Source organism: Oreochromis aureus, linkage group 17 (genome assembly GCF_013358895.1).
Source record: "Oreochromis aureus strain Israel breed Guangdong linkage group 17, ZZ_aureus, whole genome shotgun sequence".
NCBI classification, from domain to species: domain Eukaryota; kingdom Metazoa; phylum Chordata; class Actinopteri; order Cichliformes; family Cichlidae; genus Oreochromis; species Oreochromis aureus.
The window spans coordinates 38478351-38622529 of NC_052958.1; the positions used below are offsets into that span (position 1 = coordinate 38478351).

General features: G+C 43.2%; 1 protein-coding gene and 1 long non-coding RNA gene across 7 annotated transcripts; both read left to right on the plus strand.

The window, feature by feature from the left end:
- The first annotated feature begins 55513 nt into the window (after nucleotides 1–55513).
- Nucleotides 55514–94553, plus strand: net1 (neuroepithelial cell transforming 1). Of its 3 annotated transcripts, XM_039601412.1 has the most exons (11): nucleotides 55514–55659; nucleotides 63373–63436; nucleotides 78494–78542; nucleotides 90869–90976; nucleotides 91074–91238; nucleotides 91469–91531; nucleotides 91756–91929; nucleotides 92029–92286; nucleotides 92372–92542; nucleotides 92687–92873; nucleotides 92960–94553. In XM_039601412.1, exons 1-11 carry the CDS (start codon nucleotides 55533–55535, stop codon nucleotides 93388–93390), a joined length of 1797 nt encoding a protein of 598 aa, XP_039457346.1. In that variant the 5' UTR covers nucleotides 55514–55532; the 3' UTR covers nucleotides 93391–94553. The 3 variants fall into 3 exon arrangements, with proteins under 3 accessions (XP_039457346.1, XP_039457347.1, XP_031614286.1); XM_039601413.1 differs by lacking the exons at nucleotides 63373–63436; nucleotides 78494–78542 and having other exon boundaries at nucleotides 55581–55659; XM_031758426.2 differs by lacking the exons at nucleotides 55514–55659; nucleotides 63373–63436; nucleotides 78494–78542 and adding an exon at nucleotides 88361–88646.
- Nucleotides 94554–103782: 9229 nt separating this feature from the next.
- Nucleotides 103783–116412, plus strand: LOC120434068. Of its 4 annotated transcripts, none has more exons than XR_005608926.1 (6): nucleotides 103783–103886; nucleotides 103979–104067; nucleotides 109876–110124; nucleotides 110200–110284; nucleotides 115438–115487; nucleotides 116048–116412. It is a non-coding gene; the product is annotated as an uncharacterized LOC120434068 (long non-coding RNA). The 4 variants fall into 4 exon arrangements; XR_005608924.1 differs by having other exon boundaries at nucleotides 103979–104063; nucleotides 109873–110124; XR_005608927.1 differs by lacking the exons at nucleotides 103783–103886; nucleotides 103979–104067 and adding an exon at nucleotides 105504–105689 and having other exon boundaries at nucleotides 109873–110124.
- The last annotated feature ends 27767 nt before the right edge of the window (nucleotides 116413–144179 follow it).

Below are 144179 nucleotides of genomic sequence, written 5' to 3' on the forward strand. Positions count from 1 at the left end.
CTGTTTGGCACAGCCAATCTCAGTTTTGTTGAGTGGAAATCTCCTATTTTATTAGTTGTTATTCAGCACTAATTGGCAGAGATGTGACGAGTGACTGCACTGTGTAGTTATCAATACATTCATGCAAAAGATTCTTGGTTCAAGCCTGGGAGGAGACTCAAACTGGCCGCCTACTGCCTCCTAATGGGAGGGTGGGCTCGGTAAGGGCATCTAGTATAAAACATGGATCAGCTGTAGCAATCTGCTGGGAAGCGGCTGAAAGCTGATCTCAGGAAAACAACATGGTGACAGTTGTCTGTCTTTTATATACAGTCTCTACTCTGAAACTTTATATTAATTTCAGTTCCCAGTTTTAGGAGTGAAACAAATGACCACGAAGTATAAATAGTAAAGGACAGGAGGGTTTGATGAGTTCCTTGTTGTTCAACATGGCTTTGATTTGATATTTGAAAGGATGCAGGAGGCATTCAAGAATTTTGTCACATAGTGAGGCTGTACTAGGAAATGTTACTTAACCAGGAGAGTTTCTGTGAGCTAGCGAGTGCTCGGCAAAGTAGGCCAAAGGCACAGGGGAGTGTCACATGAACCAACACTGCTATGTTAGCCATTCTCCAGTGTCTTGTTCAAGCCACAGATGGGAAGAGAGACACTCACCGAGAGAGAGAGAGCACTCAGCATGCGTCATGTATCCCATGCTGCTTGACGTCTGTGCATGACACCCAAAACCGCACTGCTGAAAAGGGGAAGTGCTCATTTCTGTCGGCCTGGAAACCACGCTGACCTTCTCCCTAACCACTTTAACTAGTGCTGAAGGTCAGCAGAGCACAGGGATTTCTCTGAGCTTAGGGTGAGTGTCCAGCTCTCATCTCAGGCCACAGGAGACCCAGAAAGTCTGACCTGGTCCTTAATGCCACAGCAGCCAAACCGACAAAACTCTATTGTCAGTTTGTCGCCTAGCGTGCTGTCACCTCCTCCTCCTCCTCCGCCGCTGACTCTCTGTGCAAGCCTGCTAAAGTGAGAAGCATCCCCAAGGAAACAGAGGGGTTAGCAGCTCTCAGCCTGAAGGGAGTGAGAAAGACTGTGGGAAAATAATAAAGCGGTTGGTCAGAGTAACAGTTGTGAGGTCACAGGAAAACCAAGTGGTGCTCCTGACGCGGCTGGATTTATTCCTGTTTGAACATCGTTGTCTAGGAGGCTTTCTGTCATCTGCCTCTGTAAAGTACAGAGAGGAGGGGACACCACTTTCCCCAGTGGCTGGAAACCGAATAGACTGGCCATACCAGTTCACTCCACGAGAGAAAACGCCAGGGTTACGTGGGGATAACACAAGATCTCGGGTTCCTGTGAATTCACAAAAACAGCACACAAAGAAGGCTCTGGTTTCTGAGAAAGCCTCTTGATGTGGGCTTGCTGAAGCTGCTGACACTGTAATGTTTGTCACACACACACACAGACACACTCTCTCATCCCTTGTCAGCCGCTTCCACTTGTACACATTGATTGTACATGCAACAGCTCTACTCTGACCTACATTGTTGTAAATGGACGTGGAACACTTGCCGTTTATAGCCTTTTTTCCTGTGCCGGTCCCTGACGTAACAGCAGAGCACAAAGTTCCCTGAAAAAGTTCTGCTGCCCTTTCCAAGATGTGGAACAATAGAAAGGAGACCGCTTGTACAGGCTGAGGCTGTTTTTTTGTTTTCCATCATGCTGGGTATCACTTTGTCCAAAAGTAAAACACTTCCAGTTTGACTTCGCACGCTGTGTTTGCTTGTGTAATGCACTTTCACACACACCAACTGAATCCACTGTGCCAGAGAAGCTGACACTGAGGAGAGGCTTGCTCACAGAGCTGCACACTTCAGTTCAGTTTCATTGCACAGGCTTCACTATGCTGCACAGCATTATATATACATGTTTATTATAATGTGATTATTTATTTGACAAGACTGTCAGCGCTCTCGTGTCTGCAGGGTCATAATGGAGTTAACAAACTGATGGTCAGACGTTCTCTTCAGGATCTTCTGACAGCAATCAGAACAAAGATGAACCTTTATTAGTCCCACACGTGGGACATTTTTTGGTCATGGCAGAGAGTACAAGTTCAGAGCAGTAAAACCAAGAAAAACACAATAGAACAGGATTAGATCAAATGGAATAACACACTAGTTCATGCAGCCCCAGACCATGACACTACCTCTACTGTGTCTGACTTTTGGAATATTTTGTTTATGGAACGCTGTGCTGGTTTTATGGCCGATGTAACGAGTCGGACAATCCTTTGTGTTCTCTTTGGTCGGCGCTTTGTTTTTATTGTTGAACACCAACATTAACTGGGACAAGTGTGCCCTGTAGTTTGTTCTTGTTCTGGGTTCTTCTCCTGGATGAGTTGTCGATGTGGTCTTGAAGTAATTTTGTCAGACCAGACACTCCCGGGAAGTACACATTGTTCCAGATTTTCTCCGCGAATGTGATTCGTTAGGATCCCAAAGCCTCGGAGATGGCTCTGTAACCTGATAGATGTCAGGGACTTTGTTTCTTCTCTGTCCTGGCGCTTGTTCAGAGCATGACGTGACCTGTTGCTTTTTCAGGTCTTTCAGCCTGCTCCACTTGGTCAGAGCAGTTCTATTTAAATCATTTCTTCATTTAAAACAGTCTGGCAGTAATCAGAGCTGCCTCTGTGCTGAGTCACGGTGAGGTAGAATCACAGGGCTGGATGTTGCTACACATGCAGAACGTTTTACAGGGAAAAGCAAACACGTGTCTTCTTTTGACAAACCCATCCATCAAACCAAATTTGGTTTTTGAGGTGACTTTTAATACATCACAACTTATGTTTATTATTATTTAAAAATGATGAAAATCAATAAATAATGTGAAACAAGCACATAAACTATGATATCTATCTATGATCTAATACAGTGACGCACACAATCACAGGGACACAATGTAAAAATAATGATTATGTTACGCAGCAGCAATCCCACTATATGCTGTTCTGTGAGTAAATCCCTGATTAGACTTATTTCATTTGGTAGGAGTTTCTTCTTGACCGTGTTCAGGCATGTGTCTCCCTGCTGTGGGCAGGTTTCATGTTTTTAGTGATGGTTACCCTCAGGAGTGCCCTCCCATGTTGAACAATATTTAATTGTTCCACATTACATCTATGCAGCCGAAGCCTTTAATGCCCCTGTTTCACTTGAAATCATATTTGATAGAACCACAATGTCCTGTCATCACACAGCTCAGGGGAAGTACAGAGTTGGGCAACGGTTCTCGTTTGGTTTGTCAGTACTTACACTGTGGATGCGAGAATAGATTAGCGCAGCTGAATCAAATCTTTTCTGTTGCAGAATAAGGTGCTCCACTTGTGTTTGTTTCTATGCGTGAGAAGGAAGCGAGAGCCTCGTTATCGCCGTCACGGCCCTCTGGCCTCGCCTCAGCCGAGTCATGAGGCCTGTGCACGCGCGGCCGACTTTATTTTATTTTTGAAATCTCACAGTCTCATTTCATTGACTCGACACTCCTCTTAGCCTTCCTCTCCCACTATGTGCGCTCCTATCTGGTCTCCCTGCGCTTCCCTTCCACCCCCGTTCCCACGGCAACACGTGGCTATCGGTTACATAACCACGACGCATGTATGTGTGTGCATGCGCATGTGTCCCTGCGGTCGCCCCTGGCCTTGGGAAACCAAACATGCAGCTTTCAGGTCTTTCTCGCTTTTGGGTTCTTGCAAGTGCATTATTGATAGTGTTAACACTGATCGCGCCACAGGCATAAATAGAGCCGTGTGTTTGTTTGTGCGGTTGTGTTCTCATTTTACACCGCTGCAGTGTGTTTCATTTCCACTAGATGGGAACAATGTGCAAGTAACAAACACCGAATGTGGTTGCTAGTGCCAGCTTAAGATGCTGATGAGCAAGAGATGCTCGGTAAGATGAAGGTGCTGATGGTGCATCGTCTGTGTGCAAGCCGCACTGGCTGCTTCATTCAATAAGTGTCCTTGCTCTTGTTTGTGGTATGAATGAGGATTAGTGTACGATTGAATGTGGATGTGTGTGGGCATCTGAGATTAACCACACACACACACACACACACAGAGCCAGGCCCTCAGATCACCTCTAATGGCACTGGGCAGGCCTCAGTAGGGGAGGCCGAGCTGCTGTTCATTTCAATTAGAGCCATGTCGAGGAGTGAGCCCAAGCATCAGGCTTGGCCTTAATTGAGCTCATTTCATATTTATGAGGCAGAAATATCGGTGTGCTCTGCCGCTCCCAGAGGGGGCACTTTCACTTAAGATTGTTAAATCACATGGTTCAAGTAGACGTCAGGTCTGTGTGTCGTATTTGAGAAAACAAAAATGGTGGGAAAAAGTTAAGAGGGGATTTTTTGCTTGTGTGTGTGAGGAGCTCCGCCAGTAAAGCCCTCAGTTCCTCATCTGAGGTACAGTGTGGCATTGTGCAGCGGGGCAGTGAACGCTGTTATTACAATCTTTATGACCCACAATGTGTCTGTTGTGTTGGCACGTTCTGCTTATGCTACCAAAATCCCGGCACTCAGGAATACTGAGTGCTTTCTAAAGGGTTGCACACACACTGGTAGGTGGTGTAATCAGGGCCCAGCTCGTGATTATTGGGCTTCGGGCCCATTAATCAGCCCCTCACTCTGTCTTCACCCCTGCTTAGCCAAGTTAATTTGGTTTTAACTGGATTTGTTGCAGTTTTATGTGAACCTTATAAGCACATTGTTAACTCGATCTTGCATTAACAACAGAAAATTAACGAGAGGTTTCAGGATTAGTTAGTAGTGTAGTAGCCACTCATCCCTACATTTTTCTGTACTTCACTGGCAAAAGGCTGGTATAATTCCCATCTACTAAGCAATTATGTTTAGAAGTCTCAAGGGTCTCGAATCCCTGGAGGAGTTGTCTACCAACTGGGAATAAAGCTTTGACTGTAGCAGAGTTCAGCTGTGTGACTCAGCATTTTAGAAAAGGAAAAAAATGTTTAGCATCTAATCAGTGTAATCACTGCAGTGTCTCTGCATTTATTCTGTTATGTTAACCATGTTTGTGTCTTTAACTACTGAAACAACCATGGGCAGTAGCATTATAAAAGAGACTGGAGCATCTGGTTCTGAAATGTGAAGTCAAAGCAGAAGTGTCTTAAATGTGCATTCTGTTTATTTGGCCAGCAGGGGGCAACGCTGCAAAAACACCCCTGGTTGTGTAGAAGTCTATGGAAAAACAGGCTTCATCTCCACTCTGTAATCATTCCCTGATCTTCCAGATTCCCGATGACCAGATTGAGTAGTCCATTTTTTAATTCTTAGTCAGAAAGCAAGATTGTCCAGAATATGCTCAGGTCAGGTGGTCTCGCCCACCGATGCTGTCTTGTTCCAGTAGCCCACTCCTCATCGGGGAGTCCTGGTTCCTCAACACCTGACGCGGAGCTTGTTAATCCGAGCTGGTATGGCTTCATATTTATGTCTCTTGCTCGTGTGTGAGGTAGGCTTGGTTAGCAAAGAAAATATATATATTTTTTGACCATCGTGTCAGCATAATAGTTAGTTTGAGATGTAAAGACCTAATGCTAAAGACATATTGCTGTTTGAACCACATTTGAATCATTAATAAGAATTTCACTTGAAAGTCAAAACGCAATGTGATTAACGTGTAAGCACCTTTCTTCCTGGTGTACAGGTGTCCCAGGCAACGTGTGAGCTATTTATTATTGTATCACTTCCTCATTGTTGCACGTTAGAGGTGGCAATGACCTGTGAGCGGTAACAGCCTGCTGCCAAGAACATTTAACCTGAGTCACGGTGACACTGCGAATGAGTGTAGAAACCTGGGGAAAGCAAAATAAGAGCTTTAGCACGTATGCGACGTTGACAAGTCAGAAGGAAAGCACAAACCACTACATGTTAGTGTCTAACTGACTTTCAGTACTTCTGGCTGCCTCTGATTAGCCGTGATGCACAGGTTTTTCATGGTGACTCAGTCACAAAGAGAGGCACAAGCACCGTCTCTTATGGCATGTTTCCATAGTAACGGCATGAGGAGGTCAGGCGCTGGTGAAGCACACAGGAGCCATTTCTCAATAAACTGGCTTTTGTTGTGCTTCTGTTTTATACTGTATAAAAGCCTAAAGCATGAAAAACGGTGACTGTGAGGCGTGTTTGAAGGGAGAAATCATGCAGGATGAGCGTCTACTCTCTGTTTCATGTTGCGTACACTTTGTCCGAGTTTGAGTGTTGCCCGGTCCTTGACCCCTGTGCCTGCAGACCTTAAATGCATGCAAGTGATAGCAAAGTGTGGATAACATGACATGAACCAGCTGTGTGGATCAAACTGACATTTGAAAAAAAAACAAAAAACAAGGAAGACCCAAAGTTTACTTTTTGAATCTATAACAATATTTGTTAAATAAACAACTTAGAAGTATCCAAAGCAAGTTGACACATATATTGATCTCAGTCTAAATATTGAAAATGGTTTAAATCACAGTCCAAATGAGCTGCTTTCCTTCGGTTAGAGAGATATTATTTTTCTGTGGGTGTCAGTTAATCAGCTGGTAGTACAGCATATTACGATGCAGCTGATATGAAAACTGATAAAACAAAGAGTTGGCTGATGGATCATCCTTTTTAAAGACGTTATGCAGGTAGGATCTGCTAAGTCTCTGAGTGATCTCAATTTCTAAATTGAGTGTTTTTTGTGAATGTGTGTGTGTTTGGTTGATCTAAGTGGGTTACTTAGACAGTCCTGGGGTTGTGAGGGACAGTGCTTTAACCCAGAAAATATATACACCACAGGGTTGAGCCTTTCAGGCAATTTCAGGTGTAATCATTAAAGCGCTGACTCTGCTAACAGTGAGAGTAAGGATGATAAACACTATATGAGGCTGATGCTAATGCTAAATTAGCACATTGAACAGAAGCAACCTGGGCTGACAGTGATCAGCAGATATTAGCTGTAGCTGCTAACATTATTTGGGACTGTATTAACCCTTGTATGGTGTTCGTATTTTTGTTACTCAGCCAGTGTTCATGGGTCTGGTGGACCCGCTAGAGTTTTGACTTTCCAATTAACACTATCAAACAATTTTATGTTAAATTACTCAACAGATGTTTACTTTATCCCAATTACGAGCCATGTGAACAGCAAACATGGTTAATTTTTTCCTTTACCTTTGTTCGATCACATTTATGAATTAATGTGCTTCTCGCTTTTTTGTCAATAAAATGTTATAAAAAAATAAAATCAGTTCTAATCAAGTGTACATATCCTTATACCATATTTTGCAGGTTTTGATGGTATATACTGCCTAAAGGGGCAACGGCCTCTAAATGGCATGGGTCTCACAGACCCGAACACCATACAAGGGTTAAGAAGACCTGAGACAGCCCAATAGATGGACATGGACAGTGCTTCCATTAAGAAATGTCCATGAAAATTAAGCCATGACAACTTTAAACCTGCCACTATCTGAAGACCTGCAGATGGTGATATCTGTGGTTGCCAAAAAGACTTTTGGTCCTATCAAGTCTTTAAGCGATGACGTATGAACCCTGCTTCTGGGTCCAAACTACTCTGAGTTTATTAAGGCTGTTGTGTTTTTAACATGTTTTAATGCTTTGTATCTTGTTCTATTTAATCTGAACAAGCCCCTAAAAACAGTCAGTGATCACTGTCGGCCTCTCTCTGTTAAAGCTCAGTGTTTAAACCCTTACGATGTAACTACAGCCCAGCCCATGCAGCAGTATATTAATGACTAACCTGGTATTGTGGATGGATTATCTCAGTTGTTCTCCTGACTGAAGTTTGGTCCGTTTACAGCATCCTGCCATGCAATTGCATTTGTTCCTGACCATCGGGAACCCTCACGTTAACTTTTATCCAGTGGAAAAAAGTTAGCGTTCATCCTCCAGCTTCACTGTGTTTATGCTATGCTAACATAGCTGTGTCGCTAGCGATCACGTAGCACATCATTATATACCAGCTAGCCCAACTTCAGTAACCCTACAAACGTCACTGCTGTTTAGTTTTCTGTCTTCATTTATGTTGGAAGTGATAGCAGAGCTGTACGTTTGAATGTCTTGATGCATTCTCAATCATCCAGGTAAGTAAATCTCCAAAAGTTGAATCTGTTCATCTGGACGTAGCGTTTTGTGGGAGAAACGTTTCGTCACTCATCCAAGTGACTTCTTCAGTCTCAGCTGACTGCAGGTTTCCCCAAACCTTATAAACAGTACATTTGCATAATGACTGAAATCAGCCCACTGAAGGAACAATGGGCTGTGAGGTCAGTTCCTTAATCATAATTATGCAAATTCCCATGACCATTGATCAACAATCACTGACCAAAACCCACTGATCAAAGAACACTGATCAATGGCCATGAGTCCCATTCACAGAGAGTTGGGGAATGGCTGCAATCACAGCATTGTAAGATGGTGACAGATGTACCCTTAGGCCCCCTCCTCGATTCAGAGATGGTCTTTCCCTTTTCACGTAAATGGCCTCCTTGACTCCGCGCTCAAACCAGCGTTCTTCCCTGTCCAGGATGTGTACATCCTCATCGTTGAAAGAGTGTCCACTGGCCTGTAGGTGTAAATAAACTGCAGAGTCCTGGCCTGATGAGGTTGCTCTTCTGTGTTGTGCCATCCGCTTCACCAGACGTTGTTTGGTTTCCCCGATGTATAAATCCTGGCAATCCTCCTGGTACTTAACAGCGTACACTATGTTACTCTGTTTGTGTCGGGGGACCCGATCCTTGGGGTGGACCAGTTTTTGGCGCAGCGTATTTTGGGGTTTAAAAGCCACAGAGACCCGGTGTTTAGAAAAAATGCGTCTCAACTGTTCCGATACTCCTGACACATATGGGATCACTACAGGTTTTCGCCTGGGCAGCGGTTGTCCTTCTCTTCTGGATCGGCTGGAGCTTTCTTTAGGTGCCTTCCCGCTTTGACAAAAGTCCAGCTGGGATAACCACATTTACTCAGGGCCTTCTTGATGTGCTGTTCTTCTGCCTCCCTGGCCGCTGTGTCAGTGGGCTTCAGTGGGCTGGTTTCAGTCATTATGCAAATGTGCTGTTTATAAGGTTTGGGGAAACCTGCAGTCAGCTGACTCTGAAGAAGTCACTTGGATGAGTGACGAAACGTTTCTCCCACAAAACGCTACGTCCAGATGAACAGATTCAACTTTTGGAGATGTACGTTTGAATGTTTCAGAAATCTCTCAGTCAGAACATGCTATATCATGTTTAGGTGGAAGCTAGCGAGCTAACTTCCTGCTAACTTCTAACTCTGTTAAATTTAATTGGATGTTAAACTTAATTGTTACACCTGGTAAAGCAGCAACGCTGATCGTTTTATTAAAGATGAAAGAATTTAGACAGTTTGTAATTCTCAGTGATGCCGCAGTGTTTGTTTGACTTTGGGACCTGAAGCGGAGTTTGGGCCCAGACACGGCTAATGACGTCAGACTTAAAGACATGATAGAACTCAACAGGAAAATGGCTTTGTGTCATGATCTCTTAATGAGATCCATAGACTCAGTCACTCATTATTTTTTTCAATAACAAATTAATTCTTTTAAATCTCGTTCCTCCTATAGTTCAAATGGAGGATTATCCATGGTGTGCTCATTGGCTAGCATGTTACTTCACAGTTAGACATGCCCATTTTTTGGCACATCTGGTGTTTTTAAACTAAGATGACGGCGATGAAATCACTAATGCCAAGGCTTCAAAATGGACTTCAGAAACTAGTGGATTATATTCCAGAAGCTGTGTCCACCCATATATACTGTATATGCCCCTAACTGGTTTAGTTTGCAAACTATAGACAAGGGATTTTTGAGACACTTTAATTTGCTTCTAACACTCAGTAAAATTAAACGCATTTACTGTTTTAACCAGACTGTATTTCATTACCAGTTTTGCCTTCATTGCCAGTAAATCTTGTTTCAATGTGTCGTCTATCATATTGTTACTGGGAAAAACACTAGAAAACACACGCACACACACACACACACACACACACACACACACACACACACACACACACACACACACACACACACACACACACACACACATGCATGTAGTGTGTGACAGAAAGCTACTGGTACTTCCTGTATTTAGTATTAAAAATACCCGGTAAAGGTCAGAATCTGTGCTTAAGGGAGGGATCGTCCACTCAGTCATTTCTAAATGCCATTAGAATAATCAAGAACTTCTTTAGTCATTAACAGCACAGCTCAAAGCCTCAGACACAGTATATAATGAACAGTACACACCGTGCACGGCGACTCTGAGGTACTAAAGTAAGAGTTTCTCTACGTTAGATCAGGGAGGCTTTGTGCAGTGATGTATTTTAGCTGGAATTCTTTTGCTCAGTCTTTCAGGTGCTTCATATGTCTGTGAAGGTTCTCAGTCATCCAGGTCATCGTAGTCTAAGGAGCTTGGAAAGAAAAGCGTCTGGACTTCTTTAAGTTGCTTGAAGACGTTTCACCTCTCATCCGAGAAGCTTCTTCAGTTCTAGGGTCAAAAGGTGGAGAGTCCCAGATTTAAGCCCTGTGGGAGTATCCCCCCAAGAGGGTCATGGACCACCTATTGATCCTCTACCTAATCACATGAGCCAAGGTGTGAAAACGGGTGTAGGTCACAATCAGCCAGGGTCTCGGGTAAACTCATTGTGAAACCTGGCCCCACCCTATCATGTGATTTCCTGAGGTCAGATGGCCCAGGATGTGAGTGGGCGTTAAGGCGTCTGGGAAACTGGATTATAGATGGCAGACAGTTGGTGTCGTAAACCACCGCCTCTGTTCAAAGATGGTCGCCCACAGTGGACATAAATGGCTTCTTTCACTCCTCTTTCAAACCATCTGTCCTCTCTGTCCAAAATGTGAACATTGGCATCCTGGAAAGAGTGACCTTTATCCTTTAGATGCAGATGGACCGCTGAGTCCCGTGGAGGTGGCTCTTCTATGTTGTGCCATGCGCTTGTGAAGTGCAGGTGCTTCATAAATACACAAGGTGAATGTATTAGCAAGCTTCTTTCTTTTCCAGTTTTTCTATTGTATACAACATTCTGATTTCGGAGTTGTTGAAGCAGAGCAGGTAACTTGGTCTGACTTGCTGCCTATCCAGCTTATCTGTCTCGTTCTGCTCCCAGACGAGCCTTGATCATCCATCATTCTCACACGTCATCAGCATATTGGTGGTGGTGGTATTTTTGATAGTTTTTTTCTCATGATTACCAGCAATAATCATTCCTGCTTTTCATACTGGATATCAGATGATTCCTTTTTAGTATGTTTTTCAGCAAATGATTGGAACAAAGTCTAAAATCTGCACAACAGAAATGTTTGCGACTACATAAAAGTTTTTATTTATCCACTCACTACAACATTTGTCCAACACTTTGGATTTTCTCAAGCCTAAATTTGACATGAAATATGCAAGTGGACCACAACCTGAACCTGATTGCTGTTTGTTGGCTTGCTCATCTGACACAAGCAAACACTTTGAGTTTAGAGCTGAATTGTAGACCATATATATATACGTAGACATACATAATCGGTTGTGCTTCTTCAACATTTTTCCTCAGCCTCCAGAACTCAAGAATGAAGCCAACACAGAGGGCAGTTTCTTTATTGGCCACTTGAGACTGGCTCCAAAACCATTAATCCCCATAGAGTTCCATATTAAAATCTCCAACTTATAACATTACAACTTTAAAATCTGGTCCAAACGATGACTTTGGCCACAGTGGACCACAGTAACTGTAAAGGAGATAATGTTCACTATTCAAAAGTCTGAACGATTTGTTGTTCAGTTTTGCTGAATGAAATTCTCTTTTGGATGTTTTTGTTTCTTTTTTTGGTGAAGCAGGAAAGCAAATGCTGAGTCTTCAAGAATTAATCTAAAAGCAGAAAGTGCTTACTGAATGGATTTCTGACAGGGAGATTCATTTCAGTCACACAAAACAGTTTTACTTTTGTTTTCAGTCTTCCCCTGCTCATAACAGTTCTTTCAGAATAAACTAAAGTGGCAGCTTTTCCAGGACCACAAGGACATTTTTTTCTGTAACAGTACTCCCCCTATGAATTGTTAGTTGCTTTATTAGTTGACATGAGCACAGCTGACTCATCCAGAAAAAACATTTTCATTAAAGACTTCAGCGTTCATCTTTTATGTGTCTGTGTGGCTTCCAGCACCAGCCTCCTTTATGGTCCATCAGTCCATCTTGATTTAAAACAAACAAACAAATAAAAACCCAATAGATGCATTGATCGGTCAATTTGGGCAAGCCCCACCAGATACATTTTTCTTGAATTCCACATAGGATTGACTAAAGGGAGTTCCTGGGAAAGATCTCAGCATATTTATTGGTGTTTATTACAGAGAGCTTTGGAATTTAGTAAACTGAAACTTGTATAAGAACACTTGAATTAAACTTGGACCTGAATTAAAGGGGAATAAAATAACCCCTACACCTGGTGGTTTTTTATGAGTCAGGGACATTTTGCAGTATGGTGTGGCTTCACTTCACGTCCCCTTGGATCCATTGGTCACCAGCAATCATGTTTTATTCTGTTATTTCCCGATGGTAGTGCTCTATTCCAGGATGATAAGGACCTTTTCGTAGGACACAGTGATGAGGATGAAAATGATCTCCGTCACTTTGACCACAGTTTAACCCAGCTGAACATGTATGGGTTAATCCATTAAACAGAGCTGACAACAGTGATCATCACAACACCAAACAATGTCTTTTTGAAGAGTGGTGTTCCACACGTCCACCAGCATTCCAGATCCATGTAAATCGGTGCCAAGGAGCACTGAAGCTGCTCTGTTGGCACATCGTTGCTCAGCAGCTTCTAAAGATAATTTAAGCTGTTTTTTCCTTTAATAAATCTAGTTTTTTATCAGTTGTTTTCATGGTCCATCTGCATGAGGGCATGAGAGCTGTGGTTTTCTGTCAGCGGTTAGAGATGAAGCAGTGGTATAATTCTTGAATAAAAGTGGTTTTTCTCCAGTCTCCAGCAGAGTTAACTGGATTCCTAACAGCTAACGAGCAAGTCAACACTCAGAACCGAGATGTCTGTAATGGGAAGGTCGGTGGTTCGATCCCACGCAGCATGCCAAATATCCTTGGGCAAAATGTTAACCCCACGTTGCATCTATCATGCATTATTAGAGTGTTGGATGCAAAGCATTTTAATCATAGGAATACGTGCTTGTATTAACCGAGGCAAGTTGTGTACAGCATTTTTAGGTAGAGTGGTTATAAGAACCAGACCTTTTGCATTCGTGAGGTTCGGTCAGCCACTGTGCCTTCACTCTATTAAACATGGGGACATCTTTGCATCTCTTACTCTGCTATGACATTTTGGACATACATCCTAAGTTTCATGTGAGAACACAATCTGAACAAATAATTTCATTTTATGGGTGCAGATATTAATTCAATTCTTGTGGGTGAATTCTACAACCTGCACAGATAGATGCAAACAAGTCATGGTGCACGCCAGAGTGTCCGCTTTGTGCACAGTGCTACAGTTGCAACATAAGCACATTTTATATCTTATACATTTTATAAAATGAAGTTTATGTAATTGACTAAGAAACAATCTTTCCTTTTTCTTAGGATTAATGTGGGCTCCTTGTTATGATGATTTTTTTCAGAACTTGCCTTCGGAGGCTCTGATATGAAGAATTTCTTTAGCGTTATAGAAATCCAGTTCTGTTTCCACGGATTGTTCCACGAGTGTCAGTGAATGTTTTATGTTTTTCTCATGTGCGACTTATAAAAATGATTCCACATATATAGTTCATACTCGATATTTATTAGTTTTGTGTAATATTTTTTCTTTTTGAACTTCTTGAAATCGTACACATTTATAAATCATGAGGTGTTTTATAAATTTTTTCCTGACTTTTTTTTTCTGCGCGCTACCCTCAGGAAGTATTATTAGAAAACATCACATATATTTGCACTGCTTTGCAGATGATACCCGGCTTTTTTCGGGGCGATCGTGGCTCAAGAGTTGGGAGTTCGCCTTGTAATCGGAAGGTTGCCGCTTCAAGCCCCGACTTGGACAGCTTCAGTCGTTGTGTCCTTGGGCAAGACACTTCACCCGTTGCCTACTGGTGGTGGTCAGAGGGCCCGGTGGCGCCAGTGTCCGGCAGCCTCGCCTCTGTCAGTGCGCCCCAGGGTGGCTGTGGCTACAATGTAACTTACCATCAACAGTGTGTGAATGTGTGGATGACTGGATGTGTAAAGCGCTTTGGGGTCCTTAGGGACTAGTAAAGCGCTATACAAATACAGACCATTTATCTGTGCATGAAGTTAGATGATGCAAATAAATTACCGTTTTTTTCGGACCATAAAGCGCATTAAGCGAAACAAAACAGTCAGATAAGTCAAGCTTTGCTCAACTCATTCTTATTGCTTCCTCTACTTTCGTACCATTGATTCAATAATGTTGAATTCTCTCCAGCTGCTCTATTCCCGTGTTGTTGCAGTATATTAATGTCTAACCTCGTATTGTGGATGGATTATCTCAGTTGTTCTCCTGACTGAAGTTTGGTCCGTTTACAGCATCCTGCCATGCGATTGCATTTGTCCCTAACCATCAGGAACCCTCACGTTAACTTTTATCGAGTGGAAAAGTGTTAGCGTTCATCCTCCAGCTACACTATGTTTGTGTTATGCTAACATAGCTGTGTCGCTAGCGATCACGTAGCACATCATTATATACCAGCTAGCCCAACTTCAGTAACCCTACAAACGTCACTGCTGTTTAGTTTTCTGTCTTCATTTATGTTGGAAGTGATAGCAGAGCTGTACATTTGAATGTTCCAGAAATCTCTCAGTCAGAACATGCTATATCATGTTTAGGTGGAAGCTAGCGAGCTAACTTCCTGCTAACGTCTAACTCCGTTAAATGTAATAAATCCTGTTTTCATGGATGCCTGGATGTTAAACTTAATTGTTACACCTGGTAAAGCAGCAACGCTGATCATTTTATTAAAGATTAAAGAGTTTAGACAGTTTTTAACTCTCAGTGATGCCGCAGTGTTCGTTTGACTTTGGGACCTGAAGCGGTCGGAGTTTTGGACCCAAATTACTCCGCGAGGCTCCTGACTACGGCAGCCGTAATGCTCCGACAATCCATCAAGCGGTGCGGCTTCGTAGCCAAAGTCGTACTAAAACATTTTTGACAGATTTTTGAGCGCCGTGTACCACATATGCTTTAAACAAATATGCAGAACTGCCTTCATTCATCTGAATGAAAATTAGACACATTGTGCTCAGAGGTACACCTGAGCAAGGTACCGTCCCTGCACACTGCTCCCCAGGCGCCCAGTAGCTGCCCACTGCTTGACTGAGTGAATGGGTTAAATGCAGAGAGGAATTTCCCCACGGGGATCAATAAAGTAAGCACTATTATTATTATTATTATTATTATTATTATTATTATTATTATTATTATTATCCTGTCCAGGATTGACGTTATAATGTATATATGTCTATTATAATTTAATATTATAAGGTTGCTCTGAAAGGGACATGAAACTCCTTCAGTTGATCCAAAACGCTGCAGAAAGAGTTCTGACTGGGACTAGAAAGAGAGAGCACATTTCTCTCACATTAGCTTCTCTTCATTGACTCCTGTTTAAATTCAGAATTGAATTTAAAATCCTTCCCTGCACATCCAAATCTGTAAACATCCTGCTGTGTCTTAAAGACCTCATATTATCCTAACAGAGCATTTCTTAAGACTGCAGACCTCTTTAAGGTTCCTAGTAGAATGGAAGGCAAAGTTTTATTTAAAGTTTTATTACTATTTAATGTCATCATGGTTTGGTAAATCTTGGTTGGTGGGGTGGCTTCGACTTTCCCACTTCCACTTGGCATTCCACATGAAAATTCCAACTAGGAACTCAGAAATACCGACTTCAACCGAAATGCTCTATTAATCCCTACAAGACTGTAATCAAATGATGGAGCAACGCCATCAGCAGTTAAGATGAGGGTTTTGTCTCTTAGACTACATGATAAGAGGCTATGTGTGAGTCTACAGCTCTCTCAGTTCTCATAAATGATCCTAGAGGATGGCATAGGAGCTTTATGTTAAAGTAAGGAGTGCTTATTTACCCTGAACAAAGAGGATGGAAAGGATCCAAGCAAATGACAGAGGGACCCGCTGAGGCAAAATCTGAAAACATAACCAGGATCAAAAAATGCTGGCAAAAAAGAGAGCGCTTATAAAGCAAAGCACATGGCACGGAGACTGTCTGGCATGGCAAACGGAAACATCCTGTACTAGGAAACTGACACTAAACCAAAATCCTGCTTTCTTTCTGTTAGTGGTGTCTTTGTATTTTGGAATTTAGTTTTCATTATTGCTCAAGTGTTGTATGGGACCGCACATGTGATCACATCCATCAGGCTAGACAATTTTGATTAAGTTGGTAAACTGACTATTGTGAAGTGCCCAGTGTAGAGTAATCTATCATTGCCTCTGCAAATGTAGTCGAGTTAGCACATCTCATTAATGAAATTATGAAATGAAGACATTTCTAAATTTTAAGGGGAGCATTCTGAGTAAGAAAAACACAGCATGTAAACGCAAAGAAGACAGCAGTTATGTTATTTACTCTGAAAGGGTTTCCTCACATTGCAGTCAGTTTGATACTTGACCTCAGAAAATCTGTAACGGTTGGCTGGGTTTGCCTCAAGGAGCCGTTAATTACTGGTTAAACCACACCAGAAACTCTGCTGGCTGAAAGACAAAAATACCTGAGCTCCTGGTACTACAGAAGTAACAGACCATCGTCAGCTCTGCTTCTGAAACTGAAATTTCTGATATTGGTCACAATGGCATGTGCAATGGAATGTCAAACAGGCGAGTGCCGAGTTTCTGTTTAAGTGTCTTGAGTGCTAAAGTATCTAGTAACACACACTGAACAATATCCTGATTTCTAAAACCTTTATTATACTTTCCACACCTGAGGTGTGAAGGCCTCAGTTTACCCACCGTGGGCTGGTCCATTCATCCTGGCTGTTGTGGTGGAGGTAGCTGGTGCAGTATCCTCCTGAAGTTGGTACAACATCTGTATAAGCTATGAATCTCTGAGCTGATATATCATGAATTCATATAGATTTCTGGCATTTTCCTAATGTGACAGTGTTTAACAGGCTGGTAGAAATCTGAATTTAATGGCACACTTGAAAACAAAAAAAGTACAGACCATAACGAATGAAACTGCTGAATGATGGAGAATGATGGGTCAAACAGGTTGTTCACTGTTGGTTTATAAAGACATGGTGCACCATTTTTCTCTTCTTCTCCTTTTTCCTTCCAGTTCCTAATGCATTTTATTTCATGCACTTACACCCGCATGTTAATACCAAGTACCCTGAACACGGGACCCTAAATGAACACTGATGACCTAACAGCACTGTAGCAATCAATAAAAACTACTCAAAGTTTCAGACAAAGAGATGAGAACTCCTAAGTGGGGAGAAGAGGAACATCTGTAAGACAGGAACCAAATCCAAGAGACGTCCAGTTGGAAATATCAAAGAACTGACAAACCTCAGGCCCTTTGCTGTAAGCTCTTTTTTGTTTTACGCCTACTTTCTGTTGATGAAACAATCAGAAATACTCATAATGGGATCAAGATATGACCTCGCTGCTGACATGGACAGTTACGATGGTTTGATGTGGCTTTTAGCTGGTGATGTCGTTCAGTTAAGATGCCGATCACACGCTGCTCAAGAGCCGTTGATGCAGGGTGCAAGTTATTACGTTTTTGCTGTTTCATAAACGTGTAATCAGGAGAAGAATGTATAAAGAGGAAAGTTAGCTCATCGTTTTGTTTTGTTTTTTTCACCACTTTTTAAAAAATGTAAATTGCATTTAAGAACTTTAAAGGGAATTCTTACCCGTTTAGTGCTTTTATTTTGAAAATCGAGCGTTTTCATGTGTGAGTTGCATCACTACATACACTTCAAAGGATTCCAGAGGCTTTGCATATTTAATTTAAAAAGAAACTGTCAGGCATTGCACTGATTCTTGTAGACTTTCAAATGTCCTTCAGCTTAAGCTGGCCTGAAAATTGTCTCGCAGTGGTTTGAAACTTGCGTGAGATGCCAAAGACATAGTCATGGCAAGTTGTTCAATGTGATAGGATCAAAATATCTTCAGAAAATATGTGGCAGGAAGTGTGCTTCTGTGAAGATGCAAGTAATCCGAACACAGCTGCAGATCTCTGCAGGCAAGTCCGTTATGGGCTACTTCAGCTCAGCGAGTCTTGTAGACGAACCGGCTCATCGGCACATCGCGTGCCAGCGCTCGATAAAGTAGCTCAACGATTCGACGTTTTCTAACACGGGTTTCCAAACAGAAAGGAGAAATCCAAATTGTCCAAATTTGTGAACGCATAAAATTTGTGGATGCTGTAAATCTAGCTTTGGTTTAAATGACACGCAGTATGTGCTAATGAATTGGTGACTTTAGCCGATCAGTTACTTTGCGACTCAGTTAACCCAGATCTGTTACTCAGTCTGCTGCCTTGTTATTCTGCGACCCAGATACTGTTACTGAGTGACTCTGTCACTTTGTTACTCTGCCACTCAGATATTCAGTGACATCTTTACCTTGTGACTGAGCACATTAAGCTATGGGAACTTGATTTTTAGGGTGTGAACCATGAAATGTGATGCCTGTTGCTGACATCCAGGATCTGTCGTGTTTTGCCCATCTCTCTCTGCCCTTGCGTTCTGTCATCTCTCTGCTGCTGGAGCTCTTTATTATTATTTATTATAACCTCTTTATTCAGTTTTACTTTTTGCTTGGCCTGAATGCAGTGACAGGTATGTTCATGCTTTCACCCCTGAGCTGCTGTGTAACCTGCCTGTTTTCATGCTTGCTCTAATAAAACCAGATTGCACCACCCATCTGCAGGAACAAGAAGTTGGGTAATATTACTGACAGCGCACCAAGAGTCCACCCTGCCTGCTGCTCATTGGTTCTCCTGTGTTAGATCTGTGGCTGCGGCTGCTGATATTCTTCGTAGTGTGTTTTCAGAGGATGCTCTCAACACTTGTTCTAAGAAACTTTGACTGTGTGTGGGACTTTCCAACTCAGGTTCAGGTTATGCAGATGAGGTTGATTGATTTGGCTCAGTTTCACGTTGTAATTTTTCTTTTTTTCAAGAACATCTTTTGCGGGTGACGTCAGTCTGCCAGAGTGATGACGGTAATTATGTTTCTCCCCTATACACAAAATATGTGCATTTATGTTTGTGTTCAAAGCCAGAGACCATAACCTCTCGTCCTTATCTGCCTTGTTGCTATGATTCATCTAGTAACCCAGGTGAACACTTCAAAGGAACACTGTGCACACACAGATATAGATATACATACATATACGTAAGCATGGTCGGTTACTTAGAACTCTTTGTGTGTGTGCGTTTGTGGTTGTTGAGTGGGCTGCTATCTCTGACTCATGCTCCTCTTTTCATTGATGATCATGCCAGGCAGAGCGAGTGCTCCTGTGATGTCAAAATCAACCAGGAGAGTAAAAATGACAAGATTGAAGGGAAAAAGGGAGAACATGGACTCTGTGTTCCAGTCTTCTGCATGCTAGATAAAGAAAAAAATCAAAATTACAGCTGTGAGTATTCCTGGATCGAGGTTGTTTTGTCTGCCTGCCGGCTGTTATTTAAAGATCAAAGTATCGTGTTCGCTGCTGGACTGTTTTTCTGTCCCACCGAGGCAGCGTGGCAGCAGGGTCTGGGGTCAAAGTGCACACGTGTTTGTAGGATGCATCCTCTGAGAACAGCAGGAGTTTTACATCATGTATCTGTGCATGATCTCAGGTCGTGCTCATTGCCTTTGACTTCTAAGCACCGCTCAGTGACTTGATTTACCTCACACAAATTTGTTCCACTTTGTTCGAGAGGAGCTCATGTGGTTATTGTAATTTTCAATAAGTTGCAGCAGAGAAGAAGTCATCATTTGCAGTGGGTTTTTTTAGTATAGAGTGGTTACAGAGGTTCTGCTTAGTGGATTTTATTTCCGATACGTAACAAATAAAACATGCAGTCATCGCCATGAGCTCTCATGTTCTTGTATATTGTGGGTGCATAAATTTGGTCCATTTTCCCCAAAGAGGTCCTTTGAACTTGCCATGTTTTTTTTAATACTAACAGAAGTCAAATGTATTGCAGTCTCGAGGGTCAGTCAATAAACTGATGGCAGCTTGACCCCTTGTTAGGAAAATGAAGCTGCTTCAACAAAACTTTCATCCGTATTCACTCTTCCGCCGTTACACCTGTCGCTACTGGTCACTGAATTTGAAGAATGTTTTAATTTCACTTTGATCTGAAGCTCATTTTCATAGTCAAAAGTGTCACTTCAGGAAGATGTCCATTTATTGGTGTAGGCGAAGCTGCGGTGTAGGCGGAAGCAAGTACGATCACTGAGGTCGCAGCACCGAGAAAACCTGAATATAATGCTGTAAGTTTCCACATCGAGTGCTTTTACCAAGAACTCTGTCTATAAGATTTCCTCATTATGTGAAAATATAATCATCAAATGGCATCAAGCCGTTTCTATTCAATTTAATTCTTTGTATACATTTTTGCTAGTTGGATCCCTTGTAGTTTCACAAGTGCCTTAATTCTTTGTATAGATGGATACATTTTGGTTCATAGAGAATCACATGGTTACTGCGTGACAACGTGAATCTCCTGTTCCAGCAGACCCCAAAGACGCTCTGCCGGATTAGGATCCGGTGACTGTGGAGGCCATTTGAGTACAATGAACTCATTCTCATGTCCAAGAAACCAGTTTGAGATGATTTGAGCTTTTTGACACGTTGTGCTATCTGGCCAAAGGCAGCTGTCGGCCATAGATTAAATGACACGGTCAGCAACGATAACAGGTAGGCCATCATGCTCACTTGGTATTAGTGGGAGAAAATATCTCCCACACCATTACACCACCACTTTTAGCCTGAACCGTTAATACAAGGCAGGATGGATCCATGCTTCCATGATTTTTTATGCCAATTTCCAAACTCTACCATCCGCCCCTCCCTGAGCCTGGTTCTGCCGGAGGTTTCTTCCTGTTAAAAGGGAGTTTTTCCTTCCCACTGTCGCCAAAGTGCTTGCCCATAGGCGGTCATATGATTGTTGGGTTTTTCTCTGTATGTAATATTGTAGGGTCGACCTTACAATGTAAAGTTTTGATTTGGCACTGTATAAATAAGCTAAATTGAATTTACCACTTGAATGACGCAGGAGCTATTGATACTTATCAGTTTTTTGGTACTACAGCCCAACTTCTTCAAGATTTGATTTGTTGTGTTCTCAGATGTGTCATTCTGCATTATTTGATTGTAACTGGTGGTCGTTACCTTCCCATCAACCCCAACCAGTCCAGCTGGACATTTCTTTTTTTCAGGCCTTTCTTTGTAAACCTGAGGGATGAAATCTAACAGGGATGCATCAGTAGGTTTTGAACCGAGGAGGGGTCGTGGCAATGGTCATGACAATTTGCACATAAATGCTCATGAAACTGGTCTAGATTTGCTCTTTATGCAGTTGTACTGTTTATTAAGTTTATGAAGTGATTTCTGAAACAGAACAGTATGGGTTGAGTCTTACACGTATTAGCTTTCTGGATGAGATGAACTGTTCCACGTTTGAATAAGTGAATATTTGAGTGTTACCAGGTTCACTGTCACTCTTTAGTAATTACTTGAAATCACACCTTTAAATAGTTGAGCAGCACAGTTCTAATTGCACTTTGTGCAACGAAACCCAAATATGTATCAGTCTCACTAGATATACATCTGTGTCATTTCCGTTCCACGCTGAAATGAAAATGAGAAGTCTCTCTCTCTTTTTTCCTTTCGACGTGCTTTTAGTAGGTTAGTCCAGTGGGAGAGACGCACACAACCTCTGAGACAACCAAGAGAGAACTATTGTAATGAGTGTCAGCGTTGGTCTGTTTGGCTATGACTCAAAGTGCCGATGTGCCGATGGTTTTAACGACCAATCGACAGCCTGCTGTTGGGTTTTCACCTGAGAGTAGTAACGAGTGATGATGTGGAACCACGCACACACACTCGCAGTTTCATTCATCAAATATTTCAGTAACACATGCAGTGTTGGCAGTGTCACCTCAGCCAGTACTTTCATGTCTTCATGAAAATAGACGGTGTAGAGAATTAGTCAGAAAGCACAACTGACCACAGTATCGAAGCGTACTTATTTAGTCAAGAAAAATACCCCAATGGGGGACTTTTACCTGACTGCACTTAATGGGAAATACTCTCCAAAACAGCTCTTTTAGAGCTCTGCTCAAACAATCTTAATCATCATCCAATCATTTAAATATTTGCTATAGTTTGGGAGTTTCTGACGACCTCACACTGCAGACTAGCGAAACGACCTTTGGAGCTACAGTGCAAATGCAAGCGCTAGCTTGGGTGAGGATATGCCTTAGGTGGAGCAAGTAACCGCAGTGACTGATTGTGAGATGCTGATGGACTTGTCTGTCACGGCAAGCTGTCCTCAACATTCAAATACTTGAAGCCTTCTTTGGATGAAAGTTTCATTTCTTTTGCTTCACATGCCAGCAATGTCACGCTGCAGCAAGGTAGGTGGATTATGTCTGACTAGAAATCTGAAAGTGGATTCATCAGAATTAGTGAAACTAATATTTAATTTCTCATTTTTCTCTCAATATTTCTGTGATGATGTTTGATAGCAGCGTCTTTCAGTTTGGGCGAGGTGTTTTTACTGTACTCACTATTACATTTATCCAGATGAATTAGCAGGACTGGATCAAATGTGTCATCTTTGACTTGATCTTAAAGGATTCTTTTATATTTAATCATTAAAATGACCTTCATAGCAAACCTCAGACATGAATTCAACTTGTGAAACTGTAACTGCTTGTGAAAGTCGTGGACTTCTTTCAAAATTGAAATGAGGTGTTTTCCCCTTCACTTTAGTGCAGCTGTCAGAGTTTTAACAGTGAAATATGAGAAATGTGATGCAGGTTTATGTTATACAGCACTGTTCACTTTTAATATGGGAACAACAGATGGGTTTCTGAGGTGGGGTTTGTGAAGGGTTGCTGTGTGCTGAGATAAATAACCACATAAGTGAAAAGGCAGGCACAGTAAGAGGATTGAGAGAAAAACCCTGTGTGTGTGTGTGTGTGTGTGTGTGTGTGTGTGTGTGTGTGTGTGTGTGTGTGTGTGTGTGTGTGTGTGTGTGTGTGCTGGGTGCAGTCAAAGTTTCAGGCTGATGCCAAAAAGCACATTCCTGGCAGCATCCAGAGCATCTGTCAGAAGCACCTCAGGAACATGATGCAGCAGAACGCCCTGAGATTAAAACACACACACACACACACACACACACACACACACACACACACACACACACACGGACCCAACCACAGCTCCGAGAGGGCTGGGAGGAAAAGGAGGATTGTCATAGCATTACTGTTACATCATTAAGGAAGCTGCAGTGCCTTATTTAGCACTGGTGGTGATTGACGTCTCCCTCCAGCCAGTGATATGCTGACTATGCCCTCCTGGCTGTGCTCATGTTAACACTGTAGTTGCTGCATTACATTAATGCTCAAAAGTCACTGAAGCTGTGGCACTTCCCTGAGCCAGTGGGCTGCTCTACATCTCACTCTGGTACGTGGCTGATATTCTTCTCTGTGAAACACTGGGGATAAATGTCTGTGAGTCCAAGGGCAACGAGAACAATGCTACCTCTGTGCTGCTCTGCAACCAGGGCCGTGTGCTTCTCCCTCAGTCCATCACACTCTGCAGGTTTGTCCCCTTGGTGTGGGAAACCAGCAGTCAGCAGCTCAAGTGTCAGCTATTGGTGACAGGATTTCATCTTTCGTTTGAAATTAAAAATTCAGTTGTGCAGAAAATGAAACATTGTAATGACGTTACAGTCTTACAGCCTTGCATGCTCCCTTGACCTCTGGATAAACTAAGGCTTCGGTCACATGGGCCTAGAGACGAGTTGGTGACCCCTGGCAATCTCCAGTCGCTTAGGAAAAATGTGTATTCCCCAAGTGGGTGATGACTTGTTGCTGCCACTGGGTGAAACTGCCTGCAAAGAGGGCTTTGTTTGCACTAAAAACCTCATTGCAGTTGCTTTAGTTGCTATCAGATTGCCATGGTTGCCGGTTTAACAACACTTGCTAGTTAACCATCGAGCGGTAGTGAAACTTGAAAAAGTACAACATAAATGAGAAAGAGCATTTTTCTTCAAAGCAAAGATTGCGGCTCACCGCCTAAACCAGCAGATTTCAAAAGGTGCAACTTTTGATTTGAAGGTGAATGGTCTTTTTTTACAACTGGTGAGTGTTTGCAGAGAAGTCGGCATCTTCCATGCAAACTACAGGCAACTGTGGCAACTCTCTAGTGACCCAAGCAATAATAAGGATGTTCTCAGTGTTTTTGCAACCAATTTCTCCAGGTCCACCGAGCAACCTCCCTGAACCAGTCCCCAACTGGTCAGTTGCCTAGTGGCAAAAATTCCCCAGTGACTGGTTGTTAACAGGAAGTCACTGACCAGTCTCTGAGCCTCTGTGGTTGGGAAATAGCAATTTCCCAGTAACCTCCAACTACCACTTGCAATAGATCAGGAAAGACATTTTTTTCCCGAGCAGCCGGTGGACGCCAGCTGGTCTGTTGGCCCGTGTTCAATGGCGCTGCTCAACCTTTCAGAACCTGCCTTTGACAGAGGATGTTAGCACGCAGTACTTTCACGATTGGAGTGCGATGTGCGTTGCGTTTGGATTATTTTTGAAAAAGAAAATATATGTGTACATATTTGTGTGAAGTGCTTAATAAAGTAGCAGATACTGAGACAGAGATAACTTTGTACAGAGGTGATTTTCTAACCTAATGAATATTTCTTAAACTTTGTTTTATATTTGTAAGTGTATTTATCATGCTAACACATGTTAAAGATTACAACATTTTTGCAAAGATGATTTCATCCATCGATTCTGGACTCTGTGTAGCTGCTGCCATCGTGTTTCCTGGAGCCAGACTTAATGCTGAGGCTATGCTAGCTAGTGGCAGTCCTAAACCCTTGAGTGCAATGCACAGAAACATGCACGTGCTAATTTGCTGGCTCTGAGTTTGGATCTGCGGAAGGTTTCTTCCTGTTAAAAGAGAGTTTTTCCTTTATTCTTATTGTTGCGGTTTTCTTTTTATTATTGCAGAGTCCCTACCATACAATATAAAGCAGTGTTGTTGTTGTGATTTGGTGCTATACGAATAAAATTGAATTGAACGTGAGCTGATTGCATAAGTTTAGGTTTAGCGTCGCGCTATCGTGAGCTGACAGAGTTAAAAGGCTGCTGTTGGTTTACAGACCCAGGCTGTTCTGTCTTTAGAATGAAGCTGTGCAGAAAAAGGAAACTCAAACTGGAGAACAGCTTAGTTTAAGCTTCGATCACACGCGTTCTCAGTGGAAGTAGACCTTAGCTCTTCACCTGCTGCCTTAAGCTAAATCTTTATTAAGCCTGTCCAAAGTCCCCACGAGCCACATGTTACACTCCGATGAGTCATGCTTTATCTCATCACATTTCCATCTTCCACGTGCCCATCCTAAACATTTTGCATCATGTGCTTTAATGGATATATGACCAAGCAGCAGGGAGGAGGTTAAAGGTCCGAGCTGGTGATTCTGTCGATTGAGATGTAGAGGAGAGCTGTGGGATGAAAATCCCATCTGAAGAGAGAAGCCGATATATGATTCTCTTAATCTGTTTACATTATGTGTAATTCATGGCTTCAGTTCTTGCCCGGTCTGTGTTTATTTATGTTGAATGGCATTTATGTAACGTCTGCATCGTGTTTTTTTCCCTCCGGGGAGAGCGAGGCTGACTGACTGCTGATCACTAAAAAGATGCTGTCCATTTCACAGCAACTTCTTATGTAACCGTGTGGTCTCTCTCCCTTTCTGCAGGCTCTGCTGGAAGCGAATGCATGCTGCAGACGCCTATGGGCTTCAAATCAGCAAACAGCACTGGAATGACGCACCCCTGGCTAAAAGGTCTGTGTGTGTTTGAGCGTCTTTGTACGATACGTTTCTTGTAATCATGTTTCCAGTTCATTAAACACCAGGATGAAAATGCATTTTATGGTTCGACCTGATGTGTGTTACGTCTTTGTGCTTCTCCTCTCCGGACCAAGTTGTTTACCTGGCTGTGGAACGAAAAGAATGTGTGTGTGTGTGGGCGAACAGCGTGATCCTACCTGTTGTGAAACTGTGTGTATGTCTTCCTGTGGCCCTTACACACCATGCCACTCCCTCTCAGTGTGTACTTTGCCTCCTTACCACACTGCGTGGCCTTTACAGCTTTGTTTTGGGGGTGTGTGTTTGCCAGCATGCATCACATGAGCTGGACAGGAAGACGAGAATGTTGAGAGATAAATTGAGGGAGATGAGTGACAGGAGGAAATGAGGAGCATCAAATCTATTGTGTTGAGGGCTTGGTTTAGTGGGTGTTTGCTCTGATCGGAACAGATAAAGTGAAAGAAAGGAAGTGTATCAAAGTGTTTGAAGCTTTAAAATTTATCTTAGGCTGTTGGTGAAGTTAGAATTTGATTAATAAATCACAGAATCATGCATGCGTCCAGTGCCTTTGCTGCTTTATCCTAACATGTGACATATATACTGTCTGGGTATGTAGGTCCTTTCTGCAGTAAAACAGAGGTGTGGGGTTTCTTGCAAACTGAACACAGAGCTCACACAGTTGGCACTACTGACACGTCCTCAGTGTCACACATTTATTTTCTCGCACAGTGAAAAGAACAAATTCATACGTGGTAACGTCGACATTGACAAGACAGAGCAGGCAGCGTGTTGCAAAATAAGCAGCGAGTGATCCTCACCAGCCAGGAGAAAAGCAAAAATATCTCATCTGTTGCACTGCAGTTTGTTCCCATGCATGCTGGTCGGAGTATATCACAGCTGAGAGCTGTTTCAGATTTGTGGTTAAACATATAGAGGGTTTCAAACACGATCTGATCCCCGTGTCGGCTTTGTTCCTGTGTCATCATCAGAGTGTTTGTCCAGAATCATGTCATCTGTTAGCATTAGCCAGGAGGTTAGCTAATGCTCTTAAAACTATCACAAGAAAACCAACTGGAGTATAATGAGAGATATCATTTATAACTGCCAGAAAATATATACACCACAGGGTTGAGCCTTTCAGGCAATTTCAGGTGTAATCATTAAAGCGCTGACTCTGCTAACAGTGAGAGTAAGGATGATAAACACTATATGAGGCTGATGCTAATGCTAAATTAGCACATTGAACAGAAGCAACCTGGGCTGACAGTGATCAGCAGATATTAGCTGTAGCTGCTAACATTATTTGGGACTGTATTAACCCTTGTATGGTGTTCGTATTTTTGTTACTCAGCCAGTGTTCATGGGTCTGGTGGACCCGCTAGAGTTTTGACTTTCCAATTAACACTATCAAACAATTTTATGTTAAATTACTCAACAGATGTTTGCTTTATCCCAATTACGAGCCATGTGAACAGCAAACATGGTTAATTTTTTCCTTTTACCTTTGTTCGATCACATTTATGAATTAATGTGCTTCGCTTTTTGTCAATAAAATGTTATAAAAAAAATAAAATCAGTTCTAATCAAGTGTACATATCCTTATACCATATTTTGCAGGTTTTGATGGTATATACTGCCTAAAGGGGCAACGGCCTCTAAATGGCATGGGTCTCACAGACCCGAACACCATACAAGGGTTAAAGAACAGTATTTGTTCAAAGTAGACGGTATGAAAGATGGACCCATCCTTCAGGTCTGAGAAATTAATTAATAATTCACTGTATTTATATAAAATGCTAATTTCGTTGTGTTTTGGCGTGAATAAAAGTACTGCCAGTATTTACAAGATTATGTAAGATTTTCGGTTCATTCAGTTTTAGTTATACAGCGCCAAAACACAACAACAGTCGCCTCAAGGCACTTTATATTGTAAGGTAAAACAATCATATGACCCCCTATGAGCAAGCACTTTGGCGACAGTGGGAAGGAAAAACTCCCTTTTAACAGGAAGAAACCTCCGACAGAACCAGGCTCAGGGAGGGGCGGGGCCATCTGCTGTGATTGGTTGGGGTGAGAGAAGGAAGACAGGATAAAGACATGCTGTGGAAGAGAGACAGAGATTAGTTGCATATGTATTTCTGTATATGAGTTCCTTTGTCAAGGTGAAAATATAAGGAGGAGAATATTTAAATCATACATGCAAACTGTGTGACACCCCAACCCTAACCCCCCCTACTGTAACTTTTCAAAATCACCTATAAACCTAACCACACCCATGGGTGCTGTTTGAACATTTAGCCCTGTTTCGTACTTACTGGACTAAAGAGTAACTGCAGACTAGTTTAAAAAAATGTTGCCAGCACATTGGAATTGACCTGAATCAAACTGTGCCAATGAGCACGACTTGTCTTCTTTGCGATGGTGTTCTTGACTCGGCCAGTTGGTTTGGATTATATTCCTATAAAAAGGTCAGCTGACTTTGTGCTGAGTGTCTTTTTGTAACTATGTCACACTTTGTGCTTCAGATCTGTGAGGCCGGACTGAGAATCTGAGAAGTTGATGGGAATTTCTCTTTAATTGAGTTTCTGTGTATGCAGTGTATGTTTTTTTTACATAACTGATTGCAGTTAATTGCTGTATTATCACAAACGGATTTCACGTTATTGCCAACTGATTCTATTATACTGCTAACTGATAGCAAACAGACTGATTCAGCCTTATTGGTATTTCATCAGCATCTCGATGCGCCAACGTCGCTTTGAAGGCGGTTGCTGACTGTGAGAGGTCACACACCCAGCCAGTGCACATCTTTGAAATAGTTACTTCACAGGTAATCAAACTACAAGTTCCTTGGACATCGTTGCAATAATGTGATCGTGTAGTCAGAACCACTGTTTTCCATAGTGCCAACGTGAGATTAACATAAGCATCACCGTTCGCCTCCCTAAGATTAACATACGTTGAATTTCTATTTGAGCGTGACCGACACATCAGTCGGCTATCACCTTTTCATTTCAGCGTAAGGTCAGGAAAATCATGGAAGCTGAACTATGATGAAATGACACAGAAGTGGGTAAAGGTTTAACGTGAGCACACGGCTGGCTGGACAAACACACATGTTCTGTGTACACACACAAAGGGTCAGCTGTGGTGTGTGATGATGATTATATCGAGTCTGCGTCATGCAATTTATGACTTCCCACCAGCAAAACTGAATTCCGATGGAATTCCGGATCTCCAAGTCACTTCCTTCTGTGTACTCGCACCTGCCACACACACACACAGGGTCGCACGCACGCAGCAGCCCACGCTGTGTGAGGGTAAACCACAGGCATGCTTCTAATGCTTCATGTAGTGTTCTGTCATTGGAGAACGAAGCATTTGTCTGCAGCGTGTGCTGGCTTAGAGCTCTCTCACACAAACACTTTGCTCTAAAATCCCAAGTGCAGATAGATAAGATGGATGGGAGGGATGGGGGGGGTTAGCCTGTTGAGTCACAGATAGTATGATGACACTTTGAGTAGTGTTGCACTATGAATGATAGCACACAGATTTCTTGAGGCAGTGTAGAGCCAGAGAGGCTGAAGGGGAAAGGAGTGAGCGGAGCGTGGACACAGCAGGCAGTGTGAGTGTTGGCGCTGTGTATGATTTATTGTTCTGTCTGTACTTTCCAGGTTTACACAGCTTGTTTTTCATGTAATTAGGCCACTGAAGACTCTGAATTCTGATGGTGGATGAAGTACTCGGGTCTTTTACTTGAGTAGGACTAACATCATATCCTAAAAATACGTTCCAGTATTATTATCATCAAAAGACCCCAAAATAATGGCTAATATGTAGAATGACCCTCTTTCATAGTTGTGTATGTTTTATTACAGTTGTTAATAGATTCACATGTTCATCACTTTAGCTGTGACTGAGGTATTATTGACACCTTGATTGTATGTCTGCTTTTGGCAAAATGTGGTCGTGGACACACCCACTCCAGTAGGAGCTACCACTGAAAAATAGGCTATGAGTACAGTGTGTTTGGCTTAGGACGGATTGAGTCACGCAGTTGGGATCAGTGTCCTCCGACCCAAGACTCCCAGTTTGAAGTATCGTTTTTCACACTGTAAACTTCTGATGTTTTCCTATCCCAGAATTCAAAGCGTGGCTCAGCCAGTTCCAGTTTCCAACAATGGCGGCAGCTACTTAGTTGTAATATTTCTCTTATTAATCTTTCTGGGTCACAAAATAAACTTTTAACATATTTTCAGGTGAGAATGTAGCTGTGTAAACTTCAAATATCTGCTCGGTTTATCAAGACATCACATATTTGTAAAACTGCTCCGACGTTTTCGGAGACGTCTGTTACCCACCAGCTCCATAGCTGACTGGGAACTCGAGGCTCACTAGAGCCGGCGAGAACGGCGAACTCCCGGCACATCATTTTCAGCCCCCCGCGGTCTTTGGCTACTCAGGTTAAACATGATATATAAGTCACTTAGATAACTTACAAATGTTCTTGTTTGGCTTTTTTCAGGGTTTTATTTGTTCCTGAGTAAATCGGTTTGGCTGAGTTTAAAGTTCTAGTTTTCACACAGCTGAATAACGTCAAACAGAAAACTGATTAAACAGAAGTGTGAGGCGGTGGAGAGTTTAGTCCAGTGTCCTGTTATATTCTCCACCCAGACAATCTGCAAATTTCATTAAAGGTTTAATAAACTATCATCTTGTCTTTATTTGTAGTTAGCACCTGAAACACTTCAAGCTGTAAGCTAATGATAGTTATATAAGATGCATGCTGGTGCAATAAGCTGCACGCTTCATGTCCAATGATCTGATTAGTCGACTATCAAAATGATCTTTTGTGGCAGCCCTCGGTGTCCAGACTGTTGTGACACCATCACATGATGGATCACACTCGCTGACTCTTTATACAAAGATTGTGGCATGGTTCATTAACAGAAACACTCTGGAGGCAAAGGGGCTTTCTCAGACACAGTACGGTACAGGTTGCATTAATTACTACTCCAGGAAACAGAACATAGAACCAGAAATGAGCATAGTAGGTCTGCATTAATGTACTGAGCCACAGAAGGCTTCAGTGTTTTGTACACCCACCGTCCACCCCAGCAGCACCTTCTGCAGGTTCTTATGCTGATCTCGAGTCACGCATTTCATTCATTTTAAAGAGTTGCTTTCAAACCTCATCCACCTTGCACTTGTCTTTCTTCTAAAGGAAAGCAGAGAGATGCAGCAAAGAGCCACAGCTTGGATTCAAACTTTTACCAGCTGCTGTCAGCCATTCGGCATATGGTCCGCTCATCCCGGTGAGGTAAACTGATGCACGTCTTGCTCATGAATGTAACTGATGGAAACAAATTTGGAGACGATGCTTGTTTTGTACAGACGTGGAGGATATAACGGCTAACTGGCTGTTCTGGAAGTTTTTCCGTTTCAAACTGAGATATGGTTCACCTTGTAGAGGTGGTGTGCGTGAAGTGAAGAAGTTCTGCCTATTTTGTGCCGTTTTACTCCACCTCCTCGCGTCTCGTTGTTTGTGAATGACTGGGTGTGGCACTGCTGTGTCTTTGCCCTGCAGTGCAACAACATCCCATTCAGGAGAACTTTATCCCCGCCTACACGGGGAAACACAGAGGCGATTGGCAGCTTTACGTCTTCATCCTGTTCTTCCATTTTGTTTGTGCTCTCCTGTACGTGTGCATGTGTGAACACAGGCCTCATTCCGTCACAAGGTGAATCTCTGCGGGAGTTAAAGCAGAGTTCAGCCTCATTAGTGAGAAACCCGCTCATCGCTCAGGCCACACGTGTGCACCCTCTCTCTCTGTTCCCTCTCTTTCACACACACACTCTTATTAAGGTCTGACCCAGCCGTGTGTTTGTAGTCATGGATCATGCTCTCTAATTGGAGACACAGCACATGTGCTCCTGCTCTCACCTTCTCTTAGCAGCTGTATTTATGTTTACTGCTGTGGCCCAGATACTGCTGGAGACAGAAAGCTGTGGCTGGTTAAAGGGACACACATTTGGAACTGGATGTCAGGCATGAGCCCCAACTGAGTGAATTAACATGTAACAAAAGTGTTTTTGTGCTTTTGTTAGTTAAAGCTTGTCTTCCCTCATCATTATTGTTATCCACTCTTCCCTTAACACTGGAATTGTTCCTCCATCTGTGAAAACTGCTTCTGTCATCCCAATTCTCAAAAAGCCTGCTGCAGATCCCAATGATTGTGAATATCAAACCTCCCCTTTATTTTGAAAATCCTTGAGAAAGCTGTTGCCTCCCAGCTTCACTCATACCTCAGTGACCATCCTTGTCCATAGTCTTATTACTTCCTGGATCGATTATTGCAACTCCCTCTTATTTGGTCTCCCCAGTAAGTCCCTCCATAAACTTCAACTTCTTCAGAATTCTGCAGCTCGGGTCATAACATGAGCTTAAGAGACCATATCACCCCAATTCTTCACTAGCTTCACTGGTTGCCCATGGAAGCCAGGATAAACTTTAAAATCTTAGTTCTCACCTTTAAGTGCATTCATAACCTTGGCCCTCCTTATCTCTGTGATCTGCTTCATATCTCCACAGTTTCCCGCTCTGTCAGATCTCCATCTTGTTGTTCCTTCTGCTTGTCTTATCACTGTGGTGCACAGAGCTTTCAGTTGCTCTGCTCCTCGGCTCTGGACTCACTTCCTCCAGTCTTAAGAAATATAGATTCCCTTCCCTTATTTAAGTCACAGCTCCAAACCTGCTTGTTTAAACTGGCTTACTCGCTTTAATACAGATTTTACTTGTTGTCAAATCGTGTTTATTTGCTTTTATTTGTTGTTTTTTGCATTTTAATCTATTTTAATCTACAGTTTTATTGATATCTTTTACTCTTTGTAAGGTGACCTTGGGTTTTAGAAAGGTGCAAATACAAATGTATTATTATTATTATTATTCCCTTCTTACCTTCTTTAATATGAGGGAGATTGGACAGATAATGCTGAACCACAATTCACAGCAACACACTATTTGACTGTTTCCATAAACTATCGGCATGACCAACAACGGATGCAGATCATGGAAATGTTCATTAGTGGTGTTTTTTCACTGCATGCCATGACCCATAGCTTAAGGTCACTTTATAGGTGAACTGTGAACATTACCCTTTTGTAATAACATGTGCTCTGTGTGAAGTGGTTGCTGTGTGGGGTGAAAAACAAATCCATAAAAGCTATTATGAGTTACAGTGGTCCCTGTAACGTTCTAAAAATATCCCGCGATAGGTGAAATCTGCGAAGTAGCCAGCTTTATATTTTACAATCATTATAGATGTTTTAAGACTGTAAAACCCTTCACTACACACTTTCTACACTTTTCTCAGACAGGCATGAACATTTTCACACTTTTCTCACTTGTTTAAACTCTCAAAGTTCAAACCTTCGTAGAAAAATATGCACCTGCAGGCACCTGCAGATTGATTGACAGAGGTCTACAGCCAATCAGGACACAGAACACAATGCGCTGGGGAAAAAAAACATGCAAAATTGCAGGGGGAAAAAAATCTGTGAAAAGTGAACCGCATTATAGCGAGGGACCACTGTAAATTAAAGTCATCAAAGTGAGTTTAGCATAACCACACCATCAGTTTTAGCGTTGCTGTGTTTGCTGCCTTCAGGATGATCAGTAACTGATTTTACTTCAGTCACAGAAAGTCTTCACAAAGTCCGGAGTTACACTACAACCTTCAACTACAAGCACCCAGTCTCTCTCACACACACACACACACACACACACACACACACACACACACACACACTTTAGTGGATGCAGCCGGGGAAGGTCCAGGCTCAAGGATATTTCGGCATCCAGACCGGACTTTGTATCAGGGATTGATCCGCTTCTGCTCTACCGCCGGAGCCACAGCAGCTCAAACTATAAGTTTGGAGTTATAGTCTGTGGTGTGTGTTACTGTCATTCACCAGAGCTGACCCATGTCAGCAACATCCACCATCACACCATCGAATAGCCCAGTGTCCTGTAAGAGCTGCAGTTGTGTTGTGAGTTCTCCTTGGCGCCTTTCCTCGGGACATTTTCCATCAAGGTTAAAGGAACGTGATAAGGGAAAGAGAAGGTCATTTTTGGCACTAACCTCGTGACTACATTATATTAGATTTAGACTCTCCCACATCAAAAGACAAGTATTTGTGTAGCAAAGACATGGAACTTGCCAGGTCGCTGTTTGCAGAGCGACAACTAGATTACTTTGGAGAGATAGAAGGAACTGTTGGTTGCAGTTGTGTTTTTGAGCAATGCTGTGAATGTAGTTCTGGCTGAATTTCACTATTTACATGAGAAAAGGCAAAAAACATGAGAAACAAACAAAAAACACTTAAGGTGATATATTGGATTTTGTGAATTATAATGTCATATCATGTCATACAGGTTTAGCAAAACTGTCCATTTTATTGACATTTGTCTGTGACACTGAAACCTTTGAACAGTGGTAAGGTGTCGGGTCACAATCAGATGTAGAAGTGTGATTTGTGTCTGTAACAGTTTAGTTCATACCAAGTCAAACTGGTGCCCTGACCTTGACCTCTGACCTGCATGTAGTGAAAGTGTAGTGATGTGAGTGGAGATGTGCCTGCTAGCCGACGGAGAGGTTATGTGGCCCATATCCGCTTTCCCACAATTCCCTATGTGTACAGAAAGGATTGAGGTGGTGGTTCGGGGGGGGGGCTCTTTGCCTCTGGCATTGCCATGGAGACGGCGACTCTTTTTATAAAGTCCCTCGACTGCTTTCATTCTCCTGCTGTTTACCATTCAGTTCATATGTTGGAGACTAACGGAGCACAAGAAGAACTGGGAGTTATTTGACTACTACAGAGCTGAAGGGGGTTTGTGTGTGGTCCCGCTGTGTGTAGCTCAACAGGCTGAGCACGCCGCCAACGCTGCCGGGATTATCGGTTCAGTTCCCCGTGCGGTCCCATACAGTATGTGAGGGGGAAACCATTTCTCCGGTTATTCCCTAGCATTGCTGGGATTCTGTCCAGCTGCTTGGATAGAGAACACAAGTATATAACACACTATAAATCACAGTCATAGTGTGCATCCTGGAGGAAATGCTGACAGCGAGACTGAAAGGGAGGGAGGGAGGGAAAGTGAGCTTTTCACGTGGGTGTGCTTCTTACTCACATTTGTCTCGCTCTTTTCAGGGAGATACACCCATTTTTGTAGGACAAGAGAGACACACAGAAGGAGAGAGTAGCGGGAACTGTAAATCCGTCACTATCAGGACACAGCGAGAGCCAGGAATTACACTTGAAGCTGCTGCTCAGTTAGAGGATGGCGTCACATGGGGCCAGCACACAAAGTGTGGGTGTTTTGGGGATTTAAAGGAGGCGGTTGCTGTGACCGCACTCTGAAGAAAAAGGAGGCTTGTAACTAAAAACTAAAGGGTCACCTGCTGTGCACACAGAAGAGATGGTGAGTGAACCTGGACTACAGCAGCTCTCAACTCCCACATTTTTTGTGTTGACTTGATGCTGATTTGATGTCATTAATGCTCGGCTTGTTCACAGGAGTGCCTGTGGAGGTGGGTGTGTGTGAGCGCGCTCCATGCCCCATGCACTCACCTCGCCTGGGTTTGTTTACCTGCCTGCGTGTCTTCCTCCATGAACTCACGTCAGTGGAAAGTAACAGGATCCAGTGCTATGACCCAGCCCAGCCATAAACAATTAACCCGCCACGTCTGTGTAATGCTCTGCTGTCATCAGAGAAATGCCAGGTAGGCAGCACAGGGAGAGAGGCTGTCGGGCAGGGTTGTGTCAGTGTGTGTGTCAGTGTGTGTGTCAGGTAGAGCGGAGAAGTGAAAGTCTGCGAGTCTTGATGAGATACTAAACACAGGTAGGGAGTCAGACGTGTCCTGGTGTGTTCTTTTCCTCCTCCTGGGATGAGTCCATGCTAACACATGCTTTTGGAGAGTTATACTAAGAAACTGACATCTTGTTGTACGTGAATCTAACCGTCTTTCTTGTAAATTTGTGACATCACAACCATAAATCTTGAATTCTGACTTTCTTGTAATATAATCCTGTGTACAAACCCTAAAGACACAACAACTGAGGTGTCATTTCCGAGCAGTAACTTCAATTCTTGGGTGTCAAATGACTGAAACTTGGATGGAACCAGTGCTATTGTCCCTTCATGTCATTCAATTAATGAGGGAATTTCCACTTGTCAGCTGAGTGACCTCATAGCTCTCTGATGTTTTATCTGCCCAGCCTTAACTCCTCTCACTTTACCTGCTTAGCCTGTCTGAAAAAAGTGACAAATCGCCGCTTGTTTTCACCAACCACAGCAAAATCTGACACCTGACCATTAATTTGGTTCAAAGGAGTGCCCTAAGACAGGAGCCAGAGGTGCGACACGAGGCGGCCTTTCATCATTTCCTGCTGGGTGGGGACCGGCAGCGGCTGGGCTGAGCGCTTTGTTTGACTTGGAAGTATCAGCTGAGAGGCTGTGTCACAGAGGGGCGTGTCTCTGTGCTGGGCGAGCGTCTGATAGTCTGTAGCTGTGATCTCATCCTGCTGTACCCATGTGTGTACATGTGTGGTCCTGGTGGTGCTTGGGGTCAAAACGCTTTTCAAGTGGTTGATGAGGAGCATCGACGGGGAACCGTTTCGCTGGTTCTTGTGCGGCTCCTTGCTCATGTCCTGTTTTTCTTGTCCACAGGCCAGTCCAGCCTGACTAATGGCCACGGGCCGTCCCTTAAATCAGACGGAAATATGTGTCACAGTTGGAGAGGTGTGGCAACACATTTATTAGCCAACTCTGGCCAAAAGCAGATGAATAACTTGTGATCTGCAGTGTTTGTTACTCTTCTTCATCTCTGCAATGACATTTTGACGTGACAGGTGTATTAACTCTGTTTTTTCTACCCAGGCAGAAGCGGAAGAAGAAAAGCAGAGAGGCTGTGATGTAACTACAGCACTGGACTCAGTAAGTTATATAATGTTTCAGATACAGAACACTGTATATTTGTTGCATAAGAGAGAACGCTGAGCTCTCTCTCAGGTTGACGGTAAATATATAAAAATGATGTACGCGAACTGTCCTTGGTCTCAAACAGCAGAGCTGTCGTACAATACTTTAGTGCTGTTAATGATTCTACTTATTCCTCGTTTATCTTCTTTGTTTATTTATTGATCGCAGTCATATTCCTCTTTACTGTGAGTCTTGTTTGCCAAAGTGTTTACAATCATAGAAACCTTTGAATCATTAAATTAGTTTCAGCTACACTTTAAAGTTCTAACTAGGCTTTTCTTAGGCATCTCTTACCAAGCAGCACACTCCCCTCCCCTCACAGTCCTCAGCCTTTGTATTACTGGAGGGTTCTTCCTGTTAAAAGGGAGTTTTTCTTTCCCACTGTTGCCAAATGCTTGCTCATAGGAGGTCTTCTAATTATTTGGGGGTTTTCTTTGTATTATTGTAGAGTTTTTACAATGAAGCAGCTTGAGTTGAGTCATTGGCACTATGTTTAAAAAAAGAAGGAAAAAATAAAATGAAGAAAGAAAGAACGCTACAGAGACACAGGGAGAACATGCAAACTCCACACAAACACAACACCAATATTTTATTAACAGAAATTAGAAGTGCAGCACGGTGGTGTGCGGATGGTTGTCTGTGTGTCAGCCCTGCGACAGACTGGCGAGCTGTCCACGCTGCCTCTCGCCCTAACACAGCTGGGATAGGCTCCAGGCTCATGGTTCCTTCTTCGCTAGAATACAACTCCTTCTTCTTTTATTTACACACCCTTTGTGTCTTAAATTAGCCACAGCCTGATGCTTCCTCAAATACACTTTTGCAAGAAAGTGAAATCAAGCTACAGCCTATTGCATGTGTAATTTCTCTGAGTCAGCATGACAGATGTACAGTTTGTTGCTGGCAGAACGCCTACAAAGATTTCTCAATATAACTCTGTCTCCTGGTGTCTTTCTCCGTGCTTTGTTCTGGTTTCATTATTAGGGCTAAGCATGTCAGTCATCCAGTAATTTCACACTTTCAGTATTATTCAGCCATTTATAAGAATAATTACACATGAGTTTGCATGTGTTTGCCAGCAAGCTGTCTAAGTGAAGTACATGGACTGAGAGCTTTTCTGTTTCTGTGTACTGCGACCGTCAAAAAGCCTTCAGAAACATTCAGGCTCTTCAGTCGTCAGGCACATGTATGGAGATGAGAATGCAGTCATTCTCTCAACTTCTAATGTTAATGCTTAATTTTTGCCTACTGTATAAACGCGGGTTAAAAAGGGAAGCATTATGTTTATTGGTATGCTTTAGCATGCATTGTTCAGGCCTACACTTAAATGTTAACAGCTCGTTTTGACATTTTCTACAACATAAAAACACAATTGAACCAATCAATATAGAAAAAACGGGTGACCGTGGCTCAGGGGGTTGGGAAGGGCACCTGTAACCGGAAGGTCACCGGCTCGATCCCCGGCCTCTCTGTCCTGGTCGCTGTGTCCTTGGGCAAGACACTTTACCCTACCGCCTACTGGTGTTGGCCAGAGGGGCCGATGGCGCGATATGGCAGCCTCGCTTCTGTCAGTCTGCCCCAGGGCAGCTGTGGCTACAACCGTAGCTTGCCTCCACCAGGGTGTGAATGTGAGCGTGAATGAATAATGTCATTGTAAAGCGCTTTGGGTGCCTTGAAAAGCGCTATATAAATCCAATCCATTATTATTATTATTATTAAAAAACTAAAACAGTGTTTTTCTAGATTTCTTGTTTGCACTGACTGTGATGTAACTAAATAGTAACAGGTTTTTAAAGGATAGTTATGGTGACCCTTAACCAGCTTCATCTATGATGAGTAATAATATGATAATGTAAATGGTAATGCAAAGCATACCACTGCTTCCTACTGTGGGGGAAATCTGACTGTGATGGAGCTGAGGTGGCGTTAAAGCAACCAGAGTAATGGAGACACGGTGCTACGATTCCATCTGCTGCCAGCGCACACTTTGTTCCCCCTCACATGGTCCAGGCACCACAGTCCTGACTGTGTTGGACTGTCACAGATACTCGCTTTATAATGCTCCTTTTCTGTTTAAAAAGTGGCTGCTAATTAGCTAGCTAGCTACATATGAGCTAATATTTGTAGTGCTCATTTCTGAGTAATCTTGGCTTCATGACAGGAGTGTCATTGGTTTGCAGTACTTTGGCAATCAGCATTTCTATATCACGTGGGTCTGAAACATTTAACTGCAATATTTCTATGCTAGACTTTCACCAATCAAATAGTTAGTGATGTACATTTGCTTCTGTCCAACATCAGCGTGCTGTGGTGGGGAAGGAGAAGATGTGCTGTCTTGTCGGATGATGGGTTGAAAAGACTTTGTATTGCCAAGTTGGTCCAGGTGAGACCTTCTTATATCCTTCTGTCATATATCTTTGGCTGCTACCTGTAACTGCACAGGACGCTTTGTGTCAGGGTTAAATCAAGGCCAGATGTTGCCACTGATAGTGATTGCCCATTGGCCAGATCACACCAGACTAATCTAAAAGGCACCAGAATTTAAAATAGCTTCTCAAGTGAAACTCTCAGTGGGCCTTCATTTCCAAGTCAAATCTGAGAGTCCTGAAAGTAAGAGCACTCGACACTGAAGATGGTGAACATAGTCATGCATATTGTCTATTCACATCCATGCACACAGCACCACTTGTGTTCTTAAAACATCTTTCATACCCATGACTGTGTATGCGCTCATCATCAGCGTTTTGCACTAAATAATGGGTTTCTACATGCCCGCAGTTGTTGGTTGATGGATCACTTATTTGGATTGCAGTTGGTGATCACTGAGCCGTACATCTGTTTTTAACCCCTACAGTAGCCTGAACAGTTGTCAGTTCATTGTTTCAGTCCTAATCATGTAGGATTAGTAACTGCAAAATATTCCATATGATTTGAAAGTCTTTGAAGCACAGCGTGTTGTGCAGCGGTTTGTTGGTGTTATCTATTAATGAATATGTGCCGAACGCTGCCCACCCCTCATGATCGGGCCTTTGGAGCAGAACTTTGCTCTGGCCTGATTCTCACATGATGAATTCTGACATAAAAGACATCCAGTCCTTATTGATGTGAGTCCAACGGTTATTAAAGTGCAGGCGTAGTTGGCAGTGCTGCTCATGGGAGTGGTTTGCTGTTTCTGAGAAACATTTCTATGTCTTCATCTGCTGAATGTTCCACCACACAAACAAAACTGCAAAACGTTGTTTGTGTGCTGTTTGCTGTGGAAGTGGTGGTGCATCTGAAAGCACACCTGGAAACCTGGTCTATGAGCTGAAAGAGTCTAAAACTGCAAAAATAGTTCAGTCAGAACAGAATATATGTCACTGGGAGCGTGACGTTTGACAGAAGTGATCTTAAGGACTGTGAAAAGGTTTCAAGTTCTAAACTGATACCATTATTTGGTGATTTAAGTCAAATCTATCGGCCGATTTTTGATTTATTTTTTCGACTGGTTGATCTGAAACATGCAAGTGCAACAAACATACAAAGAAACAGGAACTCAGAAAGGGGCAAACACATTTTCACAGCACTGTAACACTGGTGCTTTCACAGGGACAGCACACAGCTTAGGATGTGTTTACTGAGCGTGCTGGCTAAAGGCTAAGTTCTGGTTTTAGACAATGTTGGTTTGGTTTTTTTAGCCCTCAGTATTGTCCTCGCCCTACAGGCGGGAAGGCTTCGTGGACATGCAGGCTTTGAATGTGATAAAGTTTGAAATCAATAACATCGCTGTATCAACAAAAAACCTCAGATGAGTTTGAGGTCAAGCTTTCTAAAACTCTTGTGACTATGATAACTCGAGAACAAGGCCAGACTGTTACCACAGGTGGGAGGGTCTGGGGAATGGGCGGGCCAGTCCATAGCATCATTGCCTTCATCTTGCAGGAACTGCTGCAAGATGAAGGGAGTTCCTGCAGGAACTCCTGACACACTCCAGCCACATGAGGTCTGGCATTGTCTTGCATTAGGAGGAACCCAGGGCCAACCGCACCAGCATATGGTCTCACAGGGGGTCTGAGGATCTCATCTCGGTACCTAATGGCGGGCACAGAAATGCCACCCCACACCATTAGTGACCCACTGCCAAACCGGTCATGCACCAACATCTTGGTGTTCTCTGGCAAATGCCAAACGTCCTGCACAATGTTGGGCTGTAAGCACAACCCCCACCTGTGGACGTAGGGCCCTCAGGCCACCCTCATGGGATCTGTTTCTGAGCGTTTCAGCAGACACATGCACATTTGTGGCCTGCTGGAGGTCATTTTGGAGAGCTCTGGCTCCTCCTGTTCCGGCGGTAGCGGTCCTGCTGCTGGGTTGTTGCCCTCCTACAGCCTCCTCCACGTCTCCTGATGTACTGGACTGTCTCCTGGTAGCGCCTCCATGCTCTGGACACTACACTGACAGACACAGCAAACCTTCTTGCCACAGCTCACATTGATGTGCCATCCTGGATGAGCTGTACTACCTGAGCCCCTTGTGTGGGTTGCAGACTCCGTCTAATGCTACCACTAGAGTGAAATCACCGCCAGCACTCAAACATCAGCCAGAAAGCATAGATACTGAGAAGCTGTCTGCAGAACCACTCCTTTATTAGGGATGTCTTGCTAATTGCCGATCATTTCCACCTGCTGTCTGTTCCATTTACACAACATTTTGTGACATTGATTTGCAATCAGTGTTGCTTTCTAAGTGAACAGTTTGACTTACATTGTTTTGTTTAAGCGTTCCCTTTATTTTTGTGAGCAGTGTAGTTTGTCAGCTGACTCCTTTGACCGGCTGCTGTTTCCTCCCATGCAATCACATCTCAGCCCCGCCTGCGTTTGGTTTAGACAACCTCGACAAACCTGTGTTTGCTTTTACAACCTCTCTGATCATCTAAATATTAATGACTTTTTAATCCTATGTGACTTTGCACAATGTCCTCGTAGCTCCTCTCTCCAGCTACACATAATGTTGTCTTAACCAAAATCAACATCCGCAATCGAATCAAGTTGTAGGTGTGAGGTCGATGCACACGTGGTGCTTTAAGTCCAAACATGTAGTGAATGGTTTTAGAGTATGTAGGAGACGGAGCTTTGCTTCCTTGTTTGTTTGTTTAAGGCAGCCAAATTCCGACAGCTCTCATTTTGTCAGTAGATAATCAAAGGAAACCGCAGGAAGTGACTCGATGAAAAGTCAAGTGATGGCATCTAAAAGCCAACAGAACCTCAGTTCATGAAAATCTTTAAATGAATAAAGAAACCTACACAAGTCTCAACAGGGCAGTTTGGACAGATACTTCTATCTCCCCCTCATCTTAGCTGGTCTCAAACCAAAAGAAGGAAGCATGTAGGTGTGGACCCATCCATCATGCTTTTCTAAGGTTCAGTGACAGCTTATTAAAAACTTTCCATAACCTGTTTACAAGCCGAGTTGGAAATCCAGGCTAAATACATCAGGCCTGTCTCTAAACCATCTTTGAGTCCTCGGTGGATACAAATAATACATTCACAGATCCCAGTCTGTATAAAGAGAGATATCGAGCGCTGAACTTCTGCCAACTCTTTTTGAAAAAGGACTCTTCATTTGCACACAGACTGTTTACACTCTTGCCAGCAGACCTTGGCGTGAATCTTTCACTAGCTGTCAGTTCACCTACAGTTTCTAACATAACAGCCACAAACAGATATGAGGAGGTGCACCTGAAAGCACAAGATATTTAGTTTCAGATGAGGAGCTTTTGGAAAAGGTCATGGTGGCGATGTGTCAGCAGGCAGGAGATTCCAGGAATGTAACAGCTCTTACTGTAAAAGTGACGCTCGTTTTTAGGAAGCTACCCTGGACCAGAGCCAATGAACTTTGAAGTGCTGGTTAGAGCTTTTGCTGACTAATTCAGTGTGTGAGCGTCTGCAGCCGGAGAACATTCATCACACAGTTGCTGCGTGTCTGCCGGGCAGCGAGGCCCGAGTGTTCGAGCTGCGTCATGAGGCGCTCTTGGCACCACATTGCCATTGTGTGTGTGCGTGTGTGTGTGTGTGTGTGTGTGTGTGTGTGTGTGTGTGTGTGTGTGTGTGTGTGTGTGCGTGCGTGCGTGTGTGTGCGGGTGTATGTGCGTGTGTGTGTGTGCGCGTGTGTGTGCGTGCGTGTGTGTGTGTGTGCGTGTGTGTGTGTGTACACGGGGTCTTACTATCTTGGTGGGGACCAACAGCCCTCGTGGGGACGAAGGCGTTTTTCAGACTCAGAATGTGGTTTTAGTGTCAGAGCTGGGCTGTGGTTAGGAAAGCATTATGTCAGTGAGATGTCCCCACTAGGATAGCAACACCCGGCGTGTGTGTGTGTGAATCGGGATGAGTCGTGCTGTTTTCGGCAGTCAGTCCCACCAGCCCCTCCCCCTCCTGTCCGCTCTCTGAGGACTGAAAGCCGTTCTTTTAAACACAGACATCAGATTATTTTCCCGATTCGATACCACATCAGCCTGTTCTTGCTTCTGTACATCCATCTGATATGAGGCTCTGACATCACTTCCTCCATGCTTGCTTTCTTCCTGGAAGCCCCCCCCCCCAAAAAAAGGCCTGTTTTCCAGTGAAGTTCACGTCTATGAGCTTGCTGCTATTTTTACCCCACTTTAAACTGGCCTGTTAGGATTGTTTATCTGTGTCCTGGGAGGAAGGCCTCCATGCCAGGACAGCCCAGCTGGCCGCAATGGTGCTGGGAGTGGTCTGAAGCAGTGATCCCTTCCCAGAACTACATCCAACCAAAGCCAGCTGTTAGAAATTCTCTAGAAGGAGAAGTTATTGTTTTGTCTCGTCTCCCTTCCAGGATGGAAAATGTGTTGAGTTCAGGAACTCAGAGGTTTCTCTTATGATGTGGGCTTTAACAGAATCTGCTGAGGGTAACATCCATGGGAGTTTGGACTCTTTAAATTTGCACCAATATCATCATATTGGATGATTTTTTTCTCTCAGATACATGACAAACTGATTTTCCTCACATGTGTTATCTACTCATTGATGCTGTGGGTGACCATGCTCCAATCAGCTGGTTGCTCCAAACTCGAAGCTGCACAGTTTTCCATAGAAGCTCTGACTGGTGCAGCATTAAGACGAGCAGTTATGACACCTTTGAGTTTGTCTCCACTGTAGCTAATGACAACATCTCTGGCAGCCAACATCACGATGGAATGCATTCAAGCTAACTTCAGCGGACTCTGGGGGTTGGGCTAATATTTACAGCACCGTCTTTATTTCATTTCATTTTTAGTTTATACCTGCCGATCAGCTGACACTCACAGGAAAAAAACAGGTCAAGTCTCCTCTTGGAAAAAAATCCGTTTACTGTCCTAGAAACTCAGCCGTCACATGTTTGTCCTCTGGATTTACAACCATGGATTGAAATTGAAAAGTCATAAAGTCACAGGATGTAGTCACCTGAGGCTCCAGTAAAACAGACTAGTCTGTGTGTGATACTGTGAGCCACACTACGCTCCTCCGCTGAGATTGATGCTCTCCGTTGACTCCATCACCATCACCTCCATCAGAGTAACTCTTCTCACTGGGGCTCATGCCTCCCTCTGGGCTTTTACTCTGCACGACCCCCACCTGAACCGCACCGCTGACGCACATTAATACACACGGTAACCCGGGGCCATATGCTCCATACAGCATGAACCGCTTTATGGTAATGTCATTGCTGAGAGAAATGGCTGTGCTCTGACTCGCAGCCTGACATTTATCCATTAATTCAGATGTTGTTTAACAGCAGTAAGGGCCCCGTACCCATCGGTGAGTGTGCCAAAGATAAATTTCACCCAGATAAGCCGTTACATTTCCTGGAGGCCTTCAGGTTATTTCTCACAGTCTTGGAGGTATGATAAGTTTTGCATTTGTCATATTGTGGTATAGTTTGCATTGAAGATGCCTGACATGATACTGACCTTAGACTAAAAATCTACTTTTTTTCTATTGTTTCTTTGTGGAAGAGGCTTTTCTGATGATGATAAATTTGAACTATTGTTGCAAACAGTGGTTCATATTTGGTTTGAATGCAATTAGTAACCATCTACGGTGTACTATGGATGTTGTCAGTAACTGGCTTTGGAGGCCTCCGTCGTTCCTGAGGTTTGGTGTCACATCTAGAAGGTTAAGCCCTAGCTAACGTGCTAGCTAACGTGCTAGCTAACGTGCTAAAACCACATGAGACCTGTACATTGTGGTTTTTTCTCCCCCTGCTAAATGTTTCACTCTCAACTTACAGGAAACAAAAGAAAAAACTCATAATGGCAGCATGTTAGTCCTCTTCAGGGAATCGCTCCTGGATAGTATTATTGGGCTAATCAATAATGGCAGTTAAACAGTGACTGTGCAGTGATTCATCGGCTGTAAATGCATACACTGAATCTGCTGGGCTCCTTTGCCTGTTCGTGTCAGTGTCAGAGCACGCTAATTTTCCTGGAATGGCTACATCTGAACAGTAAGATGGCTCACCGGGGGGAGGTTTGTTGACGGGAAGGGAAGATCAGTGTCGGGTTGGCGGTTCTGAGGTCCTGGATCTGTCTGACAGGCTGCCTGCTAGAGGAGTAGGCCGCTGGGAGAGTTTCAAGCAGACACAAAAGCAGAGGGTGATTAATGGTTTTCAATACCACATGGCGAACTATGTAGTCATTCTCTTGCAGGAATAATTGAGGGGTTTCATTCAATAGAACTACACTGCATACCTCCTTCAGGAAATAAATCTTAAGTGATATTCATTGCAGACGTGGATGATAGCTACGCTAAGCATGAATGTGTAAACTCAGAGCCTTACAGTTTATGAGAATGGTTTACATTTTCTCCATTTCACTCACTAGAAACCAGTATTCAAATCTTGATATGCAATTACATTTCCCGGTGTCTCTGTATTTCCCCCCAAAAAACTAATTGTCAGCTATCAAATCCAGGAAGAAGCAAAGAGTGAAAACCAGGTAATCCAAACGTCAGAAAGCATTACACAGCTAGGTGGCGCACAGCTACACAGACCACTGAGTGAGGAGAAGGGAAGGCTGAGATATCGATGAAGCAGGTAATGAGAGAGGAGGAAAGGGCTGGGGGACTGCAGACAGCTGAAAACAATAAAAAAAATCAGGCAGGTGGACGTTCCAGTTCGGCACAAAGACTGTATCAGTTACACTTAACGGGTTGGCCAGCGGTTCAGTTTTTGTTGCTTTGCCTCTGTGCACCACCACGGTGGATTGAATGGTTTCACAAATAATTTAATGCAGTCCTTTTTCCACATAGTTCCCCACTTTCAGAGGCTCAAAATTAATGAGGCAGCCAGCTGCCATATCGTGACACAGTGGTTGTTTGATTTAAAGGCTGCTGTGATGGACCTAACTGTAAACGTGATAAACACTGATGATAGATACGGACATCATGAGAAGAATGGAAGGTTGGCCCTCGGTGTAGATGCAAAGAAGATTAAGCACTTAACTGCATGGACTAAAGTGCTGTTTGAATATAAATTGGAGGTGAATGTGGCTCGTGGTGTAGAGCAGCGGTCCTTGACCTCTTTTGCACCACAGACCAGTTTATGTCCGACAGACCGGCCTTTAAGGTGTCGCGGATAAATACAACAAAAATAAAACCAGTACCGGTACCAAAAAAAAGATTTATTCATAACACACGAGAAAAGACGCAGGGAAACCGAGTTAACAATAAAAACCCTGAAAGCCATGAATTTCACACCCGAGCCTCAACTCTCGTGGCCCGGTACCAAACGACTCACGGACCGGCCCCGGTCCATGGCCCAGGGGTTGGGGACCGCTGGTGTGGGGCACTGGCAGCACGGCTGCTAGATTGCATTTCCTAACATCTATTAATAGTTTATAGACACTGTTTGGTTTTTATTGGAATTTCCAAATCTGTGTTAATGTTATTGGATTCTTAATTGAGATGAAATGTGAGTAATTAACATATTTCATCATTTGGAGATATTATAACTTTGTCCCCAAACTGCTCAACGTCAGCGCTCCCTCTGATATCCGTATTTCGAATCCTGTCCATCCGGGTCACTCCCAGTGAAGTGGGTCGATGGTTCCATCCCTGTCTCCTGTACATCCATCTATCCAAGTATCCTTGGGCACATTTTTCCCGATGTATGTGTGAGAGTGTTAAGTTAAAAGTGCTTAGGCATGTGTGTGAACGGGTGAATGAGGGGTGTTGTAAGAAAAGTGCTTCGAGTGCTTACCTTGTGTAGAAAAGTGCTCCATAAGTACCAGTTCACTGGCTGTTTCCAGTCCACAAAGACACACAGCAACTGTGATGTTCTCTGTACTCGTCCGTCAACACAAACATCACATCTGTGGAGGTCTTTCAGGCATGAAGCCATACGGCTGCTCACTGATCGCCACCTCTCTTCTTAACCTAGCTTCAAGTCTTTCCCGTAGCTTCACGGTGTGGCTCATGAACCTCTGTGGTTGCCACACTTCTGCACTTCACCCTTGTTCTTGAAAACAGGTACCATTAAACCTTTTCTCCATCCCTCATGCATTCCTCAAGCAGTCTGGTTAAAAAGTCCACTGCCCTTTCTCCTGGACCTCTCCACACTTCCACAGGTGTGTCACCAGGACCAGCCACCTTTCCACTCTTCATTCTCTTGATACCTCACCTCCTCCGTACTAATCCTGCACTTCCAGCACTACTGCTGTACTTTCCCAGTCATCTGGTAGTTCTTCCCTACTATCCTGTCTCGTCTCATTCCCAGTGGAATTCTTCAACCAGTTAATGCCTCTGCCTTCACTTGCATCTTCTTCTTTATTTCCAAAGTCTTCATGATCTGATATTGCTCCCAGATTCCATAACATGCAGTCCACCTCTTCTGTATTTCTCTCCTTAACAGCATTCTATCCAACACCTCCTCATTACCCCTGTCGCTGTGACTGCTCCTAATTTGTGCCCCTTCACATCAGGACCCAACATGGGACACTTTCAAACCCTGTCTGAAAACTCACTTTTATTCCTCTGCTTTTAAATCAGAAGAGTTTGTACTGCTTGTATTTATCTTATTTCTTACTCATCTACTAACTTTCTGATTCTTTTTCTTAGCTTTTATCATGTCTTCCTATGTTTTTATCTCTTGTGCAGCATGTTGGTCATCAGTGTTTGTTTAAAATGTGCTATATGAATAAATTTGACTTGACTGGTCCCCCTCACCAGCATGTCCATTTAAGTCTGCTCCAGTCTCTGCTCTGTCCCCGGGGGAACATCATTGAAGTTGTTTCATCTTGCTCCTGTAACTGATCCACCCTGTGGGGCGTGTGCACTGACAACATCCAACATCTGCGCTTTGACTCCCAGTTTCAAGTTTCATGACTGAGGAAAGAGTGCAGCCTTGGTTTCTATATTTGAATGTGGCGCTTTGATTGTTGCACGTTATGCAGCTGGCTGGAGAACTGCACTGTAAAAGCCATAAAGGTTGATTTACTTATGCGAGGGCATTGTTTGCATTTGGTTGTTTCTCTGTGTGTGAAGTAAAAGCAGACACCGGCCTGAGGGGGCATCGACTCATTTCTCTAAGAGGCTGCAGGATGTCGCTGTAATCTCTCAAGGTGAAGCTGCTTTCATACATGCACCGCAGGAGTGGATGTTATTTTGCTTTTCAGTGAATCCGAGGCCGCAGAACAAACACATCTCTTTTTCTTTATCAGCGACTCACCCACACATACTCGCTCACTCTCCAGTTCTCACCTAAAGGTGTGTGGTGATGCAGCTTGTGGCAGGTGGTGCACACAGCGGTGCCGCAGTGTGACTAATAGTTGTTGCTAAATGGCGTGAACATCCTGTGCATCTGTTTGATGAATCTTCCTCCTTCCTGTGCTCGCCTTCCATCCCTCCCTCCGTCTATCCATCCAGTTATACGTCCCTGCCTCCAAGTTAACCACAGGTCATGTGAAATGAGACGATTCAGATCAAAGTGGAGCGTTCTGCATGACTCAGCCAAAGTGACACGTAGGACAAGAATATAAGCTTACGTAAAATAATCGTCATCACATCATTCCTGTCTATATTTGCAGGCGCAGATGGGAGCAGACGGACGGACGGCAGCGAGGATGACATCACTGTTACCCGTGGGAGCCTGGGCCTGTCATTCTTGGTGTCACTTCCTGGGAGAGAATAGAAGAGGAAGCCAGAGCGAGAGCCGACAACGGGCGCTCCCCTCACCTCCACAAGGAAGCCTTTTTCCCCCGAGAGCATAATGTGTGTCCGCTTGTGTCCCTCGCTCACTCCTGCATTCATCCCACAGAGGGCTGGTGCTGGTTCAGAATTTGTGTAAGCCCTGATTGTTTTCATTTTCTTTGGGCTCAAGTCTGAGCCTTTTCCAACAAATCCTTTGAAGAGCTTATTATTTTACATTTCAACGGTAGTTAAAATAAGTCACAGTGGTGACTTTATGGGTACGGATGCAGTAAGCTGTGCCTCTGCAGGCTTTATTTTGCTGCCCTGGGTCAGCAGTGTTTGGGGAAAAGCTCCGTTTGGAGGGATAAAAAAACGTGGAGGCCACAGTGACGTCACCTGATGGTGTTGGACTCTGGGTCGGGGTGAGGCTCGATCCCTAGCATTTTGGCCACTGCCACACTTTGTTTCTATGCTGGAGTTTTCCCATATTGGACAAAAGGGGCGAGTGATACATTAAAGGTAATCCTAGCAAGGTTAGCAAGCTGCATGTGTAGCTTGCATGGGTCCAGTGGACGCACATCATTTCTAATTAGTCCTTTCCCTGAATGGTGTAAGCCTCACATATTTGTCAGGTGATTCTGTTTAACTCCAAAAGGCTCCAACAGGAACAGTCCAGTTTGACTCCAGTCTGCACAGAGCCCTCAGTTAACCCCTCAACATCCACTCGTGTCACCAGATCAACGATTATTCGTATTGCTGTTTGTTGATATTGTGTTACTGTTGTAAAATGCAGTGACGTGGCTGAAACTACAGCGAGTCATCAGAAAGATCAATGAGCTTCTCTTCCTGTTGGAGTGTTCACAGACAAGATAATGGCTGAAATAAGTTAGTAAGCTCTATTTAAATGCCAGCTCGTCATGAACTTTGATTTTCTTTTTTAATCATGAGGCTTTGTGATGATTCATGTCTGTGTTAAGGTGCTAGCGTAGCTGATTCAGAGCTGCTAATGAGTAGATGTGTTGTTCTACTTGTTTGTCTTCATCCAACTGAGCAACTCAAACGTAACCAGCTTAGTGCATACACAGCATCTTTGTACTATCCATCACATCTACTGTGCAGGCATACAAAGCAGACACACATCCTGCTACCTGATTTGTTTTACACAAATCCTGAACTCAAAATGAGCAGGACGCGCTGTGGTTTAGGCGCTGGCAGGCTCTGGTGAGTCTGTGTTTAAAGGCAAAGAAAGGATGGAAAGATGACTGCAATGTAAAAATGAAATTAAAGATGTCCAGGTTTCGGTCCCCGGGACAAGTCACAGCTTTGTTGGATTGTTTTGTACCGCCGCTGTTTCATGAAATGTATTCCTGGCTGCCCTACAGTGGATTTGCTTCTGACCTTTGACCTCTCTAACCAACACAAGTGTATCAAAGCTGAGCCCTCCCTTTGAGGACCCGCATGGACGTTATAGATGTAATGTCGCCCTCTTGTGTGTGAATATAAAATTGCAGGATTAATATACGATGTCTTTACAAAACACTGTCTGGTGAATTTCAGCACTTCTCAGTGTGAGATCGTAACATCGGATGTGGGCAGCTGTTAGATGGCTCCGCCCTCCAAAGCCTCCACCTCTCTGCAGCACCGACAGCGTAAAGACTTTGTAACCTGGAGGCTCCGATCGTGGGACACACCTCTGATCATCTGACACCCATGTTTCAAACACCTGGGAGGGCCGCTGGGACAATGCATGTACTGTTAGATTTGTTGTCATGACGACCTTGCTGGTTATGTAAGCACTGGGCTCTGGTTCCCACAAACAGTGGTGCACGCAGGTCTTTGTGCTGTGACACTAGAAACCACACACACAGTCACAGTTTGTACATTCCTCCAGCTGCTCACATGTCACCCTGCAGCGACTGCAACGAGACATTTAACCCTCAGAGATGATCCAAACCTTAACCCTGTGCTATCAGCATGTGTGCTTAAGGTGAGGGCTGTGGCCGACTCGGGGCTGATACTTTGTTGCAGTTTAACATCAAGAATTTGGGTGGCACAGTTTCTTTCAGTAATTCAGTAAATTTGTTTCAGTTCCCACCAAAACTGAAGTAAGCTTGCTGGTTTTCTTGGATTTTTGCTGATTTCTTGAGCTTGGCCACAATTTCTCTGGTTGGCTGTTAGTTTCACAACTCCTCCAGTCTGCATGTTGAGATGTCATGTGTGCCACAGGCACAGTACTTTGAGTAATAAGTGCTATAGTGATGCAGTTGGTTAAACTAGCAGGTTCCTCTCTGTAACCTTGATTGAATCCAAAGATTTCGTGACCCTAAAGCAGACTCACATTTACCAGCTTCTCTGTTGCTCAGGTGCTTCTTCACATGCTCTGTCTCTCTGGCAACAGCCTGGAAATGCTGCTGCTCTGGACCAACAACAATAAATGTGTGTGTAGAGGTACCCATGTGTCCGTCTGTACTGATGGAGCTGATGTGCCACATAGATTTGGCTCTGTAAAGTTAAATGACGTTGAGCATACTCATGTACATATCCATCCATTCACACTGGTTTTCCTCTCTTACGTCATGTGGTTCTGTTTTTCTTCTTCCCCTCTGTGTCTGTGGAAGGTGGCAGGTCGTGAGCGTAGACTGACGTGGACTAGAGTGAGTGCTCGTCATTATGCTTGTGATGTCTGAGAGAGCACAAACGCCGTTCACAGTAGCCTCTATGCATTCCTCCTGTGGCAGGCGTCCCTGTCTTATGCTGTCAGCCTCACTTTTTATGTGACGTCTGTTCTGTTTGAATTCATCTTCATTGCTGGAAGCAAGTATTCAGGTGCCAGCTGCTCATGATGCTGGACTGGCATAGCAACAGCAGCAAAAAGAAGAGCTGTCACACAGTGCACAGAGCGCAGCAGGGCTGAGATCACCGTGATGAGCAGGTGTGTGTGTGTGTGTGTGTATTATAATAGTGGTTTTTAGTAGGCTGGACTAACTGGTTTGTATTTCCTTGCTGGAATAATAGCTGACCCTGGTTTGGCCTTTGGGAGCTAACTTGTGTTTATCTGGATGGACCTCGCAGGTGTGACACTGTCATACCGCAGACTGTATGCCGTGTCCACCATGCATGCATGTCGATGCATGCATGCATGCAGTCACTCTCTCTCTCTTTCCTCTTTTCTCTCTTCTTCTCTCTCTGCAGGGCAAAGCCTGCCTCCTCTCTACGACTCACATTAGACAAGTTGTCCAAAAATGGTCCAACAGAGAAAAAGTGAAGGTTGAAGGAGAGAGATCACAGAAAGTCGATGACAAGCAGCTACAGGTGAAAAACAAACCCACTGAAAACCTTTTTGAACCAACTACCAATGAGAGTGCAGGATACAGGTGATTGATATATGACTGGTTGGTAAATATGTTACAGGGTCACCTAGGCAACTGGAGCCTGGAATGTCCGCTAGCAACCAATCGTCAGCTTCAAAGCAATGCACGACAGCTCGATGACTTCCTGTGTGGATGAAAAGTGTTATAGCTCATGTTCACATGCAGTGAATGCTGATTCTGATGGTTGTTTTAAAGTTTGAGGGGTTTTCCAAGTGAATGTTTGCAGGTATCCACACAGACTTCAGACAGGCCTGCCTTTAAGTCCTAAATTTTAAAATAGTAGACAACTTTCTGTGCTAGAGGTATCATATATGCAATGATAGCAATAATATTTTAAAATTTAATAATACAAATAAAAAGCTGGTAGTTGTTCTTTTTGTACATGGTTATAGGATTTTCAGTGTAGTTCCCTTGCTTCTGTAGATTTGATAATGATACCATTACATTTCCTTTGTTTTTGCTCATAGTTGTGGAGTGAAAATGTAATAATGTGACAGTAAATATGGAATCTTTGCTGTGCAGAGCATCCTCGGCTGGGGTCAAATTCCTGTCTCAGTTAGTGTAAAGCACACTTTGGTTTAACATTGAACTGTTTCACCAAAGGACAAAGAAGAAGTGTTGAAACCAAACTTTGGTCTATAGAATCTCTAAACTGCAGTTTTAGAGCAAAATAATGTGACACTGTTCTCCCACACTCACCAGCCTTTGGTTTAAAATGTGTTGAATCAAATTTAATCATCGAGTCGTTTTGTCCATGTGAAGCCGTCTGACACAGCACTGCACTCTGGATCAACATCTGACTTATTGATCTTTTAATCTTCTTTCTATTAGAAGGTGAATGAGTTTTTGGGGTTTTTTTCATTTTCCTACAACATAACGAGCCTTCTTTAAATCACTGCTTACTTGTGACCCAAGAAATGACTAAATATTATGGTCAGTGCTTCTGATCCGTCCTGAGAGGTAAGTGTTGGGACTTTCCTACAATTGTATTGGCTTTGCGTTATAACATGTCTGAATAAAATTGCTTACATTCAAAATGTATATAACTACTAGCTGTTAACCTTCAGTGGCAACAAACGCTGTGGTTAGCTTCCTGTTTGTGTGTAAAAACTCTGCTATCAGCTGCAGTTATCTCTCTTTGTTGGTGCATGTAGTGGCGAAGCACAGATCAGGGCGGAGATCTGCAGTTCATCTCACCGCTGCAGCTGTGGTGACCAAACGTCTTCTCCAAGAAGCTGGTTTCACATGGTGGTTTAGATGTGTGCTGCTCTTGTCTAGCACCATTTGAAATCAGTGTTCTTGGGGAGAGCAGGACAGCAGCTTCGGCAGTGAGTGAGCGTTAGGAGGACAGTACACGAATGCCCCTTCTTCCTCTCCTCCTCTTCTTCTGTTGCCACTAAAAGATAACTGATTTCTTCTGATGCTTAGAGCCTGCTGAAGCCTTCTAGCACCATTTGAAATCGGTTATAAAACTGTGGATCACTGCTTCTGTGGGTCGTCAAAGAAAGAAGACAGCAACGCAGAAAGCTTAGAGGACGCTCGTGGATTACACCCTCATTAATATAATCAGTCTGTCACTAATAAATCAGCTTTGCCTTTGCCAATTCTTAAACTGAGCTGTGGTGTTTGACCTTTCTACAACTGCTCAACGTTGCAGTTCTCACAAGATACCACTAGAGGGTGCTGGAAACCAAGATTACTTGGATTACCCTTTGGATGGATTGGCTGGACCTGAGTCGGATACATTATTGGGAAAGTAAACACATGGATGAATACATTTTTTTAAATTCAGTTTTAAGTATTTTTCAAAGCTTTAGAGGTAAGTGCTAAGTACAGTATTGTTTACTGTGATCAGGACTATAATCACCAATGCTGATGTTTATATGTACTGTAAATAAAGTTTGAGCAACAATGCAAAAGTAATAAAGTTAAAAAACAAAAGAAAAAACAAGCTTCAGATTATTTTCTCAGTGGGGGTCCAAAGTTTAGTTTTTATGAGAATCTGCTTTAAATATGACTGAAAACTGACGAAAACTGTGCTTCTACACCAAACTAGAATCAGACCGGCCAACTCCTTTTCCTCATAGTGTTTCACTGAGACAGCGTGAACCTCTGTGAAGATGAAGACAGTAAAGCACGTCTCAGGTGAGAAACCCCAACCCTCAGTGTGGGCTGAGACCGAAGTCTCAGACTGGTGTATGTACAAATTCAAACAAAACAGGAGGACACTAAACCCACAGTGGAGCAGGGGGAGGAGAACATTGGATCTGAGGGATTTTTATTACACTTTGGGGTCTGACACCTACACAAGCCCCTCGTGTTTATAAGACGAATCCTAAACTGAAGCAAGAAAGTATTTTATTGTTAGATCGATATTTTCATTTGTAATGATAATAATAATATTAATAATAAGGAGCCCATTGTATATGAAAATACATGTGATGACCCCTGATTATAGGTACGATCCAGATTAATGAAATCACTGAAAAACAAATACTGAATACTTTCTGATTCAGAATTAGATTCAAGGATATTTCAGAGTCTCAGTCATACACAGATATGTTTTAAACATTGATTTATTTATTATATATTAGGACTCAAAGTCACACTCTTGATTATAATGCTCGATTTTTCTGAACCACTCTAGCCCCGCCCCTTCCGAGAGACGTCATTTCATTGGTCGATTTTTGGATTTCCGCCATATTCAAAAACAGTGAAATCCCTTTACTCTTGTAGTTAGACTTATTGTTATTCTTCTTTTTCAGTAAGACATAAACTAAAGTCCCAGCTTATTTTATTTAAAATGAATGAAAGCGGAGAATTCCAACCCTCCGGTGGTCTTTCAGAGAAACCGAAGAGACAAGCGACACTGAAGAGGAAGCTTTCAGCTGATGATGAAGAGGGTCCCCCGAGAGCAGCCTCAGACGGTGGTGTGTCTTTTTTATCCTGCCGTTAGACCCTGAATAGCTCACACTGCAGGAACGGGCCCGGAACCATTGGTGCTGCTCAGCGTTTGCTGCTAGGACGACTTGTCTGGTTGGACTCTTTAGCATACCTTAGCTTAGCAGTAAGCAGAGAAATATTAAACGGCGCTTCGTCTTTAAACACACTGATTATTACTCGGTTCTAACCACTTGAGTGTGAGAAGCTACGACAAAGATGTGATATTAGGAGCTTCATTAACGTAGGTTTAAAGCGCCCTGCGGACAGTTTTATCATTACACCACAAGATGGCAGCAGCGTGCCCCAAACTGTTAGCTCTCCCTCGGGAATAGAAACGTTGTAATCACTTTCCATATGGATTTTATTATACGATATACTTTTTATATGTAATAGGTACGTGTACTGATGAAAACTGAACTAAAATAAAATAAATCAATGGAAAAAATACAAAACTATCACAACTCTGCAAGTGATGAATAAATCTGACTGAGAAGCTTTCGGAGCGGAGCTAACTTAGATGGGTCACAATGTAGGCCCGCTGTAAATCCCAACCGCGTTGGCCAAAGTTTATAAAGTGAACATCTAAGGCTGCTTCATGATTATCTTTGGCAGTATTATAACCATTTTATGTACAATACAGTTAATGACTTAAACATTAAGTGAAATAAATGAGTAAAAGGTAAGAGTGTGGCCTAAACGGGGCTAGCGAGCCCGTTACACCTGCTGTTGTTGCCCTTGGCTGTACAAGCTAAAAGTGACCTTCCATGCACTGGTACAGTTCAGGTGGTTGTCCATCTCTCAGCTTTTGTAACCAGGTGCAGGTGCTGCGGCTGACTAGGCCAGGTTGAAGACACAGGTGTGTGATTCTGTCAGTTTTTCCCACCTTTTCAGTGACACATCAATGCAGGAGCTCAGAGATTCCCATATTATGCTGCAGCACCTTGAAAAGATGCAACTTTCAGGATGTGCATGTGGCTTTTTTGTTCTTCTCTCTTCTCTTCTTCTTTGATCCCTAGCTGGTGTTAGACCTGGATCGACTCCTAAGCCCACACGCTGCTGTGGGTGCCAATGGTTGTTGAATTTCCTTCACAACTCGTTTCCATGCATTGCGATCATTGGTGATTGCCCTGGTCTTGGCGAGGATTGTTCTGCGATCTTCATTTTGGTTGGAGGTTTTTTGGTTTCTAGTTTCAACTTTTACACCTTTAACACCGCTGATGTGGTAGTTTTCCTTAAAGGTGCGACACCTATCATTTCGGAGTACCCGTGCCCTCAGCGCCCACACAAATGTGACACAGTCAGTGTGGTGGAGCCTGCCTCCACTCATGTCTATGAGCATGAGTCGTTGCAGCATTAGTCAGGTTGCGCAGGCCTACAGACTGGTTGGCAACCACTGGATGTTGGGGGGGAAAAATGTGTATTCCCAGTGTAGTGGGTGAATAGCTGCTGTCAGTTGTACCAAAAATCTCCTTGCGATGGCTTTGGTCGTTAGCAGATTGCAGACACTCATTGTTTCCAATTTGTGTTTGACTTCTCAGTTTCACTACTGCTCACAGAGTAGATGGTGAGTCTTTGCAGTACTGATAATCTATAACTGTAGTATGTCCGATAGGGCAGACAGCTCTCGAGCAGTGTGGCATGACATCTAGCATGCTGTGATGTACTGTACTGTTCTGATGTAGCCAGTACATGGATTTTAAGGGTGATGTTAGTGTAAATGTTACCCAGTTCTATATGTGCAGACAAGCAACTCTGTTAGTTTGGATTGAGGCAACTGAAACATCTTAAATTTGTTGGCCATGACTATGACAGAGACAGTGATGCTGTGGGGATAAAACCAAATGGGTTCTCTCGGGTTCGTTCTCAGACTGGCAGCTAATATAATAGTAATCAGTTCGCTCTGGGATGGAGCGTTTATGTTGGCTTCTTTTGAAAGGTTTTCCATGTTGTGTGCCAGAGTGCCTGAGCCCTGCCCAACTGCCTCTGCAGACAAACATGGAAAATATCCCCCCATAGCTGACCTCCATAACAAGGTTTATGGAAAAAAGAAACATAAATGTTGAGGCTCGATTTTTCCCAAGAGAGATTGGCAGTAAGTAATAGACTGATTTTTTATTTTTCCTGTGTTCATGCCAAGCACGTGCAGAAGTCAACCACCAGAACTATATAGGCTTGGTCATGTAAAGCAGCACAGCTAGAGCACTGGCAGAGACACAACTCTACAAATGTTATCTAGATGGGGTCACCTGCTTTACCAGCCTCATGGAAACTGTTCTTATACATTCATTCCTCAGACTACAGAAGATACAGGAGGGCACGTGGGTGCTGGTGGGGTCATTTTCACAGTGAGACAGCTTTAACCTTTAACAAACAAGGGCAGGGCTAACAGGGATACTAATCCACTGACTCACGGGCCACACTTCCCTTGACACATAACAGGTACAGAAAGAGAATGGACCTTTGTCCCCTGGCAGGTGATAGCGACTAGTGTGCACTGACATCGATCACGTATGTGTCCATGAAAACATTGGACGTGTGGATGCTAGCAACTTTGAGAAAGGTTTATGGTGTCCAAACACGAGTCGTTTACTGTAGATAAAGTTTGTGATAAACAAAAATGCAATATAGCTGGCCATAGCCATGGATGTGATTCTCAGATGTTGAGACCTTGTGAAGGGTGAACAAGTTTCTCCAAAGACACTATGAAAGGGCCCAAAACTTCACGTGCACAGTCGAGCTCGCTGAAGGACTTTACAGGCTGAGGAGATGACCTCACCTTACTTTCACGTAAAGCGATGAAGCCACCTGTGAGAATCGCTGTGATCTGTTCTGCGCTGGGACTGCTTTCAGTTTCCTGCAATGAGTAGATATGATAGTAGATATGAGATCTTCAAGTCTTCATCAGATAGAGCTGTGTGACTAATGTCATCCTGTCACACTGTGTGACAACGGACTGAAAGGGTGCAGTAAATGCACAATGTGTCTTTGTGTGCTGATTTTTCATATTCTAGATAGAATTAAATTATAATATATAATAATGTCCCAGCTGGTTTCTGTTTTCACTGTTAGACATCAGGTTTTCTTTTTTTCACAGACAGAGCGACTTGTCACCTTTTTTATCTCAAAGTAAAAAGATATACATTTGTCTCAAAAGTTATACAGAACGTGATTCTTACAACTTTAGTTTCTTCTGAAACATCCAGAGTAGCCTTGGACCCTGATACAGGTTCAGTCTGATCAGCTCACTGTTCACTGTGTGTCAGTGAAAAGGTTACGCTGAGGTCTGAGAGTGGAAATCAAAGCTTCCTTTCATTCATCTTTAACTTTTAAGAAAGTGAAAGCATGTTAAAATTTGAAGACACATATAATTGAAATCATATGCACATGACCCCCCACTCTACTGATTTCAATTAAAAACAACGTCAAAGTAAACTTTATTGTCATCTCTGCTATATACAGAGATCCTGTAATTGTGCCTTTATCTAATTGATACTTTATCATTATAAATCTTTTCTGTGCTGCCTTTGCTCTCCTACAGTTGTTTGAACAAAGCAATGAGGCATGAAGGATTGTTTAATTGCTCGTTAACTGTGGGTCCCAGCATCTCTTTCTGTTTCATTATAAAAAACTGGCTCACACCTTCCTGCAACAGCAATGATGATGCAACAACACAGGTTTCTTTTTAACCAACACTTGTTAATTACCAGCAGCAAAAGGTAATACTGGAAATTGACATCTGAACTATGCACAGTATACTGTGTCAGGGGTGTGTGGTTAATTTTCCCAGTGGGCCAGAAACTGGGACTGTAATGGACGGCCACACCAATAAACTGCACTCAGTCATGTTCGCCATTAATTTGATGTCCTAATAAATCGCTGCTTTATCCTGAGTGCATGCTGCAGTACTTATACCATAAATGTCATAGCTGAGGAGAAAAGGTCCTGCATATATTACATACATAAACAAAGTTTTACTATAATTTCCAACAAGAAACAAAAAACAAAACAGTAAGCCTTTCTGATGGAGAGTAAATCAAAGAGTTATTTACATTTAAATACTAACTCAGTCTTGACCTCACGTGTGCTGCTCAGGGACAACCAGAGTCCACTGTCCTGGACTTGAGCTGGCAGCAGTGATGTTTCTTACACATTGCGCTGTGACATGGGGCTACTCTAACCAGGCCCTGGAGCAGATGGAGAGCTGGTTCATAAATAAAGACCATTGTCACCAGCTGCTGTGAAAGATGGTGCGGTCAGAGTTTTTGTCACACATCTTATTCTCAGCTGCTGTAGACGCTTTGGCACCTTTAACTTTGTCTGGCTTGTGCCTAAACCAAGATGCCATTTATTTGCTGTTTTCAGAGCTCTTCCAGCTTAATGTAATTTTGCAGGTTTAGCATGCTGTTTGTGTGAAGTTTTGAAAGTGCTAAGGTTTACTGGTATTAAGCTTGCGTAATCAAATCTTTGTTATTACAGACTTCTTCTGTACTAACGCTTACTCTGCTGTAAGGCATGACGTTTGAAGTCAGTGAGGGAAGAATGAAAATGTGCTCGAGGCATGTGTTGCAATTCCAGCCACATCTTTCTACTTAATTATGACGATCGGACTCGCCTCTTCCGTTCCTCTGACTGAACCGCTTTACCAGCAGTGAGCGCGTGTCCCTGGTTCTTTTTAAAATGACTGAGCGTCGAGCAGTGATGTTTCTGCGGGTTTGATTAACACGGTTGTTATTGCACAATTTGTGCTGTTTATCCAGGACAGCTTACAGTAACACCGCTACGTCCAACCTGGGAGGTCATGAGAGAGGCACAGCAGTGAGTGTCTACAGCTGTCTGTGAGACACGGTGGAGGCTCCCTCATGGTTTGGGGTTATATTTCAGTCAGTGGTGTCGGGGATCTCGTCAAACTCGATGGAGTTATGAACCGCCACATTTGATCTTATATGCACCAAAGCAGACATAGGACATATCGATGTGATCAAAGGTTTTAGCAGTGCCAACATCTTTGCCAACAGTTTTTGAACTTATTCAGTTGAATTTTATTTCTATAGCACTAAATCACAACAAATGTTGCCTCAGGGTGACTTGAGTATTCTTCACTATATTGTAAAAACTGAAGTATCAAACAAAACGTCTGGGCATGACTGTGTACCATGGCTGTTCAATCATGTGTTCGAGACACAAGATGCGTGACCTCTCTCTCTGCATAAATAGACAGGAGTTAGATTTAGCACAGGTACTGTGGTTCCTCTCATCAGCACCAGACCATTTTCTACTTACCGGTCTCTGATGTTGTTCTATACAAATTCCCAGACATTTCCTCTCTATAGCACTTGTGAGTGATATTTGGTGACAGCTTTTTCCTGCCTTGGTTGTTATGTTGGGTCGATACTGTGTTGAGTAAGTAGCTGCATTTTTACAGCGTACCTTTGTAAAAATGAACCTTTACCCAGGACATGAATGGGTGAAGCTGCAGCTGACTACAGAAAAACAGTTGGTGTATGTACAGTATGACTGGAATGACTCAGCTATACACTTACTGGACACGGACACACACACACACATGCACACACACACACACACACACACGCACACACACACACAGGATGTCTGGATGCTGAAGCCTTTTTTGGTCCCACCATGTAAAACCTCCGTCTGAAGGTTTTGATTCAGCGCCTCCTTGTGTGTGCCGCGTCTGATGATCCATTTTTCCTGGTAGCTCATTTAAACATACTCCAGAGTGTTAACATGTCATCTTCCTGTTTACATTTTTCCTGTTGGATGACTGCAGAATGGTCATTAGAAATCTTTTTCAGATATATTTTGTCAAACGTGGCAGTGCTGCTCACCTGTTGACTTTATAACCTCAAAAACAATCTTCATACTTTTTATGCAGAATGAACCAGTGTCCTCTGTGCGTTGGCATGCCTGATCTGTTTGGTTTCATAAGTTGTATAATAACTTGGCCTTGTATGGCCGTCTCACACACAGTCTTCACACAAAGTATTTCATCAGTGTTTTAATAAAAATCCACTTTATTATTAGTACAGGACAGATGTGAAGCGCTGCTTTGATGTATGTCTTCTGCCTGTGTAACCATCCATTCACTGTGTGTGATGTGTTGTGTAATTGTCCTTGCTCAGCCTGACCTCGTGCTTCAATAATCACACAGGTTCTAAACATTTGTTTGAAGGATTATCAGAGCTCATGGTTGGGTGTGGGGGGGCAGTGCAATTGTTAACGTCCCAAAAAAGGAAAAAGCTGCACCTAGAGCTGGGCGATATAAGATTTTTTCATATCATGATATGTTTTTTTCATTTCAGGCGATAACGATATATATCACGATATAAGCCAAATAACTATATTTGTAAGATTTAAATGTGCCGTTGCTCACAAGTAAAATGTGAAATAATCAGCAGCTTGTTTTGATTAAAATATTTATTTCCCATAATAAGTTCAACAGGGCAGATGTACTTAAGGAACATGAGACTTCAGTTTCAGATAAAGGCAAACATTGCAAACTACACAAAAGGCAGCCGCTAAAGCGTTCAAGTTTCAAAATAGAACAAACAAAGCAGACTATTAAATTGTCAATTCCACTTAGAAACAAAATATTAATTCTAAAAATAAATCTTAGGTCGTTTTACAGAAGAACAGACAAAATTGACTAACTTTTGTCAATATCAAATAAACTGAGAACTAAAAGGAAATTCTCAATCTCTCCTTGTTGTATAGCTTAGCTTTTCAAACAGTTTTAACAGTTACTTTAGTCTGACAAAAGCCGAATGACGAATCAGCGCTTTCAGTCAGAGATTGAGCATGCACCGCTTTATTGTATTTCCAGACTTGCTTTCGGCACAATTTACAGTGCGCTACTCTGTTTTTTGTCAGACTTGAAATAGCCGAAATACCTTCACACTACGGAACTTCTGTGGCCCTTCTGTTCGACAAGCTCTCCGGCATTGGAACCATCATCTGTTTTTTCTTCGGTAACCTTCGCTCACGCTCTCGGTTGATTTTTCTCTAGTTGGCAAACTCCTTTCCTTCATTACCCGGGCTGCACGGCTGCAAAAACAAATACACATGTGCGCCTTGGCGCTTGTGCTGTACGTAACAAGTCACGTGACGTGACGCTGCGGCTGTGATTGGTTCGGCTCTGCGCTACTTAATTTGGATTGGCTGTTCTTTTTTTTTCTTTTAAGAGGACAAGAGAGATGAGGCCTATCGCAATAGTTTAATTTTTCTATCGAGAAAAAGTTATTTCGCAATACATATCATTATCATTCTATCGCCCAGCTCTAGCTGCTACCCATCCAAACAAAGAAACGACACTTGGATGCTGGTCATGATTTCAGCGAGTCCTCCTTCAGATGGTCCAAGGACAGCTTAGTGGATTGTGATTCTGACTCGGTGGATTCTGATCGGTCAGTCTTGCTACAGCATGCTGAGGCTGTGGGAGGTAATGATTTTTCTCAGAATATTCCTGTTCTGAGTCAGTGTCCTCTTCTTAGCACCTCACGAGTGGTTTGAACTGGCCTTTACTCAGTCTCTGGCTGGGACTTACGGTCAGGGTGGACTCCACCGGGGCTTGAAAATTCCCAACAAAATGACATTAACATGGCACTATAACCACACTGGTGGGCTGTGACAAACAGGAGTTTTAGATGAGTTTCTCTTGTTGTGTTTATGTCATCATACAGGTCACTGCAAAGAGGAAACTCAGTCACTGTTCTCACCACAGGACCGCAATGGGGCTGCAGTTTGGTGAGTCCAGATCTCATGTTTCCCACTTTGCCTGTTATAAAGGTCCACCTGCTAAACACACAGACACATTTTAGCTAGTTTATCACTAACTGGGATAACCTATGGTGACTCTGAAGTGAACCAAAGTGTTGTACCCACTGCATTTACTCCATGTGTTTGCTATACATTTTGTATCCATATTTACTACATATGCTCCCAGCATGGCTTTTGGCTGACTCCTGTCTTGTCATGCAAACTGGGCGTGTGCTTGAGCTCCACTTCCCGTCATAACGATGTGTTTTGGCTTTAACTCTCGTCTCAGAGTTTTCAACAAGGTCCCGGAAACAGGAGCGCTGCTCATTGTCACAGCAAAGAAAGCCAACTCCCTCCTGGCCCACAGTCACTAAACGGGAGCGAAGGATAAATGTTTTATTTTACTTGTTTACACCTTCAAAATTATCCCAAAAACAATCAAATACAAAAAAGGAAAATTTAAAGAAAGTAAATTCTTGATACCGGTACTTCCTGGGATGAACTGACCTTAATTTGTTCTGTTCAGTGGCTCTGATTATGTTGCTTTTATTGAGTCAAACAATAACTGACTTGTTGCTTTAAAGCCGACTTTTCCAACCTGAAATAGACTGCATGAGATCTCTCATACAGAATCATGTTCTCTTAAACCCCCTGCCAACAAATCTGAGTGTTTGTTTGTTTTTGTTTGTTTTTTGAAGCCTTACATCTCAAACCTAATAAAAAATTTTCAACTTTGCTGAAAAATAAGGTTTCAACATTTCCCCCCTCACATAGATTATGCTTCACATGCATACCAGATTACAGTTTTATTAATGAGCATATGCCAACATGAACAGCACGTTTGCTCATCCCACAGATACAAGAAAAAAGTACACTTATCTACAGCCCTTCTACAATAGAAACCTGAGAGATGCCTGACAACACTATTCAAAAGAAAACCACAAGAAATCACATGATTCCTCTGTGAGCAGCGTTTGGCAATGGTGGGGAGGACGAACTCCTTTTAACAGGAAGAGGGCACCAGAACAGGCACTGTAAGGGGCAGCCATCTGTCATGACTGGTTGGAGTGATGGGAAAGAGAAGAGAAAGAAGACCATAAAAAAATGAAGACAAACTTTGGGCGAAAGTAAACGCAAATGTAATGTTAGTGCAAAGGTGACACGAGTGAGGTAGAAAAGAACACATATTCAGTGCATCATGGGAAGTCTGCCAACAGCAGGCATGGTGAAGAGGCAGCCGATCCGCTGCTAACTGTAAGCTTTATCAAAGCCCGATACATCAAAATGCAAATGTCATATCGATGATGCTTCCAAGTAAAAGCGCCTGGAGGCATTTCAAGAAGGCTGACGAGTTCAGAGACTTGTTTCTGGAACGATGTTGCTGTTCAAATGATCACGTTCAGGGCGAAAAAACTAATTTATATACACACTTGTCCAGTTAAAGAAAAAATATCTGTCAAGTAATTGAGACAAATGTGTTTGTGCAGGATTCTGTTGCAAGTGCAAAGTGTGGTGGTGTTTTTCCAATAAAAGTAAAAGTAACGGATCTGAAAGACTGCGTTTAACAGTGGTTGTTGGCTCGGAGCGCCCTGACATTTCAAACTGTTTTGTTCTATGACTTCATTCTTATAAATGCAGCACAAGTTTGAAAGTTATTGCCCTGAGGAGAGGGGTACATATCCAATGTCTTGGCCTTGTTTAAAGGTCTGCTTAAGATCTGGAAGTGGCCTCTACAGTCGGCCTTCAAAGCGGCACCAGCCTTGAGTCTCACGCCTCGGCTTTCGAGTGTTATCAGTGGATCGAAATCAATAAAATTCGCTTGGCATTCCAGGCCAGCATTCCACTTGGTGTGTATCTCCATCGAATACCTCAGTGAGGGGCCGTGATGACTGCTGTGGCTCCCTCTTGGCTGAACTTAGGGCTGTTCATCTATCCAGAGACCAAGTTGCTGGATAAAGAAAATCCAGCCTGCTCTGATTTCTTGCTCCCCCCCACACCAGAGGAGCGTAATGACCTACAAAGACAGGCCTGCTTGCAGTTTACTGTCAGCCTCAAATGAGACAAACTAATTAGAAACCGAGAGAAGCGAGCAGCAGTGACCAGTATGTAGGCATTCCAGGTTTACAGCTGCCTGAAACACAATCCGTCTCTCATCTGAAGGCAGAGGAGGAGAAATGAAAAGGCAAGCGTGAAGGCCAATCGCTCTTTATCTCTGCCAGCCTGCTGCCTTTGAGTCACAAATATGGCACACTTATCTCATCCACCAAAACCATGTGGAACTTGTTAGCTCCCCCTTTCAGTTTACATCCCCCTCTCCCACACTTATTCTGTTGTGTTTAAATCTATCACATAGCGAGCAGTTAACGAATCCTGGAAGCAACTTTGTCCGATTGCCCAATTATCTCAGCCGTGGCATGTTAGGTTTGAAGGTCTGGCCAAGGCTTTGTAGAAAGGCAGGGGCAGGGCCAGGCACATATTGCAGTAAATTAGCCCCTGGCAAACCTTGGAAGTGGGTAAGGTGAGCATTCCCGGTGTGCTTGGCGCATTCTCTCAGACTGTGTTATGCATGAGGCAGTGAGGTGTGGGGGTCTTTGTCATGGCAGGAATGTGAGTCAGGTTTCCAGGCCAATGCTAAGCTGGAGGAGATCAAACCAGACTGCTGTTTGGTGGAATGTGACAGTAATTAACTATGGTAAGAATCACACCCCCAGTTTTTTTGTTCAAGCAACAAGTTCAGGCAGCCAGAGGTGTCAGCCTCAAGAGTGGCCTGTCTGATAAGCAGCATTCCAGCTTTAATCTGATGATGTGATTTCATGAGGCTGCCAGCTGCAGACTGGCATTGGCTTTTCATGCAAACACAGAAAACGATTGTCAACAGCAATTTAAATTCAACTACACTGACTGAAAATTCCTCAGGAGTCCGCTGACAGGATGATTTATCTCATTGATAGCAGGTGATGCATTTAAGAGCGCCCTGCGTTGCAGATAGATCCCAGTGCTGCAGCATCGTCACCCTGCAGACACGCCAAACTTAGATGTTGGATTCAGTCCCTGTAATGGCACATGTTGACTAAAGTGAAAAAGAAGTCTTGTTGTTATTAGTCCTCTGCGATGTTTTACAGGTGCTTGACAGGAGATCATAAATGTGTGTTTTCATATCTGATCAGATTTCTCTCATGTCAGTGGACACAGGAGAGCATTTCAGTGTGAGCTAAAACAAACTCTCTGTGAACTATACTTATATGCTGCTATTTTTAGTGGCTTTTTATGTTTTAATATTTTCAAAGGAAGCTATATTTGTGAAAACACTGACACTTATGGCTTGTATTTCCCACTCTGACTACTCAACAAGTGTCACTGTGACATCATACTGCACTGCAAACACTGAGAAAATGCACTTGTCCTACGTTTTTTTTTTACAAGTTTACATAGCATTAGCAGTTGGTAGCAGCTAGGTGGCTCGGTAGTTAGCCAGAGAGCTTTGAACCCTGACCCCAGAGTGCTGCATCCTCCTGATACTGACACTGAGTTAATGCTCAGTATGGCCCCTTCTGTTCCAATCAATAAGGGATGTCTTATCCAGAGTAGCCATAAGTATTGTCTACAGCCATTTCTACTGTCACTTCGTTCAGTCATTTAAGATTCAGAAAGTGTGCTTATTTTCTACCCTACTCTTTTAAAGCGATGCCCTGGTGGAAATGTGAAACAGCCTTAATGATTTCAAAGTCTGCCCTGTGAGCAGCCATGTTGAAATAGCTTTTTTTTTCTTTTAAAGTGTTATAAAATTAAGTGAAGTCATTGGGGCAAAAACTAAATCCTCCTCTGTGTCTGTGTTAACTTCTTACAGTTTCTCTAAGATGTCTTATTTATTATGTCTATTAGTAAGACTATGAGGGTTAATCAACAACGGCAGGGGGTTGATGACTTTCCTGCAACCAACTTCACGTTTGTATTCAGCATTTTGAAAAGCATGCTTTGTTGGGTTGAGACCAGGTGACTGACTTGGCCATTGAAAAATATCCCATTTCTTTGCCTTGAGAAACTCTTGGGTTGCTTTTGCTTTGAGTCATTATGCATCAGCACCGTGAAGAGTTATCAGATCATTTGTAGCATTTGGCTGAATCTGACCAGTGAACCCTGGACACTGCAGAATCCATCCTGCTGTTTGTATCTGCAGTCACACCATCAATAAACACTAGTGACCTGGACCTAAGTCTGATCTGGCCTTCTTCTTCTTCTTCAGTGTAACTGATTGTTTTCACCTTCTTATGAACCCTTTGCATTTCTTTTCATAAAGTGTGACAATATGTCTACGTCTCCAAAAAAGGTTGTGAAGTTGTTTTTCTTAACCATTTAATTCTGTCCTCACACAGTTTAGTTGTCTTCTGTGGTCTTCCAGGCCTTTTGTTGTTATTGAGGTAGCCAGTGCATCCATTCTTCTTAAGAATATGGCTACTCCTAAAGTTTTGTCCAGCTCTTCGATAGGTTTATTTTACTGTTTCAGCCTAGTGATGGCCTTCTTCCCTTACACCGGCCTCTGAAAATGGACAGCTTTGAATAAATGGCTGCAGTCAATGTAATATATTTGTATAACCCTTTAAATGAAATCTGAAAGTCTGCACTTCAGTCACACATGGTTTGGTTTATAATAGCACACTGACACCTTGTTGACCTGCTCCAACTGATCCAGTGTTGAATCTTATTGAAAATCCACGTTTGATTTAGCAAAGATTTTTTGCTTGATGTCCTTCCCAAGGCAAGCCTCCCATCCTGGGCACTAATAGGACCTTTTCCATTGGTCACCTGAGTCAGTTCGGCTCAACTTGTCTCAGTATTCTAGGTTTTTACTGTGGTTTAATGGCAGTGACAGTTTTGCTGCATGTGACTGAGATGGTGATTGGAGGAGTGTTGCTCTACCTAACATGCTGCTATGCCTCCCACTTAGTCACGAGACACACTTCTTTCCCTCTCTGATCTGTCCAAGACACAGTTTGAAGTTTTGTGACAGGAAATAATCATCGCTGTGAATGTTTGCATTTTGACCTCTTCTTATTTATCTCACTGCACTAAATATTTTGATTCTTTTCCAATCCCTGTGCAGTCAGACTGTGTGAGATCACCATTTCTTGGCCAGTTCGGTTCCTATTGAATCCAGTTCTGGATCGCGGTGAGCTGTTTGTCAGGTCGAAGAATGGATTTTTATGAACGTTCAAACTATGATGTCATGGTAAATGAGACTGTAATAGTGTTTAAACTGTAGCAGACAACAGATCGTTAAAAGCTAGAAGGTGCACAACACTTTAATGTCTGAACATATTGAAACTTGTCTGTAATATTATAAAGAGTACTACGTTCTGTCGTCAGTCTACATCAACACCTTTTTATGTTACGTACAAATCTGTCAGTTGCTCCCTGATGAGTAACAAAGTCTGCACAGCCTCAGTGTGTGCAGTAAGCAGCGAGCGGCTGTTTGTTGAGTCAGTGTTTACATTAAAGCTCATCATTTGAACAAGTAGCTGCTTGGGATCTGTTGTTTCCTATGCGTGCTGCTGAGGGGAGGGATTTCCACATGTGGCAGGAACATGAGTGCTAATTTTCTCCTGCTTTTTCCCTGCTGTGTGTGTTTGCGCGCTGAGATTACTCTCGTATTGTTTTGTTCTCGTGTGTAACAGTTGAGCCTGAGGCAATATTTAACTTTGAAGGCGTTTCCACACCTGGACACACTTCATCGACAGTGAGCTGCTGACTTCAGCTGACCTGCTGTTCTGTATTCAGGCTTTTGTTAGTCTCCCTATTTATAAAATAGCAGAATGTTAACTGCCCATCCAAAATAACTCTGAACTATGGGAATAAAATAATTAGTACAGTCTTAAGAGTATTTATCAGAAAAACAGATTTTTTGTATTTATATAGAACGACATCACAGCAGTCACCTGGAGCTGCTATTATATTGTAAAGGCCCTACAATATTAGAGCGAGAACAGACAGTGGGGAGAAAGAACCCCCTCTTAACAGGAACAAACCCGGTGCAGGGAGAAGCAGCGCCCACTGTTTGTTGTGTGAGGGGAAAGCCCAAATATACACAGACAAAACTGTTGATTTATCTCTTCATATGGCAAATAATAAATAAATATTCACCACAAAAGATGAAAACTTCTTATGTGATTCAACAGAATGTTTGCTACACTGTTACCATGCTGATTTTGAATTTTTGTATGATCAGTGTGATAAAAATGTTTCCACTTTTACAAGTGTTACTTTTGACTGTTAAAATATTACATTAGAGAGAACGCTACTAAAGCCTGATCGATACTGGGGTTTTTATAATATAATAATGATAATAAGATAACTTACAGTGAAAACGCTGCTTGACTCTACAGGACCCCTTGCTCAGTATGACTCCTACTTGTTTACATATGTATGATTGTTTAGGGCTGTTTGGCATCACATTTGAACGTGCTTGAGTATTGCATAGCTTGTTTTTATAACCAAGCGGTGATTCTGTCCTGAAGCCAACTGTTTAGCTTTGGCTGGCTTTTTGACCAAAAAGCCTGGTTTACATATTTACTGTATGCTAACCTAACTAAACGATGATGTAAAACAGAGTTCACACCATCAGTAATGGTGTCTTTCACAGTTTTATCACTTATCACTCCTGTACAGTGATAACAACTTACACAGAAAACATTTTTGTTTGTGTGTCAATATTTCTTTTGATGTTTTTTTGATCCTGCTACTACTCAACTTATGTTAACTCTATGTCTGCAATGGGCCAATATACACCACTGCAAAGCTTGAGAGTCTAAAACTGCCCTGAAAACTCTTCAGTAAAATGATGTGAGTTGGACAGTGTGTGGAGCTACTATGTATCTAAAGAACTCGTGGTTACAGTTCTTCTGTAGGTTCGGGCTATCTCAGTGTCTCTGCTGTCTTCATTTAATCCCAGACACTCAGATCAGGGCTCTGTGGTCTGTTTGTTACAGGACTCCTTTATCTTCTTGTTCTTTTATGGCAGGATCTTTTCTTTTGTCGCCTGCTGCAGGATGAATCTAGGTCAGTCTAGATAAGAATGCTAACACCTTGAGGCTTTCGCACATAACTCTATCTCTGAGTGATTGAGTGAAATCTCTGAGTGGTTTATAATTTGAGTGACTTAAGCAAATATTCAAGTGTGATTGGATCACTCAGAAATATTGTAGTGAATACACCGTGGTGCACAGCTGTAAAGATGGAGGAGAGATACAGGTGAGATCCATCTTTTCATCTTTACCCCCGTTCCCCTCACTTGCAGGTCAAGAGGAAGATTCCGAGTACGAATGAAGCACAGGCACATTCTCAGGCAATCTAAATAAAGCCTTTTTTAGTTGAACTCCAAACATACTTTTCCTAAAATAGCTCTCTGCTGGTTGCCTACTACCAAGTGGATGAGTGTTTTGTTTAAGATGGGTGAGACTTTAGCTCGTCACCTTAAATCAGCTTTGTTTGTGCAAACCCATATTACATAAGAAACATCAAACAATATATTTTGCAGGAAGAAAAAAGTTCTAAAAATATTCAAACAGTGCAACATTTCCCACAGCAGCAGTGTTTCTGATAATAGCTGGTTTTCCATCCTCTGTACCGGGAATGTTTACTCTTACAAACTTTATTCAAGAGCAGAGAGGTCACTCGAGGTCACTGTTTGCCTGCTTTTATACTGCGGTGAAGTCCCTTAAAGATTTAGCAGATTAGTTTACTGAAGTAGCAGGTTTTACACAACAATGGCAGATCTCTGCCGTCTCCTTCTGTTTTCTGTTCTCCATTTTGTTACGTGAATGATGACCAGGACACAAACACAAAGCACCAACGTGCCACTTCGAATGTTTAGCAATGCGTAACTGCTCTACACCAATCCGAAAATAAGATTTGAGTTCTCTGATTTCCTGCTTTGTCTTGACTGATAGTGTGTTCAGAGCAAATGCAGAGCTTTCACCTTGCTGATACACAGCATCACACAACACTGCTGCAGATGGGCTCTTGCATCACTTGCTAAACATATGGGCAGCAGCATAACAGACCAGCACTCCGGTCTTTATAATAATGTCGTGAGGTAAGTAAAGAAACTGTTTAAACAACAGTGAAGTTTTGAAAACTTGCTTGGAGATCTGGGGTGGTGATGCCCATCTTTAAAAGGGGGGGCAGCAACAGGGGGATCACGCTCCTTTGCCTTCCTGAGAAGGTCTATGCCAGGGGGCTGGACAGGAGAGTTCATCGATTAGTCGAACCTTAGACTGTCCTTAGACAGCTCTTTTCCTGTCAAGAATATTTGAGGGTGCGTGCCTAACCAGTCTACATGTGTTTTGTGGACCTGGAAAAAGCCTTCGGCTGAGCCCGTTGGGGTATCCCGTGGGGGTGCTTCAGGAGTATGTGGTCTCTGGCCTGTTGCCACGATCCCTGTATAACCACTGCAGGAGCTTGGTCTGCAATGCCAGCAGTAAGCAGGATTTGTTTGTGGTGGACTCCACCAGAACTGCCTTTGTCACTGATCTTGAGCCGTAGCCAGGTGGTAAAACTTCTACTTTGGTAGCCTCAGAATCTCATCTCTGCGTTTTGCAGATGATGTGGTTCTGTTGGCTTCATCAAGTGGTGGCCTACAGTCTGCACTGGTGCTGCGGGGAATGTATTAAAAACCAACACCACGTGTCACACGTCGAATGCACAGCGATCCACACTTGGCCAAAAATCTTCAATGCCTGTCACCGCTCGAGCGGTGCATGCAAAAAGCAGCAAGAAAATCAGAGTTTCCATGCAACGCCTTCACTGTCTGCAACAATAAGAAGTGACTAAACCATTTTTTCATTTTTCATTTTTTATTTTTTTGTTTCACACATGGTACAGCAGTAATTCATTTCCCATACACAACCTTCCTTACAATTAAAGTAACACTGTTTCCATGCATGAAAAGGAGCAGGAAGAAGAATAAATTCTTATTGACACCTGCCCCTATCTGTGACAATACAAGTAGGCAACCAAAATTACACTCTGACAATATTCTGCACATAACAAAACAAAACAAAACAAACAGAACAATATACTCAACAATGAGCAATACCACTAAATATCAAACTAAAAGGATAATTTTTTCTACAATTAAATTCTGTTATTTTCAACTTCTTCATATTGGTTTATCATTTTATTCTTATAGCAGATTTTAAAGTGAGAAACATTTGTACAACACTTAAGATGATCATCGAGAGAATTCCAGTTTCTTATGCCTATGACTGTTGGACACATTTGCTTTTGTGTGGTTCGAGCAAACCGATGCTTAAAGTAAAACTTCCTTCTGCCGTCCCCATTTTCTGAACACAATACAAATAAACTTTGTAACTTAAGAGGTAGTGTTTTATTTTTTGCCCTAAACATAATAATTAATGTCTGTAATTTCACTATATCTTCTAGTTTTAATCATTTCGATTTTATAAACAAACTATTAGTGTGTTCTCTATATTTAACATTATGCATAATTCGAATCGCTCTCTTCTGTAATAAATATAATGGTTTCATATTAGTCACGTATGTATTCCCCCATACTTCAACACAATAACTCAGATAGGGTAGAAACAATGAAAAATATAATATTCTCATTGTCTTGTAATCTAATATATATCTTACATTACCCAGGATATAAATACTTTTAGCCAACTTTTTTTTAAGATGTTCAATATGAGGTTTCCATGTTAACTTGTCATCCACTATTACACCCAGAAAACGCAATTCTGTCACTCTTTCAATTAATACTCCCTCTATAGATAATATTATCTCTTCCTCCTTTGCTCGGTTTCCGAATATCATAAACTTTGTTTTTTCCAAATTCAGCGATAACTTATTTACATCAAACCATTTTTTAATTTTTTTCATTTCAATAACCATAATTTTAGCCAATTCTCTCAAGTTTTCTCCGGAACAATAAAAATTTGTATTGTCTGCAAACAAAATAAAATTTAACATTTTTGACACATCACAAATGTCGTTTATATATAAATTAAAAAGTTTTGGTCCTAAAACAGAACCACATTCTATTTTCATTCTATCAGATGAGTTACCTAAACACTGCACATACTGAAACCTATTATCTAAATAACTGCTTACCCAGTTCAATACTATTCCACTCACACCATAAGTACTTAACTTAGAAATCAAGATGGAGTGTTGCAGTGTCAAAAGCTTTTTTTTAAGTCAATGAATACCCCTATAGTATATTTATTATTGTGTGTTGCTGATGAAATGTCTTCAATAGTATTCATTAATGCTATTGCTGTTGATCTGTTCCGTCGAAATCCGTACTGACTTTCACTTAGCAGTTGATGTTTTTCAATGAAACTATCAAATCTTTGTGCGAAGAGTTTTTCAAGCACTTTAGAAACTGTGATAGCAATGATACTGGTCTATAATTATTAAAACTATGTCTGTCTCCTGATTTATAAAGAGGGATAACTTTTGCCACTTTCATTCGGTCAGGAAATACACCCGTATAAAATGAGAGATTAAAAATATAACAGAGAGGTTTGATTATCCAATCCAAGGTCTTTTTTACGATGACCATGTCTAACCCATCACAGTCAGTGGATGTCTTGTTTTTAGATTTTGCTACAATAGCTATAATTTCTTTTTCAGTGTCTCCAAAAGTTGAATCTGTTCATCTGGACGTAGCGTTTTGTGGGAGAAACGTTTCGTCACTCATCCAAGTGACTTCTTCAGTCTCAGCTGACTGCAGGTTTCCCCAAACCTTATAAACAGTACATTTGCATAATGACGAAACCAGCCCACTGAAGGAACAATGGGCTGTGAGGTCAGTTCATAATCATAATTATGCAAATTCCCATGACCATTGATCAACAATCACTGACCAAAACCCACTGATCAAAGAACACTGATCAATGGCCATGAGTACCATTCACAGAGAGTTGGGGAATGGCTGCAATCACAGCATTGTAAGATGGTGACAGATGTACCCTTAGGCCCCCTCCTCCATTCAGAGATGGTCTTTCCCTTTTCACGTAAATGGCCTCCTTGACTCCGCGCTCGAACCAGCGTTCCTCCCTGTCCAGGATGTGTACATCCTCATCGTTGAAAGAGTGTCCACTGGCCTGTAGGTGTAAATAAACTGCAGAGTCCTGGCCTGATGAGGTAGCTCTTCTGTGTTGTGCCATCCGCTTCGCTAGAGGTTGTTTGGTTTCCCCGATGTATAAATCCTGGCAATCCTCCTGGCACTTAACAGCGTACACTATGTTACTCTGTTTGTGTCGGGGGACCCGATCCTTGGGGTGGACCAGTTTTTGGCACAGCGTATTTTGGGGTTTAAAAGCCACAGAGACCCGGTGTTTAGAAAAAATGTGTCTCAACTGCTCTGATACTCCTGACACATATGGGATCACTACAGGTTTTCGCCTGGGCAGCGGTTGTCCTTCTCTCCTGGATCGGCTGGAGCTTTCTTTAGGTGCCTTCCCAGCTTTGACAAAAGTCCAGCTGGGATAACCACATTTACTCAGGGCCTTCTTGATGTGATGTTCTTCTGCCTCCCTGGCCGCTGTGTCAGTGGGGATGGTGTTCGCTCTGTGTTGTAGCGTCCTGATGACACCCAGTTTGTGCTCCAGTGGATGATGAGAGTCAAACCTTAGATACTGATCCGTATGCGTAGGTTTACGGTACCGTAAACCTACGCATACGGATCAGTATCTAAGGTTTCCCAGCTGGACTTTTGTCAAAGCGGGAAGGCACCTAAAGAAAGCTCCAGCCGATCCAGGAGAGAAGGACAACCGCTGCCCAGGCGAAAACCTGTAGTGATCCCATATGTGTCAGGAGTATCGGAACAGTTGAGACACATTTTTTCTAAACACCGGGTCTCTGTGGCTTTTAAAGCCCAAAACACGCTGTGCCAAAAACTGGTCCACCCCAAGGATCGGGTCCCCCGACACAAACAGAGTAACATAGTGTACGCTGTTAAGTGCCAGGAGGATTGCCAGGATTTATACATCGGGGAAACCAAACAACCTCTAGCGAAGCGGATGGCACAACACAGAAGAGCAACCTCGTCAGGCCAGGGCTCTGCAGTTTATTTACACCTACAGGCCAGTGGACACTCTTTCAACGATGAGGATGTACACATCCTGGACAGGGAGGAACGCTGGTTTGAGCGCGGAGTCAAGGAGGCCATTTACGTGAAAAGGGAAAGACCACCTCTGAATGGAGGAGGGGGCCTAAGGGTACATCTGTCACCATCTTACAATGCTGTGATTGCAGCCATTCCCCAACTCTCTGTGAATGGTACTCATGGCCATTGATCAGTGTTCTTTGATCAGTGGGTTTTGGTCAGTGATTGTTGATCAATGGTCATGGGAATTTGCATAATTATGATTATGAACTGACCTCACAGCCCATTGTTCCTTCAGTGGGCTGGTTTCGTCATTATGCAAATGTACTGTTTATAAGGTTTGGGGAAACCTGCAGTCAGCTGAGACTGAAGAAGTCACTTGGATGAGTGATGAAACGTTTCTCCCACAAAACGCTACGTCCAGATGAACAGATTCAACTTTTGGAGATTTACTTTCCTGGATGATTGAGAATGCATCAAAAATTTATTATAATACTCTTTCTTAGCCTTTCTGATAATTAATACTAACTTATTTTTATAAACTTTGTATTTCATTTCAGCAGGCTTTGTTCTAAATTTTATATAATCTCTATACAGTTTATTTTTCTTTTTACATGCATTTTCTAGTACTTTTGTTATCCATGGTTTAGCAGTAGTTTTCTTTTTCTTTTGCTTATATAATACCAGTGGACAGTGATTTTCATACAAAACCAAATAAATATTTAAGAATGCCTCGTATGCAGCATTGACGTCATTTACATAACCACTCTAAAACACAATCAATATATTCATTGGTGCTTGCTGATACAATAAAATAACAATATACAAATAAACAACCACAACAATAACAGTCCTCAGCTGTCAGGTTAAACCAGTTTTAAAACAAATGACAGTGGAGGCTACATGTGGAGTCAGACAGTTACTTAATGTGTACTAGGACATACAGTTGTTATGTGGTGATGTTGTGTGTCAGAGCTCAGCACTTTACTGTGCAGTAATTAACTGGAGCAGCACAGAGAAGTGTTCAGGAACAGAAGAAAAATGTATCCAACAAAGTTTTAATGGGACTGTAACTGTATTGTGATCATTTAGTCTAATGCTTTATTTACCCCCCAAAGGCCAAGCTACAGTACAACATTCAGTGACAACATCTCACCCTGTGTCCTTGTCTGCAAAGGCTTATGTTGAACTAAAGAGTGAAATGTCTTCTTTTCAAGCGTTTGATTCCAGGTCTGATCAGCTTACGTCACACTACAGACCCCAAGAGTTTTAATAATTGATCACTTCCTGCCATTTCATGTGTCGATTGTTTTTGTTGTCCAGTGCTTTTTGCCTTAGTAAACACTCCTCGGCTGGGCTCCGCTGGGGCACTGAACCACAGTTACATAATGTTTTGTTGCTACTTAATGAGATGCAACCAACTCTGAACAAATCATACATTTTGTTACTGTATTAAGACTAACTGAGCTGTGGAAGCTGAAAAATATTTAAACCTGTTTAGATGAAGTCATTGACCAGTTAGCTGTTACATTTTTACAGATGTGGGAAAACAAGCATGAGGAAAAGCCCCTCACTGCCATAACCACCCAACACACACACACACACACACACACACACACACACACACACACACACACACACACACACACACACACACACACACACACACACACACACACACACACACACACACACACACTTCCCACACACACAGCTCGGCCATTCTTCGTCAGCCACCCCTGACCATTTTGGCCCTCCTCACCTCGCTGGTCAATCAGGTCTTGACGTCCTGCATGTTTATCCAGCAGCACTCAGTCCTGGTTAATGGAGCACAGTAACAGAGCCCCAGGCTTCCTCAGACCACCGTTCCTCTGTCAGGCTTTTACAACCCTCAGCCTCAACAGGCCAGGCTACTGTTCTACGGGGCCCATTATACCTGCCGATGACAAAGTCTGTGTATTTCTGCCAGTTGCACACCTCTGATGTTGCCAGGTTGAAGTTATGAGTATATGTTCATGTCAGGTTTGAACATGATTATGGTACATCTCAGAGATTCAGAGGGAGATGCTGCAGTAGTTTGAAATGTGAGACTTTCTGGAGAAACCTTTTGACTTCTCCTCCTATACGAGGTAGAGTTGGTTGTGGCTGTGTGATCAAGGCAGCAGCAGTGCGTGTAGCAACAAATGTGACGAGTATGAGGCCCTAACAGCCCACATGCAGGTGTTAAAGTGCCCGGCTGTGTATTTAACCCGCTCTTGCTCCCAGTGTCCCTGCAGCAGGGTGTATTGTAGCTTTAATAGAGCTACAGGGGCAGAGTGCATACGTGATCAGCTGTTGTAGACTTGCTGTGAATCATTGTAGAGTCTACGATGTAACCTACAGAACTGGGCGACAGTGTTGTTTTTGGTTATGTGTTCATTACCTTGTGGCAAAGATGGAAACAAATAAAACACTGAGACTTTTTCCCCACTCAGGTGGGACCCACGCTTTTGTGGGGACCCGAGCAGCCACATCTGTCCCTCAAGTTCGTCCACGTACCTTCCCTCATGTCCAGTCAAATCATTTCAGCAATCTCCCCCCAGAGAGCTGATATATGTGAGGCCTTATATTGATACTGTGATTATGGCATCCAAACAAGGGTCTGTGTTTCATCGCAAGGCAAAGAAAATGTAACCTGCATGTTGAGAAGTTTTTGATTGTGCTCGGACGGTTTATCTTCTCCTATAGACTGCAGTGAGGGCGGGGACCCAGCTGTAGGATCAAACAGGGGACATGCCCTCCATGTATACGACTTGGGTACAAGTGTTCATTTGCAATGTGGTTCCTCACACTGTGAACAATAGTGACGCTCGATGACACAGTGGCATGCTGAACCTTCCTGTTAACATCCCACATGTTTATGTGTCCACACACAGGGAGGAAGATGACAGCGAGGCAGTCAGCCTGTGCAGCTTCAACTTTAAGGTATAAACACATCATCAGGCAGCAAGCTGTGCACCACGCTGACCTCGGGACCCTGACTTTGTAGGAATCACCTAAATCACTTGAACTTTGAGAATCAGTAAAATGCCACAGAAATTAGAGCTGCTTTGATAACAAGAAAAACTAAATCAAAGTTAATTTGCTGTGGTGGAAGCTGGTGTCCAGGCGTGCTCTGTGGCAGAGAGCCACTTGTTCTCTGAAAACAGAAATGATTCCTTATATTGTGCTTTACATACACATATAAGAAATGAGCTTAAAAGTGCTGCTATTTACACCAGCAGGCTTCTTTCACCCCAACCGGTCGCAGCAGATGGCCCCGCCCCTCCCTGAGCCTGGTTCTGCCGGAGGTTTCTTCCTGTTAAAAGGGAGTTTTTCCTTCCCACTGTCGCCAAAGTGCTTGCTCATAGGGGGTCATATGATTGTTGGGTTTTTCTCTGTATTTATTATTGTGCTATCTACTGTACAATATAAAGCGCCTTGAGGCGACTTTTGTTGTGATTTGGCGCTATATAAATAAAATTGAATTGAATTGAATTGTAACAAACGAAAACAAAACAAACCACCGTTAGGATGGTAAAAGTAGATAAAGTAGGTAAATACCAGCTCCACCAAATACTTTCATTTCATCATGACTTGAGTGCATTTAACTTCAGATTACATTTTTACTTTTGATTTATACTCACATCACAATGTTGCTCCTCAGTTTGATTTCAGCAGTCTTCACCTCTTTGCACCTGTAGAAGTTGGGCCTACATTTGCATCGTTATTGTTGCTCTAATTACACTTAGCCAAGAATTTATCTGCATAACTGAAGTTAAACAGAGCTACTGCTAGGTTTACATGGCCCTGTCATTAAAGCAGAATCAAACAATATTCAAACGACTGTACAGACAAATAGTTTTCATTCATCGGTGATCATTCAGCATCAGCTGGTTTACGTGTCGATCCAGGCTGTGTTCTGCCCAGAGCAGAGTTCATGCAGTTTACAGGACTCGGCCACACGAACAGCAAACAGGGTTTAGCATCATTTGTACTGTAAGGGAGAAAAAGAACTTGAGGAAAAATAACATGAACGTGTCAAACCAGTTTGAAACGTTAAACCCAGTCACGAAGAAAAACTGAAACTTTTCACCTTGCAGTGATCGGACTTTTAGGGGATTTTCAGCACGGTGTGTGTCATGGTGTAAATTGTGTAATGAAGTTTGTGCGTTATTCGTTAGCCTTAATATTTTCTATGTGAAAAGCTGTACCTCCATCAGAGAAGCTGTAGTGTGCCTGTAATAAAGAATCAATGAGAAGCTGGTGATTCCACGTTTCTAAACCGAAACTCTGAACATAAGCTGCTCTGGACCAGATTATGTGTTCAGTCTAAGTTACCATGGTGACTTAGGCAGGTAAATAGAGAGCCACTTTCGTGACACAGAACACTGACGGCTCGCTAATCCATTAATCTCACTTCGTAGTACATCTCTGTACTTGCTGGCAGGTTTTTCCTCAACACACTTTCCTTCCGACTCCTCTCCTGCTGGTGACCTGAAGCTTTGGGACTTAAACACAAGCACAGAGTGGAGCAAATTCATCTGCAGTTTATGTTTTGTGCAAACATCGAAATACAAGTTTTTCATTTTTATGCCTAATATGAGCACGGAGGAGGAAGATGATGATTACATCTCACGTTTATTATTATTTCACAGTAATTTCCTTTTGTTCCCCGTTAGCTTGGAGCCGTTAGCTTCAGCTTGGTGAACCTGCTTTCTGAACAGGGTCCTGGTCTCTTGCATTGTCTTAATAATTGTGCTGCTTGTATTTCTACAGAGCATATCATTAAAATGACTGAGCTTATCTTTAGAAGACATCTACAGGCTTGTTTGTTTGGTGAAGTCAACTGTTACGCCAAAGCAGGTTTCACGATGCTGAGATCTGACAGGCCGGACAGGCTCGGTTGGAAAATACACCTCAGTGGGTGTGTGGGTGTTAAATGAGCGCTCCTACTCATGTGCACACAAAGATCTGTCAGTGCTGTTTGCATGTGGGATCATTGTGTAATAACCTCAGGGGTATTTTCCTTCATGTCTGTCTTTGAATAATTTGGTTTTAAAAGCCTGTCTTTGACGAGGAGGGTGGCACTGATTGACGAAACAGTTTATTTACATCTTCTCTGTGGCTCTCCGGGTCGCTCTAGTCCTGCGCCCACGTGAGAGGGACAGGCAGAGATGCACAGCCTGGACTTCTGTAACCTGTCAGATCAGTTGCTCTGATTTGGCTAAACAAAGCTGATAGTGTTGCCGAGAGTCCCCAGGGCCACTCCTTGATACAAATCAGAGGAAGGCACTCTTTATTGTGCTCTGACTTTCTTTTCTTTTCTACCTGAGCCAGTTTCCAGTGCAGCCTAATCCCCGCACCGTCTGCTCCACATACAGGGGCAGTTGTTTTAGCCAATCATGTGGCTGCTGACACGAGGCTGCCCTTTGGCTCTGTCTGGAGAAAAAAGTGTGCAAGTGCTAAACTCTGTTGGTGGAGGAGTTTTGTTTGAGTGTGGCTCATCTTGTCTTTGCAGGTTTCAGCTGTTTTTCAGGTGTGTCTCTGGCTTAACTCAACAGTAAACACTTGGCTCACAGGGCACACCAAACTGAAAAATATGGTAACAACAACAGCCACACGTAGGTGTAGGTTAGGCTGTTAGACACAAGGTTACAGGTACAGTTTGGTTACAATTCAAGGTTTAGTCATGGAAGAGTTTAAGATAAGATGACCTTTATTAGTCCCACAGGTGGGAAATTTGTTTTGTTACAGCAAAGTGCAAAGTTATGTAGCAGAAATTAGAAAACACTGGAAAGCAATAAAATACAATAAAATAAAATACCATATACAATAGAATAAAATAGAAATACAAATGCTATATACAACTGAGTAGGAAAATACAAAAATACAACTTCGTCAGAAGAAGAATTGCACATATAGCAGTCTTATTGCACATGTGTGTGTTCGATCAGTTGAAGTCTTTGTTGTGGAGTCTGACAGCAGTGGGGAGGAAAGACCTGCGAAGTCTCTCCGTCCCACACCGTGGGTGCCGCAGCCACTGAAGGAGCTGCTCAGTGCTGTCACAGTCTCATGCATGGGGTGGGAGATGTTGTCCATCAGGGATGACAGCTTAGCCACCATTCTCCTGTCACTCACCACCTCCACTGGGTCCAGAGGGCATCCTAGAACAGAGCTGGCCCTTCGGATCAGCCTGTTCAGTCTCTTCCTGTCCCCAGCAGAGATGCTGCCGCCCCAGCAGACCACACCATAGAAGATGGCTGAGGCCACCACAGAGTTATAGAAGGTCTTCAGGAGTGGGCCCTCCACTCCAAACGACCTGAGTCTCCGCAGCAGGTACAGCCTGCTCTGCCCTTTCCTGTAGAGGGCGTCTGAGTTATGAGTCCAGTCCAGTTTGTTGTTCAGATGAACACCAAGGTACCTGTAGCTGTCCACAGCCTCGATGTCCATACCTTGGATGTTCAGTGGTTGCAGTGGAGGATGTTTGTGCCTGCGGAAGTCTACCACCAGCTCCTTGGTTTTACTGGCATTGATCTGGAGGTAGTTCAGCTGGCACCAGTCCACAAAGTCTTGAGTCAGTCCTCTGTACTCCTTGTCGTCCCCATCAGTGATGAGGCCGACTATTGCAGAGTCATCAGAGAACTTCTGCAGGAAGCACTGGGTGGAGTTGTGGGAGAAGTCTGCAGTGTTTCATGGTAAATCAATTAGTTCTTATATAGCGCACTCAAATATATGACATGCCTCATAAGCATGTGTTTCACTCCAGTGCTTTTTATTTAACGCACAGTCACATACATTCATACTCTGACGAACACGTCAGGGTTCAGGGGTCAAACTGCCAGATGAGCTAAAGCTGCCCTCTAGTTTCAGCACCATGAGACTCCTTTTCACAGTCATGGATTTGTTGCAGTGAGTTTGTGTGTAATAAAGACTTTAGGCAAAACTTTCACAGTTTGGGCCTGATGGCAGTGTAATCCCCAAAAAGTGCTCATATTCGTGGACAGTCAGTTTACCACCACATTAATAAATCTCACCATTAGATGGAAGGATCACTGCAAATCAGTCTAAATTTGTGACAAAGCATGCAGAAACCAAACTAGGTGGAAAGCTGGGAGCAGCATGGCGGTTAGCACTGTTGCCTGACAGCAGGAAGGTCCTGAGTTCAATTCCACCATCAGGCCGGAGTTTGTGTGTTCTCCCCGTGTTTGTGTGGGTTGTCGTACTCCCCGGGTCCTCTGGCTTCCTCCCACAGGCCAAAGTTAGTTAGTGGGGTTAGGTTAATGGGTAACCCTAAATTACCCATAGGTGCAAATGATTGTATCTGCGACAGACTGGTGACCTGTCCAGGGTGTACCCTGCCTCTTGCCCCCCAGTGACCCTGCCATGGATAAGCAGAAGAGGAGAGATGGATTTAATAAGCAGATTTCGTTTATGTATGAATTTCTAACTTGAAGATATCAAACTGTCTGTGCAAATAGATGGTTTTAGTATGTTTCTAAATGATGAAACTAATGGTAAAAACAAGCTTTGTTCGACAGTCATGTTCCACACAGCGTTGTTTCCACAGGCTACAGATGCAAATATTGCCAGCATTATGAAAGAGGCATATTTCCCTGGCTGACTGGCCAGGTGGCGCCCTATAGGCTGTTCATGCTCACCACTTAAAAACCTAAAGCTATAAATTTTCAGTGTTTTGTAGCGTTCGTGAAGTAAGTGTTGCTAAGGACCAGATTGTTCTTATCATGTCCTGATACGTTAAGATAACAAATGCTGGAAAGTTGATTGCGTTATTGCTTGGCTGTTCTCAGTCTGCGCCAGCTTTTTGCACACTGCATCACATTTGTTGAAATGGTCTCATACAGGATGATAATGCCTCTAACTGTCTTTTGTTTGTTACACTTGTTTAGAAATATTTCATCTAATCCAAAATTGCCCTAAAGTATCTATTCTCTTTAATATTCTCCATTTACGGATATCAGTACAACTAATCTTGTGGAAGAATGTGCCCGCAGAGATATTAATGGTGTACATCATATCAGCCAACTCTTCTCCAGAATGTTAACACCTTCATGTTTCCTGTCAAGCTCTCCCTGTGAGTCTGACTAAGCCACTTAGGTGGAAGGCTTCACCCTACACAAGCCCAGTCCTGCCCTTTCACTTTGCATGAGTTGCTTTCATTCTGAAAGTCGTCACAATAAATGTTTTCCTATCACTTCTGTTCATTTCGCTTTGTAAACTCTGATTTCCTGAAAATGAGAAAGTGCAGCGTTTGACACTTTGAGGTCAGAGGAAGCACTTCAGGGTGCACAAATCATGTGTTTCCTAAAAATATCTGTTTGTCCTTACGTGAAAAATGTTTCTGTGACAGACGTCTCAATATGAACTTGACATGTTTTTCTCCATTAGTTTGTTCTGTCAGCGTCTCAGTTTGTTCTATTGACAAAGCGTTGGAGGTTTCACTCAGTCTTAGTCACGTTGCTGTGTTTGGTAGCAACCCGGTCTGCTTTGGGTGTGAACAATGTCAAAACAAACCTTTAAAAAAGTAACCTGAGGATGCCAGTCTGGTTTGGGAACTGTGCTTTTCATTGTTCCTACACCCTGTTGTGTAATTATATCACTGTTTGCTTCTTTTCGATCTCTGTATCTTCCAAAGAGTGAAGGTAATTAGACTTTCTGTCCTCAGAGCAGACACGTCTAAGGTAAATTTTCAGGGGTTTGTTTACAACAGATGCAGTTGTCACTATTATAGATCAATTTCAATTCAAATTTTTTATACAGCACCAAATCTCAATGACAGTCACCTCACAGTGCTTTATACTGTAAGGTAAAGATCCTACAATAATACAGAGAAAACCCAACAATCATATGACCCCCTGTGAGCCAGCAGTTGGCGACAGTGGGAAGGAAAAACTCCCTTTTAACAGGAAGAAACCTCCGACAGATCCAGGCAGCCATGGAGGAATTGTATCATTTCAGTGAATACTTCCATGGCATATTTTTGATATCAAGCCATTGATTGAAGCCTTGTGGGTCTGGATGCCTGGCTAAGTTTACGGTGTTTCTTCGTCTCAGTCCAAACACTGACAGCATTTAGGTGCTGGCTTTTCAGTCTGCAACCTTTCTCTGCTCACAGCTGATGTATCCACTGTGACGTCCTCCGTTGGTTTTGAATTCTGTGTTTTAAAAGCTTTAACTGTAGCCTGTGACCTGCCTATGTACGAACAACAGTGTGGTCAGTCACTAGCTAAAGCTAGCAAGATTGTATAGGTGCACAAGACAGACAAATACATGCCAATTACTAGGATTAGACTAATAAAATACTGGAGTTTAATTTGACCAAAACTGAAAGGCAAACCTCTTGGATGGTCTGGACCATGCAGAAGGTCAAGTTATTGACTTTTAAAAAATGCTCCAGAGGTCTAGTCAACGAATCCAATTAGTGGAGGCGAGGATTAGAAGACAGAGAGCTGCCACCCTCAGCTGCAAGTCACAGCACCAGTAACCTTTACTTTGAGAAGCATCCAGTTATAATGACAAAGGAAATGTCTTTTTTTGTACCTTGTATTAGACTTGCTTTATAATGTTTGACATTTTCACATAAGGGTCCTGGGATTATACTTGCTTGCAGAATGGGACATTTGCAAGTACCACATCTCATCATGTCTGCTTGGAGTCCACCTCGAGGACATGGTTGGATAGTTACATCCAATATGTATCTATATGTATATATATGTACAATACTGGCACAGTTATCCGCATTCACCCTCTAAGGATCAGCTACTTTAGCCCGAGTGGACCCATGCAGACACGAAAACTCTAACACTGGCATAAAAGATGAGCAACAACACATCACTTTCAACATCAATCATAACATGTTTCAAGTAGTTTGAACAATCGGGGTTTAAAATAGAGTCCCAGCATTTTTGTGGCATCGTTGAAAACAGGCAGCAGAATCGTGTGATGACTTTACATAATGAATCTGTTGACTGTGTTAGAGGACTGGACAAAACGTCCTCTGTGTTTAACTAAAGCTTCAGCTGAAAAATAGGACTGGAACTGTAAACACTCTTTCTAAAGTGAGTTATCTGCAGGTTTCTGAAACTATAAGGATACTTTACATAAAACCCCCAAAAACTGTAGTTTAGTCAAGTCAACTGGCTTTATTGTCATTCCAACCATGTGCAGTACAGTGAAAAGACACAGTGTTCCTCTAAGACCATGGTGCCACATGTGACAGACAATCTACACAGGACTGCATAAAGTGCAAGTGTGCAAAAACAGCAAAAGACAAAGACAAAGGAATGGACAGAAGCATGTAAGGTTATTTTTCCATGTAGGGAATACATTTTTGGGGGACGTGTTCATGCCTCCAGTTTGTCACAGAATCATGAAACACTCGCTTTCTATTCCATCAGCAGAGGGCAGCAGTACCCTCCCCCCTGTTCCCTTACTTTGAATCACTCAGCAGTATTTCTCTGCCTGGAGCTGGCTGCTTTATGCCTTTCTGAAAGCTGTAATTAGGCTCTGTGTGCTCTGCACTCACAGCTGCTGCTGTGAAGTACAGGTTGAGCTCAGCCTCTTCGGGCCTCGGGGTTGTCTGTCCCTGGCACGACATAGGTTAGACAAAGGTGAAAGTCTGCAGAGCAGTGCATTACACACGCTGCTGCACGACTCAGCGGGCTGCGCTCAGACAGGCCGTGTGGGTGTGTTTTGGGAGTCACCACTATACTCCAGCTGCAGCTCAGTCTGATGTTGTGTTTACGGGGTCTGGACCAGACGTTCAGCTGATTCAGCCGAGGTCTCCCTGTAAGAGTGAGTAACAGCAGGACTGCACACAGTGTCTGCCACAGCCACACAGACTACACACAGACAGGCTTTATTTGAGCCTGCGTGACTCTTCTGTCTGCATAGTTTTCTCTGTGCTTTGCCATATAAACTATATGTGACAATATAAACTCTCATTTTTAGCCTGAGACTGAAGTTACTCGGTACATGATCATACTCCTCTTTGGTTGGAGGGGTCATCAGACTTCTGACTGCTGCGTCAACAACCCCAAAGACCAAGTGTTAACATCTGACGTCTGGTGCATGAAGCTTGTGATTGGTTTCACACCTCCGTGTTGACCCAGGCGGACGAATCGGAGCAGAGTCCATTTGGCCAGGAAAACACAGGCTTCACGTGTGGTTGTCCTTCATCCGTGTTTGCCTGTCTGATAAAATGTCCATTTTAGATGTGCATTTAGCCTCGTGTTTGACTTCTGCTTAGTTCTTTTGTCCTTACTGAAACTGGCAGCATGTTGCCACCCCCTCCCTTAATTAGAGCAATCAACATATGAGCTGCAGCGGTCCCCCACCTCCACCCCCACCCCAGTGCTGCTCCAGGTTTCTGTTCAAACATCTGGCTGACTGTGTCACAATGCTCCCTGCTATTGATATTCAAATTGACCATCTCCTCAGTTCCAGTTCAGCTGATGAGACTGATAGGAAGACTTTCAAGCCACAAGCAGAAACCACTGCCCCCCTTAATAGTTTGTTGATTGAAATCCATTAATCAAAGCAAGTCAGTTAGTTTCAGCTTTTGTGGCACTTGATGGAAAGCTAAGTACGACCAACTGTACGACTTTTTAATGTGTTTAATTACTTAAGACTTTAATTAAGACATTCCTGTGACATTGAAACTGTAACTAAAACAGTGTTTATACTGTTTGATTTAGTGACGCAAACTAGCTACATGTGACACTTCTGAAAGCAACTTTTTTTTCCTTTTTAGGTTTTTAATGTTTCCATTTCTAATGATTAGCACTGAAAACTGAGAACTGTATTGATTGTCATTGTTTCTATCAGTTAGCAGCAATGGTTGAAACAGATATTTAAAATAACAAGGATACCAATGTTTTGTTATCTTTTTACTATCATCCTCTCTCTGTGCGGTAAAATAATAAATCTTTATCACAGTAAAGTCTTTCAGCCCTTCATCAAACTGTCTTCACATGATAAGAGCCTCTGTCCTGTAGATGACTGAAGGTACAAGGAGCTCAAGACTGATGGGATAACATGCAGAAATCAGCCAGCAGTATTTCCTGCCTCTGGCCCTTATCGTGATGAATTTGGTAAAAAGAAACAATGTCTCTGAGTCAGTGTGTCCATCAGTTGTTCAGCTAATGTATGTGCAGAGCAGTGTTATTAATGAGCCCTGTTGCACAGATCCTGGCTCTATTGTTCAGTTAACTTTGGACTTAAAAGTAAAATCAGAAATCTGAACTAAATATACAAGAATGTAACAAATGATTTGTCACTAGGTACCTTTTATGATTAAGTAATGCTATTATGTGATCTACAGATGTAGCAAATCCTGGATCAGTAAACATACTGATAAAAGCTGTAACTACTTTCCAGTAATGTTTATGTAGAAATGTGTCTTTAATTCAACGAATTCAGGCTCCATTGACTGAATTCCAGAAACTAGCCCATCTTATGGACCTGCTGCCTATGATGGTTTTCCATCGTGTGAACTGTGTGTCCACCACACTTAGCAGTAACGTTTGCCCATCATCTTTAAATTTCATAGTAATATTTTGACTCGATGGAGGTGGAGCAGCAAAGCATGCGGGCAGCTATGTGTCTGTAGGAGATGCTGTGTATTTAGTCACAATAAAAGCATTCTGTTCCCTCAGGTAGACCCGTCCCTCTGTCCCTCCTCGCTCCTCCCCTGCATATATAGTCCTCCCCTCCTCTCTCTGCCTCAGACCAAAGTTTAGAGCGTGAGTGTGAGGGCAGATCTCAGAGAGAGCCCCATGCCGCAAGAGAAAAAGCCAAACAAGGAGAAGGTGTATCTATTTCGTCTTTTTACGTGCTTATAACTCTTGATTTTATTCCACCTTTTTTCTCTCTGGTGTGGATTACTTGAAGCCAACTCGTGAGGATTACAAGGATACTGTGTTTTTACTGAAAGATATGGTGACTTACGGTGAAGTGGGTAGCTTGGTGCCTATCAAACGGACTCTGCAAGTGATAGACTGCCAGAACCAGGCCAACAAGGAGTTAGAGGTGAGATGGCTGAAACTTTAGTCTGTAAATGTTTGACCAGAGCTGCTTGAAATGAAGTCATACTGTGGTGTTAGGTATCACACTGTGAGTCAGTCAGCACCTAACCCTGGTTTTTATCTCACGTAGGTACACAGTGTGTGTGTGTGCGTGTGTGTGTGTGCGCGCGCACGCGTGTGTGTGTGTGTGTGTGCAGAGAGACTTTGACCTTTGTTCCAGGGCACTTGGAACAATGCTTAAGATACTGTCAAAGTTAATCATTGGACTACATTGCACCTTTTCTAGTTGTGAACAGTAACGACTTCCCCTACCCACGGCTGTGTATCAGTCTCAGTGGGAAATGGGAGATCAGGTCCATAGTCAGCAGACAGAGGAGCACAGGAACAGTGAAACAGCAGGGGGTAGGGTCTCAGTAAACAACTAAGCATTCAAAAGGTAATGCCTTTTAAAATGAAACCAGCAGATATCGTAGGAAACCCAGGTGTTGTCTGTGTATTTCCCCCCTTTTGAGGATTCTGTTGGAAGAGGCCGTGTGGCTTCACTGACAGTAAATCTCTTTGTAAAAGACAAGTCTGCAAACACTCCTTTCTTGCAGTAAAACCCTGTATTTTCACTCTGTGCTGACTTTCTAATGACCTCCATGCTTTGATTTATAGTGTGCCTGTTCTTTTTTCCATCATTTCTAAGCTGTAATCACAGGGACACATCTGGCACATATGAGGTTACATCAAAGAGGAAGCACAGGGAGGGAGCTGAGAAAAGTTTGAGGTTGAAAGTTGAAGGAGGCTGCATGTATATTGTGTCTGGAGGGTTGGACTGACTAAGCCCAGATCTGAATGGTTTCCAGCCTGACTCGCTGTAATGCCACAGGACTGCCAGGAATAGCAGCATTCCCTGTTTAACTGCTGATATACAAAGAGCAGGATGAGTGGCCTGTCATTACCCTGGTCTGCAGCGCTTCATGGCCACTACGCTTTTCCACTATTTCCCCCTCCCCCCCAAAAACACACAAAAAACTACTTGTTACTACTTATTTGTCCACAGATATGAACTGGTCAAAACTTAGAGGGAGGCAAGTCTGGTAACCACAGATAAGTTACAAAGGAAAGCAGTTGTCATGTGGCCCCCGCCACTCGAGGGCTTGCTAAGTTCGTGGAGATCCTGACCACACTCGACTGCACCGCAGCCACGGCAGCTCTCAGGCCACAGCAGACTGAGGGGATCTGTTCCACAGCTGCGTCCGCAGAGACCGGAGCCTCAATGGCTGCACTGTTTCCCACATTTGCTGAGCCAGGACAAAATCTCATTTGGTGTGCGTCAGGGGAACACAAGCAGCTTCTGCCAACGATGTGTTTCATCTTCAGAGGGCAGAACTTCATTACTGTCATGTTAAGATGTTACACTGCAAAAGAAAATGCAAATCGTGCCTGTGGAATCATCACCCTGCTGCTCTTTGATTCCTGTTTCTTCCAGCCTCTGGGCCGGGTGAGGAGTTGTGTGTGTTTGGGGGGGGTCACCTGCCCCAGGTGTAGTACTCTCTCACGCAAGGCTCGTTGAAGAGCCTGTTTGAACTCGCAGCCATAAATTCTGTGGTGCGCCCCATGCAGTGCTGCACTGTGTAAACACTTTGCTGTATTCCTGACTGCTGCTCCTTTTCCTACTCGTAGCAGCGGCACACTGCCACGCAGCTCCATCCCTAAATCAGGAATCGTTTACCACACTTTGAGCGATGGAGCAGATCCACTCTGTACTTGAGTTTTCGCTCTTGTCAGAGCAGATAGTAGCAGATTAGAGACACTGAACAGCTGAGAAGCACGGTCTCGTGCATTCCTTGCATTCCTCCAGACCCCCTTCCCCTCCAGATCAGCAGTGAGAGAGGGTCTTTGTGCTCAGTGGGCTGGCCTGGCTCAGGGCTCTTCACATGATGGAGCCAACAGCTGCTGGAAGTGCTTCCTCCTCCTTAGTATCTGCTGCTCCGCCAGGCTGTCTGCCTGCGGCTTGACCTCGGCTCCAGCTCCTCGTCTTAAAGGAGGGACTAGAGTTCATAACCAGGATTTATGACCTGACTTGATGTGTTTTGTCACAAGGAAGTCTTTGCTGAGGTGTCACAGTTACTGATCGATTCATTTTGATCTGCATCTCTCAGACTTCAGGGTTTTTTCATACATGAGCTATGATAGAATAACTGCATGACTAACCTCCCCTTCTGTTTTTGCCTCCTGCAGGAACCCAGCAACAAGCGTGTCCGTTCTCTCGGCAGGGTGACGTCGCTAGCCAACCTCATTTCTCCGGTAAAGAATGGGGCCGTCCGGCGCTTCGGCCAAACCATCCAGGTAAGCTCTCACGGCGTCCGATAGAAACACAACGCATTGGGGGGACAGGGACACCTCTTTCAACATGTCTGACATGTGGTGTTCCTTCTTTCTGAAGGCCTCTTTCCGGGGCGATGGCAAGTCGCCGGGCGTGCCCCAGAAGCCTTGCAGCAAGCCAGCGGCCCCCACACCGCCTAAAAGGAGGAACAGCACCTTGTGGTCAGAGATGTTAGACATCCACCAGAAAGGAACTTTCTCCACCAAAGAGATCAAGAGGCAAGAGGTGAGTACCTACACTGGGCCGCACATGTTCAGAGCTCAGGAGTCCAGACAGGGATCAATTCTACATGTTTACTAGACTAGTTCACATGTCCTTGTGTCAAATGGTTTAAGTTGGACTAGAAGCCATTCAGCCATCTTAATAAGCTCACTTAGATTCAGGCTACGATGTAATGACGACCTGATTTACGTGTTTACTAAAGAAGCATCTCTCTGCCTCCTCCCATTCCTCAGGCCATATTTGAGCTGTTTCGTGGAGAACAGGATCTGATTGAGGACCTGCAGCTTGCACGCAAGGTTTGTACTTTTAAAAGCTCTGAGGCAGAGGGAGTACATATAAAGCAAACAGATTAAATCAAAGTCTGGCAGGCTTTGAATGCAGCACAGCCAGGAGCTATAAAAAGACAGGAATTGTTCCTCTGCCTTTTTTATGTACCCCTAAAGCTGTTGACCAAGATATTTTTAGTAGCTGCTCCCATAGCTCTGCCCAGATATTACTGATCACTGTGCTCCATCCATAGGCGTACCACGACCCGATGCTGAAGCTGTCCATTATGTCGGAGGAGGAACTTACTCACATTTTCGGCAACTTGGATGCCTACATCCCACTGCACGAGGACCTTCTGGCCCAGCTCTCCAAAGCCACGGGGCCAGATGGGACTGTGGGCCAGATTGGGCAAATCTTTATTAGCTGGGTAAGTTTCACTGACTTTTTGAGCCATCATAAGCTTTTACGCTAGTAAAATTGTATTTTGAATTAGCAGTTAGATAAAGAGTCCCTCCTTCCTTTGCAGCTGCCCAGGCTCAATGCCTACAAAGACTACTGCAGTAACCAGCTGGCAGCCAAGGCGCTGCTGGACCAGAAGAAGCAAGACCCACGTGTGCAGGACTTCCTGCAGCGGTGCCTTGAGTCACCTTTCAGTCGGAAACTGGACCTTTGGAGCTTCCTGGACATTCCCAGATCCCGCCTGGTCAAGTACCCTCTACTGCTCAAAGAAATCCTGAAACACACTCCAGCAGAACACCCCGATGCTGCCAGCCTGCAGAAAGCTGTAAGTCCAGGAGACAAACGGGTTCAACACACTGATTCATCATAGTGCCTCTCCCAAGTAATAATTCGGCTGCTTGTGTGTTCAGATCACTGTCATCCAGGGAGTTTTGTCTGACATCAACATGAAGAAGGGGGAGTCTGAGTGCCAGTACTACATCGACAAGCTGGAGTATCTGGACGACAGGCAGAGGGACGCTCGCATCGAACAGTGCAAGAGTCTTCTGTGTCACGGGGAGCTGCGCAGCAAGAGCGGCACGGTGAGCACGGCGCACACTTCCAAGTCGTCCTTCGGTGCTTCTCTTTGCACGTTAACACGAGGCTGCCATCCCACATGGGGCGGGCTATGTGCTCTGATGATGCTCTGGTTTGAAAGTTTCTGTTTTTCCTGGAAATTCTTTCAGAAGCTGCACGTGTTCCTGTTCACCGACCTGCTGATCCTGACCCGCCCCGTCACCAGGAACGAGCGCCAGTGCTTCCAGGTGTACCGGCAGCCAATCGCAGTGCAGGATCTGCTGCTGGAGGACCTGCAAGATGGCGATGTCAGAATGGGCGGCTCTTTCAGAGGAGCTTTCAGCAATGCAGACAAAGGTAAGGCTCGTCTCAGAAAGTGTCTGCTAGTAGCCTGAGCAGCGTTTTCCCCCCGTTCCTAATGACACTCTCTGCTTTCTCTGCAGCCAAGAACATTTTCCGGGTACGTTCCCAAGACCTGAGCCAGGCACAGTCACACACTCTGCAGGTCAACGACGTCTTCCACAAGCAGCAGTGGCTCAACTGCCTCCGTAGTGCCATTTCCGTCCACCGGCCTCTGAGCGAGCCCTCCACCCCCAGCCCGCCCACAGGCAGCGTCCGTTCCAAGCGCCGCCCTTCCTCCGTTTCTGCCATCAGCCACATGGAGGAAACAGACGAGAACTACCCGCAGACAGGCTCTCAGTCGGCCCCCGCCTCACTGTGCAACAGCCCCACCACGATGTCCCCTTCGCCTCGCTCCTCATCGTCGTCCACAACGTCCGTGTCATCGCCGTCATCCTCACCCACGACACATAAAACCAAAAAGGACAAGAAGGCTCTGTGTTCTTTAGGGAAGAGAAAAGAGACGATGGTGTGAGGCGGAGCGTTGGGAGAGAACGTGGATGGACCTTTTTGTTTTTCCTGTACATAAAACAGCACGGAGAAGCTTGGGACTTGTATTTATGAGTGTCTGCGTGCGTGTTATTACAGCAGTGTTCTGTTACTGTCCTCCTTGGCAGCTATTTACCTTACTCCTCCATCCAAGTGCATCCCATAGAGACACAGTATTCTGGAGAGGTGCACGCGGTTTGCGCAGCTCTAAAAGGGAAGCACGACAAGAAGTAAACCCGCGGTTCACACTCGGTGTGGCCAGTTTGCTGAGTTCTTGAAGAAAGAGTTGGTGCATCAGATCCTGTTTACTATTAAGTTCATATTTAAGCATTTATTTAGACCTTTCTTTGGGGGATAATAAAAGTTTTACACTTTTATATTTTCAAATCTATCCTAGTATTTTTTTAGGCATTGTAAAGCAGCAGAGTTTTAGCTGTTAGGGCAGGTTTTTGAACATTTGCTGATGTCAAGGTGAAAGACAAAAAGCAAAACCCCCAAAATGGTGAGGTGTACCACACAAACAGATTTCTGTTAGAGTCGGGTTTTTACACTCATCAGAAGATGTCTTATTTTTATACATTCCTTAAATACCAGATGCTAGAAGCCAGACATTATTTTATTTTATTTACTACAGAGGCATTAATTTAATTCCAGAACAGATGAGACGTCAGCAATAAACCGTGTTGAAATCATATCGCAGAAGAGATGATGAGTTTTGTTTAAGACAAAATTTTGAACTGAGCCACGTTGGTTTCTTAAAAAGCTGATTCCTGAGAATGAGGCGGATGACTTTTCAGTGTAGGATCTTGCATGGAGCTTTAGTTGTGGATGATGTATGCAACTGTCCCGAGGGAGGGGACTGAGTGACGATGAAAGTTGTTGAAGGCAGAAGAGAACGAAGACGAGAACGTTTAGGAAGTGAAACGGTCAGTGTGGCATGTGTAACTCCCATCATCTGCTCAGGTGGATGGGGAATGTTGCTCATGGAAGGAAAGAAATAAAAAGAAACAGTACGTAGGGGAAGGCAGATGAGGAAGGATTTGGAAAGTGACTACAGGATTTAGTTGGTTGTTGAGATGTAAACGAGCGGAACAGCAATTTGATGTAATTAAAAGAACAATAAAGATCTGTGTAAGATTTGCACCTGAACCTTTGACTCCATGTCTTTATTTTTCACTTTGTTTGAAACATGAACTCGAGCTTTTAGGAAAAGCACTTATTCGCTCTCCTGCCAAGCCAGACAAGACGATAGAGCTGCTGCTAAATATAAAGCTATTGGCTGCAGCTCATTAGCTTCACTTGCCAAAAATGGGAAAGGGAAAACTGTCCAAGTCTCAAGCACCAAACACACAGGCTGCTGAAGACAGTCTGGGCTTTATTTCAAAACAAAGAAAAACTAAAGCTAAAGCACAACTGTCAAAACTCTATGGACAGTTTTCAAAATAAGATAACTTCCTGTTTAACAAAACTGACTGGCTAGTTTTAAACTAAGCTTTCAAAATAAACAGGTACAAGTGGCTGCTAGTTTTCAAGTTGAGCAAAGACAACAAGCTCCTGGATTTCATACTAAACTAAGACAACCACACGTCTTTGAATCAAGCAAAGCTAAACTGCTTCTAGTTTTCAGAATAAGCCAAGCCAACTGGCCGCTACATTTCCAGACTTGTATGAATACATCGGCTCTGCTAAAGTGTCTGCTAGTTTTAATACCGAGCTTCATGGTCAGGATACGTGTGTAGACCAGGGGATGTAACCTACAACATGAAAAGAGCCAGTTTAGCCCCCCACACAGGTGACAGGTGAGACAGATGACCGTCTCAATGGGACAGGATGAATTAATTCATATAGTAAAGTATATTTAGCATATATATATTTTTCATATCTAGTATCTGTACTAACAGGGTTAGGGTTAACTTGTGATCCACAAGCAGCAGCCCTCACCAGGCTCTACATTTGTTTTTTTATCTCAGTCCAAACAAGAGGACAAATATCACTTTTTCTATTATATTTTATACATTTGCATTTTTTATTTTTTATCATAACTAAAGACAGCATGCATGCCATCAGTGGGATGGATGTTATGACTCAAGATTCTGAATCCAGGTTTGCCAAAAGAACACGAAGGAGATTTTATGACCATGTTTAACTCTCGACTGTTTGTTCCACGCAGGTGCCAGGACAAACATCTCCAGTGAAGACATTTGTCAGCTTGCTTCCCAAACCTCAGCATGCTAGCTTATTCCAGCATGCCAGCTGGTGATTTGTTGAGTCTTTATCGGGAAAAGCACTGTCTTTGTCAAGTCTCTGATTCTTATTTGGAAAGCATGACAAAAGGTCCCAAACGGCCTTTTTAAGAAAATGATTTAAATATTTAAGACTTGCTTCACTCTGATTTGTGATAATGAACAATGGTTATATTGATAACTACAGAGAAAATGAAAAGAGACGTCTTCATTTTAGACATCACTGTGAACTGTTTAACTCTGAGACGAGAGTTTTTTCCTCCTTTAATTTGTCCACTTGGCAGACGACGGTGCTTGCAATTTTATTGAGTAATGGTCTTACGTCTGCTTCTCAGAGCATTCTCCAAACATTTGCTCATGCTCTCCACACAGTCATTTTACTATGATAGCAGTTGATCAACATTATAGCAAATATCTCGGATGCTGTTAGGCTGAAAAGGGCTCAGGAGGTAGAGCAGGGCATCTACTGATCGGAAGGTTGGTGGTTCAATCCCTGGCTGCCTCTAGTCTGCAGGCCAAATATCCTTGGCCAAGGTATTAACGCAAAGTTGCATCTATCAGAGTGTGAATGGTAGTTAGTAAGCACTCAACAGCATAGAAGACAGTGAGTGTGTTGTATAGAGTGCTTTTAACTTTTTCTCACCTGTTCCCTTTAGACGTCTCTATGGTGGATGATCTGCATCCATCTGATCCTGTCGCTGCAATTCTCTTCTGTCACCATACTTGCCAACCTTGAGACCTCAGAATTAGGGAGACATTCAAAAGGGCTATATACATATATATACAAAAAACTTGAATTTTACAGTGTTTATTTATCGGATAAAATTAGTTAAATGTCACCGTTATTATTGTCCGGCCGGAAACAGCGGGAGTGTCCAAATTCAGAGGCTGCGTCCACCTGAGGACCCGGCCTTCGCGGTCTAAGTGGGCAGGTCCTCTAAAAGCCGGGTAGACCGGAAGTGAGCAACTGTGAAATTGGACGGTCTAGCCTTCAGAATTACGTCACAAGCTTTCTCGGTGGAGTTTAATAAACTCAGCCGTCTGCTCCTTGCTATCTAAAATATAACCGGACACTGCCGTAGATTCTCAACCATCTCACACTTCTGTGTAATCAGTTTTCTGTTTGACGTTTATTAAGTTGTGTGAAAACCCCCAGAAGAACCCTCCCGAGGGATTAATAAAGTTTTATTTAATCTAATCTAATCTAATAACTTTAATCTCAGCCACACTGAAAAAAGCCACCCAATAACATGTTTAAGTTATTTAAGTGACTTATATATCATGTTCAATCTGAGTAGTGAAAGACCGCAATGGTTTGAAAACGATGTGCCAGGAGTTTGGTGTTCTCGCTGGCTCAGATATTTGAAGTTTATGCAGCTACATTCTCGCCTGAAAATATGATAAAAGTTTAGTTTGCGACCCAGAAAGAGTAATAGGAGTAATATTAAAACTAAGTAGCTGCAGTAGTAGTAGCCATTGTTGGAAACTGGATTTGGCTAGGCCAATCTGGGATATGGTTTTTCAATTTTGTTGTCCGGATGGAAAATCGGGGGAAATTTGGGAGACTGGTGACTCCGGGAGGGGGACTGAAATTCGGGATTCTCCTGGAAAAATCGGGAGGGTTGGCATGTATGTCTGTCACACCAACTTTCTGCATGTCTCCTTCACTACATCCATCAACTTCCTCTCAAGTCCTCCAGTCCTTTTTCCTTCCCACTGTCGCCAAGTGTATTATACATACATTATACACAGTATTATACATACTGCCTACGGTAAGTATGTATAACATAAATAGATTTGGTCCTAGGACAGAACCCTGTGGAACTCCATCATCAATGCTGTGTAAAGAAGACCCACTGTATGTCCTCTGCACATGTCCAAACTCTCTCTGTCCCCAAAGCACTCAACCTCAGCTGTCCCTTACACAGACTAGACTCTTCAACTCTCCACCTTCAGCTCAGCTTACTTCCACACAGGGCCACAGAAGATTAGATCTTGAAAATAAATATTGGAATTTGCTTTATGATTTCAAACATTAAAGTGAGACAAATATGCAAAAAACAAATAAATCAGGAAGGCAGTGAACACTTTCATGGCCCTCAGTTGGTTTTTAATATCACCTTTGTTCTGGTAGCCAAGTCATAAAATGATGTCTCCTCTGTTTATAAACCTGGTCAGCAGATATAAGACACGCCTCTCCTCAGTGTTTTTGTTTAATTGCCGTTGTGGTACTGTCAGTAAAGGTTGAAAAGGCAAACACAACAATCAACAAAATAATATCTATGCTGCTATGAATATACTGTAAAGTCCAGCCCACCGGCCAGGCCGGGCAGCAGGATGAAATGACTCTGTGGGCAGTTACAATGGAGAGGAGGATCACAGCAAACACTTCTTATGGTCTTTCATGTGTTTACGTGTCAGGGCCATGACCATTTGCAAAGCCTTCTCTAGTCCCCTCCACTGCTTCGTTGGGAGCAAAGCTAAGAGAGGAAAAATAAAACTGGTCTGCCTGGAGTAACATGAAGTCTGGAGGGGTTTTCATGATTGGAAACGCAGACAGGAAGACTGAAAACTGGAGCTGAATGATGAGAAAAACTGTCTAGAACAGAAATGTTGGCAAAACATTGAAGTTAATGACAATTATGATGTTAAACCTCGTCTTTGGCTCTACAACCCATCTTTAACATACTGAGCAGTCGCTGTATTGTTGCACGTTAGATCACCACGTCTGCAGAGTTGAATTTATGGATCTACTGAAATAGATTCAACCTCACTGTAAAAACCAATCTACCCACAAGTCCAGGAGACAGAGTTGAATGAGCCCCTAACCACCCCTGCCTAATATACGGTTGGATCTTCACATGCTACAAAAACATGTCCAACCTACCGATGCATGGTCTGTAGAGGACATCTGAGGCTAGTGTGCGGTATCCGGCAGACAATGGCAGCAGATCCTTTGCTCCTATAAGTTGGAGCCACTGTGAATCAGGCTGGCCCCCAACATCATGGTTTGTCCCTCCACAGACTGCTGCTGGTCACAGCTCTCTATAACCTCGCTCCTTTGGAGACACGCCCAGCGCTCATCAGAGTTACTAAGGCTTTATTCAGTTCAATTTAAAAAAAATTTGTCTCACAAGGAGAAATTAGTTTAGCAGTGAGGGCAACAAGGAGACGGGATAAAAGAAGAAACCTGGAGTCTTTTGGTCCTCCTCACAGGTCCTCTAAAACGATGGCCACAGGACGAGTCAGACTCACTGTGAAGTCGATGTTTGAAACAATTAATATAAAATGAGCCTTCCTCAGCACATGCTTGATATCAATGGCCAAAAGCCCGTCTTGCCAACGCTCTGAGAGTTTGCTGGCAGTTAAGTCCCAAATGGTTCTTGTTCATCACAGTCGTGTTCCCAAACAGGCAGATAACATTGATAAAGTTATCAATGATTCACATTGATTCAATAAAACGTCTGTAACATTTCAGAGACATTAAAAGATCTCATTCTCCTTAAAAAGAACAGTCTTTGCTGAAATGTTTTGGTAGTTTCATCAAGAACAACCCCTGTACCTGTAACTGTCCACCTGATAGCAGGTGATGAGCTGTAACTGATGAGCTGTGACTTCCTAAAATCAATGACCATGTCTTTTGTTTTTGACACATTAAGTCTCCCAGCAGCCAACAACATGCAAACTACAAGAAGTGACTGGTGATGTAAACCAGTCTGCACGTGTGTCCAGAGTTACAAACACTGACTTTGCCTTTATGGTTTAATACACCACACACTTACTGCTATAAGATGATTGCTATTGGCTACACCTTGGAAGGTCAAACCTGAGCATCAACATAACTTTTCATACCAATGCACACTGGCTGCTGTGAGCCTGTGTTTCAGCAAACACATACTTATGCTGTTTATTCATGGTGGTTAATAAACTTCACATGAACTATCTGCCAGTCCTGTAACTCTAAGAGTAGAACAACAATAACACTCAGAGTTTGTTCTTTGACTGTGGTTCAAAGTTCATAAACAAAGATTATATATGAGACCACTTAAAAACTCACCAAACAGTTGAATGAACATGGACTACTTTGTTCACCCCCATTAAATCAACCCTGGTGTCATTAAGGCAACTTTCCATCCAAATAAATGCAAACCATGGTTGTTTAACTGATTTTTGGAGGCGTCTGCTTAAGCAAAGTGTTGATTACGTAGTTGAGGTTGACTTAGATGTAACACTTTATTAATTCAGCAGCTACTGTTGTGCAGCATTGCTCTTTATCCAGTAGCAAAATAAGAGAGCCAGGCACAAGCTGGTCAGTTCCTCTCTGTACTACACCATAAGTGTCTGTCTCACCACTTCATCTGTGCTATAGAAAGACCTTTGGGCTGATTACTGATGGATGCAGACAGCTGAACCTCCTGTCAGTGATTCGTCACTATCACATCCTTCAAGCACTCATCTCCTTCCTCTAAACACTCCCCAAACACACCCTGAAAGTCTACACTACCTTCAGCTTCATAATTTGAGCTGCCATGTGGCCGTAGCCAGGCATAGAGGTTTAGATAAACTGGAAGGAAGAAGGAACTTCCCTTTACTGGTCTAATTCAAACACACCAGTTTCTCTTTTATTGCAATTACAGTGTGGAAGCGACAGATGTGACAATGAGCTGGAATGACAAACATTTGTGTGGCGCCGGGTAAACTTTGAGGAAGCCGAGTGAGACAATAACAGTAAATTAGTGGATTAAATAAATCCTGTATCCTAGGGAAACACAGTGCACGCTCTTATACAAGAAATGTTCTTATCTAATGCAATCACAGCATGTTTAAATGTTGGAGGTCTGAGTTATTGTAGGTGGTAAGCTTAACTCTATGTTTTGGAAAAGGTGGAAAAAGTGTTTGAAATTTCTCCGAGTGATTGTTTCTTTGTTCTTTGCTCTTTCATGGTGCCCACGTCTTTGATAACCATGATGTAAAATTGCATATTCCCAGTCTTCCACAGAGTCAGTGGCTGTTTTGGCTAGGCTGAAAAGTCTCTGTGAGCATGAATCCACATCTAAAACAGCTAACGGAGATACTGTTTTAGAATTACGCATTGTACAATTAGTGTATACAATTTGGCACTGTACAGGATGAAATAGGTGGCTTGCTGTCTTGTCAGTCATGTCAGCTTTAATAAGGTGAAAGGTCAAGCCTGTTTTGCAGGCCTCAGCTGACCTACAGAACAGTTATTGCAACTTTAAGGTGGACCTATTCTGGTCATTTCAGCTCCATGTTTAATGTTTGGGTATTTTATTTCCATCCCTTTGGGTCAAATTTCTTCTGAACAGCTTCTAACCAGACGGTTTGGCATCCTTTCAGTTGATTTGTTTCCTGTGGACACAGTATTAAAACAAACATTGTGACACAATAAATGTAGGCAGTATAAAGTTTTATGTGTCTTTACTTGTTTTCCTTTAGCAGCAAACTGCAGATAACGACAAAAGAACTATTTATACCAACAAGACATGAGACGGGTATATAAAAGTTATCACAGCAAAAACAGAAAACAACTGTGATGTTGCAGAACAAGAAAAATCATTATGTTATGAATCATTTTGACCCATTTTTGTGAATTAATTTTGTTTCTGTGTGCAAAATAAAATGATGTAAGCATCCAAAATAAAACTGGGATGTTTTGGAAAAGCTGTGTTTAAATTTCACAGCACTTTGTAAACAGCTCACTTTTGAAAGACTACATTTCCATGGGGGCCAATAATTCTGTCCTCATCTGTACAGCCTCACCCTTACAGCATGTCTTTATCCTGTCTTCCTTCTCTCACCCCAACCAATCACAGCAGATGGCCCCGCCCCTCCCTGAGCCTGGTTCTGCTGGAGGTTTCTTCCTGTTAAAAGGGAGTTTTTCCTTCCCACTGTCGCCAAAGTGTTTGCTCATAGGCGGTCATATGATTGTTGGGCTTTTCTCTGTATGTATTATTGTAGGGTCGACCTTACAGTATAAAGCACCTTGAAGCGACTGTTGTTGTGATTTGGTGCTGTGTAAATAAAACTGAATTGACCTGAATCTGTAGCTGTTATGCTAATTCTGGCACATTTATATTTATATTTTTTTTTTTTTACTTTTTTTTTTATATACTTTTTTTCAACAACTGAGCAAAAACACCAAATTGTGTTGTTGCTAAACATTATGAAAATTAGAGGTTAGTTATACAAATAGTTATAATCATACAGTGTGATGCCTCAATCAGCCAGAACACAATAGAAAAGGTTCCTGGTTTGGTCAAGTACTGAGGATAAGGCAGGAACACGAGTGTTGTTGTGGAACAGCATGAAAAGGTTATTCAGGGAATAACAGCTGGGATGAAGGCCAGTGTAAACTTCCATAAAACTGCTGGTGCTGCCATTGGAGGAAATTGTTGACAGACATGCAACGACTGCTTTGAAAAAACACATCCAGTAAAAACAAAGGAGAGTGATGTGAGAAAGATTTAAAGCCAACAAGCTGCAGCAAGTTTCATGGGGCACCAAAGGGCACTGCAGCTTGTTCAAGGGCCTCAGTGAGTGCTGGTGCACCATGTGGGCGATGAATTCATTTACTCATGCATGGTAAAAAGGACACACAGAAAGATCATATAACAGAGAGACTGTCTGTGGGATTAACATGCAGATATGCAAAGGCTTACTAGCTCCTCTGCATGTAACTCGAGTCTCTTATATTATTACTGGTTTAGATTTTAAAAGCAGTGGATATGAGACCTTCAGATCAGTTTAACAAAGTCCTCACCCAATAACACAACAAGCTCCAGGCAGTAAAGATGGACATGTGGATGACCTCTGTTTACAGCGCCTCTCCATCAAACCTGGACTCTGTGTTTATGTCAAAATACTTTGTGTTCTGCTCATTAAGGCAGACCAGGCACTCGTTCAACCATCATTCACACGTTGCTAAAGGGACTTGTCAACTCAGTGTATCGTCCTTCAGTCAAACACCACCTTGACTCATGGATTTCATTTTGACTCCTTTTGATGGCTGGTAACAAAAAAGCCTTTAATGGCTCCCTGGAACTTTCAGTTTATTTTTCCATAGGGTGATGGAAGTGTTATTGTCGGGGTAGGTTATTATAAAATAAAAGCAGTTGTCAGTGGGACACGAGAGAAGCCTGTGTTAGACATCAAGCCTGTGTTTTAGCATAAATGGTGGAAATGAACTGCTGAAAGGTTGATTCTGTTCATATGGACAGTTCATATGGTAGTGGGTCTGGATGAACAGAATCAGCCTTTTGGGATTTACTTACCTGGATGATTGAGCATGACTCAGATCTGCTGAACTAATCCTAGCAAATTAATACTGCTGTTCTCCAGTATTTAATCCAAGCAAGGTAGCTAAAAGAAACCATACCTTTGCTCCTCCTAATAGCCTGCTCCATTGCTCAGGCTCCACGTCTATTCATGTTTGCACTGTTCTCTTTGTTTTTATCGCTTTTAAAGATAATTCATGCATGACCTTTAAAACTGAAAAGAATTGTAGGAGAGGCTATATGCTAGATATGTCCTTTAATGTTACTTTGCAAACATTTCGTAACCACAGTAGATTGTCATGTCTTCCCAAAGACTGGACAATTTTCCCAACTCACTTTGAATGTGGTTATGAAATGTTTGGAAAGTAACATTAAAAGACATATCTGTGGTGTCTGCAGCTGTCCTTGTCTCATCCACAGTGGACTGTAACTGAGGCCGAGCTGTGTTGGGCCCAGGGACAGTTTTGTACGTTGTATTTTGCACACACTTCCTCTATGAACCATGCAAACAGTGCAGGACAGTTTGGTTCCTCGTAGAAGAAACCATTTGAAGGCTCTGCCACAAACACGAGGCATCATTTTGTAATAATTTTTCCATTTCTTCTGAATCCATCCATGTTAGATACACAGTGTCAGTTTGTGTAATCTCTATTTTCTTGTTTTTCTGGTACGTCTGAATTAAATAGTAAGAAACTGTGACAAAAATGTCAGCCAGGCCTGAATGTCCTCGCTTTAATCCAGCAGCTTTAGTCACTTCACTTTTCGGTTAAATTAGTTTCAGTGTACCTGAAAAACCAAAAGATTTAAAAACAAAGGAGGACCAGACCAGATGAAGTTATATACAAACCTAAGCTAACAGGCTAAAGGCTTCAAGCTAACAAGCTAGCTTCAGTGCACAGCAGAGTGATTTCAAGTTCCTGAAAATGCAGAACATATGCTTACAAGTGTGTGTTATGCTCAGTGAAATGGTATTTATCCATGATATTGCACACTGTGTCAGGGGGAGATTAAAGCTTTCTTTCATTTTCTCTTGAAGACGTCCAGCGTTTTGGAGACATGAGGTAACTGGACTTCTGCTTGGATAAAGTGGTGGGGCCAAACTTCCCCTGAGGTTTTCATTTGTGAGTGAGTAATCTCTCTTTATACCTCAAACGTTGACGTAAAGTGCAGAAGACAGCAGGAATGCTTTAAAGGCACGTGGCCTGCCAAGTACACTAACTTGCAAACAAGATGGTTATCAGTTACTTTAAAACACATATTTCCATATTACTGTGAGAGCAGGTTATATTTGGGAAGACTGCCTCGGCTTTGAGTTCACTTTTCCTCTGTCCCATATATCATACACTCGGTCACAGATTAGCCAAAGTTGAAATTAGCGTCTTGGCAACCTCGTTGCTTGCCTTGCAGGATTGGCTGTCACTCCGTCAGAGTATGATGTCCTTTGGGTGAGTGTTTGTGTGGAACCTGTCATCAGATTGTTTACTGTTCTCGCCTCCGGTTCAAAAATTCAAATGGAGATTAACGGAAAGCAAAGCTTGCTGGGTTAGAGGAAACCCGAGAATCTCAGATTTTATTCAGGGCTTGTTACTATGCACCTGGTTTCTCCCTGCACAACAACCCATAAATGGGCCTGTGATTTCTGTGTGTGCATCAAGAGCCACTGTTCATTTTCCATGTTCCTGGCACAGAAGCTGGTACAGTGTGAGTTCCCTAAATATACTTTCATGGGTCTTGTGGGAAAAAAAGCAGCAACATTCCCAGGTAATGGCTATAGTTACGACACTTGTGTATAACAGCTTAGCACAAATGAGCCAGAGACTCACAAAGTCCATTAACAGTTTTGCTGTGGTCGAGGACTCTTATTCTGTTGGGAATGTTTTTATGAGAGGAAAATCTTTTGCACATTATTGAACTCCAAATGTCTGCAGAGTCGGAAACAAAACATCACTGGCAAATAACCCTAATTCATAACCTTCTGCTTAGCTGCTGCTAACACATAATAATATATATGTGTTTTTTAACAAGCCTTGGCCCACAGCACCATCTGTAAAGCAAACGTTCAATTAATAAGCAGCACTTGTAGAAAGTAGCAAGAAACAGAAGCAGTTGGGCTAAAAACAGAATGAACCTGTGGTTTCAGTCATTACCCAAGTGTGACATAAGCTGCTGTACTCACACTGTACTTTCTATTAAATTTGATCTGTGATTTATAGCAAGAATGTAGCAAAAACATAAAATACTGTTCACTAATTATTTACCAAAGAACATTTTTATCATTTTTTATTAAAATTAAGCTATAAAATCAGAAATGTTTATTTGTGTCTCCCATGTGTAAACCTATGTTTACATCCAGGGTTGGACAGTCAGACAACTCTGACAGGAGGACATTAGGCTGTATTTTTATGTTAGTCGAACCTCAGATACAAGAGAAAGCGTTCGGCCATGTTCCAGGAAATTATGTGAAATTGTGGGAGGTGCTTCGGGAGTATGGGGTGTCTAGCACTTTGCTGCGAGCAGTTCGGTCCTCATACAACCGTTGCAAGAGCTTGGTCTGCATTCCTGGAGGGTTAGTGGGTGTTGGACAGAATTTCTAGGCGTAGCCAAGTGGCGGGAAGCTTCCATTCGGGTGGTCTAAGAATCAGTATCCGCTGTTATCTTGGGGTCTTGTTCACGAGTGAGGAGAGAGGCAAGCGAGAGAGTGACAGAGGGATTGGTGCTGCGACTGCTGTAATGTGGACGCTGTACTGGTACGTCATGGTTAAAAGAGAGCTGAGCATAAACATGAAACTCTTGATTTACCTGTCGATCTACATCCCTGCTAGCATCTGTAGGTGAGCTTCCTCTGAAGGGTGGCAGGCAAACAGACAGGAGGTGCACTTCCTAAAGTCTGACTTGCACAGGCCCAGTCACTCCTCAGGTGTCCATCACCATTGACCTGAATGGCATCAGTGTCCTCAGTGGTTGTAGTTATGTCTGTCACTGCAGATGCAGCAGGCTGCTGTTAGCCAAACCATTTGCTTAAGCTTAGTTGCAGTGACACGTTGGTGATGTGGATGTTTAACTCTTACTAAACAGTGTGGTTCAATTTTGACATCTTGACGTGCATTTTGGCAGCAAAAGTTACCATATTTGGGCAAGAGGGCGGAGTGTTATCAACTCACACTAGTTGCTGCTAACTCAGGCCAAGCAGCAGCTAACAAATAGTAAAATGTGTAATTTAATTCTATTAACACTCTTCCATCACCAGCCTAAATATAGTGGGCAGGCCCAGGGCTTCACTAAAGTTTATAAACCTGGTTTTTAATGTTGTTCAGTTTGGCATGTTAACAGGGGATTGCGTTGCTTTTGGAGTGATTAGAGGAACTGGAATTTCTGGCACTTCCATGTTGGATTTATTCTTCATCCCTCCAGGTTACTTCCTGGTGGTGCTATTAGCTCAATGACTGACAGTAGCAACTAACTTACTAGTTAAAGGCCTCAACCACACAGGCCAAGATGCTGGTTGGCAACCCCCTGGTAAAGTTTGATCACTGGGGAAAAATGTCTGTTTGCAGTTGTTGGTGCCACTGGACTGACTTTGTCACAAATAGAGATGCTGCACCAAAAACCTCCTGACTGCTTTGGTTACTGGTAGTTTGCATGAACAGCACTGATTTGTAAACTAACCACTGAAAGATAGCGAAATTTGGCAAAGTGTGGTGCAAACTGGGAGAATAGTTTCATTCAAAGTAAAAACTGAGCCCTTCCTGGTATAATTCCAACCTTGTCACTAAAAAAGGTTTTTGGTCCCATCCACTGAATTTTCAGGAATTGGAGATTATGTATCGGAATTTCAGGAGCGGGACCACGCCTCCAAACACGCTCCTTCCAGTTGTCATCTATATAGGTTCCCCCAGTTCTGCAAGCTGTTCATTCTCGTTTACGTGCCCCACCCTCCCTCCCTCCTTGTTCTCTATTCTTTAACTTCTTCGCTTCTACTTAGTACACGGGGATCTGCCAGGCCCGGGAGCCGTCGCCAGTCCCCTTCGAGGCCTTCCCCAAACCGCAGCTCAGTTCATGTCCAAGCCTTTCACCTTTACCTACTAAAACGCTGTCAAACCTAAAATGAGGACGTGGGCCCAGCGAGTGAAAACCTTGTAAATGATAATGTCACTACAGAGTCATCAGTTTGTAAATCCACAGTGTGAAGTCATGTTTCTGCCACAGTGCTATGCATTAGCAGCTCCTTTAGCTTGTGTGGCTGTTGAAATGTATTTGTTATGAAAAACATGTCTTACAGTGCTTATTGACATAGTGGCTATTTATTATGCAAAGACATTATTGGCTGTGGGAAAAAAAACATGGCAGTTGTGCTGATCGTCCGTCTTCCCGCCTCTCTGTCCTCCCACTCCTCAGCTGTACAACAGGGGTCTTGTTAGCCTAAACACTGATGCAGTAGCACTGAACTTGGGGCACATTGTTGTGCTCCAGACCGATGTGGGTCTGCTTCCCACCCACAGTTTGCCTTCTTACACTGACCTTCCCTCTGTGTGCAAAGATTTCTAAGACCATACTGATATAATAATGATGTTTACTTGAAAAGCACCGTGTGTCACATCAGCATTAGTCACTTTATTTCTGTTGTTGGTCATGATGCTACACTCACTCAGGGGAAAACAGTGGTTGAAGATCACAAGTTATTGCAGCTGTGTCCATTAAACTTCCAGTTTTGTTTCCTTTAACATGGTTGATTCAAAGAACGACACCAGCTCTACGACTGCTGACATAATAAGATGGTAATAATACAGCAATAAGATGAAATCATAGGATCAAGTTGCATCTGTTGTCATTTGCATACACACAAATTAACATTAAACAGAAATTGACATTAACTAGTTTTACTACTTTGTAGACGTTGTTATGCAGAAATTCAGAAATTCAACCACAAAGAGTGACATAGTTACTGCAGGACAGCAATTTAATGTGTAAATAACATCTCTCAGCAAACTTGCTACAAATGTAAACTTAAACCCTCCAGCTGGTAACCAGCTGAGTCTAGACTCCTACTGCGAAGAAACACTTCACAGACGGGTTCAATTCAATTCACATTTATTTATAAAGCTCCAAATCACAACAACAGTCGCTTCAAGGCGCTTTATATTATAAGGTAGACCCTAGAATAATACATACAGAGAAAAACCCAACAATCATATGACCCCCTATGAGCAAGCACTTTGGCGACAGTGGGAAGGAAAAACTCCCTTTTAACAGGAAGAAACCTCCGGCAGAACCAGGCTCAGGGAGGGGCGGGGCCATCTGCTGCGACCGGTTGGGGTGAGAGAAGGAAGACAGGATAAAGACATGCTGTGGAAGAGAGACAGAGATTAATAACAGATATGATTTGATGCAGAGAGGTCTATTAACACATAGTGAGTGAGGAAGAAACACCCAGTGCATCATGGGAATCCCCGGCAGCCTACACCTATTGCAGCATAACTAAGGGAGGATTCAGGGTCACCTGGTCCAGCCCTAACTATATGCTTTAGCAAAAAGGAAAGTTTGAAGCCTAATCTTGAAAGTAGAGATAGTGTCTGTCTCCTGAATCCAAACTGGAAGCTGGTTCCACAGAAGAGGGGCCTGAAAACTGAAGGCTCTGCCTCCCATTCTACTTTTAAATACTCTAGGAACAACAAGTAGGCCTGCAGTGTGAGAGTGAAGTGCTCTAATAGGGTGATATGGTACTACAAGGTCATTAAGATAAGATGGGGCCTGATTATTTAAGACCTTGTATGTGAGGAGCAGGATTTTGAATTCTGGATTTAACAGGAAGCCAATGAAGGGAAGCCAAAACAGGAGAAATCTGCTCTCTCTTTCTAGTCCCTGTCAGGACTCTTGCTGCAGCATTTTGGATCAGCTGAAGGCTTTTCAGGGAGTTTTTAGGACATCCTGATAATAATGAATTACAGTAGTCCAGCCTGGAAGTAATAAATGCATGAACTAGTTTTTCAGCGTCACTCTGAGACAGGATATTTCTAATTTTAGAGATCTTGCACAAATGGAAGAAAGCAGTCTTACATATTTGTTTAATATGTGCGTTGAAGGACATGTCCTGGTCAAAAATGACTCCAAGGTTTCTCACAGTGTTACTGGAGGCCAAGGTAATGCCATCCACAGTAAGAATCTGCTTAGATACCATATTTCTAAGATTTTCAGGGCCGAGTACAATAACCTCAGTTTGATCTGAATTAAGAAGCAGAAAGTTAGCGGCCATCCAGGTCTTTATGTCTTTAAGACATTCCTGCAGTTTAACTAATTGGTGTGTGTTACCTGGCTTCATGGATAGATAGAGCTGCGTGTCATCTGCATAGCAGTGAAAATTTATGCTATGTCTTCTAATGATGCTGCCTAAGGGAAGCATGTATAATGTAAATAGAATTGGTCCTAGCACTGAACCCTGAGGAACTCCATAATTAACCTAAGTATATGAAGAAGACTGAAGGTTGCGCTCACTGGTACAGACTGACCTCAGACTGATTGTAAAATGTTGGTCATTTGTCTGTAGTTAAAATTGAACGTGATTATTTGCAAACCTGTCTGAGAGTGACTGCAGCCAGTCTGAATCAGACTGCAATCGTTTGGAGACAGGTTGTCTCCTACAGGTGACCTGTGCCCTGCGACCTTGCCCAGAGATTGGGGGCGTCACATGCTCAGCCTGCAGCCAACCAGCTGATTACCACAACTGGTTGCAATGACTGTGAAAAAAATGGTACAATCACCAGGCAAAGGCAAGCTGATTTTTTGTCTTGCACTGATTATTACATACATATTACTCATACATGCATAAAATTAGGACTGATGCTTATAATTTTTTATTTATTTGTAAGTTGTATTTACAAATATTTGTATTTATTTGTAAGTTTTCACAGCTGCTGTTTCCCACATGTCTCCCAGTAGGACGACAGACAGCTTCTCACCCAGGTACTCTGAAATGCTGATCAGCACACAAGCGCAGACAGCAGTCAGGAACAAACCTCGTCGTCCACCGAGAAAAACTCCACCATGCAGGCATCAAGCTGAGGGGAGACCAAGATACACACCTACAGGAGGACCTACAGGAGGATGGGTCCATGTCCCTTCTTCAAGCTGCACCCCAACAGGCCCCATAGGCTGAGGCCCAGCTACCACTCTGTAACTCTGTCCCAGGTAGGCTCAACTGTTACTTTGTTCCTGCACTCATGAGGCTCTTCTGAATCGCTCCTTGTCTGGTACCTCACACAGGACCGATTTGCCATGGGAGATAACATCAGGGACACAAGCCCCCCAACAGCAAACCCACCTGGGACGCACAAACCCCTCCACCACAGTAGGTAGTGATTCACTGAGGTTCTGCTGGCTTCATCGGGTGGTGGCCTCCAGCTCGTACTGGCGTGGTTCGCAGCTGAGAGTGAAGCGGAGGTGAATGAGAATCAGCACCTCTTTAGGACTTTAAGTATTTAGGGGTCTCGTTCACGAGTGAGGAGAGAAGGGAGCGGGAGATCGATAGATTGGTGCTGATGCTGTGATCCATTGTGGTGAAAAGAGAGCTGAATGTAAAAGTGAAGCATTCGATTTACCGGTGAATCTGCGCCCCTACCCTGATCTGTGGTCTCGAGCTCTGGGTGGTGACTGAAAGAACGAGATCACTGATAAACATGAGCTCTCGCTGTTTTTCAGCAGCGTGGGAATCCTGCTGCTACGAACTCTTCTAAATGCCTGCAACAGGAGCATTAAATGCCACCTGTCAGTCAGCTGCTTGTGAAAGCACCGATCGATATGCGAGGCTTGACACTTTGCCTCACAAAGCTGTCACCCATGTCAGAAGCAGCTCCACCTGAAGAATTACTGTAAATCTACTGGAATGGAATGAGGGTGTGTACCAAAGAAGGGTAAAAGCTGGCAGTAATTATGTTTCATAACCACGAAACACATGATTTGCAGCAGGGTTTTGAGTCTGTCCTCATTTAGACTAGATGAAAAGGGGCTCAAACAAACTGCTCTTAGATCCCTGACCTGACACTGTAAAATCAGACTTTAAAAGCTTGGCTCCATAACAGCCATACACAAAGGTTCATGCTCGGCTGCAGCTGCACAGGTCACAGGGTCAAGTGGTGCAGAGGTGAAGGTTGAGATCTGAATGTTGAGCAGAATAGGCGAGCATGTCACCGGCTGTCACGTGCATTCATCCTCAGGCCTCTTTTTACGGTTTGATCTGTTGTATCAGAGCAAAGAGACGTGTGTGAGAATTTAGACAGACGGTGACTCGCTGCTTCCTCTGCTGTCGTCACAGGTTTGTGTGATTACATTTATGTGTGTGTGTGACTGTGGGCGCATGGAAGAGGAAACAAAGAGCACTGGTCATGATGGTGGCTGTGTGTCATTGAGAACAGAAGAGTCGGTCCACTCTGCATCAGTTAGTGTGTTTATAGCCTGTTTGAGGAAAGACACTTACTTTTTGTTCATTTGTGAAAAATCAGACTGCAGACACAGACAGTTACAGAGGAATGTGACACTTTCTGTGTGTATTTCACACTTTTCAGGCTGTGAACACATTATTACGGCACAGAGAGCCGAGCGGTTCGTTGGCCTTTGCTGAGACACTTCCTCTCTGACTTGTCTGAGTCTTCTGGGTTGAACTTTGTGTTTTGACTCTCTCGTCTTGTTTAGTGCGAGTTTTGTCTTTGGCTTCTCATTTAGAGACTGAGACGTGGGTGTTTAGACTCGATTATATCCCACATCAGGAGTGTTTTAACTGGGACTCTGTGTTTGAACTAAGTGTGAGAATATGGACTTGAGCCTGTGTATTTTGCCTCTGCCTCGTGTCCTCTCCCTGCCTACAGTCTTTTGCTACATTAGTGTGCAGCCTAATGTGTCTTACATTTATAAAAGATTAGCTTTGAATTACTTCTAATCACAGCCGAATGCAGTGATGTAGCTCAAAAGTTTCCCTTTTCTTAGATCCACAGTGTTTAGTGGTGTTCAGACAAGAGCACTGTGGTCTTTTCAGTCTTGACTTAAACTGATCTGAGCTGTTCGATGCATCTCTGCATTAAAACGTTCGTCTTTGTTTAAGCTTGTTTTCAGGGCTGGATCAGTGACCCTGAACCCTCCCTCAGCTATGGTGCAAAAGGTCTCATCTGACGCCTTTTTTCACTCTCCATGTGTTTATGCACCACTCTGTATTTAATTATGAGTTATTATTAATAGTCCTGCCTCCCTCCCTTCGCCTCCAAGCAGATGGGCGCTTCTCAGTGAAGGTTTCATAATTTCATCGTGTTGTGTTGGTTCTGACATGAAAGACTTCACTGTAGTGTTTTTGACTTTCAAGGCCATTTCCTGTAAGTTCACCAGTTAAACAGAGTTAAATCTTCAGCTTGATAACTGCTTGAAAAAGGAAGTGCAGTCATTTTTCTGTCACAGGAACTTTGAATGACTTTACCGCCTCTAATGAACCAAACTGAAGGTAAACTGAGTGTAACTAACGTGCCTGATAAATTCTTGGCATCAACACATCCTGACACATCAGTGTCATGTTGTATCTAAGCGAGAGTGCAGATGAACAACAGTCTGAGTAAAGCGCTCTACTCCAGTGTGTTGTGTGTAAGCCTCCTGCAAACTACCTGGACTTCCTTCACTGCTTCAGGGCAAACACTGTGTGACTCAAGTTATTACTCACACCTTTATTTAAAGCATATCTTTCTGTGAGATCAGCCCACTGCCTTCTCCACCTTCAGCTGAAAAACACACCCCTCGCCTGGGGTGATGAGCAGAAACAAAGCTGGACGCTCTCATCTCGCCGGTGACAGAGACGCGTCTGGATAAAGACCATCGACAATAATTCCCCAACCAAAAAATTATGTAACCTCAAAACAATAAGCAATGCACAGAATAAAGGTACAGCCACATCAAAGCGTAGCCTCGAGCAACAATATCAGATACCTGAAAGGCTTTGCTGGTGCTGTTGGTATAGATGATGAAAACAAGCGTGTCTGTGTGTGCGTTTGACCCACATTATACAACCTGGAATGTTGTTTTCCATCTAGACTGATGCTTTATTCCAAGCTGCTGCTCAAAGGCTTTTTGTCATTTGACTAAAAAGAACAAGTTATTATCTTTGTCATATAAGCGCTGCAACCTGATACGACATGTAGGAATTTTCCTCACTGTGGCTCCACTCAGCCTGGAGCACGGCACACCGAGGTGTTACCACGTTCAAACCCACTCAGCTGTCTGTGTGTAGACGACAGTGGGTTACATTTTATTTACAATTTTATGACTGGTTAATATAGTCCTCGTTTTCTGATTAATCAGCAGCGAATCATCTGCATAGAAAGACGCCAAACCTTTACTGACAGACATGGAACAGGCTGGACCTGCATCCTGTTCAAGTGTTGTCAACATGACTTTATTCACTTTTAAGTCGTCTTACACAATCTTACTCAGGTGTTTTATAACACGATATGTTTTTATGTAAAACAGTCAGCTGACACCACTGATGGGTGATCATCTCCTTACTGGGGTAAAGGCATTCTTGTGGTTGGTACATGTACCACCCGTGTTTGGTCACAGACAAAACACAGCAGCGTTCTCTCACAGCAACTCATCGTGGTTCACAAGCAGCTCAGAAACTAGTCCAACAAACTGCCCCACACCCCACAGAATACCCAGCACAGCCCGGTCCCATGTCTGTGTTCACACCTGCAGGTAGTTTAAGTCTTAAGGTGTTTTGCAGTTTTCTACAACTTCGCACACCGTTGGGAAAAATGGGAAACAGCGCTGTGAGCGGATGTCACCTGGAATTGTTTCCAGTCAAACTGATTGCATTTGTTGCTTTATTTAATTTTGTGCAGAAGGCGTCAAAGCTTTGAAAAGTCTTAATTACTAAATATGTAAAGAAAAGATGCAGTGAGTGTTTATACCATGTCTGCTGAGACCATTAATTTAGTTTTTTGGTATTTTGTGAGTTCATGTTGTCACTTTTTGTGCTGGTTTATATTTTTGACCTCTGCTGAGATAACTCTACAGTAGTCTTTGTAAAATATAAGTGAAATATAAGAATTCAATTCAATTCAATTTTATTTATATAGCGCCAAATCACAACAAAAGTCACCTCAAGGCGCTTCATAGGTACAGAGAAAAGCCCAACAATCATATGACCCCCTATGAGCAAGCACTTTGGTGACAGTGGGAAGGAAAAACTCCCTTTTAACAGGAAGAAACCTCCGGCAGAACCAGGCTCAGGGAGGGGCGGGGCCATCTGCTGTGATTGGTTGGGGTGAGAGAAGGAAGACAGGATAAAGACATGCTGTGGAAGAGAGACAGAGATTAATAACAGATATGATTCAGTGCAGAGAGGTCTATTAACACATAGTGAGTGAAGAAGAAACACCCAGTGCATCATGGGAATCCCCGGCAGCCTACATCTACTGCAGCATAACTAAGGGAGGATTCAGGGTCACCTGGTCCAGCCCTAACTATATGCTTTAGCAAAAAGGAAAGTTTTAAGCCTAATCTTGAAAGTAGAGATAGTGTCTGTCTCCCGAATCCAAACTGGAAGCTGGTTCCACAGAAGAGGGGCCTGAAAACTGAAGGCTCTGCCTCCCATTCTACTTTTAAATACTCTAGGAACAACAAGTAGGCCTGCAGTGTGAGAGCGAAGTGCTCTAATAGGGTGATATGGTACTACAAGGTCATTAAGATAAGATGGGGCCTGATTATTTAAGACCTTGTATGAGTGTCTATGGGGGTCACTTGGAGGACACTTTGAGTCAAACAGTTCCTTTCAGCCCCTGGAATAAACCACATGGCATAAACCATCAGCTGATCACAGGCAAAAATACAAAAAATAAACTTTACTTTGAGTCAAAGAAGTTCAGTCAGTGCAGGAAAATGTAGGAAGGTTGAATGTTTCATCGCAGTCGTAGAAGGTGCTTGTTTTTAAAAAAATACCTTGCCTTATCGTTTTAGAGACTATGCAGTGTTGTCATTAGCCTTGTTATATACCCACATATCCCACAGACTGTTTGTAGTTCATGTTAAGGGACTGTAAGTTTCTTCACTTCAGCCAGTGAAATGATTTATGGTCATACGAACAGGGTGGGTGTAGCTCAGGAGGTAGCCTCATCTATTGATCAGCAGGTCGGTATTAACCCAAAGTTACTCTCTGATGCTTCCATCAGCGTGTGAATGGTTGTTAGAAAGCATAGAAACAGTGCTTTGAGAGTAGAAATGTGATCTGTCCATTTACAAACATCTGTGCTTTGTTGGTAAACACATGCTCATCCAGCTCTAACCTGATTGTTCTGTGTTCCCACACACATCAAGCTGAAGTCCAAAGCAGGTTACTCTGACTCTGCCTTCACACCTGGCTCATGTTATGTCTTAGATTTGATGCTCTCTGGATATCAGCCAGAAAGTCCTTTTTCTGTGTCACTGGATGTTTCTGGGACAGGTTTTAACAAGGCCTTCTTTGTGTCCCAGCAGGTCCACCCAGTCTGCTGCCTCTGTGAAGTGATGGGATGTGTGATGAGGTAAGTACTGGGAGAGATTACAAACCTGAGAGATTCACTTGAAAGGAAGTGAAGCGCCCTGCGGTGCATTAAAACGTGAGACAGAAAGAAGAGGGATTAATAAAATGAATGAATTCCATATCCCAGTCATTAGTTTAATAATATGCACTGCAGCGAAAAAGCTTATGGAACAAGACGACACAACAGTCGTTCCTTTTAGCAGCTCCTCCCTCTAATAAGTGAGGTTGACAGTCCTGTGTGTATGACAGTATATCAGCTGTTTTCCACACTTTTAGATTGTTAACCTGAATCTATTTAAGCACCTCAGTGCGTCTCTTGGGTTACGCTGTCCCTCTTAGGCCTGTTCCTGCTTTAAAAGCAGCACTAAGTTACCTCGCCTGCGACGCTCTGCTAGACCTTTAGTGCAGTCCATGCTGTTTGTGTGTGTCTAACTGAAGAGCACGCTGTGTTTGCTGGAGATCAAGTGTCTGACTTGGCTATTGAAGAATATCTCTTTTCTTTGCCTTGAGAAACTCTTGGGTTGTTATTGCAGCAGGCTTTGTGTCACGATCCATTTGCAGTGTGAAGCAGAGAGCGTAGTCCTGCACACAGCAGAGTTCATCCTGGTACTTCTGTCACCTGTCACACCTCCAACAAACAGCAGAGATCATAGAAGCTGCACATGCTGACGGTGTAACACGCCTGCACCGTGCTGGATGGATGATGCAGCGTACATCGGATCATCAGCTCTTTATCTCCTTCTCCAAAATGTTCTTTTCCAGGCATTACTTTAAGTTCATCTTCAGTTTATTTAGACAAACAGTGCTTTTGTCTTTACAGAATGCAGAAAAAACTCTTTTACATGTTTTCTGGTAATATACTTTATATATTATTTATTGTAATATATGTTTTAAGCTGAGTTTGTCAGAGAATAAAGAGGGGCTCATCGTGGAAGTGCTTGTCATGCGTGTCATCCAATTACTTTAAAGCCTCTGAAAATGTGGGACCGTTCATAGAGAAGAAAAGCTGAAAGTCTACACCTGAATCACATCTTGACTGTCTGATATAAAATAACTACGTGTACCAGTGTACCTGTACTTCAACTGTACAAGGAAGGAAAACTACGTTAGCCAGCAGCTTAGTTAATGCCAAAATATAAACAGTAATCTGTCGAGGCGCCATTTGTTTTATGCCAGAAGCACCTCAGTTGTGTTTACAAGGCACAAATATGCAGGTAGCTAAATCACAGCTACCCCTATGGTGTCACATTGACAATAGCAATTACCCTGATAACATAATGCAGGTATTTATATAAATGAGCTAAGTTGGCAAAAAACGAGCGGAAACATTTACGAAAAATGAGCAAAATGCAAGTTCCTCATCAGTTTAATGACTCTGACCTCTGGTCCGTTCAAAACAACCTCATGCCATCATTAATAAACCGTCCAATGGAGGTGAACTGTTTTTATATGAGCCTAGAGAATGATCATAAAACGTAGAGGAAAACAGCAGTGAGAGGCTGAGATCTTCATTTCTCTGACGATTGCTCGGATACTCGCTGAGTTGTTTTTCATTAAATGGTGATTAGATGAAGTCATGGCTGTTGGAGGTTATTTTCTTTAATTATTAAAAGGTAATCATTGTTCATTTCCTCTTAGATTCACAGAGTATGGGAGGAAAACTGGCAGATTTAGAGAACTTTGTGTAAAAATGGACAAATTCAGCCCAGAGACTCGTATATTTGACATCATGGGAGTGCGGGTTAGTCAGCAGGTCTGCAGTTTCAGCTTACAGGAGGGCTTCAAGTTGAATGTGCTGCAGACTGAAAAGTGTGTCTGTGTGATTGGACTGTGATAACGGCTGCTCTGTAGCCCTCGTGAATGGCTGTGTGTTACTCGTAAGCCAATGAATGGAGCAGCTGATACAAACATGATCACTTTGATCACCAAAAACAACCATGTGCTTCCTCAATGGCTGACTTATTAGCAGCGTTCATGTGTGTTTTTCTTGAAACATTAGTCACAAGTGCTACATTTAGGGTCAGATTGTTGCATTTCCCTCCAGGCTGTCGCCTTTGTTCATTCATGTGCTCTCTCTGCTCTCATTGAACGAAGGCCAGCAGTCATGCAGTGACTGACTGGTGCAGCTGATCTGTAGGATGTTTAGAGGCAGGTCTTTGTAAGCTAATCTCTCGGTGCTGCACATATGACCACCGTGAGAAAAGCAATGGGAAAACTCCCTTTGCTTTTTTTCGCCCTCAGCTTTATCCTTGGCAATGGGAACTGCAGTGAGAACGAGCTGGTTCAGCCTGCAGCAGTGGCAGACGTACCAGTCAGAAAAGGAGGAATAATCTGGCTGTTTTGTTGCACTGATAAGGACTGAGTGATGACATGTTGTTGCTAAGGTTGTGTCGGATACTGTGTCAGTCCTTCACAAGCTGTGACAATGTTTGACTTGGTTACGGCACAACTTCAACAGTTCAACAGTGATGTCTGCCACGGGATGACCATCAGTAGTTACTGCTGTTTCAACGTTGTGCATTCATAAAATAGAAGCTTATTGATTCAAATGATGAATAGTTGGTAAAGTAATCCATTACTGCTTAGTTGCCTAAATGATTGAGGAGATTTACAGCATTGAGCAGAAGAAAGTTGCGTCCACGATGGAGATCCACAGTCGAATAGGTCAAGCAACCGCAGCATTCGCTTCTCTAAAGTGGTGCTTGTGGAAGTGAACCAATATTTTCATTCTGACCAAAATCGGCCTTTTCCGGACGCTGATCCTGCCGATTCTACTCTGTGGATCCGAAACGTGGACGGTGCTCAAAGCGGACCTCAACAAACTCGAAGTTTTCCATGCGTTGCCTTTGGCAGATATTACGAGTATCGCTTCGAGACCGCCTTCGAAATGAGGACATCCGACAGAGATGCGACAACCTACTGCCAATCGAGGAGCAAATTCAAAAACGCCGACTGCGATGGTTTGGCCATGTGTGCTGAATGGACGCGAGCCGACTACCACACCAACTCCTCTGGCATAAACGACCCACCCAGTGGAGAATCCAACGAACAGCACCGAAGAGAACATGGCTAAAACAGGTCGACGATAACAGAGATGGCAGAATAAATCTCGATGAGGCCAGGACAATCGCCAACGATCGCATGCATGGAAACGGGTTGTGAAGGAAACCCACAGCAGCGTATGGGCTTAGGAGCCGATCCAGGCCTAACGCCAGCTGGGGATCAAACCCGTATGCTGTTATCTAAACTGCCGAAATGAAGTGCTGAGCAAAAAAGTTTAATTCACCAACTAAAAGTATTTCCACCACAGAATGTATTACAGCTTTCATTCCCCAAGAGAAACAATACAATCTGCTATATTTACGATGGATTCAAAGATCAACATTTTTCTCCTGACAGTCTCTGTTAGCCAAACTGTTTTACCAGCTGCTGTCTTAAACACTTATCTGTGTCCTCACGTCACCCAGTACCACTCACCTTCTGCCAGATGGGGTTAAACTGACCTGTACTGATAGATGATAGAAAGCTTAACGCTGATTCTTTGCCAAGAGATCTGGTCAGTTGTTGCACTCCTAAACAGAACCTAATGACAAAAGTAGCAGCTACAGTATTTGAGTAGCACCAGTCACACTCTGAACTCAGGTATCTCCAGGTTGCATAACATTTGTGGGGAGGTGAGAAATCCAGGTCAACAAAAGGACATCTAAGTCATATATCTGTTGTGCAACCACAGAGGTAATCACTGATATGCAGGCAAGCCCGCTGACTGCAGGACTGCAGCAGTAGACCTTTACGCATATGATTTTATTTTACTTTATTTTTTAGCAGCAGCTGTTTTTATATTTGATTTTTGATTTTTTGATAATAATAATGTGTTTGTGTGAATGCAGTTTCACACAACACGTACACGATACTGTCAGTGATGTGTCAACAAAGCGATGGTGCTCTGATATTTTTACTCTGTGAATTTCTGGGAATTTGAAGCTTCATGATGTAAGAGCTTTTCAAAGAAAATAGAAGGTCATCAGCTGCTTTGATACAAACATTACAATTACACAGTTTAACCATAAAGTGTCAAGCTAATGTAAACAAACGAGCGTCATCGACAGCTGACGGGCCGTTAAAGAGAAAAAAGGCCTTACGTCAACTGTCACTGTAAAGAAATGAAACTGCCCTCCTATTATGCCCATAGGTTAGATTTATATATTTATATGTGTATCAGGAGACAACAGACAGGGAGTTCAGTAGTGGAGAGGCAGCAGTGCTAACCACTGCACCACTGTGCTGCACCGCTAACAACTATTAAAGTAAGAATTATGAAATGCAGCAGTTTTTAAAACTGCTTCAGATCTGACTGAACATCATTTATAATTATTGTGTCACTTCTGTCATGTAAAGGTGCAAAAGCTACAGGATAAGCTCAGGCTTAACTCGCAGTAATCTGAGTAAAAGGTGTGAAGAAATAGCATGACACAGAGGCAGGACTTCCATATCAGCTGATAAGATAAACATTTAATATATTTTGTTATGTTTGCACAAAGAGAACAGAACAGCTGTAGGCCTGCCGGTCCTCTACACTGTGTCTGTTCAGACGTGTAGGGTTTCACTAACTATGAATCACAATATGCAAGATGTTCATGCCCTGGATATTTGCTGTGCCGCTTAAAAAGTATTTATAACTTATCCTCTGATTGCCTCAAATACATTTGTACCAAAATTAAAGTCAATTATTTATATAGCTCCAAATCACAATAGCAGTCGGATCGAGGTGCTCTATATTCTTGTCACGGTCTGCCAGCCAGACCGTGGGGATATGTGGGAATGAGGACCCAAAACGCAGACTCTGCGATGCAAACAGTACACTTTATTTACAGAGTAGTGAAAAATGATGCACAATTAATCCCCTTTGCTCCCTAGACTCCCGTGTGTGTGTTCCCCTCCGACGTCCGTGCTCGTGCTCCCGGCAGTTGTGTTCCTGCACACCCTGTGCGTGCTGCCCTTCTGGTCTCTCGTTCCACCTGCAGGACAATAACAGATGCAGCCGTTAAACACTGACTCCGTGCGCACACACGATCCGCACTTCCTAACACTAACACACTGACTTGGAGTCTTAGCTTAATGATCCCGCGTCAGTGGGAGCTCCAAGACTCTCTTAAGTAGCTCCCCCGACGAGGCCTGATCAGGAGCAGGTGTGTGGCTTCGGGTGTGGCCAGTCCGCCAGCAGGGCCACACCCTCCAGGCCTGAAAGCGCCCGCCAACCGGCGCTGGCAGAAACACACACACACACACACACACACACACACACACACACACACACACACACACACACACACACACACACACACACACACACACACACACACACATCCACAAACAGGGAGAAGAGGGACAGCAACACCAAATATACATACAACAACACAAGTCTTATAACTGCTCAGGGATCCTGGGTCGCTCATCCCCAGGACCCTGACAGTTCTGAGGTAAAGAGCGTACATTCTTTAATAAAACCAAGGTAAGTAGAATTTATCCTCTCTGTACCAACAATATCTGAACAAACATTTATGGCAGGCTGTCATACATGACATATGAAGAAGCTTCACTGCCAGCCAAAATGATCAACTTGGAAAAAGGTAAGTGGTTTATCAGTTATTAAGATGTATGAGGACCAGTAAGAGTTGCTCACATGTTGATTCTTTTGTTGGATATCAGTAGCAAAATAGAGAAAAATAGCAGTGGGTGAAATATTAAGAGGGCTTATCAAAAACCATCCTCTGGACACCTCAGTGTCTTTGTCCAACATTCAACACGAATTTATCTGAAAAGCAAAAATGTCACCACCTCAAATGCTGACCAAGGTTCCACACTGGAAGCAGTCATGATAAGCAGCAACCTGGAGACCAAAGAAAGCCAATGACATTCCAAGATTAACTTTCAAGTGAGAGATTGAAGTGACTCCCAATGAGATTCCAAGATATTACGTGGTAGTAAAGACATTAGAGGGTTACTAAGGCTACGGCCTGGAATGTCTGCAAGCGATCAGCTGAAAGCTTCAAAAGAGCCACCGTCCAGTTTGAACAGTTTTTCACACACTGCTTCAATTATGTTGAGATGTCGGCTCTTTGGAGGCTGGGAAAGACTGACTCGTTGGGTCCAGGTGTGCAGGCCTGCACTGGCAGTCTGTTTAGTATCATTGGCATGGTGAGAAACAGGGCCAGATAGACACGTTCACATAAGATGCACTGTTCTTCATTCATAGCTCCATCAGTTTGAACAACATGTCCTACTCCACTGGCCGAGGTGCAGCCAATAACATGACACAGCCTCCACCCCGTTTTACAGGTGGATGTAGACACTTATGTCTAAGACAGATGTAAAATTTCATCAGACCTGATGTTTTAAATTTTCTTGATTAATTTGCATATGTCAGCTTTCATGAGAATGGTTCCTTGACAGCCACCGTTCACCTGAGACCATTTTAGGTTTCGGCACATCTGAAGGGCCAAATGCATCTCTCAGGTCCTGTATCAGGTTTTTGCTGGATTTCTTTCCTGTTCCTAAAAACATGACTTTCAGATACTGCTCATCTGTAAAAGCCCTGACGTGGTGTTATCTTTGCCATTTTTCATGGATTCAACTAAAGACACAATACTGGGTGATTCTTGTGTTACCAAAAGCATCACCGCTGCAGCATACATGCATGGTGTGGCAAAAGTCACCCAGGGGAGCACTGACCATCTCTAAAAGGTAGCTGGGTGGCAACAGGATCACCTGAATCTTTGGGAAAGTCCTTGTTTGAAATCTTGGAATGAATATTGATCCTTGATCCCTAAATCCAGTCAGCCAGGGAACCGAGCATCCCCGTTCTTAGAAGCTGGATGCTGCTCCACTTTTAGGCCCCCAGCAGACCAACAATGGGGGTGCGTTCGTCAAACGAAGCAAGATGTGAGGCACTCAGATTAGTTCTTTCTACTCCAAAGAACATGGATGCACCAGTAAGAGTGGCGGTGTTTTTGGAGAAATATTACAGCTGTCACAAACACTACTCTGAAGCCTCACCACAACACCTGCCACAGCAGTGTGCATGAATGTCCTGGGAGTCACATGATTGTTGGGTTTTGTAGGGTCTACCTTACCTACCTTAAAGCGCCTGGAGCTGAGTGTTGTTGTGATTTGCAGTGTATGAATAACACTGAATTGAATTGTGTTAGGTCCTGTTTTTGGCCAAAACCCTTCGGAAAGCCCAGAGAACCTCTGCTTATGACCACTTTACAAATTCAAAGAATGGCTGGCTTCCTTTTTTGGAAGCAAAATATAAAAGTGGAGTGTTAGACAGCACTGTAAAGAAGAATACTTCATTCTTCATTCTTTGATTAAAGAATTAAAGCACATTCTCCCAGACTCAGTTGGCCAAGAAAGCCACATCTCCACTGTTAAACAGTATAATATTAATATCAAATATTAACATCCAGGCTCCACCCCATATTAATATATTATTAATATGGGGTGGAGCCTGGGTGGCTCTGATGGGTTAACCACCACCACACGTGTGATTGTCAGTCAGCTACACCCCCTCTTATCACTACGGCTCCTGAGTTTGAGGATGTATCGACACCCAGATTCAGCACTTACAGCACTTTTCACTGACCTTGCTATAAACCACAGCACACAAGCTTATATGGATGAGACTGTCACAGATTATGACTGTAGTATTTATTGAAAGTTATAGGTTCTAACTTTGTGTGCGTCACATTCGCGACCCTGAATCCACACTGCAACCACAGCTGTCTGGCTGCTGCAGAAGATGCGGATTATCCAACATCAGTAACTGCTCTTTAAATGCTTTTATGTTGATCAGATATCCAATGGCTGCAGATGTCTATGCTTTAGGCTAAAATTATGATACTTTGGGTTTAAGAGTAGAGAAAAGCTGAGTTGACATCTACTAGCTTATAGCAAGCATAAAACATCACCTACAGCTCCACTGTATGGGTTACAGAGTTTAACTGGTCATAACGCTCCAAAGGGCTTTTTGGACTGCTGCACTGAAGAAAAGTGTGTATTTCCATTACTCGGTCCATACTGTCGTCGATCAAACTACCTTTCTTTTCTTTTTTTCTTTTTTTTTTTTACAGCTGAAAGCCATTAAAGCTGTCATTCTCCGCATACTTTAACTGTCCCTGTAACATTATGAGGGTGTCATGTGTCAGAAAACTGGTTCTTGGAGATAAATGTGTGGTGAGTTCATGTCTCACTTAACAGTGTGTCTATTGTTAGGTTTCTCTTGCCACATAAGTTGATATTTATTACTGATAATGTGCTTGGTGAGATGTTAAAGTCAGAAATTCACACACAAATGTCATAAAACAACAAAGAAAGCCCAGTGGGACGTTATCATAGTCAAAATATGGAAGTCAAACCCCCCAAAATCATGAGGTGTGTTTTTATCAGATATTTTGCTCATGTGTCACAGAATACACTCAGCAATTCAACTGATCCTACACACTGGGGAATTAAATATAATGTTTTTCTCTGAGAAATATAGCTTCCTCTTACTTTGTGGGCTTTCAATTGTCAAACAGAGAAAACGCCCCAAACGGGATCATTATGGAGAACTCAGTCAGTTCATTTGTTTGGAGCAACCTAGTAAATCCCATCAGACGATCCCTTATCAGCAGGCTCAGGGAGGAGCAGCCACGACCGGTTTGAAGTGTGGGGACAGAGAAGACAGAACAGTATTCACCAAACCTGGAAGTGAAACAAGATGAGCATTTACTCAGCAGACAGCTCGTCGACTTGAGAGGGTTCAAAGTGAATATGCAGGGACTAGAGTCGAAACCGGCTGATCCCAAACAAAAGCAGGCGTTCTGAAAATTCACAGAAAGTCCATGGCAAGTTCTCCGAACAACCTACTGCCAGGTACCTTACACTGAAACTGTGTGAAAGGTGGTCCCCGAAATACTGATGCTGGTTTAAATATAAATAATTATACAAACACTGATGTAATACAGCTTTTCCTTTTTTCAGCCATGATGAAGTTTTAACAGCCAGATGTTTTACTAAAGACCAGCCTCATCACTCCAATTCACCATTCATCCATCCGTCCATCCATCCATCCACCCATCCATCCATCCATCCATCCATCCATCCATCCATCCATCCATCCATCCATCCATCCGTCCATCCATTCATCCATCCGTCCATCCATCCATCCATCCACCCATCCATCCATCCATCCATCCATCCATCTGATCCATCCATCCATCCGGATCGGATCCATCCATCCATCCATCGGATCCATCCATCCATCTACCCATCCATCCATCTGATCCCATCTGGATCCATCCATCTATCTGCTCATCCATCTATCCACCCATCTATCATATCGGATCCATCCGGATCGGATCCATCCATCCGATCATCATCTATCTATCTATCCTTCATCCATCTATCGTCATCCATCCATCCGTCTATCTGCCCATCCATCTATCTATCTATCTATCTATCTATCTATCTATCCGTCTGATCCATCCGTCTGATCCATCCATCGTCATCTACCTATCCATCTATCTGATCCATCGGATCCGGATCCATCCATCTGATCCATCCATCCATCCACCCATTCTTCCATCCGTCATCCATCCATCCGTCCCATCCATCCATCCGTCCATCCATCCGTCCACCCATCCATCCGTCCATCCATCCATCCATCCGTCCATCCATCCATCCATCCATCCATCCATCCGTCCATCCATCCATCCACCCACCCTTCCATCCATCCATCTGTCCGTCCATCCATCCATCCGTCCATCCATCCATCCACCCATCCTTCCATCCATCCATCCATCCATCCATCCATCCATCCATCCCTCCATCTGTCCGTCTGTCCATCCATCCACACCAAAGTGGTGGAGTAGGAGGTTTTAGAAAACAAGCATGCTGTGAAGCCTGTTTTGTGGTTTCAGTGTTATTTAGGTTCTAGCTGCACAAAAACCTGAATAGTGCTTGAGTTTACTGTCAGTCAGTGGTTAAAACAAAGAAATCTGGTCATTTACTCTGGTTAAACCTGTAGTTTCTGACAGAAGGGAGATTTTTAAAAAAGCATCACTGTAGAAACATTTTTTGCATTTTGGACACAATCTGACTGGAACCAAATAAAGAAGCAAGCAAAAAAAGAAAAGAAAAAAAATGAATAAAATAAAATAACCGAGACGTCTCCAATCCTGCTGCAGCAGCTGCTGGATGCATTACTCTCCACTTTTCTCCTCCACTCCTCAGACAAAACAAGGCAGTCCAGGAAGCCTTGATTAAAGCACTTCCTGTATGACTGGACTGAAAGGAGCAAGAAGTTTGGAGGTGGCTCGGGTAATATTTCACCCATGCTGTTGCCTCACTGTGAGGTTCCCAGCTGAAATGTCCTGCCTGCTCTGTTAATACAGGGACATGTATGATTGTGTCAGGTATTGAAAGAAGGTGTGTAATTTTGTTTATTTGGATGCTAAGCTGAAGAACTTTATTTTCTTTAGAATTAAAGGAATAATTAGGGATTTTATTTACTTTATTGAAAATCTGTCACTGATACAGCAAAGAGTCCTGAAGTCAGCCATGTCCATTATTACAGACATACAGTGTAGAATGCTGTAACAGTGTAACTAATGCAGACGTGCTTTTGACTGTCCCTATGAGAGCTGTGCTTAAATTTGATACCTATGTGTTCCATGCAGCCCCTTGTTAAACTCCACCTTATGTAAGAGTTGTGTAACAGCAGAGTTTTATCTCCTCTGGCTGATTTAATTAAAGCCTGTGGAGTAGTGTGGAAGGTGGGAACGTCACACATCTGGCTTCGTTTTCCCTTTGTTGAGTCAGCAGACGCTACTCCCTTGACAGTCTGCTTCAGCAGGAAGTTTCATCTGTCCCGTCTCGCTCTGCCAATGTGAGCGATGCCCCTGTCTGCTAGTTTCATGAGTCCACGAAGAGGTGGAGTCATTAGGAATCTCATCCTTAATTTTACTTATACAGCATCAAATCTCAATCTCATTTTGGTAGTAATAATAAAGAGCACAGTGTATTTACACATGGAGCTCTGTGGAAAATATTTTCCAGTGTCTGACAGCCTTGAGAGAAAAAAGCGTTAGCCTTTATAAGCTGCCGTACCAATTCTGTTTGTGTAGAAAACGGCAGCTATAATTGATGTAACATCTTCACCTTCATTACAGAATGTAAAGACATCTGCCTGCGTGCTATAGGTTTCAGCCATCCTCAGGTTTTAGAGCACTTTACGTTTTTCATTGGTCTTTAGTTTCCTTTTGTAACCTGCTCACAGTCCAGGTGAACGTGACAAAGGCATGTATCTGCACATTATCAGTCAGAAGGTGATCCTGGAGCTCTCCTGCAGCAGTGCGGTTATCCTCCCTCGCTTCCACTCAGGGCCTTTAGGAAAACCAGAGACGCCTCGCTGTGGTAAGAGAGCCAAAAACACAGCCAAGTCAAACATGGGCTTTTATTTGAGGCTGAGACCCAACACTCACTGGGAGCACCAAGACCCCGTGCCTTCCATATCGTCATACTGGTATTATTTACTGGTTTTGCTGCTGGAGTGGTGGCTGTGGTTTGGCAATTAGCTTTGGCGTAAGGGAGAGCGCATACAGTTCTCTGCCCACGCTGACTTCATGACACAGGGTTGCCAGGTAGAGACATTATTTTAGTTCTTTTTGACTTTGAAATGCAGGCTGGAAACACGTCCTCACCAACTCTCTTCAGTTTTGGTTTCCCTGTCCTTCACATGGAACGTTACGCCTCATCATCATTCATCCCAATATTTATATTTTCCTTTGTGTCTGAAAGAAAACCTCAAAATTCCTACCAAATATGGGATTTCTGTATGTAGAATGTAAAGGACAGAAACAGAAACAAAACCTTTGTGTTTCTTTAAACATATTCTATAAAACGGCCTTTAGCCCACGCTGGGTCACAAGGGCTCATGTGAAATCCAGGCTGATGAAACTACTTCAGGGTTCACCTCTTATTACAGCACAGGGACTCGCTGTAGTTTGTAAAACAGAACAAATCAGTCAGAGAAAATGAAATTTCATTATTGGGTTCAGAGCCTCCTTTGGTTGCTTTGGTCTCTGTGACATCAGAAGCAGATTACCCAGCATCCAGTATGAGCCGAAGCCTACCTGAGAACCAATATTGTGCTCTAACCCTGTCACATTATCAGATGTCTCATCAAAGCAGGAGTAAACCACGAAGGATCAGCTCATGCCTGCAGCTTTCTTCAGCCTGCTGTGTACTGGACAGGTTAATATTAGTTTTATTCTTATCTCTACGCTCAACATTCAAACTGCCCACTGGCCTCTTATCATGTCCTTTCCTTGCATTCCTTCAGTATTTAAGCTGCAATCAACAAATATTTTTTCTAGCAAAAGGGTCATGTGATCATGTGCAGTGTGAATGAAGAATAAAGAAATGACTCATTTTCTAATTCTTTCTTGCACTTTAGAGACTTTCAGCTGATTATCTGGGTGTCTCTGCTCCCAGCAATGTCAGGTTTACCAGCAGCTACAGAAGCAGGAGCATGAAAATCTGCCCAGTACACAGTTAGCTGTACAAATGCGCTAAAAAAAAGTAGACTGGAGGTTGAAAATACGACAAACATTATACTAACGTATAATAATGTGTATAAACTTTGACAGTTTGTCATTATGATGCTATTACAAATAAAAATATATCGACTTTTATCACCTTTTCAAATCTCAGACAGTCTGCCATGTTTTCATCTGACCATGGCTCGAATCAGTTCAGCACTATTTCAAAGTCAACCACGCTGCTGCTTTTGTACAACATTCGATTTCCTTGTGTGCTTCAGCTTCAGATTAAACTCGGGTGGATGTGAACGTCTACTCAATTTATTTAAGTAAATAAACATGCAGCACTTGTTTCCTTTGCCACACTCTTAGTGATTGACAGCATGAGGACAACAGTGGGACATGTGTCCAAAGGCAGACCGAAGCTATTTTCACTAATGAACAATTCTGAATCACAGCAGGCGTCCACCTCAAATGTGCTCACTCTCCTCAAAACAGTCAGTGAGGTTCAGTGTTATTTACACAGCACCAAATCACAACAACAGTCGCCTCAAGGTGCTTTATATTGTAAGGTCGACCCTACAATACTACATACAGAGAAAACCCAACAATCATATGACCCCCTATGAGCAAGCACGTTGGCGACAGTGGGAAGGAAAAACTCCCTTTTAACAGGAAGAAACCTCCAGCAGAACCAGGCTCAGGGAGGGGCGGGGCCATCTGCTGTGATTGGTTGGGGTGAGAGAAGGAAGACAGGATAAAGACATGCTGTGGAAGAGAGACAGAGGTTAATAACAGATATGATTCAATGCAGAGAGGTGTGTTAATACAGCGGTCCCCAACCCCCGGGTCACAGACCGGTACCAGTCCGTGAGTCGTTTGGTCCCGGGCTGCGAGAGTTGAGGCTCGGGTGTGAAATTTATGGTTTTCAGGGTTTTTATCATTAACTCGGTTTCCCTGGGTCTTTCCCGTGTTGTAGTTGTGTGTCTTATTTTGAAAAAAATGTCTACACATTACCATAGTGACCAGGGAGCATTAAGGGGCAGAGAGGAGGATGTTACTGTCAATGTTGTTGGTGCATTTCAAGAGTAAGCTGCTAATAAAGTTACACAATTACACAGTGAATTCACATTTATTATCATATTTACAAAATACCACAGTTTTTGTCTCATTTTATTTTGTTGTATTTATCCGAGACACCTTAAAGGCCGGTCTGTGAAAATATTGTCTGACATTAAACCGTCCGTTGGGCAACAAAGGCTGGGGACCGCTGCATTAACACATAGTGAAAGGCCTGGAGATAGCACTAAATGAGCTATTCTTATTTACCAAATGCTCTGTGTTAAAGATTTGTGGACAGCTGGAGCAAACTGGCCCCAGTGTGAAGGAGAAGCAGCACTCCTCTTAGAGAACAGAGATTCACACAGCACCAGGACGGTGAGCCCAGAAACAGCTTTCAACCCTTTGAAGAACTATTTGATGACCACAGAGCAGTGAGCGCCTCCTGTCACAGATCGTTCCTACGCAGTCACCTGACCTTAACCCCACTGGGTATTTGTGGGGACAGTCGAAGATGGAGAGCACCAAACATTTCCTGGCATTGGTAGAGGCTCTTTGGAACATTGTCAGATAATTCAGGGGTAACATGGGTGACATACAAGCACTGAGATGTTGTTCAGTTCATGGAAACCTTTCAGGGGTGCAGAAATGATCAAACTATCAAATACTGAAAACCAATGCAAATTTCAGGTATAATCACCACTCTGTCTTTTTGCGTGTTTGCCATGGTTCCTTCGTCCTCACCATGCTGCACGTGTGTTTTATTCTGGAGTCATTGTCTCATCACAGCATGACACGGGCAGAAATAAACCCCACACACAGATGGCAGCGCTTTATTTAAAAAGCAGATCACATCACTCTGAGAACTCCTCCTTTTCTTTCAATAGACCTGTCTGCTTTTATTAAGCTACTGTTTGTGAACACATGCTCACACGAGTATAATCTTCATGTGAGTTTGAAGAGGTGCCCCTTGTGGCGCTCCTGTTGCCAGGCAGGATGTCCCCTCCCAGATTTCTGGCCCCTCCAACCGTTCCGCTGTCTGCCACTTTACAGTCAACCCACTGCTGCTTTTGTCCCCTACAAACATCTTTAGCGCCGCCGTCTGCAGGCAGGTATCGGCTCCTGTAACCTCCGGCTGTAGACACAGCACAAAAGATGCAGTCTGTGAGGGTGAAACACAGACACTCTGTCTGTCATCTGTGATCGTCTGTTGAGATGAAAACAGGCTGAGCCGGCTGCTGCTGTGACGAGGTGCATACAGTATGTGATTTGGCTCACTGTTGTCCGTCCACATGATAAACTACTGTACGTTCTGAGTGAAACTGAGATAGCATTGCGCTGATAACAGTCAGAGGAAGATGATAATGACACATAAAGTTATTGTCAATTGTTTTCATGTAAACAGGAAGGGCCACCTTCACAGATTAGACACATTCAGTTTACTTATCACAGGGAGTAGTACACAACTGATACAGATGATGTCTGCTGTGGTTATGCGGGCTTTGAGCTGAAGCCCCGCCCCCACTGCCAGTACTGCACCAATACAAGGAAATGTTCTGTGAATAATGATTCATCATTCAATTATCTGAGCAATGAACTACAAGTCCCACTTTGCATCAAAGTGGGCTATATGTGGCTCACAATGTACTTTGACCCCGCTGGTCTAATCAATTGATACAGATATCCTTAAAAGGCCTGTTATATACTCAGCCTGCAGTATACCGCCGCTCCGCTGGTCACCAGCATCACGTGATGCTTTGAGGTCAATGTGCTGTAGATATGAAATATCTAGTCAGAATGTATATAAACTTATTTTCTACAATTAAAATGCAAACAATGTGTTTGTTAGCATACATGAACTACATGTTGTACACTGAGAAGTAAAGTGGGCCTGATCGTGTCTGAATCACGTCCAGACGCTGTAAGTTCAGTGAAGCCTTCCTTTAATCGGCACTGTTTGACTCTCTAACCTTTAATTATGGTCGACCCTTTGTGCCACTCTGCTCCGATCCTCTTTAGCTGTTCTCTTTTCCCTTCAGTAGTTTTCTGCTTTGAGTCCTTTGTGTTGAGACACGTTGGTGTGTACTTTGTGCAAAGCTGACTAAACATTTTAGGCTGCTAATGCATGTTTGCTCCTGAAAATGGAAGACATGAGCATCTAACCAGGTCCAGGAGCATTTAGAGCGTTCAAAATTATAAAATGGGAGAAGAGGAGAGTTTTGCACTGTGCTGAGAGGACATGGCCTCCTTTGCACGTGTCGCGTCGGGTTTTGAGGATCGACTGGAGCCGTTACAGCGTCTGAAAAGGTTTAATGTATACAGCAGACTTTAAAAGCGGCCCAGGCAGAGGTCAGGCTGAACAGTCCTGTACAGCAGATTAAAGAGTGCGCAGTGAGGGCGAGCTTTGATGTGGGAACAATGTGACTCCTGCTGTTGTTAAACCCACAGGGAGCAGCAGCAGCTGCTGTCATCAGGAGCCTCGACCACATCACTGCTGCACAGGCCCACTGCGTCCAGCGTCGTGCTCAGCACATCAACAAGCACGCTGATGTTTTCATTGTAACCCGATTACGACAGCATTCCAGTCTTTGGGCTGGCAGGTAAACACTGTCACCATCTCATCTCCAGCAAAGTAAACAGAGCCAGGTTACCATGACAACAAAGGAATACTCATTAGTTTTCTTGTGCTGTACAAATTCCAGGCGACGCAGCAGATCAACATCACTTAAATACTCTAAATACTCTGTGAGCCTTAAAAATGTTTCGTCTGGATGTTTTCGAGGATGTTTTGCTTTAAGCTGCACTTTGAGGATTCTGTACTTTCTACTCAGCGTTTCTCCAGGGTTTGCTCTAAAGCTCGCAGTGTTTTGGTGCACCAAAGCAGCTCTTTAAAATACACATATTCATTTCTTTTATGTATTTATTATGCTGTGAGTGATTCAGCTTCTTAGAGAAGTTAGACACAGAAAAGAAAGCACTGCCACATTAGCATTAGTCACTGGCATTCTTATGGTGGCACCTCGCCCATTTGGACCTATTTTTATATGCAGTGGAAAAATAAAATGTAATCGTCACAAAAACACAAAGACCTTCCTGCATTTTGTGAATCTAATCATATTTTCCGGTTCTCGGAAGAGAAAGCAGAAGGACACGAAGATGATCCGGGGCCTGTGGGTACTGATGGGAGCTCAGGCTGAGAAATCCAGGGCTGGGGGTGACATCTGCTCCTGTGGTAGCTGGGCAAAGGACAGGAAATCAAAAGTAAACAAAAAGTTGATGTTGTTTCAGTGAAAGAGGAAATTAAATGTGCTTGTTCCTTGTTCCTGGTTTTATTTATAGTGGATTTTTCTTCAATCAAAGAATTTCAGCTAAGCTAAATAAGAACGCGACACAAAGAAAAGACCTGAAGCTCAAAGTTTATTCACATGTGCTAACCTGTTCTGTTGTCGCTTGTGCTCAGAGAGTGTGTACACTCCAAAGAGTGTATGAAGACAGAAGCACACGTAAGTGAACCAAAAAAAGATTTGCATTGATAGAAATCAGTGATGTGCAATGATGACCTCATTCTGGCACCGCCGGCCTTTCAGTGTTGTTGTGTATGTTTCCTGGGTGTAACTATGTTACTATAGCTGAGGTGTCACATGTACAGGAAGGACAGAAACAGGAGGATTTAGCTGAACAAACACCAACAGCACAACCCCTGAGTGCATGGCATGATGAGCGATGTGTCGTTTTTACACTTTGCTGTTTAAACCACTGTGCCAGCAGCGAAAACAGGCGACCTTTTATCAAACATGCTACTGCAGTGCGCAAACACTAAGTTCAGTTTTTCCAAACCTGAATTACAAAGTAAAATTGACATAAATGATGAGTCTAAAATAGAAATGACAAAAATGTAGCACGTTCATTGATTGTTCACTTTGACTCTATGAACTGAAACGTGAGAATGTGAAAGCTGATGTGTGTTTGTTTCCCTTTTCTCATGGGAAAAATGATAAATGACACACACATTACACAGAAAACAACACACACACACACACACTTCTAATCCCAGGTCTCCACAGTCCCACACCGGGACAGATGATGTCATTCACCTGTGGTGACAAAGACTCTTTTGTGCCTGTGCAAACACACACACACACACTGCACTGAATGCACACGTGGTTTGTTTTTGCAGTGGCAAACGGAGCATTTATCATTGGTTTGTTGTCTCGTTCATCAGAATGTGAAAGCCGCTCGTCTCACGTGAGCTAACAAGACGGATCGGGCCAGGTCGTGAGCGGGTCGGCAGGTTTGAAGAATGAGACTTGGTCCGCCTGCCCACCTGTACGAGAATGTAACATCTAAACAGCACAGGGTGCAAATGCATCAGTTACTGTGAAAACAAATGTAGAATACAGCTATAGACAATAAGTTTACATCTTTATGCTCATTGTTTGATTAGAGGCGCTGTCTTTCAGTAGGTTGTTGAAGTGCAGGGACGTTCTGACTGAACTCTGTGAATGTAAAAACAAACGTCACAATCAGCTCCTTAAAGTTAGCAGTAAAGAGAAGCTCTGCCCTCTGCATCGCTGTCGTCACTTTTAGAGCCCTTACATTTGATGCAGTGTCACAGATTTCTGTTGCCACATTGCTGGGATCCTCCACCTCCACTAAAACAAACAGCATAACATTCCTGTAACACCCCCACCCCCACCTCGGCCCCCCACACAGTCACTTCCTGTAGTGTTATGTTTCCAGCTCGCACTGACAGGTGGTAATAAACAAGTTTGCTTTAATCTGATCAGCTGGAAATTGTTCGGGAATATTCAGCACAGTATAAACATTACGAGGCCCATAAAGTGGATCCAGCTTTATTACCTGATCTCAACGGCCCGAGTCATAATGATGCTTTAGACCTCCTTATTAGACCTTACATACTTTACTTTCAGATGGTCGTGGATTGCTGAGGATTGTCGAGTCATCGTTTGTTCCAATCTGTACAGCTGTCTGTTTGCACTGTGCTGTGGGGAAGTCATCCCCAGAGCTGTTTCTGGATCAGTAGGTGCTGTAAAAAAAAAAATCACACCTGCCCTATCACGCCATGACATCATTGTAAAACACAACAGGTGCAAAGATACGGCTGAGAGATTAGCCCACAATCGTGTGAAGTGCAAATGTGGATCTGCACGTACACAGAGCAGCACATGGACACGCACGTCCGCCTGCAGCCCCACACACACATGCTGGCTGAGGCTCAGTGGACACTGGGACACTCTCAGCTGCACACACCTCTGAGTTTCTTTTATATCCATGTAAAACACTGAATAGTTAGGATATTGCTGAATACTGGTTTTAATTTGAACATTAATTCTGAATATTGGTACAGTCAGTTTAATGAGTAAAGTCAATATAAGAAGGTTCAGTCTTCATGGACGTTGGTTCATTAAGATCTCAACAGTTTTCCCACATAATGGAGGAAAAAGTCCAGGTGGAGGCAGCTGGTTTCTCGCTCGTGAGTTTGTAATCACTCTTCCAAATGCATCTTTTGTTTGAACAAGTGTCCCGACACGTGTGTGCTTCCTGCTAAACCAAATAAAGTTCCAGTAATTGGACCAAATGAAGTTTGCACTGGGATCGATTCGAGCAACAGTACAAAAAGTGGGCAAGAAAAAAAGAAGCGGTGGTGGAGACAGTGGTGCTGAAAGTATGCCTGACAACGTAAATGTTAATATGCTCGTGCCAGCGTTCATCAATACTGAAAATAATCAAGTTCAATACGTTTTATTCCAGTTTTCTGCTAGTTTCACTTTCAGAATCACCAATAAAATGATGCCTGGGTTACTGAGTGGGATGAAAATGTAATTCCCTTTTCAGGAATGAACAAAAAAATAAACCAGAAAAGAAAAGAAAACCTTTATTAAACCATTTTGAAAACAGTACAGAAAAGCAGAAGAAACCTGGAAACGTCCCTGGAGACTTCATATGTCACAGGTATGTTAAGAATACATGACGCAGTTATCTTGACACACTGCAGTATGTGCCAAAAGTCATTTCACTACTTTTGTTCATGCTGGTCGAGCACTCAGTGCAGCTCCAGTAATGTATAACAGTCCCAGATGGTCCAGAACTTACAGACAGTTTTAAAACACAGTAAAACCAGAAAACCCTGAGATTAAAACGCAGGTTCCACCATCTACACTAATGCTTCTGTTTCTGTGCTTTATTTTGCTTCCTGTCCTTTAGGAGAAGACCCTCGCTGTGGCGAGAGTATACAAAGTTATGGTAGCCTTTGTGCTGTATAGTGTTTTTCAAGCCCTGTTGAGTACCCACAATGCTTTACACTCACCTGAAAACCTGTTCAGCTGCTTGGTTAATGCAACGTAACATGCACTGTAAAAACAAAAATATCCTAAAAAAACAGTAATATTCCTGCAGCTGGGGCGCCAAAATAATACCAGAAAATAACAGAAAATAACTTTCTCATAAAAATACGGTTATTTTCAGTAATGACAATACAGTTTGTTGCCCTAATTTTACATGGGATTTTGCCTTTTTCAAGTGCTGTTAAACATTACATTAGGAACATTTTAATGTGATTAAACAATGAAATTACCTATAAACAAGGTCAATGAATGCGGCAATATGAATAATAATACTTAAATGTACAGAATAATAAAGTTAACAGTTGGTTTAAATAATAATAATGGATTGCATTTATATAGCGCCAGTGACCCTCAAAGCGCTTTACAATTCCACTACTCATTCACACACTGGTGGAGGCAAGCTACAGTTGTAGCCACAGCTGCCCTGAGGCAGACTGACAGAAGCGAGGCTGCCATATCGCGCCATCGGCCCCTCTGACCACCACCAGTAGGCTGTAGGTGAAGTGTCTTGCCCAAGGACACAACGACCGAGACTGTCCGAGCCGGGGCTCGAACCGGCAACCTTCTGATTACAAGACGAACTGCCAACTCTTGAGCCACAATCGCCCTAAATAACATTATTTGATGTAAAAAGAGTTTATAAGAATCATTTTATATATTTTTCCATAGCATTACATTTGAATTTAACAGTTCAATCTTTCAAATAACGGACAAATATTTGTGGAATTATGATACATTTGTGAATGTATTTTAACAATCTAAATATGCATATGTACAGACAGATACATTTAAAAAACAGGAAAATTATGTTTTATTACATTTACAGTGATTTTACGTTATTTTACATTTGAAATGTAAAATCAGTCTATTTATGTAAATTTAATGATATTCTAGAAAAACAGTACAAAACTGTAAAATACACAGTAAAATACTTTTATATTACAATTTTTTTTTACACTGTGGGATGTTTTCTTGGCACACTTTGGATGAATTAGTACAAACACAGCATTGTTTAAATGCTGACCATGTCCATCCGTCTGTGACCTCAGTGTTACCACAGTGTCCTGAGCACCCTAAAATCTCATGTCACAGCATTGAAATGATCTCAGCTCCTGTTGTAGTGATGTGCACCAGCAAGAATACAAGCCATAGGGTTAACCCTTCACATCCTGCGCTATCATAGCACACCAGTCGGTGCAGCGCCGGTAATTTGGGGTTCAATGTGTCGACAAAGGGTGCTTTAGCAAGCTGGCTTGAGGAGCCAGGGGTCAAACCACCGCCTTTCTGACCAAAGAACGATCCCGTCTTCTTTCTGGGTCGTGCTGTCCTGTTAGCATTATGCTGACACAACGCTTCGTGTGTGTCACGTAACTGCTGATTCAGGGTTTAGTTTGCCATCTACAGAATTTGAGCAAGTAATCAGCACAACCTCTGCAACTGTATGGAATCATTTTGCCGTGAAAAGTTCACCGGACTATTACAGCAATGAGTTCACTGTTGCCTTTCAATCCTGGACTTTAGAAGCTTGAAGGCGAATGAAATGAATGAGTGAATGACTGTCTCTACCCTCTGAAGCACAGCCAGCAGTGAGAGCAACACAGTTAGAACCTGTCACTAACTTTGTACCACTGCGTTCACCCGACTCACATGTGCTGTACTCACGTGCATGTCGGACAGAACGGTGTAATCAAAGCAGCAAAGGTTGAGGTCTCAGACTGTAGCTTCTTTGGGCATCAGGAGATAAAATGTGTCACTAACTGGTCTTGTCTACATGCAGGTGATACTGGGCTCCTTCCCTCTTGTGTTTGTGAGTCCTGTGCTGCCCTCTGCGTCCCCCACCTCCCCACATGTGAGCAAGTTAACCAAGCTTTAGATCATCTGAGAGGTATGAGCTCATGTAAACTGCACCTTCATCACACACTGTGTATTATTAGGCTGCTGTAGAGTAATGAGGGGCTGATCCAAGCACTGATGGGAAGGGACCACCTCCCATGTGAGGATGTGTATGCATACAGAGGGCTGTGTCCATGTTTGGACCATAGCTAGCCTCCCCCTCCCCCATAACACCTGGCCTGTTGTCCCGTCACCTGTCAAATAAACTTATGCCCACTTGTAAAAAGCTGCAAACACAAAAAATGAGAATCGAGCGCGTTTCCATCAGTGTGGTTGGATCAAAACAACGAATGTGAAACTTTCCTGAAGCTCACAGCTCCCAGGAAAATTTGTAGTAATGGATTCCTAAGTAGACGAGTGACTGTTAGAGCGCTTTAGTGTGGGCAACCTCGGCCATATTTCTAACTTTTATTTGAAGGCAGGAAAAAAAGAACTGTGCTATAAAATGAGAAGGAGAAACAAGTCCACAATTTATATTTCAAGCATCTAAAACAATCCTTAGATGAAGAAATAGGACACGACTGTGTTAATGTCCTCACTGAGTATAAATAACTTTTTATTGCATTGTCAGCTCCACACCAACCACATACTGTATCTTATAAGTACATGTCATGTGCAGTATAAAGAGAAGTACACATCTCATGGCCCAGGCATTTATTGTTTTTGCCCTGTGAGGGTGAGGGAGCTGTAGAGAAACTGACCTGCGTGCTCTTATCATCTTATATCAGTTGGTCAAAGGTTAACAGCTTTCACAGAAACAGAGCCAGCACAGAGCTGAGTCGTGCTTCTCTGAAGGACACCAAATACGGTCCGAAAGGCATCTAAACATTGGCGTTGCTCTATATCCCGTAGTCCTGCGGTCCTGGGGCACGTGCAGCAGTAAAAAGCACCTGCACATGGAAGCTGATTCATTTAGACCAGGGGTGTCCAACTCCAGGCCTCGAGGGCCGGGGTCCTGCTGGTTTTAGATGTGTCCGTGATCCAACACAGCTGATTTAAATGGCTAAATTACCTCCTCAACATGTCTTGCAGTTCTCCAGAGGCCTGGTAATGAACTAATCATTTGATTCAGGTGTGTTGACCCAGGCTGAGATCTAAAACCTGCAGGACACCGGCCCTCGAGACCTGGAGTTGGACACCCCTGATTTAGACTGACAGTGACATGATATGAATATGAGGTCAGAACAATGTGGCTGAACTCAAACAACAACTGGTGTAAACATCTTGAAGGAATGTCCATACAAACAGCTTCTTCCCCTGGGCCATTCACACTGTTAGCACGCACTATCCCCCACACCCCACCTCCACAATCAGAGCCACGGTCAGAGTAACCTTCATCACTCAGGCCACTCACACAGACTCTGCACTCAGACCGAGGCTGCTTGTTCTTTATTCCTGCACAGTTGGTGTGGAGCACCTGTAATTTTTCTTCTACATGCACAATGACAATAAAGGGCTATTCTTTGCTATTCTGTTCTATACAGAACGTGTGCACGTGCACGTGGATGTGTGCATGTCGGCAGTGTGCAGCAACAAGGCACAAAACCAGTGCATGATAACACAACCTGTGTGCAAATCACGTTACAATAAAACTAACCTTTGCTAAAATGACAGATACAGTTTAACCAACCTGCAGGGTTTAGATTTGGTTTTAGCATTGTTAGCATGTGCATGCATGTAATTCGAGCAGGTCATCTGTTATCGGGGTCGAGATTTCCACAAGAATGTAAAATCTGACTGTATAGGAAAAAAGAGATATTCAGTTTACTTCATCGGTTCATTAAATTTGATGCCTTATTTTTGTCCTTGATCTGCCTGTTGGTGATTATTTATGACACGTGCTTGTTAGGCAGCGTTTCTTTTGTTTGATTTACTGATGCTTGGTTTGCGATTGTGCCTGTTTGCATATGGATTCTCAGCCTACACAACCTAAGCAACCTGCTATCATGTAGATCACCACAAACCCACCAGCACATAGCTCACCATGGATGCTCAGGTTGAATGCTGATTGGTTGACAAGTGGGCCCAGATCAGGGAAGAGTGACAGTGGAGTTTACTGGGAATGGGAAAAGAATTAAAACCATCGTATATTTATAAACAGTGTGGAAAGTGACAGTGGACGCTCTCTATTGTTCTTCCCTGCAGACCAGGAACAGCACACAGGCTGGTTGGACCACATACTTTGGAGCCTCTATAGACATTGTCTGCAGGTAGCTGGGGTGTCCACGTTCAGCCCATAATAATGCTGAAAGATAGGTGAAGACTCTGATTCACATATTCATGTCCTCATGATGCAGGATGCAGGATGATATCAGCAAAACTATTTAATCAGTAGATATCTTGTATGACTTCATGTTTAGCCCAGTTTTTCTAAATCAGTGTGCAAAGAACATGCAGGAGCACACACGTCATTTTGTGTGTTCGTTCCACAACAACCGTGCAGGCGTCGCCCTGAAAGTGCTTGTTTACGTTTTGTACTTTCAGGTTCGCTGCTTTACGTGTCATGAGCAGTGACTCACACACGCAGGCCTTTGGTCACATCAGGTGTTGTGCATTTGACTAAAGGGGAACACCTGCAGTGATATCACTCACTGGGGGGCGTGGCCACAGAGAGGCCCATTACACAGATGGCAGCAGCACCTTGTGAGTCAGTGTTGAATTAAAGTTGTCAAATGTGACGTTGACACATTGTTTACTGTCACTGTTTTGGTGGCATGGCAATGGAGTGGTTCGCCCACACATGAATGCATTACAGTAAAAGCAATAAAGCTAATGTGGTGGATTTTAACAACAGCACTACTTATAGCAGAGGCCACGCTGTGACCGGTCCAAGCGTTAGCCTTTGGGCATCAGCTTGACAGCAGGCTGCTGCTGATGGAGGCCGAGATCTTTGGAAATGAAAAGTGCATTTATAGCTCCCCTTATGAAGCCACATTCTTGACTAATCCAGAGGATAGCTGTGTAGCACGGCTCCTCTGAGCTCATAGGCACAGCAGAAAACAAAGAGAAGGAGCGCCATGCCACTCGGCCTGAACCTGAGAGTCATTCTTACGGTGCGTTCACACCGGACGCGAAAGAGGCGAGCGAAAACGCCCAAACGCCCCTAATGTCACGCGTGCACATTTGCACCTCAAGCGTATCCAGGGAAAATCCACCGCGCCTCAAAATTGCATCTTTCCACGCGCGTGAACCGGAAATGTGGGAGGAAGTTGTGCCAGATGTGTTGTGCTGCAGATGTCCTCTGAATAAACACATTATCTTGTTAGCGGAAAGGTATTTGTACATCAGTGGGAAAATATCGGGACAGTAGGCGGGCTTGCTAGCTTTTGCACGGTTTCATTGGGTCAGTCTGGAAATTAAAAAGCAGAATGAATGAACTTACCAGGTTGCCCAATCTCCTGACTAATGTGCCTCCAAGCTAGGTCCATTTTATTCCTGTCTCGGTAGAAGTAGCAACATGCATCATTTAGCTCTGGATGATTAGCCACAGCACAGATGAGCTTTTCCTCCATACGGAGTGACTGGATCTGCCCCTTTGACCTAGTTACAGCCACGTCACCGGCCTCCTGATTGGTTGTCGGGCGTGATTTGACACCGAGTTCATATTTTCCAACTCAGCGTGTGCACAAAATGCAACACACGACCTGACGCGCGTGGTTTTTTTCGCGAGTCACACGCGCCACCACGCGGTACACTGACGCGCGTTTCACGGGTTTTGGCGTTTTTCCGACGCAAATCTGCCTCCGCATTTTCGCCGGACGCGCAATCGCGTGTCATCGTGCTCTTTCCATTGACTTTACATGTGAACCTGACGCTCTGGCCGCCTCTTTCGCGTTCGGTGTGTGCGCACCGTTAAGCCTCATGTTTATACAAATACATGTAGCTGGGGTGAGGTAAGAGCACAGTCCAGAACCTTCTGTCCAGTGGAGCCATGAGGGGCCCACAGGACTCTGTTTTCTGACTTCTTAGAATAGTGATGATGAGCACTTTATTTAGATCAAAATATCATTTTTTTCAAAAAGCCCCACAGTCACTAAAGCATAAACACCTTTGAAACCTTCCCTCATGTGACCAGCTTATGTTCATATGTTCAGCTGGAGCATCTGTAAGACATGCTTTCACACTGAACTTTACAGACCTTGAGGAAAAAATAAAAAATCAGCCCCTAAACTTCATTTCAGATTGTGCCGCCCAGACAACAAGAGGTAATCCAGCATTTACAAAGCAGGCAGTGAGTGTTTCACGTCACTGTGGAGGAATGTTGGCCCACTCATATTTGTTTTCATTCAGAAACACTGGACGGTTGGTGAGTATGAAAAGCTTCGTTTCCTCGTTTCCAAACTCTGCTTTTTGTTTTTATCTGAGATATTAACATTTGTCTTTGGTCCACTCTTAAAATGATTTCATTTTTATATCACTCACTCACTCGGGTGTATCGTCATGGAGATCTATCATGTTCATTTCTCTGTTTTCATTTTCAGACTCCGCCTCAGTCACTTTGCATCACAGTTCAAAGAATCTTATGTGATACTGAGCTTTAATAAAGTCTGCTAGATCCTCTGAAAGAGCTCGTGTCTCTTTTAGGTTTTATATTCAAACCTTTTTTCTTCCTGCTTGCTGAAGTACTAAAGTGATATTAACAAGTCAAAACATTTTGCCCAAAATTTGCCTTCAGTTATGTGTGAGCAGCACAAAATGTAAGAAACTGCATCAAGTTTGCAAAAATATAACGGGACATTTGTTTTGTGCATTTTACTTTTCACGCTTTCACATTTTCAAGTCAACCAAAACAAAGAAAACGTCATGTGTCCTAGTGTGTACGTGTGCATGTGCTCACAGTGTAAGCTCAGAGCACAGAGAAAAGACACACGCAATTGTAAATAGACAGAGAGTGGAAATTAGTCCACCCACAAAAGTGGTGAACGAACCCACTGACCTGATCAACACATGTCAAACTGCACTATAAAGAGGACAGGATGATAGCAGCAGCAGCAGCATGCTGCTAACGTGGGACCTACTCGGCTGGTTTTTACAGTTTTCCATTAGTTGACAGTATCAGGTAGGTTTTTAGTACCTGCTCGGCCAGGGTTCCAAGCAATCCGAGGCAATCTGAAAATGTATCGTCAACAGACTGCATGCCACCGATTGGCTGGTCAGTGGTGTCACAGTCATGAGGGCGTCTCCTTCATGAAAATCCAAACCACCATTTTGAAACCTGAGGGAAATGACATCACAAAAAAGTCTGACAAAAAGACACACACCAAGACGCAGGCACACCGTCGCCTCGACGGCCACCTGGTGCATACGAATGACATCACAGGATGTTCGGCCACGTTGCTAAAACGACCCCACACACATTAGGTGGTGCTCGATGGAGTCGAGCCAAGTAGGTAAGCCTCGGGACTAACTGTGTGCAGACAGAGGACCCTGTCTGCACCATGAAACAGAAGCAAAGCAGAGCCTGGGAATCTCTCTACAAACTGCTCTTAGGTTTGGCTGTTTAAGGCCAAGAGTTCAGTGAACTGTGATTCAGACTTCAGTCTAAAGAGCCCTGTAATGGCTCTGACACAGGATCCATGCTTTTATCTATTCAGCTTATTCTTTCCTCTGAATGAGAGTTTTGCTGCCTGTGATGGTGACGCAGCAACGCCTGCCTTTGATTTTCTGTCTGAGTCAAAAGACGACACACGGCATAAGAAGGCGAAGAAGCTGCTGGAGCTTGTGGAGCGTCTGAGGGAGGCCTGATGACGACAGAGACAAGAAGAAGAAAACTGAGCAGTAACTGAGATTTTATGGCTGAAATCTGATCTCCACCCTCCACAGCTCATCTCAGAGTGGGCCACAGGGGTACGAACAGCAACACGAGCATGAAAACGTGCAGTCAAAAACAAAGCCGCCCAAGTAGCAGTGATGCCGCCTTTTAAAGCCGGGACTTTAGCTTTGGCCATCTGCAACCTCATAACATGGATGATCCTTCACAGCTTTTTAAAGACCTCGTCTGTTAGAATAAATGTGGCTCCTGCAGGTGCTGTAAGGAAGGACAGTTAGTGGGTGGTTACGTTTGCTTAGTTCACACTCTTCACAGTTACTCCCTAATCAGAACTGACACATTCCAGCAATTCTGCCGGATTCCCAGTGCACACCACAGTCAGTGAGTCAGGCAAAGTGAGAAATCCCAGTCTTCATCATCATTTCCAAAATAGTGAAGATGATATTCACATCTTTTTGGCAGCTAACCTCCAAGTGCAGAACAAACCCCAGAAAATAAGAAACAAATGGATCAGTGCACTTTGCAAGGAATCGTATGTATTTGCAAGTCAACCCTGTACTTCAGAGACGTTTCCATTAAAGCTGACGTTTTCTGTTGTAAATGCTGATTTTACAGGGTCCTAAAATACTAAAAAGTAAACATGATTTCGTCCTAATCAGAGCCACAGATCCAAATATAATCACATCATAAATCATTGTCTGCAGCGTCTGGTGCTGCTGAGACACAAAAAATCCACCTTTAGTTTAGCTTTGGGAAAAGCTAACGTCTGTAAGAGCCTGACTGTCTCCTGCACCGACAGGACTGCTGTACAGGCTTCACACATACTCTCTGACAAGGAAGTGTAGTGAACAAGGGAAAGATTATTCTTGAAAGTTGTCCACCACAGGACTCAGCACTTCATCTCTAGGCCGGAGCATGTTCCCGCCCTGTGCTTCCTGTGCACTGCGGCGGTCTGCGCCTTTCCTCACGGCCTGCTTCTCTCTAGCAGAGCCCAGAGCATGAATCTGACTTCTGTTGCTTTT

What these genes read in the sequence shown, in the direction of transcription:
- net1 (XM_039601412.1), top strand. Translation starts at nt 55,533, where the DNA reads ATGAATGAAAGCGGAGAATTCCAACCCTCCGGTGGTCTTTCAGAGAAA. An exon ending in AAGAGATCAAGAGGCAAGAG is followed by an intron (nt 91,239 to 91,468) that starts GTGAGTACCTAC and finishes CCCATTCCTCAG; the next exon opens with GCCATATTTGAGCTGTTTCG. An exon ending in TTTCAGCAATGCAGACAAAG is followed by an intron (nt 92,874 to 92,959) that starts GTAAGGCTCGTC and finishes CTTTCTCTGCAG; the next exon opens with CCAAGAACATTTTCCGGGTA.